Below are 141,599 nucleotides of genomic sequence, written 5' to 3' on the forward strand. Positions count from 1 at the left end.
ATCTTGGTGTTCTCTGTGGGTTCACCTGCAGGGTTGTTCTTGCTGCTTCGCTCACATTCTCTCTGCTTTCTTGCTAAATGTTTTTTAGACATTACAAGAAGTAAGAGACCTGCTCAGAACAGGAACTAAAGCAGACTTCTGCAACTATTCTACTACTATCTACAACCAACCAGCACTCTTAAACACAAAGAAAATATTTTGATTTGAGCTCGAAAAACCGTCACATTTGGTGTTTTTAACTTAAAGAAAGGACGTTTGCATCGTTGCACCTTCTTCCTTAAAGAACCTGCTGCAGGTGAGACCACATGTGAAGATGGCGGACCTATTGGACGTCATGTTTTACATATTTGTGGCTAACCTTCCTCTGAGACGTGCTGCGACTCGGTTGTAACAGTGTTCAGGTTTTGCACGCAGCGTTCGGAGGAGAGGACGCTCAGATGCACTTTGAGTGTTTGCGTCAGAGTTGCATCACAGTTTGACACAAAACGTTTTGTCCTCGTCGCCTTGAACTGAATAGCTGATAGTTTAAAGACAGTCAGGAAGCTCGGGGGTAAGAGAGAGCGGTGTGTGTCGTGCGACATCAAACCTCCTCTTTCAGCCGCCGCGTTGCCCTAAAAACCGGCTCGTCGTCTCGGCCGTCCTCTTCGCTTCTTCTGAGAGAAAGCGTCCAAAAGTTTCCCGTCGTCTTTGTCGCACTCGCTCGGCCGCTCTGAATAATTCAGCGTCTGCAAACAAACAGAATAAAACATGCAGAGTTATGAGGCTTAAATATGAACAAACAGCATGTAGAAGCATTAAGGAAACACGGAGCGACACATGAGGACAGAGTGTGAGAGCGGCTGGACGGAGCCGTAACCCCCCCTCATGTGTCCTCTCCCCCCTCCTCGATGATGTGTGGCCTGTCAGAGACGACATCCAGCACTACAAAGCCTCGTCCGAGCTTTTCTCCCTCTGTGCAAAAACAATAACTGGGATTCAGCAGCTGCAAATTGCACTAAAATTTCCCATTCTCTGTCTGTGAATTATTAATGAGCGTGAAACCAAAAAAGACAAAAAAGAAGGGGGAGAGAAATATCTACAGCGAGCCCGAGCGCCGCGGAAAGCTATAAAGCCGTAATTATGCCACAGAATGAGAAATGGAACAAAGTTGTCGGAGGCAGAAAGTGAAACTAAGAGCTGCAAATTTAGAGCTCAGAGGCTGAGGAGGAAAAGCAGGTTTATTACAAAACGCCAAAGCTGCTGCGGCGGCGGCATCGACACGCGATTACAGAGAGGAGCGACGACGGGATTCATCCGTCTGAGCAGGGAGAACGTGAGGAAGAGGAGGGGAGGTCGAAGGTCGAAGTGTGCAGGATCTGCCGAATGTGTTGTGATGTTAAAGAAAGGATAGAAAGCTGCAGCATCGACACACGATTACAGAGAGCAACAACAGCGTGTGTCGGGTCTGTGCAGGGAAAACATGAGGAGAGATGGGACGAGAGGGGAGGTCGAAGGTCGAGCTGTGCAGGATCTGCAGCTCCGAATGTGATATTTTAAAGGAAGTCTAAAAAGCTGCCGGAGTTTAAAAAACATTTTAAAAACGATCTAAAAACCTGAACAACACAAAAGCTGATGCTTCTGTAAATGAGATTGTTGTTTGTGTGAACAAACATGGCTGCACAATTAATCACCTTTAATTCACAGACTTCCCCTTTAATACAGCGCCGTGTATTTCTGCATGCTCCAGTCGACCTCTCGGCTGCTCTCATGTTTGGCGTCACGTTTATTTTCTTCGTGTTTGAAGGAGGAAATGAAAAGTGTCAGAAACAAGCAGACGTGTGTTTTAGTCGATTTGTTCTGATTGTGATAAAATGTGACGACGACGACACGAGGCGGGTTTGTTCATACGGCACATTTCAGCAACGAGGCAGTTCAAAGTGTTTCGCACAAGACAACAAAAAGTAAGAGACACTTTATAAAACATTAAACAGCAAAGTGAAGATAAAATATAGAAAGAGAAGTGAAACACGGAACAACACAGAACACGGAGCTTTAGGAAGAATTAACACAGTTACAGATCAGAAATCAGAAAGCCTTTTGTGTGGAGGAACATGTCGACATTGGAAGCAACGCTCACATAAAAACACAAGACATAGGACGCCAATAAATACGTATAAAAATATAGAATATAAAAGTGTCTCAGTGCAGCAAAGTGCTCAGTGGACGGTTGAGCGGCGGCAAAAAGAAAAAGCATTATTTGTTTTTTGTTGCCAAAGCAGAAATCATCCGAACACGAGTTCCTGAGGGGCTGCAGTCACCTGTCGGGGGCCGAAAGCTTTCGCCGTCCTCTCGGCTCGTCGCCTGATGCTTTAGGAATGCAGGGACGCTGCCCCGCCTTCAGCCTCTCGTTGGATAAGAGATGTGCTAAATAACCGTGAAAAAGTGAGACGTACGCTGCACGGTTCTAAAGTGCGGAGACATTTTGGAGACAACGAACAGATGCTGAAATGATGTTCTGACCCCTGACACACATGCTGCTTCTGGTCAATTATTTATAACATCATTTGTACATCAGATGACCTTTGGTACCATCTAATTTCTGAACTGTTTGAGTGACAGCGACGGGGAGGGGCTTGCCGGGTGGGTAAAGTGTTTTGTTCATGTTGATGTGAAAAAGCTGAAATTCAATAAAAACAACTTTAAAGAAAAAAATCATCCAAACAAGGAAACAAAAAACAAACAGAAAGCTGCTCCAAACTTACAGTTAAAATAAGAACTACAAAATAAGAGCTCAAACACACGTGCAGTATAAAATATAAAGTGTATAAAAGCAGCCACAGTGAAAACAATAAGCAATAAGTGACTGACTAAATGAAGCTGAGGAAGTCGTGATGGTTGCTGCAGACAGACCTGTTAACAGGTGATAAACGCTTCTATGTGTATGTGAGTGTAAAGATGCGTGCATGTTAAACATGACTGTGCACGATCTTTACGAGAAGTTTTCCTGCACGAGACAGAAACTTAAAGTGATTTGCACGTGATGAAACACTCTGTAAATATAAATATAGTTTCTTTATGGTGTCGTTCTGTAAAAGCGTGACAGGCTGCAGAATTTCTCCTCGCTGAGGTTCCTTTAAAAGAAGGAAAACTGAAGATTCAGACAGTTTTCTGTTCAGATGTGGAAACATGAAATGTCAGGATCAGAGCGAGGACTTTTGAAAGCTTTCATTTGTGTAAAACGGGGAAAAATCTAGTTTTATAGTGAACATGCTGAAAGCATTGACGTGTCTTGGTGCTGCCATGCGGAGCAGCCAGCACCGCCTTTGTTTTTAACCTGTGTTCATTATTAGACTGTTAAATGGAGCCGAGTGTTTCTGCGTCAGAAATCCTTCATGCCTGTGTTTTCTGATCGATCACAGCTTCTTAAAAAGCAGTCTGGAAAACCTGGAAGATGTCGTCAAACAGCTGAATCCTGTCGCTCTCGCAGCGCTGATGTGTGTGTGTCTGCCCGGACCGGGAGACAGTCTGCAGCAGCACGCCGAACGCTTCTCCGTTTGTGGCTGTAAAACCTTTACAGTTCAACACGCTTCATTTCAGGAGTCGTTCTTTAATCGTCTCTCAACTCTGCACCTCCAAACACACACACACACACACACACACACACACACACACACACACACACATCCTTGTTGTTCTGTTGTCTTTTGGCGCATGTTTGAGAGAGTGCCAGCCAGTGTACACACACACACACACACACACACACACACACGTGGTTGGAGCGAGGGCCTGGCATGGATCCTCGGCTCACAGGAGGCAGCGGCGTCCCTCAGAGATCCATAACCCACCAAATAGCTCTGAGAGAGAGAGAGAGAGAGAGAGAGAGAGAGAGAGGGAGGCTCGCTCGCCCAGCTGGGCCTCGCCACTCTCTCTCTCTCTCACTGTGTGTATGTGTGTGTCTGTAGGAGGAGCGTTTAGCGGCTGAAACGAGGTCGCTCACCTGATCCTGAGCGAGACAAATCAGGGCTTTTATTTTGAAATGTGTCCAGAAGTCTGCGGACACCTGGAGCTTTAATCCGCAGCTGTAACCGCCTCGGATCTTCTGGTTTCGGGGCCGGACACCAGATTTAGAAGCAGTCCGCAGGCGGACGCAGGAGGGCACCAGTGATGAGGTCTGGCTCGATCCGGTTCCTCCCAGAGGAGTTGGACGGCTGCGGAGGTCGGTCGAGTTCTGACACGACAAACACTGTCAAGGTCTGCAACAAAGTGCGGCCACAAAGTTGGAAGAAGCGATTGTGTAACACTCTGCTTCTCAGTAATCCAGCCCCGCCAAGTATATTTATCTGCACGGTATTTTTAATGGACAAAAACAACAACCTGAGACTGAGGAGCAGTAGGTATGTTGTCGGTTTGGGTTTCCCTTTTGTCTCTTGGTTTGCAGATGTTTTATATCTTTTGATATTCAGACTTTTCCAGCCTCTTCTCTGCTCCTGCAAACCGGCGACAAACAGAGAGTAGCATCCTATACCATGCGAGCAGAGGATGTTATGGTTGTGGATGTGCAGCCGCATTTGTTTAAGTATAAAGGGGAAGTAATGCATCGTGCAGCAGCTCTCGCAATGCATCCTGGTACATGTAGGCGCCGCTGTACGGCCTGAACATGCAACATTAAACACGAATCAGTGAGTGTAGCGAGGGTGTCCACAGACTTTAGGCCACGTACTTTAACCTCTGTGTAACTTTGTTAATTAAGGACGTTAAATTTGTCGTGTTTTGTCTCATTTTTCAGAATAAGATAAAATCAGCGGCGTCTCGTTTCAAAAGAGAAACAAAAAAGATCAAATTTTGCTGCTTTCGCCTGATAAACAGTTTATTTTCCTCCTCGCATCACTCCTGATTGTTGTTGCATGAAACATCGGATTTGATGTTAACACAGAGAAACATGTTTGATCGTTTGTTATCAAATGAGGACAGCACAGTGTAAAGACGAGTCCGACCTCCACAGAGGCTGCTTTCAAGAATAAATTAGCTTTAAAAGGAGCTTTTATTTTGAAGGGAACATGAAAGATGTTTTGGGTAAAGCAGGAGAAAACTTTAGACTTTCTTCAGACACGAGAAGCTGTCAGAACAATAATAGAAACAAACGTCGTATTTGAGGCTTGTGATGTCACATTTCACCTTTTTGTGTTTCACAGGTGTGATTTTCAAAATAAGAGTATTCAGCTGCATTATGATCCCAGAGTGAAGCCTCGCGTACACCGTTATCTGAGAGTGAGCAACAATCTGCAGCTTTAAGAAGGTGTTTCAAGGCAGGAGTGTCACCACACAGCAGTTAAACATGTATATATATGTCGGGGTCAAAGGTCACCATGAGCTCTGCTGTGTGTTAGTGACTCAGGATTTCAAACAATCTTCTGGTGATGCTGCAGCTGGTTGAGACAGACTCAGGTGTTTCCTGGTGCTGTTCTGCCCTCTGGTGGCGGCTGAGAGGAAGTGTCGCCGTGTGCAGCAGGAAGTGTTTGCTTTCCTGTGTGTGTTTTTTTCTTGCTGTGTTTTTAATCGTCTGTTGTGTTTTCTTGCAGAGTTTGAAGCCTGCAGAAGTTCAAGTCTTTAGAGTAAATGTTACATGTGAGTATTTATGCATCCTTTGATTTCCTTGAATGTAAAAGCTCTTCCTGTTTTATTCGTTTCATCAAAAGGATCAAATAAGAAAACTGTTCACCAGGTCATTTTTAAAGAAACAGGTATGGATGTATTTTTTGCACATGGGAAAAGAAGTTAGCACGAGGTCAAGGTGCAAAACAAATATATGTAAATAAATATGTAGACATTATTTTGTGTAAAAGTCTTGTTCTGCAGCGGAACAGACTCACAGCAGCTGTTCTTTGGAGCCACAGGAGAAGGAAGCACTTAAAGCTATCATCTTGAAGATCTCAGCTTCGTTCTCTTTGATAAACGGTAACTGCGGGAGCACACTTCCCAGATATCCAGACAGTGCTGCATGTGTGACGTCCACGGTCGGCTCCGGTTGTAACTCTTGATTTTCCTGGCTTTGTTTGTTTGTTTGAGTCATTTTTACCCTTTATAGTTTTAGTCGCGGAAAACTCCAAACATTTTAAAAAGTCACATTTTAGTCAAAGCGTTTTCTGTCTTGAGAAAGTACGACCCCCCCCCCCTCCTGTCCCTCTTCTCGTTTGTACCTGTTTGCTTCAGGTAAAACTCCGACTTTGAATTTCAGCGAAGTTGTATCTGTAGTCATCCATCTTTTCTTTGTTTGTTCAGCCATAGTAGATTACTGTTTACTCCGGAAAAGCAGCCGCTTAGCTCCGCCTACCCTCTCTGGCAGACCAACCACTGCTGGCTGATGGAAAATGCGTCACACTGGGCGCCGCTCGTGATCTAAAGTTGCCACAGACAGCCAGTCTGTAATACTGCAAATGCAAAGGCTTCATCAGTGGGCCATCGGCTCAGTCACCATTGTGTTACCTCATTCTGCGACTGATAGAGACGTAACATTTATTTACATGAACATTTTTCAGATCATCACTAAGCTTCAAAAAGTACTGGAACTGTCGCTCAAACTCCAGACGTCTGACGTCATGTCAACATAAATGTGGGTAAATAAATTGACCGATAAATTCAAAATGCTTCACCAGCAGCTGCTTTTAAAGTCGGGAAAAGTGCTTTCAGCGACTCTGTAAGATTTTAGAAGTATTTTACTTTGAAAGGATAAATTATCCCCTGTTCCAACAACTACTACTACTACTACTTCTTACTTTAAAGCAGTTTAAGTATCAAGATTACAGAATAAACAACTTCAGTAAAACTTAAGTTGAAAAAGGATTTGCTACAAACAGTTTAATTTTAAAGTCAAAGTATTTATTATGCAGGATGATTGTTGTAGAGTAAAAGTATAAAGTGGTAAGTAAGTAAAACTGTACCAAAGTGCGTGGTAGTGCGTGAAGGTCCCATCATCAGAAAAGGCTTTTATTTTGTCAAGTACATCCGACCTGTCGATCTTAAATGTGTTGGTACTGTAATGGTGAAACATCGGTGTTTCCAAATGCATTTTTAAATCTGTGTCTTGTTTTTATTACTTTTTGTTCTTTGTGTAAAAGATTTAATAAGAAACATAAATATGTAAGTTTTGGACGAGTCGTGCACATCGTTCCTCTGCTGCTCTGTCGCACTGAGAGCAGCTAAAGGTTGTTTTTTTGTCCTTTTACAAACAGAAAATGTTGCTTAACATCAGAATCTGCTTCTGTATAATGTCTGTGTATGCTAAACCTGTGTGTGTGTGTGTGTGTGTGTGTGTGTGCGTTTCAGAGCTCCTGTCACTCCCGTCTCCTCCTCCTCTGCAGAGTTCAAGGTCGCCGTGCGGCTATTTCCAGCTCGTCTTCGCTTTGATCCGTGTCGCAAAATGACAAGGTAACGCAACTCGGGGGGTCAGCTGTGTTACAGGAACGCGTCCACGGATCGAGGGAGAGAAAATCAATCCTGCCTGACAGTGTCTTCAGGATACTCCGACCTGACTGGACCATGACAACCGCACACACACCCACACACACACACACAGCGAGTGTACACACTTGCATAGATAAACACTCCAACTCACACGCATGTACACAAACAAACACTTGTCGTACACACAAACAGAAGCTGCAGCCAAATATAGCGCACACACACACACGGGCCAGCTGTCTCTCTGTCTGACACACACGACCTCTGTCAGCTCCGGTTTGTCTGTCGGCTTGTCAAGGTGCATCAGAGAGACAAGGTGTCGGCCAAAAAGTTCATCAGGAAAAGTGTCGCTCGGCAACACTGCATGAATGTTTTTAGAGGGTGAAGAGATGAGGTTCTTTAAGAAACGGAGACGAGAAAGTTTGCAGAGGAAGTGACTTTTAGAGAATTAACAGCTCCACTAAAAGAAAACCAGTTCGTATAAATGTTTACATCCTTTTACAAAACTTCTCTTCAAAGCACAGGCTTGTAAGAACTGCCCGTTTCAGTGTGAGGAGTGTTATCTGTAGGCCCCTAAAAGTGCCTCCTAAAGCGACGTGTTGTGCTTTGTGTGTGGGAAAGTTTCATTCACAAGAGAGTCAAAAGAGACTTCACACTCCATGACTAATAGGAGAGTACGACGGAGTATTCTGGTCTGCAGCAAACCTGGAAGAGTAGGAGATCTTGCATGTATGCTATGCTTCCATGCTACCGAGTGTATAAATATCGCTCTGATATTCCACCTTTATTCTTGTAATGTAACGACTTTTATTCTCCCAATCAAACGACTTTTTTATTCTTGTAGTCTCAGGCTCTTTGTCTTAAATGTGGCCCTAACACGCCGTCGTAGGAGAGAGATCATGTGTCAGGATTTTGGAGGGGAGACTGCAGTTAATTTTGGTATCTTAGCGACTGCTTTTTCCCCGTAGACAGGCAGAGTATCTGTTCACGACTCGTACGTGCGTTTCTTGCATCAGGCCTTTAGTGTGCACACGAGTGTCACTGTCCTATGAGGTCGTGTCGATCCTTTATTGGGACTGAAAATTAGTCTGAGAAAGTCTGCTGAACAAAGTCTTCCTTCAAATCTCCGAGATGCTGCTGATAGTTTGCAGCTTGGTGTGCTTCTTTTGAACTACCTCCTCCTCCTGGCTGCCTCAGGCCGTCTTTGAACCAAACAAAAAGGCCTAACAGGACACAGTTTGCTCTGAAAACAGAAAGTGATGGATGTGGTAGTGTGTATTTTGAAGTCCCCGTGTGTTATCCAAAGCAGGAAAATTCCTCCCTTTGTTTCCGCACTCTGTAAATTCTGGCTGTCGCAGCAGCCGAGCGTCTTCATCAATAACCGTATCTGCCCTCCTCCCTCAGAGGTTGTAATATCTGCTGTTCCTGTGGCCAGACAATGCCTGTAAGCACTGGCAGCCATTAGACTCCCTCCCAGGTCATTGAGCACTCCCTGCTAGCTAATTACAACAGGGCCCGTAGTTGTCTGCGCCCCTGCCTCCCCCCTCCTCCCTCTCCTGTCTGGAAACACACGGGGCAGGGGTTGCAGGGGTTGCAGGGGGGACATATTTCTGACAAATGTGCCATCTCCATAATTAGCTCAGAAGCAACATATGAAACATTAAACACGCCGGGCGCTAACGACAATCAAAACATTTCATTTGTTGTCAATTATTCATCACTTTGAAGGTTCTGAAGGGGTCGTTAATATGGAAATAAGCCTGCGATGCTAACAAGGTTGTAGTATCTGATTCCAAATCATCAGTGTTTCTTTTAAAGCTAATGTTTTGCCTCTCTTTTTGTCTTTTCTCTCTCTTTACTGTGATTTCTTTTCTATTCATGAAGGCGAGTCTTCAAACAGAACCATTTTTGTCTTTCTTAAAAACAAGCCGCTTTCACGGACTTTACGAAAGCGTCGGAAAACTGCGTTTGATGGAATTCTTTGATAGCTTCAAGTTCAGCTCAGCCTCAAATGAAGTGAAACCACCCAAAACTAATCCAGCACCATTTCTCTTTCAGTTTTCTTTCTGCACCTGGCTTTAATGCGTACGTCCCCTCAGAGGCTGTCACAGCAGACCTGCCAGGAGAGCAGCCGCCGAAGTCCCCCTGTCTGCAGCTTTTCACGGTTTAGTTCCCCTACAATTAATTAATGGGATGAAAAGTCCCACGCAGCACCTCTCCGCCGCGGCTACCTTTGCCAGCTGTCAAATTGGAGAGACGCGGACTGGAAAAATAAGCCCGAGGCCGGGGCTATTTAAGGTAATTAGTTTTGATGCACGCAGCTCTCAATCCCTATTACCTGTCGACTGCTGCCACCACAGACCGCCCGGGGCGCCGCTCAGTTTGGGAGTCGGGCTTAACGCGTCCCCACACACGACGGCACGAGACGGGTGATGTTTTACATCCACCGAGCCTTTGTTTACCGAGGAAGACTGTCCAAAACCATAATCCACGTGTGGATCAGGGAAAGGCGATCATTAGAAATGTCTGAAACATTTCGACCCAAACAAAATGTGTCTGACATGATGTATGAAACTGTTCTGGAAAGCAATTTGTGCTAAGGAGTAAGCAGCAGTCTTCTGTAGAAGATCAATGATACTGCTGGTTAGGTTAAACAATATGCTGATGATGTGATGTTATATTTGTGTAAAACAGTTTTTGTGTATTTGCTTGCTTTCTTAGAAGAAATGCAAATGTCTAACACTCCTTTCCCACTCAAATGTTGTGTGCTGATGCAGATTTTTCCGATCCGGACAGACCCGCTTATAGATACCGATTGTCTCTTTTCCCATTGCCAGTGGAGTATACTGCTGTCGATGTCTTTTCTGCTGTGTCACCGTCTGACGTCACAAATGTGCCAGAGACAGGGTTAGTAAACAGTGAAGATTTTACTTGGTGAGGTTTTTATTGTATCTATTAGTCATTCAGTGTGTTTATCAAAGTCGGCGCTGAGAAATGTGGCTTTTTTGACCCGGGGAAAGTGGCTAAAGAAACAATAACTGGAACCACAGAAACAGAACACAATTTAGTCCAGTCCAAGTTCCCCCTTTCTCCTAATCCAGTTGGACACTTCCACTTCCTGGTTTGTGTATAATATGTAAGATGTACATGTCCTCTGTCCTTCTCCTGCAGGTCCCCGTCAGTAGCAGAAAGTCTTCTCCAGGTCTTCCACCACCGGAAGATGCTGAAGGAGTAGGAGCTAAAGTTTACCTGCTTTGGAACTCCTCAAGAACCTGTCATCAAAGTAAGGACCCACTTACACACAATGTATTGAGTGCTCTATTATTGATGACCAGTAAGGAAGTCAATGTCATCAGGGTTCCCGAGTCATGGTGTCCTGTTGTCATGGGGATGATGGAAAATGTTGAGGAAAAAGAGATGTTTCCTTGGATGGATGGATGGATGGATGGATGGATGGATGGATGGATGGATGTTTCTCAGGGAATTTGATTTTTACATTGGACACCAGACTGCCAAATCAAATCAGTTTTGCCACCCTTGATGTTGATGTCATTTAAAAGTTTGTTTTTCCTGGTCCACTTCACACAGATGTACCTCTGTACTCGTTCCTTTGGTGTCCCAAACTGTCCATTTGTTGTCAGTGGAGACACGTCTTTGTGTATTTTCCCTCAGACACTGTATGTTTAAAACCAAACCAGCCTACAGTCATCATTAAGACAGTAAATCTGCATATTTTCTTTTTACAGTCACTTTAAGGTGGCCCAAGGAAAGACAATACCCAGCCTGTCTTTAATTATTTATTCTCACATCAACCCCAAAAAGATGACAAATGCAAATTCTGGTCCGTTCCCCAGCTGGGCTCCACTGTGCTCATTAGTTTTAAAGAAGGTTAATCCATTTAGGTTTTGCATATTGATATGCCAATTATGTGTAATCGCGGAACAGGCATCCGTCAAGGTAATAGTGCATAAACACACGCAGGAACATTAGGGAGAAGTCGGCGTTATAATAAAGTAGGTGTTAATTGGTGAGGGGAGGACCGTCGGCTAAGTCATGTGTGTAATGTACAGACGGGTGGGGCTGGGGGGGGGGAGAAAGGGAGTGTCATCAGATTTGTACTTCCTACAATCATGTCATGTTCCAACCTAACGCTGCGAGGTTTGTGGGTGTCGTGCTGAAATGCTTGACTGAGGAGAAGGGTGAAAAGGGCAAGGGATTAGTGGAGATATGATGGTGGATTAGGAGTTTAGATCAGGTCCAAGCTCTGGTTTTGTAGATAGGAAGGTTGAAGTTAGTTTAGGTAAGCGAAACCTGCTTTGAGATTGGTATTGGGTCCTTGGCATGCTTTGTTAGGGCTGGGTAGTTGAGTTGCACTGTCTGAGCATCAGTAGGTGAGGTCAGCTTAAACAACAAGGCTGACTCAGTGACCATTAGAGATCCAGCTTTGGACTGGCAGATGTGATAGATATTATTGACTTTGTAAAAACTGTGCATAGCTTTATGGTATTATGTATTGTTCCTGACTGTCTGTGGCAGAAAGTTAAGTATTCATGAGGGTGACAGCCTGATGAAAGGAAGTGTTCCTGTGTGTGGTTGATTTGTTTTCCAGTTTTCTGTCGTGCGTACCAGAGGGAAGAAGTTAGAGCAGCTTTTGTCTGGGGTCCATTTCATGATCCTGGACTGGTTTAAGTCCTGGATGGAGGGCAGGTTGGTTCTGATGATCTTGTCTGCAGACCTGATTGTCTGTTGGAGTGTGTTTCTGTCCTGTTTGGTGGCAGATCCAAGAGTGTAATTGGGTTGTGTGGTCCTGAGACAGCTAGAATGATGTGGGCTAGTGCAGGTAGTACATCCTCTGCTGGGCCTTCTTACTGATAATGTTCATGTGGGAAGTTGATGTGAGGTCTGTGAAGTTGTGGATCCACAGTCTTGAGTGGGTTGAGTTCCAGGTGGTTGTGACTGCACTGGAGGACCAGCTGTTCCACTTCATGTATGTAAGCAGACTTGTCATTGTCCTGGATGAGGCTGGTGACACATATCAGAAGTCAGATAGATGGGTGGAAGTGGCTGACCTGAACCTTGTGATGAACATCTGGTTTAAGATGTTTGCCTGGGTGCCAGATCCTCCCAGATCCTTAGTGTAGTTGTTTGTGTTGTGTTCTTGGTGGGACACTGTGTATGCTTTTTGTTTTTTGCCAGTTCATGGCTGAGGTTTGTTTGGGTAACATCCCCAAGTATGCCGAGTAGTGCATGTTGTTTGCCAGAGAGCCGGCATGTAGCAAGATGGGTGTGCAGCTTTTAAACCTGTATAGAGTGAGTTTGAGGAGTGCTCATGTTTGCTTCCCCTGTGAGTGTGTGAGGACATGTCTGTGTGTCTGTTTCATTGTTAGTAAGTGTGTTAGTGTTGTGGTTACATGATGTGTTGCTTGTTGGTAATGCATGCAGGCATACCAGGGGCCATCCTAGGATGGTCCAACAAAAATATTTAAGTAGTGCTGGTGTGAAGTAAGTCAACTGCGTATGTTTCCAAGAAGGAGCTTGTGTCTGTGTAGGTAAATAACTTCATAAGTGAAATCCAAATGATCCAATCCAACCTAAACAAGTGTTTAGATGATGAAGTGCAGGTCTTATACCAAATGACACACAAGTGTTGCAGCAGCAGGGTGGAGGGAGTGGCTGAGCACAGGCCCTGCCTAGATTGACTGCGCACAGGTGTCAGGCAATCAGTTAGATGTGAGTTGTGGAGCTCCCTGGTATTTGAGCAGACAGGCTTCGCTGGAGCGTCAGCGGAAGCGTCAGCCCTGGCGCTCAGCCCTCGTTGCGTGAAGACCGAGTTGGTAAAGACCAGCGAGTCGACCTGCGCGAGTCAGCCAAGCGGGCACCGGGCGCGGGTGAGAATGCCTTCTTCCTCCTTCACTCCTTTACCACCGTGTGCCACAAAGACCATGCTACCCTCACACCTCTTCTACTCACTCCTCCTTCACCTTTCAAACTGCAGAGCACTAGCAGAGAGGTCCTACTTCCACCTGGATCTTTACAAACCACCTGTACTCACTGTTCACTCAGTGCTCCCTCAAACACACCACAACACAGTTTGGTAAGTCATTCCAACAGCAGGGGACTGCAGAACAAGAACCAAGCAAGTCAGAGCCGAGTGGTAATGCCTACCACACTGATCAGCAGCAGAGCATGGCAAGCAGAAGGCAGTGTACACCTGGATGACGGACTTCAGGTAAGCACAACAGCTTTCTGTTGCCATTACACAAGCACGCAACACAGTTTGGAGATGGAAAAGCCATCCTCCTTTGGCAAACACCAACTACTCAGTAAATCAGCTCTAAACACTACACAACTCTTCCTTGCAATACTAAACATCCAACTAGCAATCTCATTGTTTCTCCACATCTACGAGTCTCCACAGTGTTGTGCTGAACATCTGAAATAAAGACTTTGAAGAAAATATGTCTCCTGCTATTTCATTATGAACACTTTGCAATGTGGTCAGCTATGTATCTGAAGAAGACTTGGAGCAACACCGACATTCAACACGCAGCTCAGTCCTTGGACAAACACCATGGCACAGACATAAACAGCCACACAGAACATTCCCCCTTCCATCTACCACCCACCACAAAGCACCCTCCGCCCCAGAACACCCTGCTCAGGGCAACGTCACTGTGGGACAAGGACAAACAAGCCAACACACTACATAGCATGTAACAAGGAAATATGAAGACTGCATTACAGACACCTAAACTGATTGTACAATGAAAACACAAGTTGACAGAACAAATCTCTTTCACAGTACCATCAGGAGAACCTTGTTGGGGAACTGGACCTGTTGCTCTCAGACCATCTTCACAATGGCAGTCCACTCATACATGGAACAAACAAACATTCACACTGACACAACCCAACCACAATACTTACTAACTCTCCTGTCCTCATTTGACCTCAAACAGGTCCACAACCCTCCCACACACAAAGCAGGCAACACTCTGGAACTACTTGTGACTCAGAATCATAAACCTGTCACAGGCACAACCCTACATCTCTCTAATCATTTACCACTACCTTCAACTCACCATGTCCTTGCCAGAACTCCCTCAAACTCCTCCACAAACATCCAATCCCTTACACTAACCCAGCATTCAAATTAACTCTGGGTACTGTTACATTCCCCAAACATGATTAGGGAACGAGGGGGACTAACTACTAAACAACACCTAGGGACAAACAAGGACAGAACGCACTATCAGCAACAACAAAGGCAAAACAAGCATTTACAACACTCTGAGCTTCAACCACTCCAAAACAAAGGACAAGCTGATCTAACAACCCCCTACCACAATTAAACACATAATACAACAACAAAGACATACACAAGCTACTCACACAATCACCCTCCTTCCAAAGAACCACTAAGCACTAGCATTATCAACATCTGTGAGGGAAATTCTCCTCCTGAAGATAATTTGTGAAGAAGAAGCAAACTCAATGTTATGAATCAGGTCTCTTTACTTACATTTTACATGCAGTTACAGTGTTCAAGCTTATATACAACATCAACAACCCCCTACCCCATCCCCACATGGTACTTCACTCATCCACCTGGCCTTCGTCAGCAAGATAAGATGATCCTTCTCTGCTCTCCAGGGGGGGAAGCCGGGGTTCACCAAGTAAACATCATAAAATAAATTACACCCCCCCCATATAAGTTCACATTTAGATGCCTCCTCTCTCATACTCTTTAGACTCTTGCCGTCATTACTTAAGTTGACACAGGTGAGCACAATCACCTGCTGAGGTCATCAGACAACAAAAGGTAGAGCTCCAAGCAGCACACAGAAAATGCCATATATAAGACAATCCACTGACCTCAGTGATTATCAGCAACAACTTGCGTCATTCTCCGCCAGCTTCAAAACTTCAACGCAATGATTGCCAACCACAGATCAATATCCAGCTTTGGACAGACCAAACTCATACCCACTGAGTCTGCCCAGAAACTAAGCATCACAATTGACAACCAGCCAGCCAACCACTTCATTTGCCCTGTACAACATCAGGAGGATCAGACCCTACCTGTCAGAGCACGCAACACACCTGCTGCTACAGGCTCTCATAATATCTCACATTGACTACCGCAACTCCCTACTGGCAGGCCTCCCTGCATGCACGACTGGTCTTCAAGCAACCCAAAACAGCACACGTCAGTCCACTGTTCATATCCCTCCACTGGATCCCAGTTGCTGCTCACATCAAATTCAAAACCCTGTTGTTCAGTTAAAGAACAGCTCCTGTCTACCTGAACGTCCAGGTCTACACTCCACTATGCTCTGCCAATCAAAGGCACCTGGTGCTCCCATCACAACAAGGCCCTAAGTCTCTAACTTCACTCTTCTCCTCTGTCGCCCCCTGGTGGTGGAACGAGTGACCAAACTCCATTCGGTCTGCAGAGTCCCTTTCACCTTTAAGAAGAAGCTACAGACCCAGCTCTTCATGAACACCTCTGCAATGCTGATGATGACGATGGTGTTGATAATGACAATGAAAACACTCGTAATCAGAGCCAATAAAGGAAAAACAATAATCTGTTCTTCAACATTTATTTCTCATTTCAGCCAATTCATGTTAAAAATCTGTAAAACGCACAAATATGAAGGTGACATGTCTAACAAGGAAGTTTTTGGATACCTCAAATTTATTCAGAGCTGGTATTTTCAGAACAAAGCTTCCTCTCTTCACTCATTGGCTGCCGCTGGCTGTTAGAGCTTGTCCCAGCGTCTCTACGAAGCGATGGACATCGTTGAAGGAGTTGTATATCGGCGCCGGAGACACTCGCAGCACGCTGGGCTCCCTCATGTCACACTGAACAACACCAAATTACAAAGTTAGTATTCAAACAGTTCTATCGCTGAGCTCGACACTTCTGTGCTCTTATTTTGAAGGTTTTGTGTCATGACACATTTACTCATGATTCAGCTGTGATGGAAAGTAAATGATACTCACAGCGACGCCCCTCTTGTCCAGCTCCTTGAACACCTTCCCGATGTGGACAGAGAAGGAGAGGGAGAGCTGGCAGCCTCTCTGCTCGGGGTCAGAAGGCGTGAGGATGCGGACGTGAGGCTTCTGAGGCTGTGCGGGGTCTTTGGTGTAATAATGGTGGATCAGAAACTCCAGGTAGCCCGTCAACAGGATCGACTTCCTGCGCAGAGCTGCCATGCTGGTCATGTTAAACACCTGAACAAACAAAGATGATTTCAGTGCAAATTACACTTTCAAAGCATTTTATGTCACATCATTTTTGTACAATTCTTTATTTAAGGGGTGTTTGAGGGCTGCAGTACCTCCAAACTGGCCTGCAGGGGGCAGACCAGCAGGATGGGCTGGTTGGACAGTCTGAAGCCGTTCACTCCGGGCTGCAGCTCCATCACTGACGACACAAATAACACTTTAACAAAACAGGGTAGGGAGCTGTGCATTTAGGGCAGATGTAACATTTAATTAAACCACAAGATGGCAGCATTCAGCACCCTTGAAATCACAGCCCAGGATGTAAACTCTTCACATTCACAGTTACAGACAAACTTTCTGCAGGTTGCAGCTCACAAAAAACCTGTTTTTACCGTTGCTCATCTCAAAGCGGGTTTTCAAGTCGTGTCCCCACCAGCCCATCAGCCTGCAGGACACGGGAACACGTTAAATGCTTTCAAACCTACATCTTTTAATCATTGTGTGCTTCACATAATTATTAACCCTTCCCTTGCCTGAGTGTAAATAAACAGTTTGGACTGTCAGCACTCACGCAGGTTTGATGCTGTCTTTGTGCTTCTCGTGGATAAAAGCTCCAGCCAGACCTCCAGCACCCGAATTTATATACTGACAGGAGACAGTCAGTCGTCACTTCGACATTTCATGCATTACCTACATGACTTATTTTCTGAGTAATACAAATATAAAGCAGGTCCTGTGAACTCACCTTATAGGAGCACCAGCAGGCGAAGTCCACCCCCCAGTCGTGCAGCTTCAGCTCGGCGTTTCCTGCAGCGTGGGCGCAATCGAAGCCCACGTAACAGCCCTGAGAGACCAACAGGACACCTCTCTGTTTTACTTTTCTTACCATTAATATTTACAGAACATTAACTTAATTTAAAAGTTGATATTTCTCCATAAAACATCTGAATTGTGCCGCACTGCTTGGGCTAAAACATGGTAAACAAAGGAAAGCAGCTTGTTGCATGTTACAGAAGAAGAAGTACTCACACCTTTTATTTCACAACAAATAACACCTGAAGAAATGAACTGTTTACGTTACCTTCTTGTGTCCGGCCTCAGTGATGGCAGCCATGTTGAAGAGCTGCCCGGTGTAATACTGAACCCCGCTGAACATCACCACGGCGATGGAGTCTCCCTCCTTCTCGATCACCTGCAGGATGTCCTCGGTTCTCAGAGTGTCTTCTCCCTGAGCAGCAGACAGAGTCACCACATCGGATTGTTCACTTTCCAGCCTGACAGCAGCAGGCAGCACATGTATGGTTCTGTCAGGGACAAGCTGTACATATAAGCTGTGTGTAAAGTGTGTGCGTTCATACCGGTCTGGGCGACAGCATCAGCATGCTCTTCTGAGGGTCGAATCCTCGCAGGCGGATCTGAGACTCGACAGCGTACTGGAGACAGGAGAGACGTTCGTTTGTTCATCATATTGAAGTTTGTAGCTGGACCCACAAACTAAATACATATCTTTATTTTTCTTCTGTCACTTCACGGGCGACTTTTTACCATTTTGTTGCAACCATTAATATCTGCCGTTAACGATCCCAATTGGCGTCCAGTTGTTTCCTTCTTTAAACAACTTTGTGGTTTAAAATAAAAGGTTTATGGATGCACTTTGTTTTTCTAAAACATCCAATAAATAAATACAAATCTTTAAAAACAAAATCATGCATGTACCACTTCTCATGCTCTGCTCCCCTAAAAGAAGAAGAAGACAGGCACATTGTTTTGTCCTCCAGGTACGCAGAAATCACATTTGAAAGTACAGACTGGAGCAACGATGATTACTAACGTCATTGTTTTTGCACCTGTTACTAGGGATGCACGTTATTATCGGCACGTTATCGGTATCGGCCGATATTGGCTTAAAAATGAACTATCGGATATCGGCCAATATAATTAATCGATAAAATAATGGGCTGCTGCATACTTGATTGATTTTTCGAAGTGTCCGAAATAGATAGCAAAACTGCTCTTTGCAATGACTGCTCAGCTTCGGTGATGCGAGGAGGAGCCAAGGCAAAGTCTTTCAGCACTACAAACTTGATTAACCATCTCAAGACCCGTCACCCCGACCGTTGTAACAAATGTGATAAGAGTCTCACGCTTATACTGTACGCTCATTCCAATACAGAAGAGAGTTGATGATCTCTGCAATTAGGTGTGCGGGAAAAAAATATCGGTATCAGTAATCGGCTAAATGAGTTGTAAAATATCAGCATATCGGATATCGGCAAAAAATCCAATATCGTGCATCCCTACCTGTTACCTGTTCTACACATGCACTGCTTTAGTCACAGTAGTGGTCTTTCTCTCTCTATACATCCTTTCAGCTACAAGTAATACACTTAAAGATTTTCATGTAAATAAATGTCTGTTAAGGCTACATCTATCCAGGCAGACTCTCTACCACTGATGGAAAACACAACAGTCGCCACAGACGCCCGGTCTGTAATACTGCAGATGTAAAGGCTCTCATCAGTGGGCCATAGGCTCAGTCACCACTGTGTGACCTCATTCAGAGATAGATAAAGACTCATCATTTTAAACTCCTTTGATGTTTAAACCGCTTCTTGTAGAACAAACTCAGCTGGTCGACGAGCAGCTCGTAACATCAAGTAAACTCTGATATTCACACAGTTTTTGTTGAAACTGGGGTCAAAGTTCAGCCGTAGAATCACCAGGCAGTTAAAGAGGAATTCGTTGGAGAGGATTTTATAGAAAACTTGCGTTTCAGTCTCCGGACTTTGACCCCGTATAGAAGACAACAGTTAAAGCTTTACACTCACATGGTCTGAAGGGAAGGCTCTGTCCTCCAGGAGGATTTTGTGCCGAGCTGCCGTCGGTTTGTAGAAGGAAAGCTGCAGAGATCGGACATGAAACACAGTGACTGAGTGTCACATCGTTAACGCTTCAACTCACACAGTTTACAGGAGCTTTCCAGGAAGTGTCTTCAAGCCAAAAAACATTTGTTTTGACGTCCAGTTTCTTCAATTTTATCAACAACTTTTAAGCAATTATTCACTTGTTTTTAAACAAACATAGAGTGAGTGTATCTTACCAGTAGAAGGTGTAGATTAACTGTCAGGCCGTTCATCAGGGCCACCTCCTCGGGTTTAGCTCCTGTGACAAACACAGTTGAACCACAATCACAAGACGCAAGAGTAGATTTACTTTGTTTTCCAGGACTTTTTCTTGGACGGATTATTATGTCATAAGATGGTCGATTACAAACACTGTAGAGATGTTTTCAGAGCTCAAAAATGTCTCGTGGATGTTTATGCCACGGGGAGGAAACGATTGTCTATAATGTGTCACAGGTGATTTCACAGCTCGTTTTATTTTTAAATAGTCTTTCTATCAGGATTCCAGAGCAACAGTTTTTACCAGCAGCAGCCGCAAACATCTACACGCCGCGTGTTTGTAACTGCAGATTGTTTCAGGACCTACACGTGGACTCTGGACTCCACAAAAAGTGCAGTGACCTCATCGAGCAGCTTCACACAAACAATCGCCGTGTAATTACAAGCCAGGATTCAGGTGTTTCCTGGTGTGAACCTTCAGAGCTGATAAGAGCGTCTCTTACCGACAACGTTGGCCATGAGCTCCTCGATGTTGTTTTCAGCCCACGCCCAAGGCCGAGAGCCCCCTAAGTGGCCGTGGACGCCCCTGCAAAGCAGCTCACTTTACACACTGCAGCCACGTTTATCTCTTATTGGAATCATTTTCACTAACACAACAGAAACGTACGATTTGGCCCACTTGTCCAGCTCCTCTTCCACGTACGTCCTGGCCATTTTGGGCTGCAGTCCCAACGAGTTCCCCACAAGGTACATGCAATCCTTGGTGCCATCAACCAGCGACAGATCAGCTGCAGAAACATCCAAGAAACACACATCAGAACCATTTTCATCTGATTAAACAGCTGAGACACTTTACCTAACATATTTGGCCCTTCAGAGACTCACTAGGAGGCAGATCTGAGATTTTGGGGATGTGGAAATGTTCTCTGAGGTGCTTCAGTTTGTCGTGTTTGTCGAGGTACGCAGCCACTTCTGCTGAGGTCGGACTGCAGCCCAGCGAGGCCGAAACTCGCTTAAAGGTTTCTGTCGGAGTTAAGCCTTCAAACTGCTCCATAACTGCAGGATTGGGAGGTTGCTGGCCTGCAAAGAGCAAACATAAAATATTTATAACATTCATTGTTACATTGACTTATTTTGGAGTCTAAATGACCAATAGGAACACAAGGTTTTGTGCAGCTTCAGTCGGGAGCTGGAAAAGGCCTGTAATGGCTGCAACAAAATCCTTTAAAAGAAATTGTTTTTATCCACTAACAGGCTCAGATTGTTATTCTAAGTGTCTGACAACATCACAGAAAGGACATAGACCTTTTTGTTAAAGAGGAAGTTCTTTTTTAAAGCCAGAAACAGACATTACGTCAGTCTCTTTACAGCCACCAAACTCCATTCACAAAAACAGCAATTTTAGCTCACAGAACTTGGGAGTTGCTGTTCTACTTCCGCCTCAATCAGTTTGTTTGTTTGTGTTACACAAATATTGTGTAGTATCTAAACTAACCGTTTAAAAGCCCAAAGTCACACAGCAACACAAACAAACTTACCAAGCAATGCCGTGGTGTACAGGCAACTCCCTTGTTCTGCACGTTAAAATGACTGTTTTGTCAATGGAGTCTGGTGGCTTTGAAGGAAATTGACGCAACTGCTGTTTCTTGGTTTTAAAGAAGGATCTTACCTTAAAACAGGGTCTAAATATCTGTAGGGATCCTTTCTGTAATGTTGTCAGACCCTTCTTCACACTTTCACTTTAACTAACAACATTATTCTGTTTGCACTGAATGACTTCAAAGACTCGTTTGCAATTGAAAGAGATGGATTATTATGTTCCCAAGGATGTTTTCATAAGTTGATAATTTACAGTTTTAAATACCTTAGAAAGACTTTTTAAATCTACACAGGGAGCAGGTCCTCCTGTGGTCTGCCATGTTGCTTTTCCATGCTTCTACAGCAGCCCTGAATGGACAAACTAGAATGGGCCCCCCGAGAGGGGCCTTTGCTTTCTTTTGTTGGTAGCGATCTTGCTAACTGAACGCTAGCTGCCACTGAATCCTGCACACTGCTTCTCTAAATAGCTGCAACGACTTTTATTTTTACCTTATACACACACGTACACACTGAGCAGTCACTTTCAACACATCGAACAGCCTACTTTCAGGCCGAGAGCGTTAACAGTTTTTCTACAGTTATATTTAAACTCACACATTTTGCTCTGAAAATCAACATCATGACAACTCATTCATTCATTCATTCATCCTGTCATAAAGTGGAATCTGAAAGCTGTAACGCACCGTCAGCAGATGAGCTTCCTCTTCACACACGGCCGTCAGACTGAGTGAAATCTCTTGGAATGCTCTTTAACCTCTGCGTGTGCTGCTCCAAGTTAATCATTGTTTTAATGAATGGACCGGAGGCTGACTCTTCATGGATCGGACTAATCCCTGATATTAATCGTCCTCCCGCAGCAGCAGGGGGAACAGAGAGAGTTCCCCATTTTTCATGGTTTCACTTTCATGTGTGAAAATCCAAACGTACGGTGTGAAATTCCACACGCGGTGAATAAACCACATGCTTTTGCTCGTGTAGTCGTCATTTAAAGGTTTTATAACACTGTGACTGTTAGAGTGAGTTCTTGCACATGAAGTTAAAGTCAGACTGTGTTAGCTTTACTGACTGCTTTAAGGGACAAAATGTTGCATTGTTTGTTTTTGCAAACATTTTGTAAATAACATTTACAGTCCTTTTAGGAGACAGGGAGTGTTGACCTTTAATTAGACCTTTGTCGTAGCTCGTACTGCATCAGAATATTAATCACATTCTTTCCTCCTGATCTTATATTTTAAGATGTTTTAGTTTAGCCAAATGTCACATTTCTTTTAATGCTCTTCATGTTCTTAAAGTTCTGTTTTTAATTATGTAAAGCACTTTGAATTGCGATATGTTTGAATGTTGCTTCATTAATAAACTTGCCTTGCCTCCTGTACGTCTTTCTACCATACCTCCACTAGATGGCAGCAGAGTATTGTCAGTCATGGAGATGAGGGCCAAATCCTGCACAGCTCATATAAATCCACTGTAACAGGACAAGAGCAACAAGAAATACAGATGTGAGACATTTAGTGTGCTAAAATAACGAGTTACCTAACACTACTGGCATTTAGACCTCAAATGTCAATGTTGCCTGGTTTTTATCAGAGGCTCCTGTGGTAAAAACAAGTTGTTTGTGCGGCAAAAAAATATAGAAATTAAAAGTTGTAGTTTGGATATATTACGATTGAGCAAAGAAAGAACATCTACAGGTATTTAAATGTTGCCTAAGACATCTAAATAAACATACATCATCGTTTTGTTTCTGTTTTTGCTGCTTTTCAATCAGTCAATTTGTTTAGTCTGAATCTGAGGACACCTCATACTTATAATATCTATAATATCACTTCTGTGACTTTTTTGTATTGATTGTATTGTATTTAATCACCGTAGCACAGTAAGTTAGCATGCACGCACAACACTTTGTATTGCTCTTGGCCAGCTCTAATCATATTTGTGTATCTAAATTGTATGATACAGCATGTTTTTGGAGCAATATTCAGGCATAACCTCCCTAACTCTGCAGGATTCTTCCTGACCTTCCTGACCTTCTTTTGCTTCCTGTCCTCGTCACAGCTCGCTAAGTCGTCATCTCGTTAGCCGACTCCTGCTGAAGGTGACGTCTTCCATCCACACTGCATCAAAATGTGTCGGGACCTAAAATGATAAATTATATTTCAACATTTGTTAAAAAATAACCTTAATTTGTCAAGAAGAGCCAAACGGAGCCAAGTGATGACACAGCATCAGTGACGCCTCTCTATTTGGGAAATGTCTTGTGATCTAAGTTGCGGAGTGAGGAAAGCAAACGCTGAAGGTTTAGAGGTCATGCTGTACTCCGACCTACAGTATGGAGGTGTAACTGTCCGTCAGGAAGGCCTTCTGCCACTCAGCATCTCTGGAAAACCTCCTGCATTCACACCACGACTGCAAATGTCTCCATTGTATTGTTTTATTAGTATTTCAGAGGACCCGGGACGGTGCCTTGAGGAACTCCTGCAATATAAATTCATGACCCCTGATACTACTTTTGTATAAGCTGTTTATTGGATCAAAAACAAAGATTATATTCTAATTATCAGTCGTTGAAATCACTTTTTTCTTTGTATTAAAGCTGTAAAACATGTCAGCATACATAAACTGTGTCCCAATCCAGGGGCTGCATCCTTTGAAGGCCGTGATGATTGTCCAGCGGACAAATGCATCCTCTTTCTCCCGGGACAACGAATGATCCATCGCGTGCGTCCTTCGCGGCCCAACTTATCCCAAGGTTTCATTGCGCGCCAATTCAAACAAGATGGCGGACTCTCAAGCCGCCTGAAGAATACACTTTAAATGTGAAACTTTTTGGTTTCAACTCAATCGAACAGCTTGAGAAACAAATGTTAAGAAAAAAAAAAAGGGGCCTTGAAACAAATTATGTTTAAAATAATAGGTTCAGTTACGAGACGTTAGTTATGTTAGCTAGTTAGCCTGCTAGCTACCTGTTGCAAGGCGTCAGGAGCCATGTTTGGTGACGCAAGCGGCGGGAACAGCTGACAACACAAACAGGAAATCCTCTGTAGACCAGACGGCTCAATTCAAGCTACGAATGACTCATCCTCCGCAGACCGCGTCCTTCGAAGGATGCAGCCCCTGGATTGAGACGTTTTAGTTTTAGTTTGAAACTTTTTGACAAGTTTGTGAAGTAGATTTGAACCTGATCTTTTACCCTGTGGTGTTATTGTCCCCTTTATGCTTTATGCAGCTGCTCCTGAACGTGCTGTTGCCACATTGACTCCTAAAGCCTCACAGCAGCTCACCTCAGACATGGCCGGCAGTAAAACTACTTAAGGAGTGCCCTTTAGGTCAAGCTGATTGCCCTTTGACCCCAACCGCCCAGCCTTCTGAGTTAACAGAGGCTAAATGATCGTTTTGAGGTCAAGATCAGACATTTCTGGAACAACTGCAAACTAGCTTGTTGTAGCACATCAAATGTAGCCTGTAAATCTGTTTTTAATCCAACTACACTCTTAAGAATAGTGTCATTTTAAAAACAGCAGAATTTCTTCACACAAGCTCTGTAAGAAAACGGAGCTACGTTTCATATTTGGTTGGAAATATGGAACTTTTGAATAGCGGGGAACGCAGACGTGTTAAAACTGACTCCGATTTTTTTAAGAGAGCAGAAACAATATGGTTGCAAGATGTTCGGGGGCATCGTGGCCGCTGACATGCCTCTTGCATGTTCTCTGCTTGTTGTTCTCACAGTAAAGGAGGATGTGTGACATCTGGAAGCGCTCAGGAGGCAGGACTGAGACCTCCCCCCTTGTCGTTTCTCAGGGCACAAACATCAAAGGAGGTGGCAGATAATGTTTTCTCTCCTCCAGCGAGGAGCCACCTCCTCTGCGCTCCCATACCGGGGAGGCTTTGAGGAGGTTCTCGGGAGTCTAATGTGCATGATACAGCACTTCTGAACACATGTAAGACAGGTGTGAAAAGGCTGAGCGCTACAGGACAAATTGGGGTCTTAGTGCAGGAACAGAAGGAGCGACCTGACGGAGAAAAAGTCACACAATCTGATTTAGTTTTTAGGTTTGAGTTTCTGTCCTCTGTAACGGTTCTTTGAGGCAGACTGAAACCTAAACTTTTATTCTATTATTTGTATTTTTAAAGCCTTTTCTGCCTTTATTTGAAGCCACACAGACAGTAGAGAGAAAACAGGAAATGAGGGGAAAGAAAGAGGGAATAATACGCAACAATAGCCCTCAGCAAGAGTGAATCAGGGAGACCACCGGGACTGAAATATGGAGCACAACAATCCTCAAAGACTCTTATTTTTCAGGCCCCTGTCTGATCTGAGGCTCTGAGACTTTCTCACAGTTTTGTGAATGAAAAGGCGAGCGCAGAACACCTGCTGCCGCTCTCAGGTCTTTATTTAGTGGAAAGGTATGTTGCCTTTGTCTCCGCGGCCGACAGCACCTGATATTTACTCCAAACTCAGGAGGACGACCTTCTCTGCTGCGGCTCTGCAGGGTCTCACCTCCACCCGCAGCGGAATCATCTCAGTCTCTAACTCAAAATCTCTTTGTGTTTTCAGTCACATGAAGAGATAATGAGAGGACATATTAGACCTCTGCAGAGTGGGTGGGAGTTTTAGTCAGTTATTAAAAAAGATTATGATTTTAAGTAATTAAAATGATGCTGAATTTTATATTTTGCTTTGCTAATGCGCTGAAAAAGCTTCTTAAACATCTTATTTCTTCCACTTAGGTCACATAAGACGGCAGAGCTTAAATCTCCTTTTTTTTTAATGAGATTTGGTGAAAGCAGCAGGATAGAGCTGCAGAAAAGCAGCGTAAGAGCACTGTTTAAGGTACAATGCAGTAAATATCAATATTTACAGCATCACAAATACAAACAACATCAATAACAAAACAGATGGGTTGAAGAATGGGTGGAAGTTGATTTATTTTTATTTTTGTTTTGTGCCGCATTTCCCGTCTCTGTTACTGTATAGGTATTTGAAGATCTTTGATGTGTTAAGAAGTTAACACAATTTAATAATCTGACTTTTATTAATTAATCCTGTTATAATAACAGAAAAAGATCAAAGACAGTTGCACCATAGGGTCATTTTATCCTCGTGTTTCCCTGAAGTGAAGCCTGACTGGACGCTCACTTCCTCTGCAGCTGCAACATTCTGACAGTTTACATACTGAGCGCATACAGCTGCAGAGGACTGTCTGTATATACAGTGTAAGTAATGTATAGTCTGCTGCGCGACAGCTTAAATATCAGCCTGATTCCGGCGTGTTTTACTCCTAATGCATGTTTATTTCCACACTCGGTGATTACAGTGATTTAGCACACAATCGCCGATATTTTCAGGATGAGTCAGTAATCTGGCTGAAGATAATGACGAGTTCTGTTTGTTGTGGAAACATCAGCTGCGCAACATGTGGCAGCGGCACATGTTCTCTGATTGTTTGCATATTTTTCTTTTTGTTCACTTTTACGCGCAGATCTAAACCTTACAGTTTCCTGCGGTGAGTCTAATCGGCTCCTCGCGCAGCAGAAACGTAACCTCTGAGGCGCTGCTGTGAGCTTTCGTCTGGATCATTAATTGATTTGTGTCCACGTGATGTTGATGGGGAGACGCTTTTGGGATCCACCAACAGGAACAGACTCCTCGGTGGTTTATTGCCCCCTCCCTCCCCCTCCTCTCTCTGTGTCAGCTCGCGCTCCTTGCACAGAAAAGCCGCAGTCTGCAGCGAGCGCAGCGCAAATAACAGCCTCTGACTGTAATTGTTAGCAGAGGAAAAGTGCAGTTTTCCCACTGTTAGAACTTTCAATGGGACCCGACGACTGAGACCAGCCTGCTAATCTCTCTCACTCGGAGCCGCAGACATGGACTGTTGCGCGTTTGGTTCGGTGCGCCTGTTGTTCCCGGGATTTTTACGCATCGCGCTGCTTTGGGTCGTGCAATTAGGAGCGCTCGCGCAACATGGTAGGTGTAAGAAACACTTTTTCATGGCTTGTTCAAACGCTAAACATCGAGTTATAGTTTCCAAACTGTCTTCATGCAGCTGCCATGAAGCAGATGATTCACCGCAAAGACACAAAATGCGATTTTCTGCATGATTAGGGACATAAAACATCAGATGTCTAATGCAGTCCAGAGGCTCACATGAAGGCCGCTGTTTGTGATCATTATTATTTAAAATACACAGCAGAAATGAGGAATATCTTGCCTGTTAAAATCTGAGGATTCTGCACACTTGGCTCGTGAGGCTGCATTCCTGTCACTCAGCATGTCCACAGGTTGGACGGACCTTCAGAGACAGAGGACAAAACACAGACAGGAGCGAAGCTGAAGTCACACAGAGGATATAAAGACACAAAACAAAGACATTTGAGCCGTTATCATCTGATCCCAGTTTTTCTTGCTCACTATCAGGGAAGCTTTGGAGATGATTAGCTCAGTATCACTTTAACCAACAAGTCTTTTATTGGAGATAAAGTCCTTGTTGTGCAAAAGGCAATTACAATTAGTAATGAGTTAAGAAAACTTTACAAACAGCTGTAAAAACAACGTGAACAGAAACGAAACTAAAAGCAGACTTGTTAACAGAGTCCTTGTAAAACGCAGCTGCAATAGAAACAAGATCTGCCTCATGCTCCTCCTTTTCAGGATTCTCCAGAGACGACTGTTTAAGATGCACACAACAAAAGCACAATAAGACAGAAGTGGGATGTAAGTGTTGTGCGGGCAGCTGCCGGTGTCGCTCTGTTCACACGGTGGCTCAAAGTGTCGAAGCTGTGAGGACAATTGGATACAAATATAGACAGAAAGACAAAGATGAAGTGATTTCTGTCTGACAATAAGGAAGCTGAAAGAGTTAAAAGAGCGCTAACTTTTGGTGTTTATAGCCGTTAAATTTCCGTTTCCATCCCAAAACTTCTGTGCAGCTTGAAATCCTTCAGTTTCAACACTAATAGTGACTAAATGATGTCGTATTTGACTATAGCATGAAGATGTTGCCTGGGTCGGTCCCACATGCCACCCTGTATTCCATCTTGCTCATATCTTTGTCTCCAGGGCGTCCGACGACACATCAAAGCACGCAGTCGTAAACTTTAAGGCAGGCCGTCGTAAAGTGAACGCTGAGGGTCCTCGTGGAGCTCTGCAACAAGAATACCAGACATTTCTGCGCCAAAACAAAGTCTACTGAGAATCCGTCACTCCAGGAGACACACGCAGCCCAATTGACCACAAACAGACTGCATCGGGTGAGCCTGCAGAAAGGGATGTGTTAAAACTGAGCCTGGCCTTCTAAACTCTCCCTCCAGGGACTTAAAATGCGTTTAACCCTGCCGACCCCTCAATGGTTCATTAATAAAACGTCAAGTCGTGCCACCAAACAGCGTACAAACCCACTGAAACACATTTTAAATCCTAGACAAGATCCCAAAGAGGTCCAATTTAAGTCCAACTGTGAAACCCTTTGACGCAAAACCTCCCAAAAGGGATTCTGCATCCTGAGTTTGACGTAGGAAGAAAAGATATTAAGCTTTTAAAAGATTCATTTAAAAGATATTTCTGTCAATACTGGTCTTTAAAAACGTATATTCTCCAAACTCTGCTCTTACAAGTCAAGTCAGGCGTGTCATCTGCCATAAAAGTGCCGTAAACATTCGTGATAATGAGTCCTAAGCGTCTTCAGACCACATCCAGACCCGTAACTCTTTGTGTTTTCATGCTGAGTGACAGGCCCTCGGGGAAAAGGACCCGTAACCTCAGTTGTGTTAACACCACGCTCTCCTAAATTCACCTCCTTCCCTGAGAAACTGGAGAAATCCCTGCAGAGTTCCTGCACATCTGGGCGGCTGAGGGCCTCCCTCCCAGTGGGATCTCCTCCTCCCTGGGGGCCGCTTCATTAGCTCAGCCTCCCCTCCGGCTCTGTAAACTCATTAAGCCGCCAATTGGACGAGTTTAGCCGGCAGCCAGCGTCTCGCTGATTGTCCTCCTGCCTTAAAAAGCTGCTTGTTTGGACGACCTGTGACCTCGTATCTCATCAGAGGAGCTTCCAGACGAGAAGAGCACGCAGACAGGCCGTGATGTAAACAAGAGAGTTTCCTTTCAGCGTGCAGACCTGCCTGTTAGTCCTAGTTGAGGCTTGGGTTCACCTGCAGTAACTTTGCTCTGTCCATTCAAAGCTTTGTCTGCCTTGAGACATCCTAAATACCCTGACTGTTTGTTTTCCCTGCCGTGACTTTACTCAGCCGCCACACTCAAACTCAAACGAGGGAAAGGGACGACGTTTTGTCTGCTTGGACTGAAAGAAAAGCTTCTTCTTGTTTGGGCCTCTGTTGACCTCTTTCTCCTCACAGATTTAACGCTTTTGAAAGTGTGCTTATGTGGAAGCCGACATGTTCTGCTCAAGTAATTCCCCAGGTTGTTTTAGCCTCCAGCTGCAGGCGGCGTTCGGAGGCCTGTCATGGGCCGTTGGCTTTTTCCAGCGGCGAGTTTAGAGAGGCGAGAGGCTCGCAGGAATGTCTGTTATTCTTAGCAATTTAGATAACCTCTGGGGGTGAAATGATCCCTCCTGCTCACCTCGTCAACGCCGGCTGACAGTTTAAAGAGCAAATTGCACTCGTACAGTCGCCACCTTTCTGTGTTAACTCTCGTTGTTTGCTTTGGTGGTGAGGTCAAGGGGTCGTTTGTGATGTCTTCTTCCTTGTCTGATTTTCCAACGTCACAGTGTTTCCTTTGTTTCTTTTACACACCGAACTATCAGCGTAAATATGGGCTGTAATAAACTGTTGCACAGACGACATATGGGGCCATACATTTGTCGTGGACAGTCTACAAGGAAGTCAAGGACATTCAGACTTCTTGGTGCTGATTCCCACGAGAGCACGAGTTGCTTTTGTTTAGTCTAACTTGGACTCGTCTGTCCTGTAAACAGCAGACTGCAGGACACAGACAAAGACTCCGGGGTAAACCTGCTTATCCCATCAGGGCTTTAAGTTCTTCAGTTTTCATTTCCTGGTGATTAAATTGACACATCTGGAACCCAAAGAGACAAAGGGAGAGGAAGAGATTGTAGCCTGGAAAACACTGATCTGTCAGCAAAGGCCAGCTTCCAAAAGAGCGTGGTGTCTGCTTCTCAATCCGTTCGTTCTATTCTTCAGAGTAACATCTGCTGAATCTCCTCTGTCTGGATAAAAGTTTGACTCCCTCCTCGCTGTCTTTTTTACCTCTTCGTTCCAGCTCCAGAGTGTTACCCAGGAGGCCATCGGACTCTGCGAAATCCGTATCGCAGCGTCGACTTCGACTCCACAGAGATCCAGAACACGGCCATCCAGGACCTGATCTGTGACCACTCGCTGTCGCCGGGATGGTACCGATTCAGGATCAACAACAAGCCGGCGGAGATGCCAACCACCTGCGTTGAGGTAGGACATCCTTCAACTTGTTGTTCCTCTTTCTCTTTCCTCAGAGATCTCATGACTTAGTCAAAAGATAACATCTTCAAGTGCCAACTTCTAGCTGCGTAATAAGCACCTTCAGCCCAGGTGCAGGGTAAAATCACCCCCTCGCTGCAGGTAATGACTGTTTCTGTGCTCCTCTGTGCAGATGAACCGCTGTGGTACTCAGGCTCCGGTGTGGTTGTCCATGAAGGACACCTCGCTGCCTCGGCCCGGCGAGGTCCGCCAGCTGTCCGCCTGCGCTACCTGGCAGTTCGTCCACGGCAGCGCCAAAGACTGCTGCCTCTTCAGGATCCCCGTCACGGTGCGGAACTGCGGCGAATTCATGATCTACTACCTGCAGCCCACGCAGGGCTGCATGGGATACTGCGCCAAAGGTGAGCATGCACAACAGGAGCTGACCTGAAGTTAAAGACCTTCAGTGAAAACAAATTAAGGATTTGGCTGATAATATCTGCTTGATCTTACATCCAGTTGCTCCAGATTTGGGTCCCAGACTGTGCCCACCAGGTGAGGTAGAAGTCAACGGTCGATGCAAAGGTAAGTCAAGGTTCATCTTCATATTAAGAACAGGTTCCTTTAAGTTTTGGTCCATCTTTTCTACTCAGCAGGTTATTTGCAGAAAGACTTGATTTACCTCCTTTAAACGAGTATAAACGGTTAAAGTCGACAAAGCTAAAACCCTTTTCAGTTTTTTGCATCACTTTGTGGCACATTTTGATTCCTCTGTCTGTTTCCAGGCGCGGTCCCGCCCCTGCCGTCCCGCCCGGTGATCACCACAGAGCTCATCGGCCACAGCGTCCACCTGAGGTGCTCCTTCGTCCCGCCTCCGTGGAGCCAGCCGCTCGGCTTCCAGGTGGTTTGGGCGAGACACATCGGCCACAGCATGAAGGCAGAGATCAGGCAGGAATCCACGCTGAAGCCCTTCTCTCTGGCGGAGATGGATGGCGTTCACTTCAGGCTCGGAGAAACGGTAATTCCTGCCAGACGGTGCTGAAAGTTTTTTCGGGGAGCACATGTGGAGGGCTTTGACCCCTCGAGCGGCAGCGTAAGCCCTGGATCACACTGACCTCTTTTTGCCTGAGTTCAGCCGAAGAAAAAAGCAGAGCTTCAACGTGTGTCATATCCCGTTAAGAGCAGGCAAGAGGAGGGCGGGGACGGTAAATCAGTTGCAGGTTGGGAAAGCCGCGCTCCACATGCTTCCTGTTTAATCTCTATTCAGATCTTCACAGTGAGTTCTGGGGAAGTTCTTTCTACATGAAATGAAGAAAAATCTATAAAATGAAGCTGTTGATGTGTTTTACGCAGTGTTCAACAAATCTGCACATGCACAGCAGAATTAGCTGCTGATAGAAGTTCACTCTGCTCTTCTATTAAACTTGATAGCACAAATTTAGAGTACAATAAGAAGTGTCCTTTTTAAATTATCACATGCAGAAGATTGTGGACGAAACAGAGTCCGCAACTGATCACTTGTGTCCTGCAGTTGTTGGCGTTCTGTCTCCCTGGTGTGTTTCTGGTTTATAAATGCTGCCTTCAGAATACGTTCTTCTCTTCAGCCGACACGTGCATGTGCGTGCTGTCCGTCAGATGTCCATCGTCTGTATTCCCTCGCCAGAAGACGGACGGTGATGCAGAGCATTTGATCTGAGACGGAGAGAGTGTTGTTGCATTTTAGACTTAGACTTAGACTTAGACTCAACTTTATTGATCCCTTTGGGATGACTCCCTCTGGGAAATTCAGTCTCCAGCAGCTTATACAGTACAATACAATAGGAAAGAATCAGCACACAGAGGGTAAAAAATAAAGATCAAAATATATATATCTATCGATATATATATATATATATAAAAAGTACAAAATTAGATAACAAAATATATAAAATATACACTCTTTTTTAAAGCTCTTTGAGTCTGTCAACTATTACCGACTTCTTTTTTCAGTCTGTGGAGATCTTTGAGTTTATGATATGTTTAAGTTTTTGCTGCTGAATTTAAGTCTTTAAGGCTCACAACTTCGGTATTTGTCAGGCTTCGTTTTCTCGCCTGTGAAACTAATTATTTTAAGCAGCAAACAAGAAAGAAATCAAATCTGACTGCTGATGGAAAATGAAAGTGATAAGTGGTGAAAAGCTCATTGAGCGTTGACAGTTTGGCAAAGTTTCCTCAGTCGTGGGTGCTCATTAGCAGAGTTTCTTCCTCACAGCTGAATAGACTTAAAACATTGATTTCTTTTCTACTTTGGGAGTCACATTTGTGAGGATTAAACTTCTTTTCTTTGACAGCCTGCTGCAGAGCCTCACTTTCAAATAGTCTAACCCACAGGCTGCTGACGGCTCTTATTTCCTGGAGAAATAATCATTTGCCAGGAAACATTAAGTTATTAGATCTTAACCTTGATGCTGTTTGAACCTGAGGTGAGTCCTGCTCGTGCAGCTGTGGACCATTGCGCTGCCATATTTGGACCCCGGGGTTGTGTTAGTTGTGTCTGGAACGTGTCGCAGAGGGCCGTCTTTAACACATGTTGATGCAGCAGCTGAGATAGGTCAAAGGTCATCTTCATTTTTTAAACCATGGGAGTGAGATAAATGGTAGTGCTGTCTGAGCAGTGCATTAGAGGGGGGCTGTGCTTAGAGCTACTCGGGGAAATGTTTTGATGAATCATAAATACTGTGTCTGTCGCACATTGTTCGTCTTTTTCAAGATTAACAAGCACACGTAGACGATTTTAGGCTCTTTGTCGTTGTAAATGTTACTTAAAAAGGTTTTAAGAGATTAAAAAAATAATGTTTTTTAATGCAAAAGCAGAAAGAAAAGCGGACTCGCAAAGGGGTAGGATGCCGTTTAGTTTAGTTTTAGTTTACATGTTGAAAAGTTTAACAACTTAACCTGAGTTTAAGAGCATGTTGTTTGAGAACAGATTTATGGATTAAGACAAGCATGAAGTAAGTCATGTTATCTTTGCAGTTTTCCTGCAGTGTGTCGACTTTCAGAGCCAACTCGAGCCACGGCAGATCTACTCCGAAAGAAAGTGAAAGTTTCTACGCTGGACTGAAGGTAAACATTCTTCTTCTACACTGAGATATTCGGAAGCCACTGAGCCACCCTGTTAACCAGAAACAAATGGAGAACATTTTGCAGAGCAGACTCACCACATGCCCTTTTTGATCTTCTTTCTCTTCAGTTTTCTCCAGACTCGCTCCAGATCGCAGAGAACAGTAAAGAGCATGAGGTGACCGTCCACAGCACGGTGCCGATCCCCTGCTACGGCCCCGACCATGGTCACCAGTGTGGGGTCCCTCTGGCTCTCAGCGTTCACGACCCAGGTACGACCTGCAGGATAACAGGAGATCATATCTGTTATCACTCTGATGAATTTTTTGTGATTACAGCTTTCAAACTCAAGTTGCCTCAAGGAGCCTCACAAACAAAGACAAATAAAAGAAAAAGGATGGTGGCTAAAACAGCAGCTGAAGAGGAACTGGAAAAACTTCCTATTAATGTCTTCACGCGCATCTTTGATTAAATTAGAGACCACTCCAGTGGGTGATGAGGCTGCAGAAAACTCTTGTCATGACCTTGCCTTTCGTTCTTCTGTTATGTTCCGACTTGCCCTATACGTCATCACATCAAAGCCAGCTCAGGAAGACATTATTACAGTTCTGTAAGCAGCTGTGTGCCGTCCTTTAACACTAACTCACAGCTGTGTTGACATCCACAGACAGTCTCGGACATGAGGCCTCAAATGTGGCGCTGTCCGCCTGCCAGGTGGAGCTCCAGCCCAACGCCTGCAGCGACGGCAGCTGCGGACGGGCAACCTTTTTTGTCACCGCCGTCACTGATTTCACACGAGATGGGAACCGGCCGAGTCTGATTGGTGTTTTGCCCGGACCCAGCGCTCCACGGCTCTGGAGAAACTACATCCCAACGTCCATGAAGGTGAGTTAATGTGACGCTTATGAAAATAAATGGAGTGATCTTCTTCATGGTGATTTAAGGTAAAAATGTATTCAACGTGATCTATTTAGCAGCTTAAAGCTGTGTTGTCCAGGCAGGGGTTCCACGGATTCAAGAAAATATGAACTGGAGACAAGCAAATTGCTGCTAAACTTTAGTGGTCCTTGAGACAGTTCAAGAGGTCTTTGAGGGTTAAGTCCAAGTCATTCTTCAGGCTGTGTAAGGGGTTTTCATTTGGCATTGAGGGACACTTGAACTGATTTCCAGGACAATTAATAAGAGATCCCTTGACGGGCTTTCAGTCGTCGTTGAATGGGATTGTCTCAGTGTCCCGTGATAAGCTTCTTATGGTCCTTAAATGTCCTTCAGTTTTGGACAAACTCTATAATCTTTGTGGATCCTTGGGTACCATAAGTCCATCAGGGTCATTGGGTATAAAAAACATCTTTGGAGCACCAGGGGTTCTTTTGGATGTGTCAGGTAATTTGGTGCCATGGATTCTGGACATTAGGGAAATCTAGTAAGCAAATTACATCGGACATGGTCCTCACAGGGGTTCCTGGACTCCTTGAGGATGCCATAGTAGTCTTAGTAGTGTTGTAGTGGCCCTTAGGAATTCCTGGAGTCTTAGAGAGGTCTGTTGAATTTCTTAAGAGGGCACCCAAGGTTCAAATCTAAATTAATAATAAAGTCACAGCAGGCTGATATAATTGCCCAAGTATTACTTTAATTACAGAGTTTTGAAAGACCTAATTTCAGGGTTCTCAATATAAGTGTTTACATGTACACATACTTCTACAGTGGCTTATAAGATTGGAGGGTAGGGTGGGGGGTTGGAGACTATTTGATGACTTGACATGATGTTTAAAGAGCTCTGCTTTCTGTAGCCGTAAGTTGTTTCCACACAAGCTGTTACGTTATGTAAGACATGATGTCAGCCCTCCAGACATTATGTCTCTGAGGGGCTTGCAGCAGAGGAGTTTTCCCCTCTGTGTTTAGTGAAAACATCAAAGCCTTAGGTCAGAGGGTCACAGGGTGGAGCCCCACTAATCTTTGTTCTCCTGACCTTTGCCTTCAGGTCACAGTCCAGGACGTCCCTACTTCCATCTGCTACTCTTTGACTGACCCACATGTCATTACGCTGGACGGCAGGTAAATTACCTCCTAATCGGTCATCAGAAGACGTCAAATTGCTACTTAAGCCTCAGTTTGGCCAGCCTGTTCTCATTCCCAAGGTGTTAAATGGTAAAATAGCCTAGCACTGAGACCAAGGCACCCTACAGCGTCTGCACATAAACCCTTACGAGGCATTAAAGGATGAGAAGAGAAACTGCCTGGAGTGACATGGTAGACAGACCAAGAGAGGCCACTGAGGGTGCAGATTGGGGGTGATTAATGAGAGCCAAACAACACAGGACCTTTGCCCAGGAGACTAAAGATCATTGTTCTTTAAAGCTACCCCATTAAGTTTTCCCTATCCTTAACCATGTCCTTAATGTCCCCCATGACCCTATCCCTAACCAAACAGACCGTATGGTATTAACCATGTTAGACAGGGAGAAAACATCATATAGCATCCGTATTTGACAACCTGGGATGACAACGCTTTGATTGGGCATGCTTAATGACTACACAACTTTGATATTGACATCTACTTTGTCCAGGCGTTATGAAAACCACCAGACCGGCACCTTTGTCTTTTACCGGAGCCTCGTCAGGGAGTTTGAGGTCCAGTCTCGCCAGTGGGACTGTGGCAGCAGACACTACGCTGTTGCCTGCAACTGTGGTGTTGCGGCACGAGAGGGGAACGAGGTTGCAATCTTCGACATGTGCAATGGGCAACCGCAGGAAACCAGGCCACAGCTTACCCTTAAGAACTTAGGTGACGGGGAGGGCAGTCGAGTCAGAGTGATGGAGTCCCACCAGGGGAAGAAGGTCACCGTAGGTATCCGAACATTTTGACAATGTTGCAGATTTGTTTGGAAAGTCATTACATGCTGAGCGATTAAGAGATCCTGACTTTGATTATATCCATCATATAAATTTGATCAAGAAAATGGAACTGTTGAAGGTTCTAGGTGTTTGCTTCCCTGCATGAGAAGATTATGTTAACTTGCTGCTGGATGTGACTCCTCTCTTGTAGTTGATCTTTCCCTCCGGGGCCTTTGTTCGGGCCGATGTTGACGACTGGGGGATGAGCCTTTCTGTCCGGGCACCGAGCGTTGACTACAGCAACACGCAAGGCCTCTGCGGCACCTTTGACCGCAATGGCAACAACGACTTCCAAGGCTCTAATGGTGGCTCCTATGGCCCAGATGACCTGCATCACTTCATAGAAGACTGGAGGTCAGTCCCCAACAGCATTTTTGTCTACTTCGATATTAGTCCCAGTTTGTTAGGTCGTCACTTGCCTGAAATAGTAGATTCTCCAAAGAGTTGTTTTGTTTCTGTGGTTTTCCCTTCTTTTGTGTGTTTGTTAGGATAGCCCCTGGTGAGAGTTTATTTGACAAGACACCTCCTGGGACATCACAGGAGTTCAGGAGGCCTTTCTGTCAATGCCAAAAAGGATACAGCACTTCCCATCAGCCTGCTAGAGGGATGAGGAACCTGTACACTCCATCCGCTCACTCCGACTGCATAGCGTACGATAATGTGGATTACACATCTGTGTTCCCCTCTATGGATACAACAGTGGAATACATCAAGAGTCCAGAAAAAGAGGAGAGCATCCTGGATATGTCTGAGTTTAACAGTCATCCTCTAGAGAGGAGGCACCTTTGGTTTCACAGCGAGGACAATAAAAACATGGACAGTGATCTTGAGCTTGACGGTGAGTTCAAGGAGGATCATCTACTTTCCGTTGACAGACCAAGGAGACAGGCTTCATTTGAATTCCAGCCTGTCTTCGCTGCTCAGAGTCTCAGTCAGGCTGATCTGGAAAATTTGTCATACTTCTTCCCTGAGGATCATTTGGCAGAAGCCCGGCCAGAGGTACAACCTCAGTGGCCCACACCAAGTGGCCTTACTTCTGCAAAAGCTCTTGAGGTGTGCCAGATAGCATTGGCCAACTCCACTGTTGGTGCAGTGTGTCGTGGGCTGCTGGGACGCCGGCTGGACGAGGCTGTGGATCTCTGCATTCTGGACCTGCAGCTCAAAGACGACCTGGGCTGGGAGGAGGCACTGCTGCCGTACCTGGAAAATGAATGTGAGAGGAGGCTGTTGGAAAACAGGACCCAGAGAGCCCTGGAGGTGGCTGGTCCACAAGGAGCAGCCAGGGAGGTGGTAACAGCACTGCGCTGCCCAAACTTTTGCAATGGAAATGGAGAGTGTACAGAGTGGGGCTGCCAGTGCTATCCAAGCCACAGCTTCTACGACTGCAGCCTGGCCATCAGTGAGTTTCAAGAAACAGTTGTTCTAGTGCTTAATTGGGTTACCAGGTCAAATAAGTCGACTTCTAACTGATGAAAAAACATTATTCTTTTCTCTAACAGGCCAGCCAGTAGAGATAACAGATTTGGAGAACAGTGGACTTTGTGACATCCGAGCCTTCAACTGTCGCAACATTCGAGTCTTTGGCCTTGGCTTCATCGACTCTCCAGACCTCAGCTGCCATGCCACCAGACTGAAGGTGAGGAGAGGCAAGGTCAAAGGTCGGGCCTTTGAGATAAAAGTGTTGTTTTCAAATGTTCCTTCTGCATTTGATTGATCTGTCTTCAACAGTACATGAATGGAGTTTGGGTTCCAGGGGAAAAACAAAGAACAAAAGCCACCTTCCTCAGCTCCAAGGCTTTAGACTGTTCGGTACCATCTTTGAGCAACACGGTGGTCAATACAGAAGACTTCATGATGGACGACAAACCATACGCACGCTGGGAGATTAAAGTAATGTCTGATAATAACAAGCTTGAAAAAATTATTTTATTGTCTGATATTTTCCAGTGACAGCTCCTCTATTTCCTGTTTCAGGTAACCAATGATGGATCCCAGCACAGCCAAGCAAAAGTGCTGACGATCTACGATGGTGTCTGTCAGGTCTGCGAGGCATCGCGCTCAGGACTCTGTAAGTTAAAGGTAACTTGCATACAAAAGTGAACCGTGTTTTTGTTCACACTTGTTTTATTTCCTCAGTAAACATTTTCCTAACGAGTTTATGGTCTCAGTTTCTAGTTTCGAGTTTTCTACAATACAGCATGATGTTGATTTTGTAAGTCATGGTCCTATTTAGAGTAAAATAGATGAAAAAGCCGCTGTGCTTGGTGAGAAATAAAGAAAGTGTTTGTTGACAAGTCAGACCCTTTGAATGTCCTTTTAACTTTCTGCTTTTCGGGTGGTCAGTCATCAGATAAATGACTGCACTCGTTTAGAAAACTTTAACTCCTTTGGTTTGTTTAGTAAAGGAAAACAGATTTAGCAGGCAAATCTAATCCAGTGGGTTTTCAGTAGAGAAGTGTGGTGAAGTGTTTATTTGCTTTGTTAGGACTTTAGAATCTACCCTCTAAACAACTTGTTGCTGATTAAATGACTTAACCAGACACACGTGTGATTCCCCATCCTCCCAGCATGCAGCAGCTGGTTATTTAAAAACACAACCATTAAAAACAACAAGGTACAGACGGGGTCCTGTTGTTCCTGGAACTGCTTTTTATGGGAATGGAGACAGGACAACTTGTAACCTTACAAACCACCCTCACACACACACACACACACACACACACACACACACACATGCACACAGACACCAAGAGATTTGCATGTGCTTGCCAAACACTGAATTCAACTAAATTGAATTATCTTAAGCAGAGAAGAAACAGATGATGTGTATTAAGAGCTGATTTCCTCTTACTTACCTTGCGTCTCCAGAGAAAACAATAAAAGAAAAAAAAAACGGCTTGAAAAAATATGCTATATAATTTTGTAGTTTCTTAAAACAACACTGTAAATTCAGCACACAAACAAATGTTTCTGCCAAACCTTAATGCTCTGTCTCTGGATGCCAGGAGAAGACATGCAACATCGACGGGATGTGCTTCAAAGAGGGAGACTCCAATCCCAGCAGCCCTTGCCTCCTCTGTGACCCGGACACCTCCAAATACACCTGGTCTGTGAATCAAGGTACAAACAAACTATTTAATATCCCCTCCTATGAAAGGAGGACACTAACCACAAAGCAAAGCCAAACAGAAACGTATCTCCTAATATGGTGTTGAAGATCTTTACTGCCAGGCCACACCAACCCAATATTATTGGCCAACTTTGGAAATGCTCTGACAGATAATATTCATATACCAGCAGGTGTTAATTTAAGGTTTTAAACTGACAAGTTCACTTATCGGTGTGTGGTTTAGGAGTCCACAAAAGGCTAAAACATGCATTTTATCCTGACTTTGAGGTCTAAATCTGGTGTTAATTTATTAATAGATAGATAGGGGGTGATTTTACCTCAGCTTGCGGCCCACTAATGACAAATAACAGGTCTCTCTTACTGCATTAGTGCAGTGGCAGTCGTTGGTTTCTGTCACTGTGTTAGCTTTCCAACTGTGGTCCTGTTTGTCGCCATCAGCAGATCAAAGGAGCGGAGGTTGGAGTTCCGCAGCGAGCCCTGACCTGTCGCTCAACCACTCTGAGGGAGAGGGGGGGGAGTGGTGGCTCACATGGTTGATTAACACAGCTGCACAGACTGACAGTCATCCTTATTTACACTATAAATAACCACAAGTCAGTGGTAAAAGTGAGGCTGAAATAGCTGTACGCTGCAATCAAAGATAAAGGAAGTAATATGAATAGATCTATCTTAGTTCCTCTTCTCCCTGGGGAAGTTTTACAGTGTAAAAAGGAAATATTACATTCTTGAAACAAAGGATTTATGTTGAAAGAAGGTGGAATTATCTCACTACATTGCCAGACTCTGCTCCTTTCTAGACAGGTTATGTTAGGAATTTAGTAATAATCCCATTAATCAGCAAGCGTTCGCATGTCGGTTCTTAACATATTACCATCATGCTGAGCAGGTGTTCCCTGGGATTATCATCACTCTCTGACTATTAAACATCTGTCAGGAAAGAGAGATCTCAGTAGATGCTACATGATCTCCACTTGGAAAGAAAAGCTGGAAACCCCTCCAGCCCCAAGTTGTCAATTATTCTTCCAGGAACAGCCTGGAAGAGAGTTATTTCAGGACATCACAGCGAGGACATGTAGATGAAGATGTAACAGTTGATACGAAGCAGTAATAACGATAAGAAAAGAGCTAATGGTGTTGTTGGTAAGCAAAGTGTTTCTTTCTCTGTCTTCAGTCAACGAGCCACCAACCTTCCACCAGCCTCAAAGCGACCTGCGGACGTTTGCAGGAGAGAATTTCGTCTTTCAGTTTGCGGCGTCAGACCCGGAGGGCTCGGCACTCCTCTTCCAGCTGGAGGCGGGGCCTGCAGGGGCGGTCCTCTCCCCCGCCGGCCTCCTTATCTGGAGGGTGCCGTCGCTTCCTGTGGAGGAGGGACGCCTATCGAGCCGCTCGTTTTGCTTCACGCTGTCGGATGAGTGCAACGCCCAGAGCACCTTCAACGTGGAGGTAGAGTTGGAAAACAATAAAGCAAGCAATATGAGAGTAATAAAAAACAAGACATGCTTCAACAGTGTCTCTTTTGCCACTGATACAGATCGACGTGGTGCCGTGTGGGTGTCAGAGTGGAGGTTCCTGTGTGACAGATGTCAATTTCCCTGCTGGAAGTGGGAAGTACCTGTGTGTTTGTCCTAAAGGGAAGCAGGGCGACCTCTGCGATGAGGATGTGGATGAATGTTTATCAGCTCCATGTGCAGTTGGCAAGTGCATCAACACAGCCAATGGGTACAGATGCGAGTGTCCTGCAGGGCTGAGAGGTAAGAATAGAGCCCGTTATTGTTAAAAACAAAAGTGGCTCTGTTAACTACAGCATGTTTGAAGATCGCAGAAACATGTGTTGTTTGTGTGTTTCTGGCAGGTAAAACGTGCCTGGAAGATATCAACGAGTGTGAAAAGAAGCCCTGTTATCCAGGAGTCCAGTGCTTCAACAACTTTGGCTCCTACGGCTGTGGCCCATGCCCCCAAGGCATGCTGGGAAATGGGACGACATGTACAGGTAAGCATGAGAATACTGGGCATGTTTGAGTAAAGATATTCAATGTAGTGTAGTGCTAATCTACCTGCGTACTGTCCATTAGTTGCTGTGGGGAAACGTGCAAGTTAAAGGGCCCCAAAGGGCCCTGGTTTAAAAACACAGGACTTCCCCTTTAAATACCTGTACAGAAGAGATATTCAGTCAAAAGTTTGCCAAATCTGGTGTCCAGTTGTGAGATTTGATGGACAAAGAACATCAAACACTCTGATCATTACATCATGTGCATAAATTGGAAACATATAACGCTTGCAGGTTTTTTGCGATGATAAATAATGAACAGATGTCATTAAAAAAAAATTCAGCCTGAACCCATTAATTCACATTATATTCCATGTTTCTAAGATATATTATAGATGTTGTACTGTAGGACAGCCTACAGTTTCACAGGACTTATTGTGAATAAATTGCAATAACAGCATTATTATTTTTAATTAAAGCTATGAAATCATGAAATAACGTCTCGTGGAACTTCTCATCGTTCATACAAGCCAGGCCTGGAACTCATCAACAGGAATAACATGAATCAGATCATAGAACAGATCATAAAAAAAGAATAGCTCGATTTATTTATCCGTTTCCCAACACTTCTCCATCTTATAAGATCATTCCTCTGAGGCTGTGATGTTTGTTCCAACATTCCTTCTGATTATTTGCATGCAACCCCCCCAAAAAATGTAAGATTTCTCTGCTGTTGAACAGTACTTTGGATAAGCACATCAGCTAACCGCCCAGAGTGTGAGGGTGAACTTGCATCTCTGAGGAACACTGAGCAGGGATGCCGTACTTGTGAGTGAATGGAAACCAGATGGCTGATGGCAGCCGATACCACTGCCTCCCTCCATGTGCTCAGTTTGAGTTTCAGTGACTGCTAACTGCAGGTTATTCCTTTTCTGAGGAAGAATAACTAAAGGTGATTTTTTATCCCCCATGTCTCAGCTTAATCACTCAATCGTGTTTCTGTGCTCATGAATGTGTACGAATTCACACACTAGTTGAGGTAAAACGTCCAGAAGTATAATGGTGGTAGCTCTGGTTGTTAAATGCATGCAGCTGCTTCACAGTAAACACCTCCCAGCAGGAAGGAATCTGTACAAAAGCAAGTATAAACGGTGCAATGCTGCGTGACTTAAAGGATTTTTCTTAATCAGATCTAATTTGTAGCATGAGGAAATTAAGCTATATTTGTATTCGGACAGACAGGTTGCAGGCACGTTTTGATTTAGGCTAAAGCTTTTATAGTTTCTTAGAAGGCCGGGCGCTAATTCGTTCCTCTTTGCATTCAGGTGTTATCACGGTTTGTAAACATGAAGCTCTTCTACATTCAGAGACAGAAAACTCATCACCAAGCGGGAACTGAAACGGGCCCAACATCAAACCATGTTTCAAGACATTATCGCTCCTAATGGAGAAACTGCCTCAGAGCACAGCACAAAGGATCGTTTATTGCCACTGTCACTATTCTACTGGTCGTCGTTTTTTTAAGACTCATGAGAACAACTCCTTGGGTTTCCTCATCCCCTTTGATTAACGGTTTATTCTCAGGCCCTCTGATCTTCTTCAGCAAAAGGTCTTTGGCTTGGCCCCCTTGTTCAGGTCATTGCCGGTCAGGGACCGTCAGGAGATGCACCATTGGGTCACATTGGTAAATCTTGAATGTCGTGAATCCAAATGCAGCTTTTATTCTTTGCCTATTTCTGCCATCCTGTTAACATCAGGGCTGCACTCAAAGGGCCTCTATTGAATCAGATTTAAAGCTGTGTTTTTGCAGGATAAATCTGAATCAGGTTTGACTTGCTGCCATGTCTGCAGCCTGTCGTCAATCAAGGAATGTTTCCTGCTACGCTTGTGGTTTGTAGATGTGCTGATAGGTCGTGAGTAATCAGTGATCATGCCTCATTGAGAACTTGTTCCAGAGTCTTATCTCTCGCTGGGAGTCTGTTTTATTAATCCAACCTTTTGAACCTTACAGGCTGCGGTACATTCCCAAATTGATTCATTGAAAAGTTGTTGATCTAGAAATGTAATAGGAAATGACTGATGATGTAAAATATCTGTCTTTCTTTATACAGCAGTTGTCAGGCCTGTCGCCATTGCTCCCACATCTGCTCCTCGTGCAACGGTGCACAAGATACCAGATGTACGGCTCCAAACACCCAAAGCAAAGACAGAAACTTTCCGGAAAACCTCAAGCCGTAGTTCCCCACAGATGAGGACCGACACAAGGAAGACAATTCCACAAATTGACCCAAAACAATCACAAACTAAGACCACAACTTGGAGGCGGATTCCAGGAACAAGCCCAAACCCAGAACTCACAACGACACAAACAAACAAGAGCATCAGTGCAGTTACCCCAAACCTGTCCCAAACAAGGACTGCTGCTTTGAGACAAACCACAGGAATCCAACCTAACCCATCCACTACTAACACAGGGACTTTGGAGAACATCTCAGGAATTACACTCGACCCTGTCAAGCCTGATCAACCCAAAATCAGCAACACTATTGCCAGGACATCCACTGCGCCCCAGCCACCAGGAAATGGCAGACTTTCTTCAGGTAAGCCAGTAAATCTCTACCGGACACATTTTACACTACCAGCTTTTTGAATGTTATTGGGTTGTAGAGCAATCAGCTTAGCCACTTGAAGCCATTTGAAAAGGAAAATGTAGAGGAAAATGTGTCTGTGGAAGCTCCACGTCATTTTGATTAGAGAGATTTGCTGCATGGGGATACTTGCACTTGTTGTTGCTACCTAAAACATCTTGCTGTTTACAAACTGATTTGGGACTTTACGACTGCTGCATTTTCAGTGGGTAAACTTCCAAAGCAAAACCAATGGTGATGGTCATGGATACGTTGTGGCTCAGTGCCTTGGTAATGGAAGTCCAGATGGGTTTACTCTGCTTGGCTGTTGCGACGATGGTCCAGCTCATGTACAACACTGACCACAGTTTGTGTCTCTCAGGATCCGGTCAGTCTCCAGCTGTGAATGTGTCGGCTACATGTGCAAGCAGGCCCTGCTTCCCCGGTGTCCAATGCATCAACCGCAGGCCACCACATGTCGGGTATGTCTGCGGACGATGCCCGCCTGGCCTTTACGGCAACGGACATGTTTGCATGAAGAACGCCAAGGCAGGTAAGAGATCTTGCAGTTTTGCAGCTACTGGGCCTTCAGCTCTGAAACCTAGTTGTCTTTTCTTCAATTCAAAGATCTATTCAAGAGAATGGCAAAGTGGCATTCCCATTGGTATGAAAGACAATTTGGAAAAGAATGACAGACTGCATGCATGACTATCAATGTACATCACTAAATGCAGCATTCTTATAAACTTCATCTTCCAATTGTTCTTGTTTTCTAAACATAAAGACCACAATGTGTTTTTGTTGAAGGTTATCTTTGTACTTGTTCTTATAATGTTCTGGTTTCCCTGATGTTGTTTTATATGTGTTTTCTTGGTCGGAAGGAATGTTATTTATTGTCACATATAAATCAGTTTGAGTGGAGGCTGCCTGAATGCAGTAACCACTGTCTGTGCTATTCTTTTTGAGTAATCACCCGGCCACAAAGTTCAAACTGAAATGTACTAAACACTACTCACTCACTAAGAGAGCAGGGGGATTCTAACAGCCCAGAAGAGACAGTTTTATTCCCACTTAAATCTCTTACTGTCGATCCTGTTTGTCCGGAAAGTGTTTCTGCAGATGGCAGCTACAAACAAGACATGAATCATTTCCTGACTTTCCTGGCTAATTCCATTGTAACAATTGCACCATAAAGCTCAGTGTATCTGGAACCGACCCTTTGCTAAGCCTCGGCTCTCTTGAGCACTGTTGCTTGCTCTGTAAACCTGGCTATTCTTGCACAGCACAAGCAGTTTACAACGATACAAGTGCCAGATTTAGCTTTCTGAATTGCCCTTATCACTGCCCCAATGGTAGCACTGTGGTTTAGGAGGTAGGGCAGGTCGTCCAATAATTGGAAGATTAGCTGTCCAATCTTCTGCTCAACCAATTTACTTGTCAAAGTGTCCTTGGGTCAACCAAAAGTTGGTTGGACTGGACTATAACAGTTTTGGGGAAGGGTTCAATTTCCCTAAGCACTGATGCCACCTCCTGTCTTTCCCCAGCATCCAATCACCTTCCCCAGCAGCAGACGGTAGGCAAGAACAGCCGATCCCCACATGGAAGCAGCAGCAAAGTCTCCCAGCTCCACCTGCCCATCTTGCCCTCCAGGCACGGCATCAAACACCTGTCCTTGCCCGTCACCAGATCGAGCCGAGATAATTCCCCACGCCAAGTTCCCGCTTCCGGGAGGGGAGGTGGAACAGGAAGGAGAGAGGCGGTTACTGCTTTTAGAGATGTTCCCAGATCATCAATCAGCACCTTCTACCTCAATGCAAATACTCACACCAGCCGCCAAAGTCCTGAAATCAGATCAGATGCGAGGACATACGCAAGATCTAGTGTTACAATCTCAAGGGATTTTACGGTTCCCCATGTGACAGTCTCCAAGGTGAGTTGGCCTTTTCTGTGCTGTGCAATGTCTTGATAAAAGCTGCCCAATCGTTCACCTTCATTTCATGCTTTTCTCCCAGCAGTCTGAAGAAGCATTGCCAACACCTTCCAGAGTAACACCACCCATTCCTCACCTGTCCACTCAGTCCAAACAAACAACCAAGCCCCAACTCAACCACCTTACATCAACCCAGGCCAAACCCTGGACCCCTCAAAGGCCCGTCCTCCCTCTCACAGCAGCCCTCACTGCTCTGTCCTACTCGCTGTCTGAGTCAGAGTTCTCTGCAGATGGAGACGAAGCTGAGCCTGGATCCGAAGGTCCAGAGATGCCGCACATATTTCCGGCATTGACCTTCACAACACCGGGCAAGACAGTCTATAGCAGCTCCATGGTGCAAAGAGCCACCTCCATCCCACCAGGAATGAGGAGTGCTACGACAGCTGACAAGGATGTGACGACCTGCGCAGACCGGCCATGTTTCCCTGGTGTTCCGTGCGATCCAACAATTGATGGAGGTTTCCGGTGTGGAAGGTGTCCAGTAGGATACATTGGAGATGGACGATCCTGTCGGGGTAATGCTGCATGTCTTCTATCCTCATTTAAGGATATTAAGAATATTCTGGGACATTAATCACCTTTCCCAAAAGGAAAGACATTTGGAAGAGGCTGATCTTACACGGTCCACAGAAAGTAACCGCTAACAAACAAAGGCATAGACCAAGATATTATCCCAACAAAGGGCAGAAATGAAGTAAAATCATAGCTCCTCTTCTTAGCGCTCAAGCACACACTTTGCGTCTTTGAGCAGTCCACAGGTTTAACAGTGCAACCTTGTCTGTTTCCAAGCTGTTTGCAGGCACACATGTGGAAGGAACATGGAGTGTGCCGCGCCCAATACATGCCGCTGCAAACCAGGCTACACTGGATTCGACTGCCAGACAGGTAAATGAAGACACTCTTCATATGGAGGAGCTTTTTCTCAAGATGTTTTTATGTTTTATTTCCCTTTTTTATTTGCTTTTCATCCGTATTCCTTCAGCAATCTGCGAGCCTGACTGTAAGAACGGCGGCGCTTGCATTGCCCCGGGTGTGTGTCAGTGTCTCAGAGGTTTTCATGGAGAAAACTGTCAGGAAGGTAAAGTTCGCCTCCAAGTTTATCCAGTCATTTAAATAATATGATTGTTGATAAACAATTATCAGAGATAAACTAATTGTATTGCATCTCTGCAGCTCTGTGCAGGTTACCGTGTGAAAACGGAGGCACCTGTGTGGGACTGCAGACTTGTTCCTGTCCTTATGGGTTTGTTGGGCCTCGATGTGAGACCAGTGAGTTAACAGCTACCTGCTCTTCCATTAATAATGAATCTCTTTTCTTTATAAATGTAGTGACACTTCCTATCATGCCTGTTTTTGTTCTTCGTAGTGGTATGTAGCCGCCATTGTCACAACGGAGGCCAGTGTGTGTCTCCAGATGAGTGCAAGTGTCCTGCAGGCTGGACTGGACCCTCTTGTGAGACCAGTGAGTGTGTTTTGATGTTTGCGTGTGTGTGTGTGTGATAGTGTGTGCTTGTGTTTAATACACTCACCTCTTTACGTTGATGCCCTCGCCTGCCTCTCTCTCCAGCTCTCTGCTCGCCCCTGTGTCTGAATGGAGGTTCCTGCGTTCGACCCAATCTCTGCGACTGTCCTCACGGTTTCTACGGGGCACAGTGTCAGAATGGTAGATTTCAAACCTCAGGCTTTAATCAAACTGAGTTGTTCTTAAGTCAGGGACATATTACAAATTAAAATCGTATTTCTTTCCTCTTGCAGCTGTCTGCAGTCCACCCTGTAAGAACGCTGGTCTGTGTATGAGGAACAACGTCTGCTCCTGTCTGCAGGGATACATCGGGAGGCGATGCGAGAAAAGTAAGTACTCCTCTTTCTCCTTCTTCTTCCATCATCCTTAGCTCTTTTCTTCTGGCATTTACCCTTTTTAGGATCCTTAGTTTGATTCAATAAGCTAAAACTGCAACTTAAATTTCCCTCCCTCTCCCGTTCTGCAGGTGTGTGTGAGCCCATGTGCATGAACGGCGGCAGGTGCGTCGGTCCAGATGTTTGCGATTGTCCGTCAGGTTGGAGAGGAAAGAGATGTGATAAACGTAAGTGCCAAGATACAAGGATGGGATCAGACTCTTTACATTTACAGCACCGTCATCCTCCGTGCCAACCTGTCAGATCCCATGATGCATCGGTGTTAACACGTGCAGCTCTAATATAAAGTCTTGTGTTGCCTCTCAGCCAGCTGCCTGCAGAAGTGTCTGAATGGAGGGGAGTGTGTGGGAGCAAACACCTGCCACTGCAGCCCGGGGTGGCAAGGCATGCTGTGTCAGATCCGTGAGTGGCACAACAAAATACGCACAAACATCCTCAGAAAATTAAGCGTTGATTGCACTTCATCTCGTCGTATTATAACCTGGTTGCCTGTTTTGTTTCTGACTGGCTGATCGGTGCAATAACCGAGTGTTTTTAGTGGCCTGGAAGAATTGATTGATGTCTTTTGTGTGTTTTTCCTCAGCTATCTGTGAACAAAAGTGTCTTTACGGCAGCCGATGTGTCCGACCAAACGTCTGCGCCTGCCGGAGCGGATACTCGGGTTCCCTTTGCTCCAGAAGGGTAAGAAAGACTGAACGTGGAGCATTTTTTAAAAGCCAAAAAGGTTCAGAAAGGAGAAAAATATCTCTTTCGCTCAAAACGAATCCTGCAAAAGCTCCTCCTATCTTTGCTTCTTCACTCTGAGTCAGAAGAAGACTCAAGTTTAGATGACCGTTTGAAACAAGAAAAGTACGAACATCTCAGATATTTTAACTGCTTCATTTTCCCCAGCTGGTCTGGGTCGGGTCACATGTGCGAGTCAGAAGACTTGCATATGAGGAAAACTGGAACCACGTGAAAATGCATCCCATCTCATGAAATGAACAGTTACAGATGATGATGTATAGAGAGTCTGCAAAGCTTCAAACAAAACAAATCAGTGCAAACATCTGAAGTTCAGCCTCTTGGTGTTCGTATGTGGAAGAAGACACAGGCAGACATGTTTAAATCTGCATTATGTTGGGCGCACTGATGGGGAATAGAGCAAGCAGTTTACCAGCTGTATTCTAATTAACTAGGGATGCACGATATTGGATTTTTTGCCGATATCCGATATGCCGATATTTTCCAATCCTTTTTGCCGATATGAGGCACATTTTTTTTCCACCTAATTGCGGAGAACATCGAGTCTCCCCTGTAGAGGAATTGATATCATGCCGACTCTTACTATAATGGCCCCCTGGCAGACTCATGAGATGGGCATTAAATTTGTAGTGTTGAATGAATGAGATTTGGCCCCTCCTCGCATGACCGATGCCGACCTTGCCAACCTTGCTGTTTGATTCAGAAACGTTGAAAAACTGCCAGACCGCAGACATCTTGCACCCTTCTTTATACCTGATGGAAGAGGCACAGCGCACACTCACGCTGTGTTAATGTCGTAGCATTACATCAAGCTTTTTTAGGGACTTATCGAGCATTAAGGCAGAATTAAAACGTTGTTTTATCAGCGGAAAATGTTGGCAGAAAAACGACATATCTGCTGATGCCGATAATGTTGTGCACCCCTACAATTAAGCTGCATTTCAGTGTCATTTTAACACCTAATTTTCTTGTGTCGCAGCTCCCTATTTCCCAAGGTTGAGACCCAACTACAAGCAACAAACAGAGAAAACCTTGATGTGATCCAGAGCCTTCAGAAGACCATCATCAAAAGAAAACTGTCTGGACAGTGAGCGTAAAGTCTCAGTCCAAGGCTCAGTTTTATCTCGAACCGATCTGAGCAACAAAACTGGAAGCAAAGGGGGAAAGTATATTTAACAACTTAATCCAAGACTTTGTGCTTCTACAAGTCGTCCTGCAACTCTGCAGCTACCTGTAGATTTAACTGATGTCTCTGAGTTTATTGGTTCACACTGTGACCGTTAATATGATTTATCCAGAAAAACAACAAAACTCCAAGAAGTTGATCTGAGGCAGCTTTGGAGCTTCTCACAGGCTAACAGTTTCCCTCTGCTTCCAGTCTTTGTGCTAAGCTAAGCTAAGGAGACGCCGATTCCACTGCGACCTGTACGATCAACAATAAGGTTCCAATCTTTAAAAACACTGTCACCATCATCTGCTCTGGATCACCTTTTTCTGACCAAAGATTTTTCACAACCTCATTGCTCATCAATCAGGTCATTTCTACTGTAAACGTCACCGTGATCAGCTCCTTCACCTCAAACCGAACCTCTATATAAGTATTTATTTATTTGGCTGTTTTATATGTCCTATATTTCTTGTTGTATATATCTTAATCGCTGTATAATCGATGGTATTTCTTATTAAAGCATTGTTTACTGGTTGTTTTGTAATAAAGATCCTCTTTAAGGTGCTGATTTCTTCTAATTCCTTTCCTCCTTGTTTCCTTCACTTATTCCCTTCTACCCACTAAGTTCTTCCCTAAATCACCAATCCATGGTTTTCCGGTCCCTTAACTTTCCCCTGATCCCAATCAATCATATCTATGACTATAAGCAAACACTAAACCAAGCCCTAATCCCAACCACGGGGGGCAAACCCAGTCATCACACCGATGTGGGGCCAAATTGGTTGCACCTGAGTTGATCTGAGATACCCAACTGGGGCAGAGTCAAGTTGGTTAGCTTAGACGGGCTGATGGAGGCCCTTAATGAGCTCCATCGTTTGCCCACCTTAAACCCATCAAGTACCCATAAAAGACGTCCAAATGTCGGCCATTGTGGAGCACATGTAGGTTCTAGGTTGCACATTTGAGCCCCAACACCAACCAAATTAAAACCACCAAACAAAAGTAAAGTCCGGGACAGAAAGGAAAGCAACATTTGAATGACGCTGAAAACAGACTTCCACATTAGAATCAGCTCGTTTTGAACATTTAGCACGGATGTTGGGCTCCTGACAGGATCAGACGTCCTGTGGTACCTTACCTTCAGCGTTTCCACGTGGTTTGAAGTCCTGCATCTGTCTCCTTGTACCCATAATCCCTTGCTATCAGCTGTCCATGGAGCTGAAGACCTCCAACATAGCCACCAGAGGAGCTGTGACATCACCTGGAGGAAAAGATTCCTTGTTGTTATACTTTGGTTGTTGATGTTCCTTCAGGTTTTCGGAGAGGGGGTTGTTTTCTGATGGGGGAAACATTTGACTTTGCTTCAGGGGCCAGACAAGTTCATGACTGGCGGGTCGCGGCCACGGGGGTCCTCAGGGCGAGGAAATGAGGATTAAAAGATTAATGAGGCCGCATTAGCTCCGCACCAATTAGGATTCCAGCCTCTCGCTGACTCCTGCATCTGCACGGCCCGAAACCAACAGAGCAGGTCGACTTTTTACAACCGATTAGGGTGAAACTGGAGCGACGGATTTGACCTGATTCTGTGTGATTCTAGTTTTTCTTAAATATAATTATAATCAGGTGTTTTAGAGCTCCAATGAGACAGCTTCCTGTCACCTGTTCTCAGATTTAAGGAGGATATCTCAGCTTTATCTCTCAAACTTAATGATGTTTGATACGCTGCAAGTTTAATCCTGCAGGACGTTGACCTTTGACCTCAAGAAATTATAAAATGTCTTATTTTTTAGTTGCTAGATGCTGGAAATCTTCAATATTTTGCAAGACAGTTTGTGAAAATGATCATTTAGGCTTTGCTGCCCTCTTGTGGCAAGAGTTATAATGTAATCGCATGATGTGTTGATGAGCTCAAAATGTGGAAATCTTTACATGCATCTGCAGATTTTAATTAATTAGATGGTCAAAGTGATGTTTAACAGAAATCAATGACATTGAACGTCGCTTAGAGCTTTTAAAGCGGCACAAACACAAACAAGGAACCGTCCGTTCACAGATATTTATATCCAACCCCAAAGATGGCACTGGGCAAGGTGGAGGAGGGGTGTGTGTGCGTGTGTGTGTGTCCATCCTGGTGGGCACAGACAGGGACGGGACGGGACGGGCGGGTACACCTGGACTGTTCACTCAGTAGAAGCTCAAAGCCGTCAGCCAAAGCAGCAAGGTTACCCGCCGCCCTGGATGCCAACACACACACAAGCACACACACACACACACACCTGTTTTCAGTCACCTACAGTGTGTGTTACTGGTGTGTGACACTAAACCGGCCACCAAGTTCATCCGGGGTTGATTAATGTTTATTGTCCTTATAAAAATTAAGAAAATGTAAGAAAAAAAAGTGATTATTAATTATGAAGCTGAGGGCCACGGTGTGTTAGAGGTGAGAATCATTTCACCTGTCTAACTTCAGCCCAGAGAAAAAGTTAAAATAACGTGGGAGTGATGAAATATGTTGGGACACAGATGTCACTTTGTCTGAAAGATGAGGCTGATATTAACTCATATCTAAACACTTAAAGAAACACCGTTATTCCCTCCTGATTGGATGTTTGTTTCTCAGTGATAATCAGCAGAAATATCTGCATTTCTGACGTGAAGTTGTCAGTATCGACCTTGAAGGAAGCCCCAAATCAGTCGAGCCTAATTTAACCTCCAGACCACAACAGGTGCCCCCCTCCTCCTCCCTTTAGGCTCCACCTGTCCTCCCTTCTCCTCGGCGGGCTGGCGACCCAGAAAGCAGCCGTCATTCATTAGAAATGGTATGCCGATCCGCCGGGGGGCCGGACGGCACAAACCCCCTCGGTCACCGGATCGGCGGCAGCTGCTCGGCCCCCCGGTGCTATTTTCACCCTCAGGATAAAGTGATGTGCAGCCGCCGCGCGCCCGCACGGTCCCAGCAGCTCCAGTCCGACCCGAGCAGAGCCAGGATGAAGTCCACAGGGAGCGAGAGACCCGACGGATTCACCTCAGACCTGGATGACCTGGAAACCGGCAGCGACAGCTCGGACGGGAAGTCCACCGGCGGCTGCAGCCCACGCACAGAGACGGGGGAGGCGGCAGGAGGAGGAGGAGATTCCCGGGCTTGTGCGCCGAGACGCAGGAGAAGGCGGAGACGCAGGAGCGATGGAGACGCGCGTCTCCCCGGCGTCAGCCAACAGAGGCAGGCGGCCAACGCGCGGGAGAGGGACCGGACGCACAGCGTGAACACCGCCTTCACGGCGCTCCGCACGCTCATCCCCACCGAGCCCGCCGACAGGAAGCTATCCAAGATCGAGACGCTGCGCCTGGCCTCCAGCTACATCTCCCACCTGGCCAACGTGCTGCTGCTGGGGGAGGACTGCCGGGACGGACAGCCCTGCCTCCGCTACCAGAGCATCCTGCACGGCTCCGCCGCGCTCAGCGCAGCCTCCCTGCGGCCCATCTGCACTTTCTGCCTCAGCAACCAGAGGAAACTGGTGAGAGGACTTTTAGACCTGTTGCACTGTAATGGAAAGATAAAAGCAGCTCCTTCCTGACTTCTGCAGCCTTAAAATGTTCAGGTGCTGATTTGTAACTCCAGAGCAGGTTGACATCTTCACCTTAGACCTCCATCAGTATTAAAAGTAGAGCAGGTTATTCCAGCTGTGACTCCAGGACACATCTTCTTCATGTTGGAAATATAAGCTCATGTGTTGAGCTCAGAGGTGCTTTGTTTGTGTCACCTGTTTCTCCTGTGATCGGCAACAAGAGGAAAACAAGCAGGAGGCCTTCAGAGGTCTGAGCAAGGTTTAAAGTTAGACGTCGTCTATAGAAGGAATATGAACTGTTACATTGAGCCTGATGGATAACAATTGGTAGTTATTAATATTGAATTGTATGTTCATTTATTTAACAGACATAAAATGCTGAGGTGAAAAGGAGCTGAGATGTTTTTGTAATTCTTAATTAATACTTTTGTTTTTCTCCAAGCCAACATTCACTTTAATCCTAATGTTTATTAGTGGATTAGAAGTGTTTACAGTGGCTGATAGTGTTTGGCCGGACACCTTGGAGATATAAATAGAGACTCGAAACTGGCTCATGATCAGAAGTATTATGTCACTGTTACCTTTAACATGGTAAATGTATTTTCTTTAATACAGCGCTGCAAACTTGGGTTTTTTTGGTCTGATAAAAGCTGAAAATCTTTGTCTTGTAGTAAATGAAAGCTGCAAATAAGGTTGTTGGAAGAGATACAAATTTCCCTTTTCCAGCACAAATTATTTAGAAACTTCTTATTTAACAATAACGTAATATTTCGTAACAAATAAGATATTTTGTTGAAGATATTCAACAAATATTTCATGAATTTGTTCCCTAAATAATTGCCATTCGGGGGCTGAAATATATGAGGAACATAAATGTTTTGTGGTGCTTTCACTGAGCTGTGTTTTTGTGGTGAAACTGACCGTCTTTTGCCTCCACAGGTCAGAGATGGAGGGAAGCACTCGGCCGCTGTGTGACGCTGCTGCGGACAGACGAGGCGTCCTGCTCCACCTTGTTTACACCTGTAGGATTTTGTACATATAAATTATTTATTTTTGGATTAGAGTAGAAAACAGAATTAACACTGGAAAGCACTTTCTGTTCACGCCCGTGTGCCTCTGAACCTCTGTGTTTTGGTTGAGCTGTAATCTGAGCCGATGTGTAAAGTTGCACCTGACGGGGGGGGCTATTTTGGTCCCACGAATAGTATAAACTGCCCCCCCTCAACCCCCACCCGACCTCATGTCCAACGCCTAAAAAAAAGCTTTGCCGCCTTCAGTCACATGAAGGAAACTGAAGAGCAGCGACTGCAGCGGTTGCTGTCAGTTCAGTGGTGCACGCGCTGCCTTCAAGTGCTGTCAGAAATGTTGCAATCATGCATGGGCATTAACTGAGCTATTACCTCTGGTGAACTTTTTCGCCTCAGCCTAATTAAGCAGAACGTTCTGCATTAACCGACAAGAAGAGAACAGACCCAACGACAGATGCTAAATGTTGCCTTCAACCAGATGCTAATCATGCTAAAGGGTAGCTTAAACATGCGTTAAAGATTTTCTTCAGACATACGTCAGAGTACCTTAAAACAGACAATAGGCCGATGCTAAAGGGCACCTTTACATAGTTTTTAAAGTGTACCTTCAAACAGACGCTAAGCAGATGCTTAAGGGTACGCTAAAACAGAAGCTAAATAGTGCCTTCTACCAGACGCTAAACAGATGCAAAAGGGTAACTTGAAACAGATGCTAAAGGGTAACTTGAAACGGATGCTAGACAGATGCTAAAGCGTACCTGGATCAGACACTAAATAGATGCTAAACAGCCGCTAAGGAGTACCTTTAAACTGAACCTAAACAGATGCTTGAGCACCCTAAACATAAGCTAAAGGGTACCTTAAAACGGACAATAGACAGATGCTAACGGGTACCTGAAACAGACACTAAATGGATGCTAAAAGGAACCTAAAGGGAACCTTCAAACAGTTGGTAAGGGGTACTTTGAAACAGTTGCTGAACAGACACTAAAGTTTACCTTGAAGAAGACAGTAAAGATTACCTTGAATCGGATGCTAGACAGATGCTAATGTGGACCCGGAACAGACACTAAATGGGTGCTAAAGACTTCATTTAAACAGATGCAAAGGGTACCTTAAAATTGAATGTAAACAGACAGGATACCCTATAATGTACGCTAAACAGACGCTAAAGATTACCTTGACACAGTTGCTAACCAGATGCTAGAGGCTACCTGTAAAAGGCACAAAATTGATGCTAAAGGGCACCTTTAGGCAGCTGCAAAGGCGCACATTAAAATGCACAGTAAATAGACCGTGTAGGATACCCTAGAACAGACACACAGATGGGCCCTGAAATAGACACTCAACAGATGGTACCTTGTCTGTATTAGATGCAACAGGGTTGCTGCTACAAAGCACGTTGTTTGATGTTGGGTATGAGGAAGAGTAGTTGGACTTGTCATAAGATTCATGCACTGTTGCAAGGGGATAGGTTGCCATGCAACAACAGTTCGCACTGTTATTACGGTAATACTTCTTACAATTGTGTTTTTTTCAAGTGAATCCAGTTACATCTAACTGGCTAAACTTTTGGAACATTAAAAGGTTACAGTGTGTTCAGACAGAAAGGAGATTGCAGACGAAGCCAATTGAAAACATGCTAAGGTGCTAACACACTGTGGGTGGTGCATCATTTTTTGCGTATATCCTGCAGGGTTTATGAATCTGTTTCATAAACATGCAGAGATGAGAGGAAATATGAGAGAGGTTAGAAGGAACAGGACGAACCAGAGTTTCTGGCTAGTTCTGATTCGGCTGATCTCCCTTTGCGAGCTAGCTTAACGCTAACAGAGTTTCTACACTGGCTGTTTGGGACACAGTTGCCGATTAAATTAATATATATTATATATATTCTTGGATATTCTAGTCCTAGTATGTTCTGGGTCTTTTTGGGGTGCTTTACCTGCTTGACACAGCAAGGCTGATGATGCTTACTGAAGTTATATTGGACAAACTCAGGGGAAGAGTTCATGTAGCTGTAAGTAAAACTAGCGTACTTGCTAAGTCCACAACAGATGTTCAGTTACGTCTCGAACAACGAACAACGTCCAAAGACAGTTTTTCTAAATGTAGGCGAGACGTCAGTTTTCTGTTGATCCTACAAAGAGCTGCAAACACTTGAAGAAACACTGACAGGCAGGCTGGAAAAAGCAGATATATCTGACCTGCTTGTTGGTTTTAAGTTTAAGAATGTGCGAAAAAAATGTGAAAATATGTTCTCAAGGAGGACGATGCATGGAGCATGACATTATATTTAAACTCATAATATAGAGGGGAAAGATGTCATTTAATTGCATTTAAATGACATAAATCTTGGCCTTTAAAATGTTGCAGTGCCGTTTGTTGCTGCGTCAACGCACTGGTTAGAAAACATGAATCTGGATTTTCAAAATAAGGCGCTGATGTGATTTTTAAGCCTCCCTGATGCCTTTCAACCAACAATTCCCCCCTAAAAATAGATAATTTTGTCCTTATTTAAGTTCTCAAAATGATTTTGATGCTATTTTAACTGAAACTCTTTCAGCTGTTTGTCGAGTGTTCTCATTCAGGCCTGATGAGATGTTCGGATCAATCTCTTTGCAGTGTGGTGAAATGTTTACTTTTGCATTGTTGCACAATCTCTGTATCACTTTAAAGACACAAAGCTGTGACGTTTTGTGTGCACGTGAACGTGGGAGTCCCCGGCGTGAGGAGTGCATTTGGTCACCTTTTGCACTCATTTGGAGAAAATCTAATTTTACAATCAACCGGATCCCTTTATATTTATTTATACAGCACATCACTGGGCAATGTTGCACACTACCTCAAACCTGTTCAAATATGAAGGCCTACCTCTAAATCGAACGTGTAACATGACTGTATAAAAATGTACTTGAATACCTGACAACTGTGTCCTTTGCACATCACAAATACTGAGAAGCTGCTTGAAGAAAAATGTATTTTTGTACAATAAAAATAAAAATATTAAAGCTTCCTTTCTTTATTTACCACCAAAAGAAAGCAGATCATGATGATCTGACCCTGTAAATTTATCATCTTCACATCTCTACACCAAAAACAGACATTTAACTCTAAGTTGCACCTTTGCTTGAAGTGTAGCTCTAACCTCCTCCAGGCGCCTCTGTGTGTCCTCGAGGTGCATCAAGGACCTGAATGACGCTCCATGAGGGTGGATTCAGGGACAATCTCAGGGTCAGGTGAAGAGAGAAACCCTGAAGAAGTATAATAAAGGCACCTTATGACTTCTTCTCATCAAGTTTCTAAGATTAAATAACCGTCACAGATCACTTTAAATGACACAAAAAGACCCAATTTAATCTAAAGGGTAACTTGAAACAGACGCTAAAGATCACCTTCAAACAGATACTACAGTGTACAGTGGTGTGAGGACAACCATCTTCACCTCAATGTCAGCAACCCATTCTCACCAATAACCAACAGTAACAGTTGAAACACACTGCTCTCTGTCACTAGCCGGGCCAAACTCATGCACATAAACACAGAAGCCAAGATCATCCAATCTCACAGAACCTCAACAGCACGTCCATCGCACGCATCGCAACCTCAGTAGAACAGGACATCACACACACCCGCTCGATCACCACCTTTACCCTCAGGACACAGGTACAGGACTCTGAGATGGAAAGAGTCTGCAGCCATAGCTGCCCTAATAATAGAAGGCCCCATTGAGCGGGCGATGTCTGTTGGGTACTGTATACAGTAAGAGTAACAGTTGTGTGATGCGAGGTTGTATGTGCTACTTTTGATGTTGCTGATGTTACATGTGGTGTTTGTCGAAGAGTTTTGGCTGTGAGGAGCCCAAATTCTGAACTATGAAGGACCAAAAACTAACCAGGTTGGAGGGAGTGGGCCAAAAAAAAGACACGTTATGTGAAATGACTTTAATAGTAATTCTGATTAACAGTACTTTTGCAGAGATGATAAAAACAATTATTAATTATAGCATAGATCATTTGAAAGGAAAGACACCTTTCTTAGAGAATTTGCGTGCTTCGGAAAACAAACAGATGTATTGTCCATCTTTGTAATCAAGCATGGACATTCGACTTAAAGTTAATAGGTTTACAAAATTATAAAGTTAAACGTGGTAAAATATCATCATCTTTTATCTGTATGCCACTGCCTCAAACACTCCACGATCTGGATCGGCTGACTCGGGTCTTTGTGGGGCAGTGGATCTCTGATTACCCACACTGTGGCAGGCACTCAAATTGGTCAGCCCTGGTCTAAAGTCTCAAGGCCAGTTCAGATCAATGATTCGCAACGCAACCAAACGGTTTTAGGATGTTGCAGAGCGTCTGAAGCCGTTGCCAAAATATTTGACTTGTCAATTCTCCAAATGCAGTTTTGGAACGGAATGATGTCGCTATTTCACTTCAGCCAATCAGGAAACAGCATAACTTGGCATAAGCAACCTGTCTCTGGCGCTGCAGTAGCCAAAGACAGCTCAGAAACTCTTTCTTGACTCTCCGTCTGCGCCGTTGATTAATCAGTGTTACGGCTAACATTGCGAGCATGTCACTGTCATCCACTTCTTTTTACAACGATAACAGAAATCCAGCTAGTTCATTTGTGTAACCTCGGCCTAATACTAAGATTAGAGTATTAACGCACAAGTAGTGGGGTATGTCAGTGCATTGTTGCTATGGAGACGGTCATCTGCGTCCGTGCCTGTTCCGTTGCTTTGATGTGAACGGCCCAGGGATTCCGTTGGCAGTTGCAGTTACCTTTAAGGGCAGCTGGATTAGACACTAAACAGATGCTAACAGACGCAAACATTACACAAAGACTCAACTTATGACAATTATTTCATCACTTGGGACAAACTAGTATAGATTTAAATGGCCAAATACAAACTTAAATGTTTTTAATGCATTTTAAAACAAGATGCCTTTTCTTGAAAACCTTAAAAATGCTCCACACAGTGTTTATTGCGTACATGAAACTAAAAATGTTGTAGTATTAGTATTATAGTAATATACAATATAATTAAAGTAAAATTCTCCTGTACAGTCAGTGTTTCAGTTCTATTATCGTCTCTTACTTGTGATACTTGCATCATAACGTAGGAGGAGAGTCATGTACTGTAACTGCTCTCCGTCTACCTTAAATAATTGTTAAATAAAAAGCCAAGAACACAGTCGTAACATTTCAATAATCTTTATTTCATAAAAAAGTCAATCGGTTTATATCAGATTAAAGAAAGTAGAAACCAATAATAATCCGTTAGCTGGCGAGGCATCTTACAGGGGGGCGTGTCTTCTGACGGAGCGGCCAGAGCGTCCTCGACAAGCGGTACAGGTTTACCCGAAAGTCAAGAGAGAAGGCGAAGTTTAAGACCCGACAGGAGCCGAAACATGAGCTGGGTGAAATCATAAAGAGGTCAAAGGGGAGATCAAAAATAAAAAAAAAACTTTGGCAAAATATAGTTTTCATCGGCCGTGTGGTCGTGTGGCAAAAACACGACTGTTGAACAAATCCGTGTTCAGATTCGTACAAACGGCGGCCGTCGAGATCACATGGAATGTTCTGTATCCAAATTACAACAATAATAATAATACCGAAAATAAAGAGGGGGGTGCTCGACGTTTTCAGATACCGTAAGAGGTCACGAATCAGGACTGAGCCCTTTCATTGTTAAAAATAACATTTAAATGTTTGAGTGTTGGTAGTGTGTGTGCGCGTGTGTGTGTGTGTGTTGGGGCAAAAAGAAGAAGTAACAGGAGGTAGAATAGAAAGAAGGGAAAAGACGTTTTACTGCTCCTGCTGCTACTTATAAAAAAAAAAAAAGGAAAAGAAATGACAGCTCATCTGGCGGTTGAGGATTTAGTCGGTCTCTTCTTCTTCGGACTCAGACTCTGCAGAGAGAAATGCAGCGCAAATTAGTGATAATACTTCACCAACAATTAAACTATAAAGAATAATGTAGGCTCTTATTTCACTGACGATTAATGTGACATCATGTTGCTTTTTTTGTCAACAATGTCCAAAAAAACAATGGCCGACAACATACTCATTCAAAGGTCTTAAAGGCCTGATCATGCCTACAAAGTTCATGTTTGTAGTAACGGAAAGTCAGTGTTTGACGCACTTTTAACACATTTTTTTTCCATTGAAAAGGTGGGCTGCATCCTATACACCGCTGCGACCAATACGCCAGTATAAAATGCAGAGAGGGATTTAATTGCGTTACAGCATTTCACCCGGACGATGGCGCTATAATCTCGTTAAAGCTGATCATGATCGCCAGTGCAGCTGCCGTCCTCACAACAATCAACGTTACCGTGGGCTGAGCTTAACTACCGCACAGACTGTAGGCTGTAATTTGTGTGTTGAGTTTTAAATGAAATAGTGTTGAAAGAACTTGTTCACATGTTCGTAACAATAAATAGCTATAGAAAACCTTTTTCCCTCTGGGATACTCCCAACACAGACTGAGTCCCATATTCCAGTGTGACTTCTATTCCGAATTATACGGTAATTAAATACAGTTTTAGCATCAGATAAATAGTAATGATACCTCTCAATCTAATGTTTTTCAGTCTAAAAACACATTACATTTTTAAGACAATTAATCTGTGACTATTTCAGTAATTAAATAATTGCTTTTGTAATTTTCTTCATGCAAAAACGGAGAGGAAAAAAGCATCACAATTGCAGGTAAACTCCTGCACACGGTGCAACTTGCAGACTGTTTATTTGCTTGCATTCATCAGGCAAACTGATGCTGTATTTTCTGCAGTTGGACTGTGCGGGAGTTGACTTGCAATTCTAACTTGAAATTGTGACACCTACATATTTATCTTTGAACTACACAGGCGCTCTAATGGGCGCCATTTTGACAGTTACGAAACACAGGTGTAACTTTCCTCACAGCTACGTTTCATCATCATGTTTACACTGCTTCATTGCCAGCACAAGTGAGCTCGCAAACGCATCCTTTCCTGCTTTGACAAGTCAAAACATCTGCTGAGAGAGAAGCTGAACTGCCTCAGGGTGAAGGTGTGCGAGCTGCATTTCTTTACCTTCCTCTGCGTTTTTCAGCCACTCGACAAATTTTTTCATCTGCTCGAGGAAAAAGCTCTTCCCCTTGGCAAGGTGGGCTTCGTTGTACCACTTCAGTATGGCCTCTTCGCTTAATACATCCGCTGTTGTAACGAGAGGGAAAAGGACAGTGTCAGAGAGCGAGCGTTACATTCAACACACTCAGAGTGCCGAAAATACGCCTTTGTTAAAAAGAAGAAACGGTTAACTGATGCTTGGTGGGAAGGACTGCTTTTGGCGCTTGTTACTCAGTTTTGAAGCACTTTTATTTCCTGTAGTTTCCCTCTAATCAAAGGTGTAGCTTCTCAACATTTTAATGGGTTTTTGGGGATTTCTACGCGCCAATCAGAAGCTGTGTGTGAAGTGCACAGACAGGCCAGATTCTTGTTAAAAATGACACCAAGCATTAGGAGGCACAACATTCTAAGGTCAAGGAAATGTTGAAAAATGACCTCGTACTTCTCAGCGTTAAAAGTGAACGGACTTTCATACACCTAAAACAAGACGAGACAGACTGTCAGTGGAGGGTTACTGTTTAACAATCGCGCATGGATGCGGCTGGACGGACGCGGCGCTGACCTTTGTAGAGCAGCACCACGATCTTCTGAAAGGCCTTCATGAAGTGGATGTTGTCGTAGCAGTACTCCTGGATCTTCAGCAGCAGGCTGAGCTCGGACAGACCCTGGGAGGTGAAGGCTTTCAGCAGGAGGCTGTATTGCTGCGGAAACGAGGAGAAGTGATGTTAGAGAAAAGAAGGCGTAGAAGAAACGCATTAAAGGACTTTTATTTTGGCAGGTTTTTTAAATGTCTTGTTCCTGTTCTGTGGCTACGAGGCAGGTGTTTGTTTCTAGGACAGTTTTACATAAAAAAAGCAACTTAAACAAACTGAGGTATTTCCAGGATTAAGTCAAGTTTAAACAAAGTAAAACAAATTTAATAGCAGCAGAACATTGCCCCCTTTGCAGCTACAGACCGCTCTAAATAGCATGTGAGTAGGAACATTTTCAGACCTGCCACGACCTGCAGTCACTGTGGCAAGGTTCACGATTCATTGCCCAATCCTGGAGAATAAACACCTCTCTGCACCTGCTGGATTAGCGTTCTTTATTTAGAGCGTATTTAAAGAGATTCCTGGTCTCGCTTACCTTCAAGTGTTTGATGGCTTGTTCGGTCACCAGCTCTTCCTTCTTGTTCCACTCCACGCAGCTCATCACGCTGGTCCAGATGATGCTGATCATGGTCTGCTCAGAGAGGTTGGACTTTTTCATCTCCTCTTTGGTGAAGGCAATAATCTGAAACGTGCATCAAAAACATGAGTTCAGGCAGCAGTAATGTGGCTCTGATAACCTGCTTATAAAAAGGTTAGCGCAAGGCCTCTAATGACACTCAGACTGCACATTTGTACGCAACCACATGACTCATTGTGTAGCCTCATTTGTTGTTGCACTGTGAAGTAGTTACAGGATGAGCTGCTCGTGCGTCAGCCACAAACACAACAATTATGCAACACGGCAAAGAGGGGAAGTCTGAATAATGAGGGCAGTGAAATCTGTTACCAACGAGGAACAATGGGTAAATTCACACCTACACGTGCACTGACGGAACGACAAACAGCGCACTTTGAGAAATCAAGCATTTCTTATGGACCATTTGCCGTTTTCTCACCTTCCTGTGCGTGCATGTGCATGCAAAACCAGCCACTTATTTGGACAACAATGGATTATACAGTCATATATTGTCTGCAACAGTTCTGTTGGTGTTGCTGCAGCCTTGCTTTAAACTCCTGCAGAAGAAAGGAAGCGGTTAACCATGGCCTCACCTCCTTCTGAGGGTCACCGCGGGACATCTGCTCCTGGAGCTCCTTCTGCAGCTCCTTGCGAGCGCCAATGGATTGCTGGTTGCGGGCGAAGTCGGACAGCTCCTTCAGCCCGGCGTCGGTGAAGTACTTAGAAAAATGCTCGCAGCTCCGTTTGTTGGCAGGAAAGAGTTCCTGTGGGGCACGGATATTTAAAGATCACCCACACACAATTGGAAACAGTAAGTGGAAATGTCTCCATTGTGCACAACATTTCCCGTCACTTCAGATTAAGAGAGTTCGTTTACCATCAGCCTGTTGTCCATGCCGACTTTGCGGAGACTGGCAGCAACTGAGTTGATGTCCTTCTCATTGATCCAAGACTTGAACAGCTTGACGGCAAAGGCTGCAGACACTCCTGAGCAGGCACGAGAAAACATTTCATTACTTCAGTGCTTTGTCTATTAAATGCCAGAAAGATGTAAAAAAAAAAATTGCATCACAATTTCCAATTTTTAGAGCCCAAAGTGACGTCTTCAAATTAACCTTTCATTCACAAAATTTCAGAAACGCCTGACCCAGCAAATGTTGGACACCATTGCTTGGAAAGGACTCACTTATCACAATATTTAAAGCATTATTCTATTTAAAGCATTACGGCTCGAATAAGTATAAAATGTCTTTGGACAAAACCGTATTTTTGCGTCCTTAAACACCCAAAATTAACATTATGGGAGGACTTCACAATGCACTGGAAAAACAGATGTCTCGCTCGTCTCTTTTCCTCCTCACCTTCTTTGACGAGGTTCTCGTTGAAGAGGCTGTTCAGGATTGAGGCTGATATGTTGCCGTTGGCCAGCAGGATGCCGGTCAGCATGGCCAGCTTGTTGCGCTCAGACTCAGTGAACCCCTTAAGAAACAGCAGCAACTACAGGAGGCAAGGACGAGAAGCAGATACAGATGTAATGCACATACAAGTAGCAGAGGTCATTTAACAGTTCACATATTTTCTTTGACTGCAGGCAAATTTAATTTGTTTAGAATCCTGCGGATGTGAAAGCTGGTTTATAACCCATAATGGCACGATAAGAGTGAGTGTCAGAACTGTTGATTTTAGGACGCAATCTTAATGTGTCGATTAACTGAAATAAAACTTGTTAAATAATTGAGCTTTCAAGAAAAGGCTTTTAAGATTTCAGAAGCTGGAACCATTGAATACTTATCTACTCATGGTCTCATTTTACATTATATTCAAACAATAACATGGAGCTGTTGCTCTTAACTTTAACACCATCTGCACAGTCAAATATAAGTTTGACATCAGCGAGAGTAAACAAAGTGCCAGCTGTTGGTAGACATGTTTAACCTGCACAACAAGTTTTGAGATCAGCTAAAAAAAATAATTATACCAGCGTTCAGAACACGTTTGTTTTTGCTCAACACTCACCTTCTTGATCTCCTCTTCGAAACCCTTCTCCAGGTACTTGTAACGCCTGATCAGCTTGTTAAAAACCTAGTTAACACAGACAAAGTGTTACCTTATAATGCATTCACATCATAAGATATGGATCAGTGACGGCTAATGTTTAATAAAAAACAGTGCAATGGTACAAACGGCAGCTGGGCCTGATTCCTACCTGAGCATATGCTTGCATGGTCTCCAGGTCTTCTTGTGCCGTGAAGAGGCAGAACTCGGTGCGGGTCATGTCGTCAGACAGAGTCCCGCCTGGGGCTGCAGGGAGAAATTAAAGACCAATATTTAGGTATAAATAGAAACTGCCAGCTTTAATAAAATACATTTTCTAGTCATAATATATTTCTGCATACATCATCTTCACACCGTGCCAAATCAAAACATTGTTGCATCCAAAGCTAAAACACGAGCAAGACAAAGGTACGACCAGGGAGAATCGGTCAAAATGCTTGTTTTCTGGCATCACTGGTCTCCTGCTCCTTAAATTATTCTACCAAACTTAACATGCATACATCTATAAAAAGTCCTCATTTAAGATGTTTTTCACAGCAGTTATAACTCACCCAGCATTCCACCGGCCACCAGGATGTCAAAGAGTGTCTCTGCATATCGGCGGTAGTCAAGCTTGGCGCCAGATCCATCAAGGAACTTCGCAACCGCTTCCAAATCAGTGCCAGTTTGATTCAAGCCTTGTACGATACTTTCTTGAAACTGAGTAGGGTCAAATCTCTCCTTTTCATCTGTTGGAAAAAAACAGACAATAGATTTAAATAAAAATCTCCAGAGAAATGTGTGCATGCAAAGTAGAGCACATGCCAAGATGGACACACACCTCTTTTCCTCGTTTTGAAACGCTGGCCTGTAAGCGTTGGCTTTTGCTGCTTTTGATTATTCATAAAAGACACTCTGAAAAAAAGATAAAAACAAAGTTAATGTTTACTCAAGATGAGCAGACTGCACGTTGACACATGAGTGAAGAGCACAGAGCCTGCACTTTAATTACGTTTTGTATTGCCAGGGTTAGGGTGTAACTTGGGAGAGATCCATGTCTGTGTCGCACCATTAATTATCCTTACGTAAGAATAAAGTTTTAAGCACAAAGGTAAATAGGTTCCTTTGGCACATTGTTGATTTTTAGCAGTTCGTTTTTGGGGAATAGAACACCAGTATTATCCTTTGTAAATGTTTTTAATCCCAGGCAGAGTAGAACTTCTAAGAAATAAATTTAAATACAACAAAGTTAGTTTCACACGAATTTAAGATATACGCAAACAGTCTGGTGCTGTTACAATATCCAAGAATAAACGTAATCATCATTGTAACATCACAGGAATACATTTTAAATCATTGCCATACACAAGCAAAGGAACACAAAACAGACAAAAGACAATACATGGTGGTACAATAGAGCTGCCGGGTGTTGGGTGCTTTGATTTATCAGGAGAAATGAACAGTATAACCGGGATGAAAATGTGACTTGGAAGCGCAAATGTTTTGGTGAACACGTTAATGATAAATTACAACTATCGGCTCGGATACACTGTGATTCTCCAAAGTAAAGCTGGCTAATTGTAGGTTAGCATTGGCTAACTCTGGGCCTCACCATGCGCCGAGCCAGTGCTCGTTAGCCGGGCCCGCTAGCTGGCTAACAATGTTTGTTTAAATACAATCCAAACCACTGCTTACATGTTAAATACAAGCACAATGTGCAGACTTGTCCTTATACTCAACTCCGCTCGAAGTGTCATTAGAAACTTTGAAATAATAACGGCACAGTCTTGAAGTATGTGAGCGATAATGATGCTAAAGCTAAGTTAGCTAGCTTAACCTGGAAAAAAACTAAATTCGCCCTCCAGCGGCGCCCATGATGGCGACGTTCTTGTTTAAAAAACGTTACTTAACACGAAATAACCCGACATTTGAACGCGTTTATGAGGCCGATGAGGTGTGAGAGAACACATAGGAGGTGAAAACTCGAGTACTCACCGAAATTAATGCAGATAAAAAACGGTTGTGAACCAGGGGAATCAAACGAAGTGACGAGTCTCTCAGCGGCCCAAACAAAAAGACCTTTCCGTCAGGACTTCCGCAGGCTCCGCCCGCTGCGCATGCGCGATTTAAAGGGGCTTTCCGTTCGACAAAAAAGGAAAAGAAATGTATATATTTTTATATCTTTGAAAGAGGGATGAATGATGAAGATTGTATATTTATAGTTAAAATATACTGAATATATATTCTGATTTTATTAGTGTTTATTGTAGTTTCTGAATTATTTAATGTCATAACTTGTTGCAATTTATTATGGAAAGCTGTTAGTTTCTCTTATTTTACTATTACTTATTACTTATTACCCTTCATGTATGAAGTCATCTGATGGAGGCCTTCTTTGGTGTGATTTTTAAATAACGTTTCTGGTTGCTTTTCCTTCCTTTCTTCTCTTCCTGCCTTTATTTGTTTGTTCTTTTCTCTTTTCCTCCCTTCCTTCCTTCCTCTCAGATTGTTGTGAAGAATGCAAATCCAGAAGGAGTGCTGCTCGGTTTCCTGAGGAGAATTTGTTTTTATATTCCTATCTTTCTGTCTGTCGTTTCAAAATAAAATCAGATTTTATCCCATAAACAGTTTTAAGCTCATTTTGGATTGAACTGGTCCTGAAAGGCCAAGAGGATCTTCTCGTCTGTTGCTCAGAGGGAAACTATCTGCCAGAAATTGTTCACAAAAAACCTTTTCTATTTATTTTACCTGAATCTCAACAAAAATCTAAACTTTTTACTTTGAAAACATTTATTTGATCCTGTTGTAAAAGCTGCAATGGCAGCTTAATTATTCGCCATGTTTATAACCAATTAGTCATTGAAAAATAAAGTGAAAATTCTCTGATTGCAGCTCCTAAAATGTTAATATTTTTAGGTTTATTTCCTCCTTTATGACAGTAAACTGGATATTTTGAGGTTGTGGATAAAACAAGGCATTTGGGGAAGTTATGTTTGTTGATTTTGGAAACACAGATAAGACATTTTAAATTTTCTGACATGTTAGAGACCAACAAACTAATCTATTATTTAGAAAATAGTACAAAGATAAAAAAAAAAAAATGAAAATAGTGATTAGCTGAATCTTTATATGGTTCAAACATCCACCCAAAAAGAAAGCAACACGGCTGAAGAATGTTGTTTTATCCGAGCGGTGTTCATATAAAGCAGCACTCTTGGTTTAAAAGGTCTATATTCTTGATTTAAGTTAACCTGAAAGGTGCATTCGAGCAATCCTATCCTCCATTTAACCACCACATAGCAACAAATAGAGTGTGTGCATTAGGACGTTGTTGCCTGTCAAATTCAAACACTATTTTTCCCTCCTGACTTGACTTGAAACTTCCTCCTGTCAGACTCCTCCCTCACATCACTTCCTGTCGCTCTTGCAGGCCGCCTCTCCGACAGACGGGACTGCGACCCTGCGGCGCTTCGACATGTGATCAGCATGAACCATGAGAGGACAAATCTGTGCGACTCTACAAACAATAACTGACTGTTTCGTGTGGATGATCCTCCGTGAGCTGGTGTTCTGCTGCTGAATGAATACAGAGGACAAACAGGGTTTGTTTAACCCTTTAATAGCTGTTAAGTTCTTTATTCTCTTGTATTTAAAACATGATGTTGTGTCATGGAGCAAGCAAAATCAATAGATTAGTTAAGGTGGTCATAAGGAATTCATTTTACATGATATATTCATTACTAAACAAGAGAAACGATGTGCAATAAAAGTTAAAAATTTACATGTAGATACATTTTATAGCGTTATTAGTAAAATATCTGTATTGATCTGTAGTTGTTGTTAGTTACATAAAAAATAAAAACTCTTTCAGATGTCTAAGGCCCACGGTTTGAAGGATCCGGGTTTGCTGGCTGGAATCTGAAATAATACAAAAACGAAAAACATTAAAATAAATATAAAAATAATGCAATAAATAACCTCTAGAATTAATGGTATTAAGGAATTCATAAAGTCTTTTCTGCCTTCATTGATCGAGGACTGTCGATGGGACGCACAGTTTAGCTGCTGAGCTCAACCAGCGCCCCAGTTTTCATCTTTTTAATAAGTTAAATTATGATTGCTTCTTTTTACAGTCTCACAAACAAAAGAATAATAAAAATAACACAAATTAAAGTATAATATTGCAAAAAAAGATGGAAATCCACGACAGTAACTTCCTCTGTCTCAGAATTTGATTGTTTATTTAAAATCTAAAATCTTCTTTCATCAAACCAAAGCCGCACAAAAACGGGCTGAAAACACAGATAAGACGTTTTATTCTCCTTCAATATAATTTCATTATTTAAGGTGCATTAATACTTTTTTTTTGAATGCCTCCTTTAGTTTCTCTTGTCGTTGAACTAAGTGTAATGTTAAATCCATCCATCCATTTTCTTCCGCTTATCCGGGGTCGGGTCGCGGCGGCAGCAGGCTAAGCAAGTTCACCCATCAGCCTTTTCCTGAGCAACATTTTCCAGCTCCTCCTGCTGCTCCTCCGAGGTGTTCCCAGACCAGGGTGGATATATAATACCTCCACCGAGGGAGGCGCCCAGGAGGCATCCTCATCAGAAGTCTGAACCGCCTCAATGTGAAGGAGTAGCTTCTCTACTCTGAGCTCCCACGGATGTCTGAGCTCCTGATTCTAACTCGAAGGCTGAGCCCAGACACCCTGCAGAGGTCACTCACTTTAGCCGCTTGTACCTGCAACCTCATTCTACCCAAAGCTCATGACCACAGGTGAGGGCTGGAACGAAGGTCGCCTGGTAAATTGAGAGCTTCGCCTTACAGTTCAGCTCCTTCTTTGCCATGACGGTGCGGTACAACGCCTGCAACACTGCTGACGCTGTTAAATCCTGCCTTAAAAGGCTCCTTATAACTCCTTAAATGTTAAAGGATGTTTTTACATCTTCAAAAACTGAGCATTTTGAAAGAAATGCTCTTAAAGAATAAAAGTAAATAAAAATGTGTAATGAGGTTTATTTCTTACCTTCTGAGTAAACGGTGAGGAACAGGCCAGACAGGCTCTTTCCGGCGTGGCGGGGCTGTTCAGGGTGAACGGGCCGACTAAACCGGACTCTGAGCGCGCTGCAGCCGCGGCGTCCTTGATGGCGAAGAACACAGAGCTGCCAAGGAAGAGGACGGGTTCTCCAATACCCTGCAGAACCAGAGAACCATCAGGAACCTGACTTGTTGCACGGGCTGATCTGATATGTAAAGGACATTAAAGTCTGACCTTGGAGGAGTAGATGGCGTGGGGGTTGTCGGTGTCTGACAGCAGATGAACGTTGAAGCGAAGCGGCACGTCGCACACCGCGGGGATCTTGTACTGAGACGGACCTCGAGTGTACAGGAGCCCGGAGGGGGAAAACTTCAGCTCCTCCATCGTGTAGAGACCCAAACCCTGCATGAACGCTCCTTCGATCTGAGGGAGGGCGGGGAGCGAGGAAGAAAGCACGATTAGAAACAAGAAGAAAATAGTGTTTGACATTACAGATCAGACTCACCTGTCCGATGTCCACGGAGGGGTTCAGACTCCTCCCGATGTCGACCACGATGTCCGTCCTCAGCGTCTAAGAGATAAACGATTTTAAAAATCATAAACACTCTGATAATTTCACCGTTTCAAATAAGATAAAAGATGAACTGTTCTGACCCTGTAGTCTCCTGTGAGACAGTCCAGCTCCACCTCGGAGCAGCACGCGCCGTACACGAAGTAAGCGTAAGGCAGCCCCTCCATCTTGTCCCAGTCGAAGTACAGGTCCGGACCCCTGAGGACAGACAGGAAGTGGTTACTCTCACGCTGTTAAACAAACATTAATCAGACGGGTGTTATTTGTGTTGTACCTGTAGAATCCTGTCGCTGATAAACTGATTTTCTCAAAGAACGCGTCATTGACCTGAGAACAAAACACATCTCGTCAGTTAGAAATCAGAGAGAGTTCACGTCCTCTTTGCTCATGAAGTCATACCCATTTCTCCCATGATCCTTTGGGGTTCCTCTCCCTCATTGGCTTCAGTCGCTGGTACAGAGTCTGGCACGCATTCTGAGTGAAAGAAAAGAGAAGATTAAACTTATTTCTTTACATGTGAAGTGTTCTGATCGGGGCTTAAAGACGACTCTACCAGGACTGCCATGCCGTTGGCGTCGGTGCCGAAGGAGGCGGCAGACGGGCAGGTGTTGGGCACCGTGTTGGTGCTGGTTTCACTGATGTAGATCTTCGAGGGCGGGATGTGAAGCTCCCGACTCGCAACCTAAAACAGGAAACAAACCCGGAGCTGAGAGGACGTTCATGTCCGCTGAAACGCCTCGCGATTACATAACTTCACTCTTTACCTGCTGCATTTTCGTGTGGATGCCCTGACCCATCTCGGTCCCGGCGTGAGTGACCAGAACAGAACCGTCTTTGTAGATGTGGACCAGAGCTGCAGCCTGTCACACGCACAGACGCACATCAGAGGCAGAAATGAGATAAGGAAGAGACTCGTGCTGGACATGTTTCCCTGCTGCCTTCGTGCTGTCATCCTGATCGGCGTATGACACAACTTCATCCCACTCACCTGATTCAAGAAGCTATCTGCGAATGCAACCCCGTACTTGATGGGGATGATGGACACGCCTCTCTTCTTCCAGCGGTTCTGCTGGTTGAACTGGTCTGCGGCTCTGCGGCGGGCGCTGAACTCAGCCTTGATCTTGCACTCATCCCAGCAGCGCAGCAGGTTCTCCGGGCTGAACTCGAACTTGTAATGAGTGACGGACGGCCCCTTGTACATGTTGATGTCTCGAATCTGAAGAAGCATTGTAACACGTCTTTATTAGATCAACAACCTGAGTAAAATGAAGAGTTTGGTACAAGAAGGTGGACGGAACCTGGTCTGCAGGGCGTCCCAGCAGCATGGCCACGTCCTCGATCATGTTCTCCACGATGAGGAGGCTCTGCGGGACGCCGAAGCCCCTGAAGGCCGTGTTGGAGGGCAGGTTGGTCCTGCAGGCGGCACCGCTGCCTCGCAGGTTGGGGATGTTGTAGGCAGTGTCCATGTGGAGGATCATTTTTTCTACTACCTGCAGGAAGTAGATGATGACATGATTTCTCTTCTCTTGTGTGACACATAGAAGATGTACGGACGACTTTTACCAACCGGGAGAGACTCATCGACGGTGTTGCCAGCGTTGGAGTAGTACTGGAAGTCTGCAGCCACGATCCTCCCATCCTTCATCAAACCCACCTGCAACAGACAGAAACTTAGGACATCTTTGTCGACACTTAATAATCTGCTGAAGTTAAAGCGTGTTGTCTTACTTTGTATTTTCCCAGGACGGGGTGTCGACCTCCTGTGATCAACATGTCCTCGCCTCGCTCCAGGACGCAGCGCACGGCTCGATTGGTCCTGAGCAGAAAGAGTGTAAACAAAAAGCATTTTAACTTTTTCTGTAATTTTCCTTTAACCTGAAAAACAGCTTCTGGTCCTGCTCTCGTTTCAGCGACTCACTTCCACGCAGCCACCGCGGTGATACTGGCCAGGATGGAGGTTTTGGAGAGCTTCCCTCCGAAAGCTCCGCCGATCCTTTTGACGTGACAGGTGACTCTGTTGGACGGGATGCCCAACGTCTCGCACACGACATCCTGCAGAGAGGAAAATGAGCATACATCAATAATCCAGCTGGATGATATTCAAAGACAGGAAGCTTTTATAGATTAGATTAGCCCCAAAGCTGTCAGCAGCAAAGATGGCGGTCTGTGCTATCGTGCTAAGCTACGCTAGTTAACTTTAAACATGTCAAGTTTGAAGTTTGGCTGCATATAGCTTGTTTAATAATGATAACTCTTCCCAGATGCATTTAAATGGACAAATCTATCGAATACAAGAAACAGCTCGGGAGGGGAAATGTACATTTAGCATTTTTAGCTAGCTGTGGCTAACACAGGTGCTAGCTTTAGCAGGACAGTCTTGCTTTGGCTGTTTGGTCTGTGTAGTTTGGCTTTGCAGGGCAGCTTGCCTCTGATTTCTCTTCATAGGGCATTTACGTCACGTTTTTTGGGAGCACTTTTTAAACACCAGGTTAGAAAGTGTTTGCAAACAAAAACAATCACTAAGTTAAACAGGCAAAAAAGAAACAAGCAAAATGAAAACACAAGACAGGGATGGAGAGCGACAAGAAGGAACTGTCCAGAGATTCTGCACATCTGATGGATTGTGGAAGATGAAGAAGACAGCAAATGCGCGATCACCCTTTGATCTGGTATTAGAACGTGGGATTGATCGGAGGCCGAGGTTAGAGGTCGGAGTGGAGGAGAAGTAACTGAGTTTTAGGGATGCAAGAACAGGGGACATGTGGGACCAAAGGCTAATCTGGCGGCTGCATTTTGAACCAACTGTAGACGATTAAGAGATGATCGATAAATGTCTGCACACCTGTGTTAACGTGGGCCACTGAGTGGACACGTAAAGGTTAAACTCAGTCTCCTCCCCGACAGGAACGACCAGCATGCTTTGCGTCTCCATGTAGAAATGCTCCTGACCGCCCATTTGAATCCCTCCTGAGGAAACAACCAGAAACACGATGAGTGGACGAATCCGAAGTGTAAGAAGAGCAGCAGAGTGTTGGAAAGCAGGAGGTCTCACCTTCATAAATCTGATCGACAGTTTTGAAGGCTTCGCTCACGTTTCCTCTCTCGAGTGTCCTCCGAGGCTCGTAGAAAGACGACTTCTCAACGGCTTCCTGTCGAACAACAAACACACCTTTTAATTAAAGATGCTGAAAAGGTGAAGGTCAGACAGAAGGTCACATTTCTTCTACAGACCTCTATGGTGAAGACAGGGTCGGGCAGGTCTTCGTAGCTGATCTTCACGGCCGCAGCTCCCCGTTTGGCGTGCTCCCTCGTATCAGCGACCACTGCACACACCATCTGACCGATGCATGACACCTGCGGACAAACAGAAAGGAAGAAAACTCAACAGCCTTGAATAAAACGAAACTATTTAACTCGAATGCAGAATATTTCGAGCTGGTGGGCGTTTTCTTCTGAGGACACAAACAGCATTGGAAACGTAAGGCGCACAAACTCTACCTCGCTCTGAGCCAGCAGCTCGTCCGGATACCCGAACATCGTCTGGACTTTCTTCCCGGGAATATCTTTGGAAGTGATGACGTCGACGACGCCAGGAAGTCGCAGAGCCTCGCTCACATCCAGCCCTCTGTCGGAGGAAAGACGTGTAAAACAACACACCTCGAAAGCTTGTTTGTTTCTCGAACACTTTCTGCTTACGTGATTTTAGCGTGCGCTCGAGCGCTGGTGACCACAGACAGGAAGAGCTCCCCGTCTGTTGTTGGCATGTCGTCACAGTACACGGCCTCACCGGTGGCCTGGCTGATGGCAGAGCGGTGCATCATGGGACGCCCCACTGGGTCCTGGCTGCTCTGGCCCTTTGACACATGCTGAAGAAGAAGAAGAAGCAGGTTTATTTCACTGTCGGTGCGGTGAGAGGAACCGAAACAAGCTCGATTTCTGACCTGGAACTCCTGCAGGCCGGGCTGGATGTCTCTGGGTAAAGGCCGGATCTGCATCCTCTCTGAAAGCTCATCTTTAATCACATTCTGCAAACACAAACTCTTTTTAAGTCTCCATTACACCGCAGTCCTGTTTTAAAATCTGTGCGCTGTCCTACCATCTCTCGCAGCTTCTGCAGGACCTCCAGGTTAAACTTGAAGAGGAAGCTGAGGCTCAAAGAGCGACGAAACTCCACCTTTCCTCCAGGAGCCGAAGGAGGGAGGACCAGCTCGTCCAGGAGGACGTCGTAGGCCCGGCCGAGGGTCTCATCGTCCCACGGCCTGGAAAAAAACACAGAAAGGAAAAGAAGGAGGTTGGTTTAAAGAGCGGAAGGAAGGAATTAGAGAAATGAGAAAAGGATTATCAAGACTAGAAAACAGGAATCAGGACAGAGAGGTCAGAGGTCGTCTCTGACCTCGTGACGATGGCTGCGCAGGTTTTGGTGGCACTGACGGTGGTCGCTGCCATTCCTCCGTAGTAAATGCTGACATCCTGAACGACTCGGGAGCCCTCGCAGAAAAACACTCTCATCCCCGTCGTCACCGTGGCGAACGAGGTCTCCTTCCTCGGAGCCTGACGGAAAACTCGAACAAACTCCCCCTGCAGGCGACACAGACGAATGTTTCACAACTTTGATTAGCTGTTCAGGAAAAGATGTGTGACTTTAACAACAAAAAGAGCAGGATATGAAATTATAAAAAGGTTTATATTAAAGCTTTATATCCATTTTTTTATCTGCAGCTAAGGACATTTTCCCAGTGAGCTAATTTAAACAAAGACAACATTAAAGAAAAAGTGGAGCAATGTCTAAGAAGTGTGTTCTACCTTCCTTGAGAAGGGAATGAAGACAGAAACGATGACCTCCTCCGGCTTCAGGGCGGTTTTACAGAAGCCCACAAAGAAGTCCTGATTCAGAGGAACCTCTCGCCGTCCTCCTGGAGGAAGAATGAAAACCACACGTGCAGAAACGTAAACAAGTGACGTAAATATACTTTTATTTAAGTCTTCCAGAAGCTGTCCTCGACTCCGGACTTACCGTTAGAAATGACGCTCACTTTGCATTTCCCGGCAGCCAACACAGGGTTCAGGTCTGAGTTTGGGTACGCGCTGATGATCTGACCTCCAAGAGACTGAAGAGGCAAAAAGTGACCACACTTTATATGAAGCTATTTAATAATAAATCATTTAGTTATTTAATCTACACATTAGTCTCCAGTAAAAGAAAAACAACGAGCAAGAAGAGGGAAACGTTCCCGAGCAGTGAGCCTACTCACCGCCACGTTCCTGATCTGCTGGCTTCCCAGGTTCCCGAGCTGCTGGATCAGAGCTCTGAACAGCTCGGTCTTCTCCTCCGGGAACTGAGGAACCTTCTTCTCCAGAAGAGACCGGACCTCGGCCAGAGTGCAGCCCGCCCCCAACCAAACCCCTGCAGAGGAATCGGCATGTTTTACTGCAACGCTGCAAGAATGGAGGTGTACTTTCCTTTCCTCTGGGACATGGAAATGTTACAGAGGAGTGGAGAGGACTTTCCTTGCTCAAAGAAAAAATCATCAAAATGTAGATTATTAAAGCAGGTAACTCACCTTTTGGTGTGTGAGTGACCTCAAACAGCTCCTTCACTCGGGTTGGAGAGATGATGAGAGGATGCAGGACGCCTTTGAACTTTATATCAGGACCTTCAAAGCAAAACAAAGAGCGGAGCGTTTAAACACGTCTGATTCAACAGATGCAACTATTAGCACGTGTAAAAAACGTTGTTCTCACCGATGTTGGTGTTTCCCATCACCAGAGGAGCTTTGGGGTTCCTGGTCTTCAGCTGGACCAGCTCCTCCAGGGAGACGGGGGACACCCAGCTGATCCTCTCCCCATGAAAGGTGAGCGTCTGAGGGTTGTCTTTCTCTGTCATCAGCTGTGGAGAAGCGGCTGTTTTCATATCGAATGTTCTCATATTATTTGTGCATTAACACCATCTGGTGACCTACGATCAGCTCGGGAGGGAAGATCAGCTCCTGTGTCGGGTCCAGAGGCAGAAACTCTTCCTTGTCAAACAGCTGTGGCGATTCCTGAGGAGGAGAACAAACGCTGATTCAACACGGCAGGAATACAGAAGATGTTTGAAGTGAATGATTGTGTCAAAGACTGTGAAAGATAAAACTGCATTCAGGTTGACCTGAAAAGGTCAGAAGAAACCAGGAACCTTTGCAGCGAGTCGGTGTGTTTCCACTGGAAGGACCGGGCTCTGAATCAAGTTCTTGAGACCTTGTGTTACCCAGAAGTCTCTGCGTAAGGTACAGGACCTTTTGGGGGTGGGGCTTAAGGAGGCTAAACATTTCTAATTGGTTGAGTACTTGCAGCCTTTTATTTAAAACACCATATATGGACATCTTTGGCAAGAACCACTGTGTAGGTGTTCTGCTGATTCTGCTTTGACACGTCAGCGCAGCAGAAGGACCGACGACGAAGTCCAGACGATATCGGGCATGAAAAGGCTCGCACCTGTCACTCAAAGAGGCCACGCCCCTAATTATGCATTAGGCAGTTTCAGACACTTTAATGTTGGCTGCATTTTTCAGCCCAAAGTTTGCAGCTCAGAAGTTCTTAAAACAATCAATGCGTCATACATCAGTGGCGTAATTTGCCTGACATTTGCAGGCTTTTAGACCGCAGCAAAACACAAATTAAAACACGCGGAGGGAACAACTGACTCTAATGAAAAGTCGTCCCTAGAAGTGAAAGTTCGGCGTACTTATACGACGTCAGATGACGACAACAAGTAAGGAAAGAAAGGCACAAGGAGGAAAACAGAAGGGTCAAAAAGAGCAGAGGAAAGAAGACAGAAAACAAACGACGCCCAGGACTGAAAGCAAACTGATTCTTAATTGAGTGTAAAAATAAACAGAGACAGAAAACACAAGAACAAGTAGAGCAGAACTGGAATTTCACTTGTCCTCACATGCACGGCTTCATCAGCAGGACTCCCTCCATTCAGGCAACCGTTTCCGTTTCCACTGACTCGGCAGCAGTTTGCTTCCTGTGTTGATTTATATAAGGACACGTTATCACCATCTCACATGACATTATGTGTTTATCACTGAATCACGAAGCCCTTTCTCCTCCTTAAACTAAAAGAAAGCATTGAGCTCTTGTATAATACTGAGCTTTGCACCTGACAGAAAGTCCTGCAGCCGTCAACGATGGGTCGATAGCCAGTGCAGCGACACAGATTGCCTGAAAAGCAAATACACAGAATTCAGTGCTGCATTGCAAACAACATAAAAAAAGGCCAGTGCACATTTATCTTCAGTTCAAACAGACCAGCCAGAGCGTTGGTGATGTCCTCCATGCTGGGCTGAGGTTTGTTCCTCAGCAGTGCGTACATGGCCATCACCATCCCCGGAGTGCAGAAGCCACACTGGGAGCCGTGAGCCTTCGCGATCCGCTCCTACAAACACAAAACACAGCAGTTCAGGCTGCTGTAAGACCACTTTAAAATCATGCATTCATTCCAAGTCTCTGTGTGTTTTTTGGTCTTTAACAGGACGTTTAAATTTCTGCGTGGATTTAAAGTTGTAACCATCTTCGACGCAACTTCCTGCTTCTTCTGCGAGACGTTTGCACGGTCCATAATCCTTCTGAATTAGACGTATTTGTTAGATACACACACACAGCTTCTTTCACGGCAGATCACAGCCATGACATGATTCAATTTGCAATGAATGTCAATATGCATTAAATTGCATTGGGTTTGCAGCCACTGAAACAATCTTGTGACTGGGAACCAGCTGTTACGATCCTCCCTCCGCTCCTCACACTGACACTGACACTGAGGCGCTCACTGACCTGCACAGGGTGGATCCTGGTCTTGGTGCTGCCGATGCCCTCCACCGTGGTGATGGCGGCTCCGTGGAGCTGGCAGAGCGGCAGGAGGCAGGCGTTGGCTGAGAAATGGCTGACGGTGATGTGAAGGAAATATGTCACGTTATTATAACTAGTAAAGCCACTCGGGGTAATGCTCCCACTTTATTACAACAAATACTGATGCTACTTCACATCACATTTACTGCTACATTTACATTTACTCGTGCTGCTACCAAGAGTACAGTGGGCGGATTATGAGACAATGGTCCTCTGAGAATCAGCACGGAAAAGGCCCCAAACCCCTGGTACATCAGAGACTCACGGCTGGACTGTATGCTGGCACTTTCGTCTCTTTAACGTTGTTTTAACGTTTCAATCTCTTTGCAGTTGTTTTTGTGTCTTTGTAATCTTTTTGTGTCTTTGTAGTCTTTTTGTGTCTCTCTAAGTTTTTTTGTCTTTGTAGTCATTATGCGTATCTTTGTGGTTAAGTGTCTTTGTAGTCTTTTTGTGTCTTTGTAGTCTTTCTTTGTCTCTCTGAGTCATTTTGTGTCTTTGACATCTTTTTGTGTCTTTATAGTTTTTGTGTGTGTCTTTGTAGTCATTTTGTGTCTTTGTAGTCTTTGTGTGCCTCTTTGTAGTCATTATGCGTATCTTTGTGGTTATTAAGTGTCTTTGTGTGTCTCTTTGTAGTCATTTTATGTGTCTTTGTAGTCTTTGTGTGCCTCTTTGTAGTCTTTTTGTGTGTCTTTGTGGTTATAAAGCATCTCTTTGTAGTCTTTGTAGTCTTTTTGTGCCTCTTTGTAGTCTTTTTGTGTCTGTGTGCCTCTTTGTAGTCTTTTTGTGTCTTTGTAGTCTTTGTGTGTCTCTTTGTAGTCATTTTATGTGTCTTTGTAGTCTTTGTGTGCCTCTTTGTAGTCTTTTTGTGTGTCTTTGTGGTTATAAAGCATCTCTTTGTAGTCTTTGTAGTCTTTTTGTGCCTCTTTGTAGTCTTTTTGTGTCTGTGTGCCTCTTTGTAGTCTTTTTTTGTCTTTGTAGTCTTTGTGTGCCTCTTTGTAGTCTTTGTAGTCTTTGTGTGTCTCTTTGTAGTCATTTTATGTGTCTTTGTGGTAATTAAGTGTTACTTTGTATTCTTTGTGTCTTTTTGTCGTCTTTTTGTGTGACTTTTTAGACATTTTGTCTTTCTAGCAATTAGTGTCTCTCTGTAGTTATTTTGTCCCATTGTAGACCTTTTGTGTCTCTTTGTAGTCTCTGTGTGACTTTGCAGCTATTTTCAGTCTCTTAGTCATCAGGTTGCATATGTTTTAGGTCATTACTTATGTCTTTGTTGTTGTTTTGTCCCATTGTAGTCATTTTGTGTCTCTTTCATTCGCTTTGTGTCTCTCTGATTCCTTTTGCATATCTTTCTGGTCTTTAGCGTCTCTTTTAGTTGTTCTGTACCATTGTGTCTCTTTGTAGTCATTTTGTGTCTCTCTGTCGTCCCTCTGTGTCCCTTCGTAGTAGCTTATCATCACTTGGTAGTTTTGCATATCTGTAGTGTGTACGTGTGTATTTTTGTATTACTTAATGTATATTCGTAGAGCTTTTTATCACTCTTTTTTGTTTTTTGTCTCTATGGTTGTTTTGTGTCTTCCTGCAGTCATTCTGCTTCCGTTGTAGTTGTTTTGTGTCTCTTTGTAATCATTTTTCATGCTTTATCGGCTTTCTAACAGGAGATAGTAACAATCACTTCTCTGTTTGTGGCTCTGATGTAGGGAATGTCACTTCAACAAATAACAGATGATGTCTTGAGCACATTTTAGAGCTAGAGCTGAGTACGAAGTGTCCGTCCAGCAGCTGTTTTACATTTGGCTGCGTGTTTGCGAAAGCCAAACGTCAGAGTGAGACAGATGTTGTGCTGGTTTGGAGCCAGGAAGGGTCATTACCATCAGCCACACAAGAAATTGTTTCCACTGAGCATTTGGTTCCTCCCGTAGTCTAAAAATCTAGTTTCATAATTAAATATTGTTAACTTGTTTATCAATTTGCAACCCTGAAAAAGTCTTTTTCAAACATTTAAAGGCTCCTGACCTTCTCGTTCGTAGTGATTTAAAATAGAAATAAAGGATACATGATGGTTTTGGTGGCAGGTTGGTACCGCGACACCATGACCGTGCACGCCCCGCATCCTCCGCCGCCGCAGCCAGACTTGGTCCCAGTTAAGCGCACTGAAGTCACAGTCAAGGAGAACACACCTGTAGGTGGCGCTAAACATAAAGTAACTCTAAAGTGGATTTGATCTGAAGGATACGCTTCTGTCTGAGGAAGGACAGCAGCATAGTCTCAGGGTCCGCATGGTTTTCTGTTACCTGTGTTCACAGAGGGAGAAAAAATTGTTAGAAATAAACAAAAACATAAACTCCCAAGATCCCAAGATTTACAGGAAACAGAACCGGGCTGCAAATTACACTTCTTAATAAAAAAGACCAATAATTTAGTCAAAAACAGAACACACAAGTTTACGTTCAAGCGCCATTTAATTCAGTTTAGCAGCCGTTTCACATTATTTCACGTGACATCCTAAATTAATTTCCACACATTTTTCTGAGCTAGAGGAATGACGCTTAACAGGAACCATTTACCAAAAACTACCAATGTTAAAGTAAGTTTACAGTCTGTTTTTTCTATTATTCTATAATTATTATTATTATAGAATAATATAATTATTACTGAAAAAATATTTTTCAGTGATATCTGCTCTACCACCTACATTTTTACTTATCTTACTTTTAAATACAAATAAAATAGTTAAACCCAAATTTCATACGATCATTAGCGATCTCCTTTCTGAGTGACACACGTAACGTAAATAAACATAGGTTTATAATCATGTGCATTTATGTCGAATGTATTATGTGACCTATTTGCATTAGTTTATAGAGTTTTTAAAAGCTTTAGCTGTTAACAAAAATATGAATCATATCTATTAAAACTGGTGCTTATATTTTTAAACCCATTAGCCTCTTTCCGTTAAAGAATCTGACAGGTCACATAGTTCAGTGTAACGAGTCACTTGTCAGCTTCAAAAACACATGTGAGACGGACGTTGGCAAAAAAAACTCACCTGAAGCTAAAGCTAGCTACAACACGATAAACTGTTATTAACTTAACTACATGCTAAACGTACCTTTTTCCCGTTTATAAAGAAGCACAAAATATCTCCCTCTGTCCCTGTCGACATGTTTCAGATGCAAGTCAAAATTGCATGAACATAAAACATCCGAAAAACAAAGTCCGTCTGAATCGAAGGCATTTCCGACTGTTGAGACTTTCAAAATAAAACAACTTATAGAGAAATACATGAGAGGTATGCAGAAGTACATGCATTTAATCAAGCATTCAACTGGTAGTTTGCTTAACTAATTCCTTTCAATCGATATTTATTTATTGATTCATAATTATACATAACCAAAATGAATAAATCATACATAATCGAAGGCTTCAGATTTATACACAAAACAATAGCTAGACTTAAGGCTATGAGAAAACGGGAAATAAAATAGAATAAAATTAGATCCAAAATAAAACAAAACCATGTTTAATAGCCCTAAAATTTAGTATTCACTTTTATTTTATGAATTTTTAAGATATTTTTCACTTAAAATAGGATTTCTGGTAAACTTCTATATGGGTAATTTTAAAAAGTGCTTTTATTTTGACGCAATGACAGTTGACTTCCTGTCCCACTCCGCTAGCTGTGGCTGACTTGAAGAAGGAGAACCCGCCCGCCTTTAACCTGAATTGACCTGTCTGAGGCAAACGTAACCTACTTTATAAAGTTTTACATTAACGTGAAAAATCAGAGCTCAACTATCTCTACGGTTTTAAATGCATGAACTGAATGTAACTGATTAAGTGACCTTTCATGCAAGCTTGTTGGTTTTGGATGGTCTCTTACTCGTCACAGCTCAGTCAACGACATTAAGTCTGCAAACATTAAAGTACACATTACAAACAGAACTTAACCTTTATGCTACTGGTCGCTGCTCTGTGCAGCCAACAGATTATAGGCGACAAGTCATATTTGTAATAATTAACCGGGACTCATATCAGTTTAAGACCTGTCTGCTTCAAGGTTTATTGATTTTATTCTTAGAAAACTGACACACAGAAATATTAAATGGATTTAAAATGTTTTGCTCTCAAGATCTGACTTAAAATCCAATTACAGGCTGGTTTTAATAGTTAATATGCACATATGACAACTAAAGCAGGAACACATTTATGTTTCGATGTAAAAATAAATAAATAAATAAATTGCGTCAAATAATATATTTTTAAAGCCATATAAACAAGCAAACAACCACAAATTAAAAACTTTACCTACAGGAAAAAAAACCATTTATGTATGTTGTTTTAATGTTTAACTTATTAAAATTAAAATACTATGGAACAGTTGCAAAATAATAATAATAATAATAATAATAATAATAATAATAATAATAATAATAATAATAATAATAAAACTGATTTAAATCCTCACAAAAAACCTCGTGTAACTAAATTAACATTTTTGTGGCAGGGTGCAATACACGAGTCAGACCACAAGGGGGAGCTAAAGGAACGTACTACGGAAAAGAAGCACCCGAAGAATTACTCAGGAAGACGTCCTTAGATGCTCTATTTTGTACGCATTTTATTTCTCTTTGTTCGTTAGTTTTTTTGTTTCTGTAGCGCATGTGTGACTTTCAGGACTTATTATCTTTGGGTTTAAAGTTTAACCAACTTTTGATTTATTTGACAAGACGAATAAATGGATAGAAACGATCACAGTTTGTCGCCATCTTTCAAGTCTTCTTCTTCTCTTTCCATACCACCAGATGCTTTTTTTACTTTACAAGTTAAAATATTAAACTTAAATCAGATACTATCAAATCAAATCTGATAAAAAAATAGAGGTATGTGTACCTGCATTCTGATTATCATTCGATTAACTGTTACTAACAAAATCTCCTTTGATGCACAAACAGGAAATAAAGTGTAATAAATGTGTGCCTTTAGCTTCACAGGTTGTATTTAAGTGATTCTGCACCACAGACGCAGGATACAAGCCGCTTATTAAAGAGTTTCACTGTTGATATGTTACCTGATAAAGCAGCACAGTGTGGGAAACTCAGTCTGACGCTCAGCCTGTTTATTTACTCAGCTTTTGTTCCAGGTTAAACATAAATGCTTCTACTTTTTCCCACCGGGTCGAGTTCCTTAAACTCATCACACAGGTATGGTTATTTAAAATAACCTTCAGGCAAAACAAACATGTCTACCTTTTTGAATTCTCCCCCTCTGTGCGTCTCTTAAACGATCGTTTCAGGGTTAAAGGAGATTTTTTTATGTTTACATTTTCCTCCTCAGACAGATGTCTGATGTGATGTTTACACAAATCACAGCATGTTTGCTCGAGATTTACAGCTCATGACGGAGCAGACAGGTCAAAGGTCAACGCACAAAAGCACACAGACACACCTTCAGGCGACTGAAGTTCAAACAGTTTCCAGACTATTAGCTCCGGCGTAAACGTTCAGATGTGCAGATCAAAGAAGCTGAAGGGCTGCAGCTCTGATATCTGATGTTTTCGGAACGCTCCTTTTATGGTTTATTTCTGTTCTTTTGAAGCACCAAATTGTTCCCTCTTTCAAACAAGTTCTTTTTAGAGAATTTTTCCAGCTTTAAACGTCTTCAGAATCGTCTGAGTTTCCGTCCCTGCTTTTTAAAAGGCCTCACTTTTACCTTGAATCTTTTCTACCTATTTTAGATTTCCTGTGTGGATTGTGTCTCCGTTTATACTTCATCTGATATTTTCCCCTGTAGGATATTTGCACTTATTAAACTCCTTTTAGTCTTTATAGAGATTTAAGTAACACGGTTTCTTCTGTCTGTACATAAAGTGAAGCATAAACAAACTTCTCACGGACATTCGAGTATATCTTTGTTCTCTGACGTTCCTCAAACGTAGCAGAAACACAAGCTCAGCTGCTCGTGTGGAACGTGTGGGGGTTTGTTTTTCTGGTTCCTTCACATAAAGTTATTCTGAGTCAGTCGGATATCTTCTGTCATCAGCTGAAGACGAATAAATCTCCTCCTCCGTTTTATTTCCTTTTCCCAGACATGATTCCTCCTCAGTTTGTTCACCTCCTGCAGAGGAAACATGGCCTCTCCGACCTCACGTTGCGTCTGTGTTTTTGCTGAAGTGTAAGTGATTTCTTCTGCTGACAGTTTAAAGCTTTAATTTAAAGCGAAACCTCCGGCTGTGAACTTTTCTGTGTATTTTGGCCTCGAAGAGACGCTTTGATTTCTGTTGGAATCCCCGTCAAACTGTCGCCCAGCAGCGCTGACCAGTTTTCAGCCACATGTGTCGAGCGGTGGGAGATGATTTCCCTCAATAATTACAGCTCAAACAGGCCAAGTGAGGAAACTACCACTTTTATTTACTTCACTCTGCAATTAAACACTTAAATCATGAGAGGAAAATGTTGAGCGTTTGGAAAAAGTTGTGGATTCGACCGAAACACTGGAGAAAAACTGACGGCTGCTTTAGATGATTTATAAACTCAGACGAGTATTTAAATACAGTGTGCTGTAATATTTATGTCTGTGCAGTGTTAAATGTATTAAAGCTCCTTGTTAAGTCTTAAATTAGGGAGTAAAACATCAGAAACCACAAAAAAAGTCTGTTTAGAACTTTTTAAGACCCAAATCACTGAAATGGGACACAAACACAACCTCTGACCTTCACAAGATTAGCCTTTGCCCTCATTACTTTTTACTTGGCGTCGATTTTGCAACACAATAATCCAATGAAGATCTAATACGTTGATGTATTTCGATATTAATCCTTCTTAGGAGCTGGAGAGCTGAGCTCAGACCTCCACAAACAGGGACATGTTTCAGGATGAAGCTCTGTTTTTATGCACTGCTCTGTGCACTGATGCTAAATTCTGTTTACCATGTTCACTAGCTTAGTATAGCATATTAGCATGCTAACATTTGCAAAGTACTTCACACAAATTACTCCTGTTTTGCAGATTTGAGTTTTAAAGTTGTAAAAAATCATCCTCGGGGGAACATGAACGTTTTTATGGGATATTTCACTCAAACCCACAAACGTTAACGTCCGGGTCGCTGCGGACGGAAAGTCAGGGGATCATCAAAGTCAGGAGGATTCATCCTCTGGGGAGCATGCATATTGGGACCAGATTTCAGGCCAATCAAAACAATAGTTTAATTATCTTAGTTTGGAGGGTGACAGTCAAGGAAAGGCCAAAAACGTTTTACCCTCTGGGTAGCATGAACACACTCCGTAAACGCAGCTCGCCGATGATTTGTTGTGTGTATAAACAAGCACTGAGGTTAGAGGAAAGGTCAAAAGGTCGAAAAATCACCAAGGTTCATCTTCAAGGGAGCATGAATATTGGTACCAAATTTAATGCCAAGCAACACGATCGTTGTCTAGTTATGTAAGACAGTGGAGATAAGGCCCGGGTGAGGAGGTTGAATCCTCTGGGGAGCATGAATGTACTCGGGAGGCTGCAGCTTGCCGATGATTTGTCGGGTGTAAAAACATGTCGTTCCGGCTGTGTTGGAGGAAAGGTCAAAAGGTCACAACCTTTTGAAGGTTCATCCCCTGGGGGGGGGGAGGGGCAGGATTGTTCTGTTTTTAAAAAACTGTCTATAAAACGGTGATTTCGGAGACGTCACGCTGTCGAGACAGGCTCTGAAAATAGTGACAGACAGATTACAGCTGTTTGAGTGTATTTCCGTCAACTCCCAGAATGCTTTGGGAGAGTCCCGGCGCAGAGGGAGCCGCCCTCCGGATTACAGAGGTGAGCTGTGTAATTAAACATGTTAATGACACGCTCCAGCAAACAGCGGTCATTAAACGTGACGCAGTTTCACTTCAAACCGACAGTTTACGTCTCCGCTCCTCTCTGGAGCTTTGTTTGATATTTTAACATGTTATTTTTGTTGGTGTGTTTGTTGTCGCTCAGTTTGAACCTCACGTTTGTGCATTCTGGCTCATAAAGTCGCATAAAACGACATGAAAGCAGCACAAGACGCCAGCGTGTGTTCTGGCTCAGTTTGACTCTCACCTGCAAATGTTTGATTCTCCTTAAAGGACGATTCATCCCGTCTGTCACAGCCCGATTCGTCTCAGCATCTACAAAACCGCCATCTGTGGATCCCTCGTTATATCCGTGTGTGCGTGTGTGTGAGAATGTGTGTGTTTAATGTGTGAGATAATTGGCTTCGACAGCAGCAGAGACAGAATCAGAGCTTCGCTGCCTCCTACACAGACACACATCAGAGCAGGTCGAGCTGCAGCGGCTGTTCCCGTCTCTGAAGCAGAATTCAGCTTTAATATTAAAACGTTACACGAGCGCTCGTGTTTAATGTTACATTTGTTTAATATAGAGATCACGGTTTAGTCTTGTGTCCCTTATGGGCCTCCATACTTTATTTAAGATGTATTAGAACTGTTACTGACCTTTTGCTTATCTAAGACAGCTCTGGAGGTAAATATCTGCCTGCTGTGTCATTTTAAAGGTGAACATGATGCACCTGAACACAGCACAAGTTCTTCTAAAGTAGTGTGACTTCCTCTAAAGGACTCAGGACGTTTTCTAACACTCGATTCTTTCATCAGAAGAGAAACCAGCCCTGAAAATGAAGGTTTCCTGTTGATGGCTCTGTTTTCTCTCTGCTGATGAGCTGCAGCTTCGGCCGTGACGTCAGCGGTGACTCTCGGTTCACCTCGGCGCTGTGCGGGCCGCAGGAAACACAGCAGGATTAGCCTCCGCCTGAACCGGCTCGCTGCGCCGCGTAACCCCCCCAAAGACACTCCGCCCTGAGAGCGCGTGTGAACGGTGGATGCGGGGATGATTCAGAAGCAGCCGGAACTGAAGCACAGGTGGAATTTACATTTTAATCAGGAGAGTTCATTTGCAAAGTCCTACTTATCCATTTAGCACAGATGATGACGTACTGCAGGAAAACGCCGGATTGCCTCCTCCGGGCGAAGAGCGAGTCTCTGCCTCAAGCGAAGGAGCACCTCAGGGTCTTCACGAGTGAGAGTAAAATGGAGACGGGTTGGTGCGGCCAACCCGTGCAGGTGTTGTACTCGACCGACCAAGGCAAAGCTTTGGATTCACCAGTCGATCTACGTTCCAGCCTCACCTGTGCTCATGAGCTCTGGGTGGTGACCAAAGAATGAGGTCGCAGATATAATCGTGGAAATGAGTCTCCTCTGCAGGGTGTCTGGGCTCAGCCTCAGAGGAGGAGGAGCTCAGCATCCGGAGGGAGCTCGGAGTAGAGCTGCTACTCCTTCGCATCCAAAGGAGCGAGGTGAGGTGGTTCGGGCATCTGATTAGGTCGCCTTCTTTGCGCCTCCCTGTGGAGGAGACCCCGGGGGCAGACCCAGAGCTCACTGGAGGGATTATATATCCCGTCTGGCCTGGGAACGCCTCGGGATCCTCCAGGAGGAGCTGGAGGACGTTACTAGGGAGAGGGACGCCTGGGCCAACTTGTCCAAGACCCGACCCGGATAGTGTGACGTCATATGTGAGATCCCCTGCTCATCATGCAGGAGAGGTCATTCAGCATGTGAGAAGGGAATATCAGGGAGGAGCACATGAGCAATAACAGATTAAGCAGAGCAGGAAAACCTAAAATCAGTCGACTGCATATCATGGGCTTGGAAAGGCCAAGGTCGTTCAGTCAGAGAGCAGCAAGCACCACCGCTGGAACAGGGAGGGGACACGGTCAGACAGACGCGGACGTCAAATCTGACAGGGCGATCAAATCTGCAGAAACAACACACAACGACACATCACGTGACTCTTCTGAGGAAGACTGCCGGAAGACAGCAGTCGAAACAAGACTCGTGCTGCGTAACTTCAGTTTCATGTAAAAGGCTGCTTGAGTCAACACAGGACGAGAAACCTGTTTAAAGAGAATAAAGACGGACGGTTTGGGGCACGTCTTTGTTTACGTGATGCTTTGTCGTAAAGCAGTTTTTAAATAAAATCCTTTGAAATAATAAAAAAATGGTTTTAAATTCTACAGAGCGTCTTTGTGCAGACGACACCAAAAGATTTGGCACGGAAATATTTACATTTTGTAAATTCTGCCGATACTCCTGTTTGCAGACGATGTTGTTTGTTACGTTTCAGTCACGTTACGTTACGTTTGTTCAGGTTACGTTTGTTCACGTGATGTCCTCTCATTAGCTGCACGTAAAGTTACATAACATGAACAGTTAGAAAACAGGCGACCAAATGAGTCAGTTTGGTTTGAACATCATGTAAGATAAAGTAAGATGTGTACTTATTACAAACTTACCAACATATATAACATCCGTTTAGTCTTTTTTTTAGGCATTTTCACATGAAAATGTTTCAGATTAAACCTTTAAATTTAAAGAAGAAAAATCAGTTGTAGCTTTTAAAGATGTTTGGTTTCGCTCTGTAGTATTTATACTCTTTATAAATAAATACTACGCGACTAAGCCCCCCAAAAAAGGCAGAAAAAACGTTTGAAACGTCAACAAAAATCTGCTTTAAAGACATGAAATAATCTCAGTGCTGCACATTCAGCTCCGTCCAAACAGCCGCGCGGATCTCAAAGCACGTTAACGTCGCTCTTATTCTCAAGGATTCAAAGCTCCTGCAGGATCAGCGGAAACGTGACAGTCCTCCATTTTTCAGACGGCGAGGGTGGAAGTGTGACGGATTATCATCGCGCAGGAGAAACAGATAAAGTACTAAATCCCATTCACGCCACCCACAGGCGCTCGGAGAGACGAAGGTGAGGAGACAAAGACAGAAGCCTCGACGCTCTGTCAGCGAAACGGAGACTCGGATCCCTCGGAGATGTGGAGATACTTTATGAAGCTGGGAGATAAAAGCGGCTCCTACAGGAAGAGGTTTGGGAGACGAGAGGATATAAACGAGGTTCTGTCTCCACTGAATCATCAAACAGGAGAGATCTGAGGGGGGCGCGTCGGTCGTACAGCAGCGATAGTAAGTCAGGGATTTCTTCAGCAGCTGCTGAGCGTTAAGACGCTCAACACACACGATCAACACGTCTTATTTTGTCTTGAAAGTACAATTTTCAACCTTTCAAAATAAAAGAAAAAACCTGACACGAGCAGGAAGAAACCGAGACCTGGTTTAAAGGACATGAAGCTCCGTCCATCCATCATCTTTCCCGCTTAGCCTCTTCATGGTCATGGAGGGGGCTGGAGCCTAACGCAGCTGTCATTGGGCGGGAGGCGTGGCTACACCTGGACTGCCCACCTGTCAATCACAGGGCTGACATATAGAGACAACCTTTCATGTTACGGGGCAATTTTAAAGTCAAATGCTGATTTATGTCCAAGTATTCAAGTTTACTTTTAATTTGATGCTATAAAAAGGGGGTGTGACCTCATGATTAACAGCTCTGTTGACAAATGGGGCTCCTGCAGCGTTCTGTTCCCGAGTAGCAGAGTAGAGGAGGAACGGCGAGAGGAGACGTAACTAACACTAACACTACAGCCTGTGAACGTTGGCTTCAGACCGACACAAGAAGCTGTTCTGCTGTTAAACTCGCTGACGTACCGGATCTTTGTAGGTTTGTTGCGCGTCGTCCATCTTAATATGTAATCATTGATCCCGAGGCCTTCCCAGACCAGACGGGATATTTAATCCCTCCAATGAGCTCTGCCCCGGGGTTTCCTCCCAGTTGGACGTGCCCGGAAAACTTCCAGTTGCCCAGGAGGATCCTGATCAGAGCTCCCTCCGGATGCCGAGCTCCTTACAGAAAACTTTTCTGGGATGAAGTAAAACATGTTTTTTCACATATTAATGACTTAGAACTGATGCATAAAGCTCGACTAAATGTTTATTAACACTGATCAGACATTAGTTAAAACTTAAAGTCTCTTATATGATCAACAAATCAAGGCTTCTACCTTCTACATGAGTATGTGTTTGTAACTTTGGAGCAAGTTTTAGCACATTTGCAGTCTGAGGAACTTGTGCGTAATAAAATAGATCCCTGGTGAAAGCTTCAGAAACCAGACGACACACACGAGTTCAGTTAGAAAGAGTTTAATCCCAAAAATACTTCTCTTGTTTCCCGTTTTGGCATGTTTCACATTGTTTGGTCTCGCTGTATCTTGGCTGAACACTAAACTGTATAATTTACATCGTCTGACGTCGAGGCTGTCATGCAATGAAACACAGCTCGACTGATTACTGCAGGAGGAAGATGCCACGTTCACGCCCGCAGTGTTATAATAGAGCGCTCATGTCTGCCCCCTTGTGGTTATTATATGTATGACATGTGGATATTTTAGTTGCATTCCAAGATGATCAAATGAACCGGAACAATAAACAAAGAACATGCTGCAGTGCACGGACTTTAATGTGTCATCACTTTTGATCTGCAGCAACACTTGTTCTTGTGTTGACGTGAACGCGGCATTAGACAACAGTCTGTAAAACATTCAACAGTCCCGACCTTTTACGAACTATTCTGCAGGCTGGTTATGATGTCAGCGGAGCAGCTGTCCCTGCCGGGGTCTGCATTGTTACTTAAGGGTCCTAATTTGACCTCACTTGTGATTTAATGTCGTTCAGTCGGAGTAAAACAGGTTCCAGCCCGTCTCGTGTTTGTTTCACCACGTTATCGTTACAGGAAGACACTAAGCTCCTCGCCTCGGCCACATGACATGCGGGATGCACTCAGAACGCTTACAGCTCGAAGCGAAGATACGAAAAAGAAGGTTTTATTTTGAAAAACTGGGAAGAATCTGGTTTGATTTGGTGTCTCTCTTGTCCCGGATATCCCTCTACGCTGACGACTACGTTCTGTTTTTATGGACGTTATCATGAAACACTTCTTTTCCGGGCGTGTGCACATTATTTGTTTGACCTTCTCCTTTTTTAAAGACAAATTAAGAGAAACAACGACAAAATTAAACTGTTGTTAAGACTAATCCGGCGCCTCCTTTTGTGGAAACGTGCCCTCAAATAAGAAAACCCGCCATTGCTACATTTATCCGTCTTTCCAGATCCGAACTACGTGAGGAAAGTGGCAAACAAAGCGTCCTTTAGAAGTATTTTGCAGTTAATCTAAATTGTTTGTGCAGCTTTAAACTAATGCACGACGTCCAGAGGCGACTTATTTATCAACTAGATGTGAGTTTAACTGAAAGAATCACAGAACGGAGGCTAAAACAGGAAGCTTATTTAAGCTCTGAGATTAACAGTCAAAATTAGACATCTACTGAGCACGAGGGACACGAACCAGCCGCTCATATTCCTCCAATATGGCTTCCAATGGAGGAAGAATTAAAGGTGATTTCTCTAAAACTCGTCTCAAAGTGCAGTTTGAACACAGTTTCCTAAAGACGGCATCAGCGCCGCGCACACATCCAACAAAAACAAACCAGAAGAGGCGTTTAGTCTTCTCAGGGGAGTCATCTTTGGTGTAACACCGTCTCACAGCTCCAAACAGCCGCCTGTGCATCAGTGCATCCCTAATCACATTTACAGTCAACACGCAGCAACAGGGAGCTCTGCCAGGAGATCCACACTCTCTACAAAACATGTCCGCTATAAAACAGTCCTGTCAATGCTCCGCACTCACAGGGAGGCTAAAGAGACGCCCCATCGATACTCTGACCCTTTAATCTGACACAACTCTGATTGTGTTGTGACTTTATGTCATATTTATATTTTTAGGTTATTAAGCTGCAAATAAACATGTTTGTAAATGGACTCAGGCAGCTTCCCCTTCATGTTGTCCCTCTGAAACATTCATAAATAGATTGTAATGATAATATTTGTGTTAGCTCATCTAGCAGCACTATAAATATATATGGAGGCTAGCAATGTTTCTGTCCTGTAAGTTACATCTGTGTGTCATCACTGCCTCTTCTTCTTCTGCTTCAGGGACTTCCGCCTCTTCACGATCATCTCATACAGCTTGTCCATGCCCTCGTGCAGCCCCTCTCCGATGATGGCGCAGGCGGGCTGGACGTGGTACGGGGTGGAGGGGCTCAGCTCGGCCAGGGCCAGCTGCCTCTCTATCTCCCCCACATCCAGCGCGCGCGGCAGGTCCTGCTTGTTGGCGATGACCAGCAGCGGGGTCCCCTGGTTCTCCGAGAAGCGCGTGATCTTGTGCAGCTCGGTCCGGGCCTCCTCCAGCCTCTCGGCGTCCACGGAGTCCACCACGTACACGATCCCGTCCGTGCAGCGGCTGTAGGGCTTCCACAGGGGCCGCAGCTTCTCCTGGCCCCCCACGTCCCAGAAGTGGCAGCTGATGCCCCGGGAGGCCCCCGCGCCGCCCAGCCGGATCCGCTCCGTGTTGAAGCCGATGGTGGGCACCGTGTTGACGAACTCGTTGAATTTGAGCCGGTACAGCACGGTGGTTTTCCCCGCAGAGTCCAAGCCGAGCATGACTATGTGCAGGGACTGGAAGGTGCCCAGATTTGTGAAACTGTTCCCCATATTGCAGCTCGTGAAGGAGGGACAGTTTGACTCCCACAGCCCTGATATCACCGCAGGAGAAGCCTAAATGTCCCAGGAGTGATCCATAAGGTCGCAAACAAACGCCTGATCCGCGCCTCAGCAGCTGTGGAGGGCGCAGCCCCTTGTTGCGCGGAGGCACTCCGGCAGCCAGACAAGCCGCAGCATCCCTGGACTCACTCCAGCTGCATCAAGCATCCACAGGCAGTCAGATCATCACGTGTGGCGGTGCTTCTGCCGCGCGCAAAGCTGTCCAAACGCGCAAATTACGCACAGCTGAATGTCACATCATGCCTCTGCATCTCCGTGTGTCTCCTTCATGTAGTAACGCACACGAGTGATGGAGTGTGACGCGTGGATCAGCCTCCTAACGTTGCCATGAAAAGATGCGTCAAGCTCAGGCAGGGGAATACAAAATAAGACTTCCGGTTAGGCAACGTGCCTCACAAATAAAAGCCCTTTTTATAGAAAAGCTCCGCAGTGAGGTAGAAGAGGCTCTTATTTTGAAAGGTGGTTATTGATGTTGTGGGTTTAAGTGTTTCCTCTGCGCACTGAGCTGTGAGAGCTGCTGTGACTCTGACACCTAGTGGTGAAACATGAGAACTGCACACTGACTATAGTGAGTCTATACTGTTTATTTTGAACACGCAGATTCGTCTCGTGACAGGAAGAGAGAAAATTTTGTCTGATATGCAAATTTTTTATCTTGTTCATTTGTCTGTGAACTTTATTTCTCTCTTCTTTACATTTAAAGTTAATTTATTGTTCCTGTGCACTTCCTGTTAAACCCAAAATATGTGAGCTTGCAACACTGCATCCACTAGATGGCGGCAAAATATTCCAAATCAGGAAGAGATTCTCTGCAACACGGTTCATAATTTCAAAACATTAACAGCGAGCAGAAGCGGTTTGGTCCAAGAATCTGATTGTCTGATTGTTTGCACGGATTATAAAACTGTCTGTGTTCTAAAACAGACGATTTAGGATGCAAGAAAGGGATTTAATAAGTTGCAACACATGAAGGTCAAACGTAAAAAATACCAGGATGTCTCAGGGCAACCACTTACAAAATAAAACTTACTGTGTCCAAGAAGGTCAAAGTTCAAGGCACAATGTGATCACATACTGCATGCTGAAGTAGCTGCTTTGTAAGAGAAGGTAAGATGCACTGCACCTGAACAGCAGCGCTCCACACGCTCAGGTGTTTCCACTTCCTGTGGCTGATCAGACGTCTGCAGAGAAGGGGTCGCGTCAGGTTTGATTGACAGCTGCGTGTTGCCTTTAATGTGCCTGTTCGGGAGGGAAATCTTTCATCTTCACCACCTGGTTTTTATTACCTGTGTGAGCGCACATGACTCAATGTTCCCGGAGCTTTTTCATCATTATTCACGACTTATTTTCTTCCTCGATTTTCTGTCGTGCTCGGCATTGCGAGAGAAAAGTATCCATCAGAAGCATGACGGATTTTTAGTGTTTAGCCGCCTTTATTTGAGCACCTTTACCTTCGATCCAATTTGTATCCAGCATCGATTTGTGACGCAGCTTCAGACACAACACAGAGACAATTAACGCTTCCAGTCTGTTTCGGTTTGACATAAAAAATGGCCTCTAACACTTTAATGTTTTCTTTTCTTCAGACGTACATTTCTCCAAAGTGTCGGAACAGATTTTCACCGTTCAAAGTGCATTTCAAACATCAACTTCACATCATTCTTTTGCATTTTCACCTGCAAAGAGATCCACTATAATTCTTCTACAGTGTGAGTCTGCTCCTTTACCTGTTTGAATAACACATCATGGTGGCTGCCCTTCGTTTCTGCAGGTTTCTGTCCTTGCAGCTTTAAACGTGCAGCTGTTTCTCTTAGAACATTAGCTTTGTTGACCTCAGCAAACTCCACACAAATTAGAGCCGTAATGAGGCCTAATCAGCAGAATAAATGAAGAAGTGTGAGCCGCAGAGAGGCGAAGACAAAGGGAAAAGACGGACACAAACAGGCGACGACACAGCCTGAGTCATCAAAGCTCGCTAATTGTTCCCTCTGTCCTCCTCCTGCATCGACTCCCCCTCTAATGACTGTGTGAGATCAATAAAACAAATCTTAAACAGGCCGTCAACATGCACACACACACACACACACACACACCTCTCTCTAACAAGGCTGAGTCACCTGAGTGTCTCTCGCCCGCCTCCTCATCCATAAAACAAGAGGCTCCTTCACTGATTTTCCTCTAATTTATTCCTCTGTTCCTCCGGTAACAGATGACAGGACGCTAACAGGTGTGGAGGAAGGTTAACGGGAAACAAAACGTGGTCCTCCACGAGCTGTGCGGCCCTCAGAGACGTCTGACTTTAACATGGAGTCTGGTCTGTAATAAAGAAGGCAGGGTCCATGGAGAGGTGAGAGGAGGATTAACTGGTACAGAGAAGTTAGTGGTTAAACTTCAGCTCAAACTCAAGGAGGGAGTTGGGAGGTTTGGGAGGCCTGCAGCAGCCACAGACACCTGAATCCTTTCCCTTTTGTCCTGTCAGAATTTGATGTATTGATTGCTATCGGACGGATGGATGCCTGTTAAATAAATTGCCTCCCCTCGCTTTAACAAGTACAGAACTGTATCATCCTTCCAGCCATTATCTTCCGCTGCTCTCGGGTCGGGTCGCGGTGGCAGCAGGCTGAGCAAGGTGACCCAGACGTCCCTCTCCCCGGCAACGCTTTCCAGCTCCTCCTGGGGCATTCTCCTGATGCGATGGAGCAGCTTCATCCTTCAAGCATAAGTAGTTTAAAATCAAAGCATTTGAAGATTCATGGAGTGCAAAATAAAGATGAAGAGGGACTTAAGCTGCTGGGAAATGTAGAGACGTATGATATTTACCTCTGAGACATATGAATGCATAACGAAGGGAAGCTGAGGATGAAGAGAAACTAATAAGACTCTCACGCGGCTCCAAACGGACGCTGATGCAGCAGCAGCGGGTCGAGATAAAAAGCAGATACGTGAGTTTTATTTGGGGTTTTTTCATCTGTTAAAGCCTCTTTGCATTCTGCAGAGCCACCAGGTGAACCGGCCTGGCCCGCTTCCACTCATCCTGCGAGATGAAACGGACCGACGGCTCGTCCAGGAGCTTTTCATCTCACCACCTGTCTCGCATTTTCAAAAAGCTTCTCGACAAAAACGTCCAATTTGTCCTGAAATCACGCAGGAGAAAAAACGCAGCCTGGAAAATGTTCCTCTCACGTCTCCGATTTGACAGGACGATCTGCAGAGCGACACCGGGGACCTCCTGATTATTAAGCTGTTAAATCTGCATCTTAAAGTTTAGTGTTTCATGCAGGAAATAAAGAGACGCTTCAAGCTGTCTGAGGTGATAAAAACACTCGGCTCCGCTGCTGCATCTCTGCAGACAACGCCGGGTCAGACAGCGCTGATGCTTCGGAGATGAACCTGTTTGTATCTCGCTGTGAATCTGCGCACAGCGAGAGCTGATTTATTCCCTCCTGTTTATTAAAACCTCACAGAGAGTTTGATCTTCGTGTTCCCGATGAAAATAAAGAGTTTAAAGAGTTTTGTGTCGTGTCCGGGAGACGAGCAGGAATGTTGAAGAGGCAAAGGACGACTCTGTCAAGGTGGCCTGTCCTCCGAGGCTGAATAATTGTCTGCTTTAATTAAAGCACATTCAAGTGTGTGTGTGTGTGTGGATTGTTCTGGCTGGGAAAGAAAGCAAACGAAGAAGGATTTTCTGTGCATTCATGTGTGCTGTTTGTGCATGCATTAGCACATATGATCGTTTGTGCATTCATGTGTGATATTGGGATGTGTGTGTGTGTGTGTGTGTGTGTGTGTGTGTGTGTGTGTGTGTGTGTGTGTGCGCACAAAGGAATCTGCTGCTGAAAACATTTAATGAACGCTCTTATGCAGAAAGAATCACAATCCAGACGTGATTTGCAAACGCATGGAAGCGGGAGTAATGTGTCGACCCTTCGCTGCGTCGGTGCAGAGTCTGCCCAACGTGTCTGCTGTCGCACTCTGAGCCTGAGGAGAATAAAAGCAGAAGTAGCTCCTAGAGAAGGGAGGTGGGAATATCCCGACAAACAGCTCCAAAATGTTTTGTTCACCTTGTGCATTTAAGAAACACGAGCGTCTGAATGAGGCGTGGTGGCTTCAGGTTCTGGATGTTTGCAAAGTTCTGTTTTACCTCGAGGAGGTTTTGTTCTGGTGCTGTTCGCTCGTTCGTCTGCAGGACTTCAGAAAAACTACTGACAAGGTTTTCACGAGACTTTGAGGAGGGACATTAACGGATCTGACTCACAGATGCTGTTCTTTGTGTGTGCACGATCTTTGTGTGTGCATGTTCACATTTGCACATCATAGATGACTGGACGGCCCTTCATTCTAACTCTTTTATCTGCTAAGCTAACACAACACGTCCTGCACGTCCAGAAAACTTGTTGATATTAATGATATGTTATTAATCATCAAGTTAATTCAAGTGTAAAACATAAAATCACTTTGTTTTGGTTACACAATATAATCACCTGCAGTTTCTGATCCTTTCACGTGACCCTGGTTCGACAGCAAGCGAGCGATTACTCCCAAATCCTGAGCGTCATAAAGTTTACGTCACATCACATTTGTCGTCTTACCAGAGTAGACGTAGAGCTGCTCTTTAAATACTGTGCATTCACTGGAGCTCCAGGTTTATCAAAGGTGGCAGATGCAGCAGATTCAAATGTAAAGCTTGAAAAAAGCAGAACTAAAGACAGTTTTAGTTTCAGTGTCACACACCATCAACACGTCGTGGTTTTAAATTCAGTTTATTGAAACCTTCTGAACAGATTTCAGCTCTGCGACTTCACTTCATCAGCTCTCAGTACAAATATAGAAACAAAGTCCTCGCAGGTTTTCTGCTCAAACTGCAAACAGATACAGAAACACTGCAGACACAACACGTACGGAAAGAAACAAACACAAAGACGAGCAGCAAAGCTGAGCGATATCACCAAATCAAAGATCAGCGGATGGAAAACACAAATCAGAGATGAAACTTAAATGTTCAGAGTTTAAAGTCATGTTTAAACTGTGGCGGACTGAAAGAGAGCTCACGTTCCTTTAACTTAAACCTGATCTTCAATATCGCCGGTAAAAGTTAACAACACGTCTGCTGCACTTTGGAAACGTCAGAGTCAGGAAATGTAAAGTTGTTGCTCCTTTAGCAGGAACTTCCTGTTAGGAAGTTAGCTAGTTAGCTAGTAGCTTTGCACAAATATTTAACACTAATAATTTTCTAATATAGAGCTTAGTGACCTCATCTTTGATTGTGCAACAGTTTTAAATCTGGGAAATGTTAATGCACTCTCAATGAAAGCAAGAAATCAGTAGCGTTAGCAAGCTAAGTAGCTAGCTAATGCTGTTGACTGAAGTCCCTAGCATTAGCTCTTGCACAGGTGATTTTGTGTTAAAGTGTCCAATGTTTTAATTTTACTTTAAGGGCAGAGCACAAATCATTTATCTAACTCTTCACTCTGACGTGATCACACGAGCTGAACTACGAGGGAAGCCACTTAGCACACACGCTAAAACCAAAGCAAAAACACACCAGAATAACACTGGAGATAATACATCATCTGTATTATATTGCAAGTATATAAAAATAGAAGTTCATCTTCCACAAACGGATATATTGTTCCTTTAGTTCATGGACTACACTGAGCCACATGTCAAGTTAGCCTTCGGCTAACGTTTTTGGCAAGCTAACAACTGAAAAATGCTCTACATGTTTAAATGTATTCAATAATTTCTGATTTCATGAACGATTTCTCTTCAGAAACATCTGCTCGGGCTTTTTATGCAAAAATAATCCAGGGCGCGCGAGCAGAGGATTAAAAAGATCTGCGGTTAGAGACGGAGGGAAAAGATGCTAATTGTTAGCTAGCTAACAAAATGTGAAGCAAAGTCAGCCGAGCCTGGGAGCGACATAAACGATTACAATGGTTAAAGTTCACAGTATGTGTGGTTATGTACTGCAGTGGTTGAGGTCTCTGACGTTGTCCTGAGGAAGATGCGGCAACGGAAACAACAAGTTAAACAAAAAGAAATTAAAAGTAAAAAGCAAAAAAAGATGAGAGAAAAATGAGCGGGGATTTGTCGGGTGATAAAAGGTAGCTAAAGAAAAATAGAAATATAGAGTGTGAGGTAGAGAAGAGAGAGAGTGAAGAAACAGAAAGAGGCAGCTCCAGTTCCAATATGTCAGAAATCGTCCGATGGCGTCTCTACACCTGGTGAAACTCATCTGCCGATCCCAGACTCCAAGAACCAAGACCCTCTTAATCAAACAAGCATCCTTCAAAAATCGGTGCCTTCAACGCCGTCCAGTCCAACCCAATCCATGAACGAGCGCTAACATGATCCAAAGAACTTTTACGTGATCCAGCCGGACGATAAGCTTCAAACAGCAAAGTCTCCGTATCCTGTGGGACAGAACGCAGAACTTCGGAGCGTATCGAGGCAGTTCACAAGGATCAGCGTACCCGTCAGGTGCTTCCACCTCTTGGTGATGGGGTTCCTCATCTTGTCCAGGCCGACGTGGAGCTCCTGGATCACGTCTCGGTAGCTGTCGCCCACGTGAGCCGCCCACGTCAGGAGGAAGTCGTAGGCTGGCTTCCACATGGACTGACGGGGCAGGATCAGAGGAAGAGACAATGAAGAGATTATTCCAGTCGTAACTCAACACATAGCCATGACACATATATTGTTGGATTCAGCATGACTTACACTTCCCAAAAATAACATTAAACCTGTAGACAATGTGTGAAAAAAGCTCGATACTATAGCTTAAAAATCACAGAGAAAACGTGCTCCATATATCTGCAGAACCTGCCTTAGAATTTACACGTTTTTAAGTTTTCTTTCTTATAAAAGAAATCCAGTGACAGTTTTTTGTACATCAATGGGTACGCTGCATACAGGAAGTAATGACAGCAAATTCGGCAGACTTTTGATGGTGCTAATCACAGAAACCGTCAACAACTACAGGCTAATGTAATGTGCCTCAGTGTGGCCAGGGCGTCGTTGGAGTGGAGGCCCACAGAGTCATACTTTCACACCCCTGTACAGTACTCTCTCAGGTCTCTCACCTCGTTGTCCAACAGGCCGCTCTTGTCTCGGTGCGGAGCCTCATAAGCCTCCATCTGCTGTCTCGACACACGGGCGAGTTTCTCGGCCAGCTCCCTCCACCTGGACGCCACCTCCACCGCCGTGGTCAACAACACGAAGTCCAGGACCAGTCTGGCAACGAGGCCCTGACAGTCCATCCTCAGCAACGCCTTTAAGAAGAAAGAGTTTTAGATTGTTTCATTAGATCGAGAGAGTGTTGATCGATGTTAAATAACAGGAATGCGACCCAGTTTGTTGATTTACTCTCTTCTTGCAAAACCACCACGATATTAACGGCAAAGCTAGCAGAGTGTAACCACGATAGGAAAACCAAACAGCACTGTTCGTCATTTCATCGAACCCTAACTGGAACAAAAATAAAACTACCAAAAGGACCAAAAGGAGAGAAAACACCAACACGGGCTGCAACAAAAACATCCTGAGGCCTGCAGCAGAACCTCAGAACCTCAAAAACCCAACTAGACTGAATGAAAATCAGATCTGGTCCATTTTGGATCTTTATCCCAAAATTTAGGTCCAATTCTGGACTTCCTTTTCTGACAGAGAGGACGCTATCCGCTTCTCCAATGGGCCCTGGAAAACACGTCATCTGGCGGAGGCCAGGGAGCTCGCTAAACTACACTTCCTCTCTGTAGGACGCCGTCTCTGATGTCACGTCTCGTTCTAATCGTCAGGTTTGAAATGTCGACTGCAGACCTGAAGATGTTTTAGACGATACACCGGTACCAGCTGTGACTGACAGCGGCTTTTTCCAGGGACGAACTGCCCCTTTAAAGTAACTATGTGTGACCAATCTTTAAATGTCTATCAGAGGAAAGATGTTTCCCTCTGAGAAGGTTTAATTGAAGGAAGTTGAAAGTTAATCTTCACGTCTATGCTTGGAGAACAGATCCAGAAGATTCTCCTCAGACAAAATGTTGTCTCTGAATTATTTTAAGAGGCTTACTTGTGTAAGAAATATCCCCGATATACAGAAGAATTACAGGGAAAGTTTTGGGTTACATCCAACCCTGTTCATCATCATTTAATCCCTCAAGTTGGAAACAAAACTCCGGCCTACAGTCCCATCCAGACTCCCTGTTTCTTTCAGCGCAGACTAAAGACAGTGCTTCTTTACGTGTGAGCGTGTAATCCCAGTCACGTCCCTCAGGCTGCTGCTGTAAACACGCTCTGACTCAGCTCGCCGGTTCAACGAGGGTTAAAAACTACTGAGCTTTAAAAGCAGCTGACTGGAAAAACACACTGCGGGCAGGATTTTCTTGAAAAGAAGCACAACAGCCAGTGAGCGGTTTTTCTTTTCACCCAGACTTTAAAGTGCAGTGTGTGCATGTGTGTGTGTGTGTGTGTGTGTGTGCAGAGATATGATTTTGGCTGAGAAAAGCAGGGGTCTCAGCCACTGCAGCATCTTCAAAGTGATGCTCTGCCCTGTTGTGATACCTTTCAGGATCTTTGCAGGGAGGATTTTCAATGCCAACCGTCCCAGAGAGCTGCAAGCATGCGCGCACACACTCGCGCTACACGAGCTCACACGGGAGTGTGACACCAGCTTTCAGGAGAGACGAGAGAAGTGTGTGTGTGTGATCAAAAATATGTGAAGAAGAAATTATTAAATCTTTCCCCAACGAGGACATCTTCCACCGCGGAGACTCGATTTAATTTAATCGAACTTGAGTGGTTTCAAGTGATTCTGTCAGTCAGCTGCAGCTTGAAAGCAACACACACACACTCAAAGCAACACACACACACACTCAAAGCAACACACACACACACTCAAAGCAACACACACACACTCAAAGAAACACACACACACACACAAAGAAACACACACACACTTAAAGAAACACACACACAGTCTGCAGTTAGAAAAACACTAAAATCTAAATCAAAAACACAACATTTCAAACTGATTTCTCTTCCTGTCAGTCATCCATCCATCCATTACTCATTCACTTATCCTGGAGCCAATCCCAGCTGTCATTGGGCGAGAGGCGGGGTTACACCTGGACTGATCACCAGTCAATCACAGGGCTGACACATATACCCCTTTCCCACTGAAATTAGCACGTTGACGCGGGTTTTTCAGAGTTAGTTATTTACCGACGGAGCACAGCATCGCGCCGGAAAGGGGGCGGAGATTAGCGTGTTGACAGAGGTTTTGTGTTCCCATCAATGCCGATTGGAGGCGTCATTTGACCCGGGTCTGAATGCAGATTGTAACCTTTCCCACTGAGCAAAAAAAGCCGTGTGTGAGCGGGTTTTCTGACCAGTGGGAAAGTGGCTTTAGAGTCACCATTGAGCCTAACGAGCATGTGTTTGGCCTGTGGGAGGAAGCCGGAGTACGGGGAGAACATGCAGACTGCACACATCGACCAGTCGTCCAAACCTGGATTCAATTCACGAGGAGCCTTCTAGCTGTCTAACCACCGCACCACCGTGCAGCCACTACACTTATCGAGTTTAAAAGTGTACATTATCGTTGCAGCTGCTGCTCATAATGCAGTTACATGTTGGCACATCTGCAGGCTTCAGATCCGTCAGCGCGTCTGCATGAAGAAGCATGTTTGAGCTTTAACGCAGTCTCTAAAGAGGAGACAGGAAGAACCTTATAATCCCGAGGTCGTGTTATTTCCGTGTATTGGAATAATCTCTCTTTACACCCTGCTTTACTTCCTTTCATCTCTTATCTTCCCTTTGATGAGCTGCAGCGCTGCAATAAAGCGAATTAACCTGAATAACCTACAGGAAGCGATTCACACAGGCACCACAGCGTCCAGCCTCCTCTCTCTCTCCCGCTCCGTCTCTGTGTCGCTCTACCACCTGGCCGACGAGCACCATGGCCCTCTGCTGTCTGCTGATTCAGGCTTCACACAGGGGCCGCTAAATATAGACACGCACACGCACACACCAACGCGTGTCAGGGTTCAGCACTTGAGCCCACTGTCTGGAAATGAGCATGATGCGTTCAAATGCAAATCAGTCGCTAAACGTGTTGTTTAAGCCGGAAAGGATTAAAGCAGGAGGCACGGGAAGGAAACAGGAAGGAGTTTCAAAATAAAGGTCAGGGGGTAAACCGCCTACGGGTCTGAGTGGACTGGTACATCAGGGTTTTATTTTAGGGGAAAAGACATATTATGTGCTCTAATGCAGCAGCTGGAGGTCAAAGGTCAGCGTCTTGCACAAGGACACTTTGTCAGCTGTTGTTTCAGATCCAGTTGGAGTCATGCAAACTTTTCCTTTTTGACACTTATTGACTTCATTTCTGCCAGATTGTTTACAACATTTGAACACTGATTAATCCCACCCTTAATAAAGCAAGTAAACGCCACATGAGATGAAGTTATAACATGTTCTTCTCCCTTTGAAACGGCAGAATCTACAGCTGCACCACAACGTGATTCCTGCATCGATTCCTCTGCTTCCAGCCTGGTCGTGGTCGATGTTTCCCCGTTATTAAATAACAGGATGAATCTGTGCTAAAAATAGAAAACAGCCGGCTCCGTGAGAGACCAAAAAATGTCTGAAAAATACGAGATCGTGACGACCTGAAGGAAGCCCGGGAGCAGACGGACAGACGGAGCTGACAGCTGAGCGAGCGGCTGTCGGCTAAATGAGCTTCAACAGGAGGGAGGGAGGGAGGAGGAAGAGGGGATGGTGAGACTGACAGGTAGGAAAGGGAAAGAGAAGGGAGAGTAAGAGGCAAAAAGGATAGATGGAGAAGGAGGAAGAGACACAGCAGCAGCAGGACGGGGCAGTTACAAGCTCTGCCTTTGCTCAATTATCTCAGAACCCTGCAGGCTTTAGACAGTAATTGAAAAATGCAGCTTTTGCCTCCATAAACGTCCTTTAATATGACGGCATGAGCTTCACTCTGCAGGAGGCCGATGTCGCAGGCAGCACGATCAAGAAGAGTTTCCTGAACACGAAAATAATATTTCACTACAAATGTTCAGCAAATTAAAGACGGTTACCATGGCTCCATAAATGTGCAACTACTTCTGCATTTTCTCATCGTGTTCTTCATCTCATTCGACCTTTTTGGACCCATTTCTGCTCACAAACTCACCTTTTACAAATAAAGACAAGTCTGTGGCTTTGCCACGCCCCCTTTGGCATCTCAAGGCTTTCGTAGCAAAAAAAGCTATCTGGTTTTACTTAAGAGACACATATCTAAAGTGCTTTTAGACCAAAAGTACCAGGAACTTTTACTTCTAGGAACGTCTCTTCAAATGGTTCCTGTGGCCCGTTGTTGTCTGCGTTTCCACAGCGGCCTAAAGTCCCAGGAAGATTACGCTAATCAGGCCGATGACGTATGAAGAAGCAATAAAAGTGACTGCACTACACCTCCAGTCCAGTAGGTGGCGGTAAGAAGAAGATGAAGGCCGTACAACAAAGATGACGCCATAAAACCCGACAAACTGAATAAACGCTGGAAAGGAGGCGAGCGCTCGTGCAAGGCCTGCACTTCGCTGTCGGTCCATCTGTTGCAGGCTCTCTACTCCCTCTCGAAGCTCGATGATAACAGTAAGCTTGCAGCTGCACTCTTATAAACATGGCTGTACTGTGCCCTAATTCGCTCGGCTGAAAAACCGAATCAGAAAGAAATCCCTTCCCTTTAAACGCTCTCTTGCTGCTGTTGAGCAAAACCTTTTGACTCTTTAGTTTGGATCCATCACTCTCTCTGCTGAGCAGGTTTCACAGCCGGAGCTGACAGGAGGATCTAATTTGTTTGGGCCCTGCTGTGTAGATTTCACCTGACAGAAAAGGTGTTTTTCCTGCATCTTAATTCCAGCTTCAGAGGATCTCATGTTTCTCAGACACATTTCTAGTTTGTGCTCCAACAGTATCCTGCAGCAGCGAGGTCAGCTTAGCTGCTAATATTCATCACTTAATTACACTGACTTTTATTGCAGCGGCTGTTCATTTGTAAAGAAGTGTAATTTTCCCGGTGATGTAACTGTTGAGGGTTACGAGTCTACAGAGTCTACGAGCCGGGGATTGATTACGGCCCCTGCAGAAGTAATTGGCCCCGCCTCTCTGTGTGGATCTATTATTAAACGACACTCTCTGGCCTTACAGCCCTTCTCCTCCGCTGACAGGCACAAGGGACGGCTCTCATTTGTCCTCTGCTTTCGTAACCCGAGTCCCGGCGTTAAAAGATCTGCCGGGGCGGTGTCGAATGCTGCCTTCAGAGCCTGCAGCTCCGTCCTGATCAATGCCGGCTCACATTTCACATGAGAACACCTGTCGGCTAGTGTGGAGCAGAAGGGGGAGACATGATGAGCTGTGCTACACCCCAAAGACAAACCATGAGCGTTTGTTCTGCTGCAACACTTTCATTTTTTAACAGGCTGGGCAGGGCTGCAATTAGAGCCAGTGGAGTCACAGCTGAAATCTCTGTACTTTGAACACGCCACAAAGTTTTCTTCACTTTGCATCAAAAGAAGTCACAGAGATCCAAGCGGCATCTTTCCTCAGCTAGAGTCGGGATGTTTGTTAGCATAAAAACTGGAAGCAGTGGTGAACACAACTACCCAAATACCACACCTTGTTCTCATTCAGTATCAGGATACAGGTGTCTGAAGTCTTTCACCACAGTTCTCACATCCCTCCCACCAAACACTGCTCATTTTTTCAGCTTCTGTGCCTCCTCCTCTTTCATTTCAGAAACCACAGGAGGGACATCGTCTTCATCGAGGCATCGCCCCCACCTTCTCCCTCCCTGGTTTCCCCTTTATATCAGATACTTTCCAAATAACTAATTTGCCCTAATGTTTACCCTCCTGTATTTGGAACATTTCACAGATTAGTGTAGATTTGGTTCCCGACTGGATAAAAGCCTCATTATTAAGACAAACACTGAATATTTGCTAAACGAGGTCACAGGTTCTGAATGTAGGAATGTTTTATTGAGCAGCGATTTGAGCTATTATTCCCTCGGAGGAGAGGATTTAGTAATTCAAGCCTGTGTGACTCACTGGACCTTGTTCCTGTGGCCTGGTGGCAATTTAATTCTCTCTGGGGAAAATGTTGCAGAGCACACGCTCATTCACACACACTGTGTTGGGTTTACAATTGAAGAAAAACAGCAAACTGAGCAGTGATTTTAGCAGCAGGAAACAGAAAGTTTAAGGAGAAAATCAGCTTAAGTTGCGCTTGATCTCACAGAACATTTGACACAGTCGACCGTGACATCCTTTTGTATCGTCTGAAGGCTTTGTATTAAGATTGTTTACCTCTTACCTGAGAGAGGAAACCTTCACAGTCAAAATAGGAAGCTCCTTTTTATCCCCATCAAATGTGGCATCCCCCAAGGTTCAATTTTAGGGCCTCTTTTATTCCCTTTCTACATGCTTCCCTTGGCTCCATCTTTGAGAAATATAATATTCTGTATCACTCTTTACGCCGACGACACACAAGTTTACCTTCAAGTTAAACTAGTCAGCAGCTAATCTCTAAACAACCTGTTAAATTGTCATCCAAAGCTGGTGAGGAATTCAACCACATGAAAACAAAACTCAAGTTATGTTCGAAGCAATGCCCGGTCTGCAAAATAACACAACAGTTAAAGTTGGCTGAGAAGTTCAGTAAAATTTAAACAGTTAAATCCCATGATGACCTTGAAACATGTGTCCCTCCTTTTAATTCCCCCATGGTAATTCCCTTTATATATCAAGACGCAGCTGTATCCTGACATCATGTTTTAGCAACCGTCCCACTCGCATGTGCTGGAACATCTGTGGACAATTCTTCCCACCGAGGTCAACAGGACATATTTCTTTACTGCCCTTGGTGATGAAAGTGTTTCTGACTTCAGAGAGAAAATTGCTGGACTTCAATGAAGGACATGTGAGCGTGTTCTTCTTTTATTTGCTGGGAAATATGAAAAAGATGGAGCTATGAGGAGTCAAGTATGAAGCCTGGTTCAGAGAAGAAAGCCCAGGCCCTTTTGTGCACACAGTTAGATTAAAAGCCTCAGCGGGAGGTGAAGGTAGTCGCCAGAATAAAAGCCTTTTAAAAAACATAAAAGCGTGCCTTCTTTGCTTTAATTTTTTGTGGAGGTCACATGCCTTACAGCCAAACTGGGAGATTGAAGGTGAGCATGTAGCCTTTACCTGAACAGCTCCTGTCAAAGTCCCTTTTAGCAAGGCACTTCACCCCCGGCTGCTCCGATTGCCGCTCGCTGAAACCAAACTGAGCATGCCACAAAAGTGCACGCACGCTTCATCAGCTCTGCTTGGATAAACAGCAGTTTGAAAATGTACTTTGCTAAAGTACTTTTTGAATAATGGCGTCTGGCACGCAAAATGTCTCGGGACAATTTTGCTTCCCCCGGGGTGCCGGCGCTGTCAGAGAAGAAAAACACATCGAGCCGACGTGCGTTTGCTTGACAGAGTTGTTTTCGCTCAAACTGCAGATGTTAAGTTTTATTCTATACTTTTCTCCTCCAACCACCACCTCCCCCTCCTCCATTTTTCACGTGATGACTGTGAGCCACCTCAGGCTGTAAGACAAGTTGTTTACCATTCATGTGACTGAGCATAAGGACCCAAATCCTCCAAGTTCATACTCACATTGAGTCACACTGTGCGACTGCAAGCGGAAAGAAATGTACTGAAGCAAAGAGGCACAAATCAATCAGACAGCGAGTGATTCCGACTGTTCAGGAAATTAGATTTTTGGTTCAATTTTTAACAAAGCTTTGCAAACAATGCAGAAACCGTCTGCGGGACACTGAAAAAAGTGCTCACTTTGTAATGTACATCATTTAAGAATAAAAGCTGCCGCTGCAAGAGTGAAACGGTAATGGCAGACAATTTTCTTTATCATTCATCTCGGCAGTAAATGCTTTTGCTGAGCATGAATGTTCTCTGAATAATGTATCATTCGGAAGATATAGAGGAGCTGTACCAATTGTAATACTTTATGGACTGTATTTCTCCGTTCAAGGACAATTCAGTGATGTGAACTTGCCCGAGTAAAGAAAAGAAACAAGATTTGTTTAGCGGCATCGCTGATTTAAATTGTAATCTATCTTCAGTTTTCAGCCTCTCAAATGTTTACTGCTTTTCTCTGGCTAAGCCCTCTTTCCCAAGGCTTAGAACGGGTTAATTAGAAATGTCAGCCTCCATTGGACTAAAACTAAAGCAGCAGGTAGCACCCCATTCTATATCTCTCGGACAGAAACACTGCAACTATTTGCCCAGCTATCCCATTGTAGTGGAGGAAGTTTGGGACAAATAGGTCAAAGACCAACCTTTACATTCTAAGTATCACATACAGCCTGGTGGGTCCATCCTTTCTTCCAACACGCTTCAGGATTCTGTATCAAAGCAGCCAGACACAGCCCAAACAGTTCAGCTGAAAATAAACCGTGACTCCAGACCACTCTCAAGGTTGACCTGCAGGGCATTTTCAGCTGGGGGGAAAAAGCACTTTGTTGGACACAGGGCACAAAGGTAGGTATTGTAGTTTCTCCCTCTAAGAAAAAGTGTTGAGTTTCACAGTTCCTGACTTAATAAGGCCAAGGCTCAAGGCCCCTTTAAAGCAGCTGTCAAGAGTCCTCCCCCTTTCCTTCTTTCTTAGCCAAAAGCAAAGCTTACATCCAAATGTCCAATATTCATACAAACACCTGCTTACATAGCCAACAGGAATGCTTTGTTTCTCAGGAAAACACAATGTGAAAGAGGCAACAGAGTTCCAAGTAAACCCTGTGCCAGGTCACGAGCAATCATGGCATCCGACTCTTTTGGAAACAACACATAAAGTCACTGATGCAGTTAAAAAACGTTGGTCTTACCATCATGAGTTCCCTCTGGAAGGACTTCCTCTCCTTATTCTCCATGTTGGTACACTCCTCTTTGAGTTTCTCCAGAACCGACGCCACCTTCTCCGGCTCGTTGTCCAGCTCGGTCCGACAAAAATAATTCAGCGGTAAATTCCCGTACCCAAGGGCATCCGCAAAAGCCCTCCAGTTGCCCACATTCTCCATCAAAACCGTCCTCACTGTTGCGTAAATGTAGGTAAGAAATTTGCAAGGTTTCAGGATCTGCTCCAGCAACATTGTGGTTGTTAGATCTGGCCCACACCAATAAATGGGCTTGACCTTACCCAGAACTAAAACGTTCTTGGCATGGACAAGACCAATCTTCCCCTGATAGTATCCAATGTACCACTCTTTGGTCCGCAGTTGTCCTCGCAGTTTGATTTTCTCCTCGCTAAGCAAAGCAATAACATCCCCCTTTTTGTATTCCAACAGATAAGTGCTCTTGTGCTGCCTAATCACTGTTTTGATCAACTTGCCAAATTTAAGGTTGGTGATGCACCGGTCCTGAAACTTTGGGTATTTGGACGTTATAGCCAGTGGTGAGAGGACAATCTTATCCACCTCTTTCTTTTTCAGAAACCTCCTCTGGCCTGTTATCCTCGCTCCGCTCTTTGGTGGTGGTGTCGGAGTTTGGACGCAGAACTGCGTAAGAATACAGTCGAGGGCGTCCTTGACTTGAACCCTGAGAGTGAAGTCTGAGATGCTGTTGGGGTTGTGCGATGTGATCATGTACAGGAGCCTGCTGACCTTCCCCAGTTTGACTTGAAATCCCTGAATCACCCCTGCACCCTCGCTAGTCTTCACCTCGTAGTTGGACATGTTGGAGTACAATCCAACCTGGAGATCTTGAGGATACCCCAGCATGAACTGGTGCTTCCCCCATAACTGAAGCGCCACTGGCGGGGTAGAGCTTGCCTGCCTGCCAACCTCGCTTACCAACAAGGTCTTGGGGGCGCAGTCATGTCCAAACATGGCTACAACTGTCTTAAAGGAAGGGTGGATGTGCTTCGGTCCATAGACGCCCAGGGTTACCTTCCTCTGCACATGGTCCCAAACAGTCGTATTGTGGCTGATGTACTGTGACTGGACCACAACAGCCACATACATACAAGGCTCCAGACTATCCAACTGCACCTGGACCGTATCTTTGTAAATGTAAGCGTTAGGGATGGGCGTGTAAGGACCTTCTTTGCAGTCACTTCGAACACAAAGCAACTCTGCAGTGCGACAACTATCCTTCTTGACAGTAACCGATACCTTCATCTCCAATGTGATGAAGGACTTTATCTCCATGTTGCTGAGCTTTATCTCCACCACTGGGCTGACTGTGGAGCAGTGGTCACTGTTGAGCTCCAGAGGAGGGTCTAGTAAGGCTTTCATGGAGATCTGCTGGTGGTCTCCATTGCTGACGTGGCCTTCAGGGATGTGTGCGCTGATGTGGGTGTCTGGGAGCTGAACAACTCCTCCATTGCTGTCCAACCTGCACACGATGTTTGTCTCTACAGGTTGAGTCTGGCCCCAACCAGGACTCTGGCCCAGGGAGTCAAGGTCATGGCAAGACCTGGCTAGCTTTCTGTGGTTCAACCAAGCAGTTCTGAAGTCCTCCCTGCTCTGAAACTGCTCCGGTGAAGGAGCCTTAAGGCCTGTGAAGAATCCTGAAGAGGGCAAGGTTGGATTCGACTGTGCCTGCAGGACTGACAGTTCGGAGAGACTGTGGGAACGTTTACTCCTGAAAAACGGGTTATCCCTGTGGAGGTTCGGTAGAATATCTTGGTTTGGGCTGGTGGGGGTGGTATTGTTCATGTGGCAGCTGCTAAATCCATTAGTCATGATTGTACTAGTGTTAAAGTTAGAGCAAGATGACGGTGATGCCAGTGCATCAAAGAGAATAAGATCTGAGTTCCTGACACCTATGTCCTTGCAGTTTTGATCCACTGGATGGACAAAAGGGTTCACAGAGACCGGACTGCTGTAAATTGGGGAGGGTTTAAGGGGCATTCCTGTCCACTCCCCCAAACCTCCAAAGTCCTTCGACCCATCCTCATACCCTTCCCCAAGACTGTCAATCATCCCACTGTCGCTGAGACAAGAGTTCCTGAAGTTGACCGGCTGGACGTAGGCGGCTGGGATATAGCCCATTTCTGTGTTGTTGTGGGCGTACCACCACTCTCCACCTGACGTGTCCAGCACATAGAGGCGATCACCTTTTGAGAACTTCAGCGTTGTGAAGCTGCTGGGGCAATAATCCTTTATGGCAACCACTTCCTGTGCAGCTCCATAGGAGGCTGAAGTGTCCAGCCTTAAGGCACTGGGAGAAGGCACTGAAAAGGAAACATTAGACCCATTAATACTTGAAAACAAAAATGATGGTCTTTTACTTTTAAGTGGTCTTAATTGCAAAAAAAAAATTACTTTAGATAAGTGCACTTAATCAATCACTGGCTGATTACTAAAAATACTGCAATTAACAGTTGTTATTTCAAAATCAGACATAATGGACCAGTCGCACTAATTAAGGGGTACGTAAAGGGTTGTCTCAAACACATAAAGGGTTTAATGTCTTCAAGCTTTTAGGGACCGTAGAAAGATACGGTTATCTTACAGGTAGCCAAAATATTCCCACCATAAAAGAAAACTTATTTTTAATCATCCATAAAGCATTTTTTTCAGATCACTAGATAAACATCTGAGCAGACGAACTGCATAATTTATGGCATAATTTACTATTTTTAGTTTGGCTCATTAGCGTATATGGAGCATGTAAGCAAAACAGTAATGAAGTGAAACCAGTGAAGAGAAGGAGCCAGAGAAAGAAGAATAAACATAACTGTGAAATATAAATAGCAAAAGATGGAAAGCACACAATTAAAACAACAAACTATTTAATTTCTTGGGATAATTAGAAAACTTTGATTATCCACGCTTACATAAAATAATTGAGAATATTTTGTCCCGACAATCATTTTAAAAAAATGGTAAAAACTGACCTTTGACATCACTGAGACTGGCTCCAGTGACCCCTTCACTGAGGTCGATTAGCGTCCCCTCAGATTTGCAGCGAGGGAGGATGAGGTTGTTGTTCGTCACTCTGATGATTCGATGGGCAGCCATGGCCGGGACTTACTGTAGCATCCGCTCATTGGCAGCTTTTCATCTGGATGAGGAACAAACAAAGGATTTAATGTGTCGGTGAAACCGGCCAATTTAAACGCATCTGCATTCAGGCACTTGGCTGATAATCAAATCTAGAGAGGCTTCAACGCAGGAGTAGGAAGCTCAATTTTCTAAATCAGTAGCACAACTAAAGGCTACAAAGGTCAAAGCTGGTAAAGCGGAAAATACGGCTGATAAATGTCAGTGCATTTTTGAAGGGAGTCAATATGAAGGATGGCAGGGAAAGAATGACTGCTGGCAGAGGGAGAGTCTTTCTAAATCAATGCAAAGACCATAAAGTGCTGAGCTGAGAAAGAAAGAGATTCAAGGGGAGAACAATCGAAAAGCATTGACGGAATTAAAGCGAAAGAGATTTCAGTTCTGAGTGAAAGTGACAAAGGAGGTCGGAAATACAACCTGAAGAACGAGCTGAAAACATGACACAAGTCATTCCAAAACCACAGGCATTAATCCGCTGCCACCCCGGCCTCCACTCCTCGGGTTTTAAGCTTTCCATAAGACTTAGAGAGCTGGCTGGAGGGATTTCCCATTCAGTAAAAGGAGCATTAGTGAGCTCGGCCTCTGTTGTTTGGCAATAAGGCCGGATTTCAGTCGGTCAGTGAAGTCTGGTGTTGTGAATATGACCATTTAAAATGTCCATGTCTGCAGCAAAACCAACTCCTGTCAATACGGTCAAGTAAACTCAAGTAAGACGTCTTGATGGTGCTGACTTATGAAAGACAGAGGGTCTAATAGTTCAAATTGGAGCTAAGCTAGCGTAGCTTATTAACTGTTTAGCATTAGCCTAATCCATTTAGCTCCCTCCTTTCCAACTATGAACTACTCCACAACCAATACGTGCTGTCAAGACACCTCTGACACTGGAGTCGATGGTGTAAATATATCTTTGGATAAACTGTGGAAATATTCACATGGCGGCCATTTTTATTTACTGTATTCCTGGTGGGAATCCAGAAGGATATTGGGCCATATTCGATAATCTGTTAGCTACACGTTAGCTAACATTAGAATTACAACATGCAACCTGGAGCACCACAGTATGACATCATCCTTTCCATAACAGCGTTGGAGCGTTTTGGAACGACGTGTCAAAATGGTAAATTGTCCACATAGCAACAAAACTATCGTGCTAGCTTAGCCTTGTGAGTGGCCTTTACATAACCAGGAGTATAGAACCACGTATTAACATATATATGAACTTTGCTGTGACACTTCCTGGTGTGTCTGGGCTGTTAGAGTTCATACCAGAGTTGTTGAACATGGCCGAGGGAAGCGCTAAATAAGAAAGGCACAAACGCATACTATCATTGTTTGCTGTAGCATCCAGGGGTCCGAGCTCTGACATTATTTGGTCGCATACTTTCTGCCATAAAGCACATGTACCCAATGATACCCAACATCAGAGGCTAGGCCGTCCGCACTCACATAAATAGCAACGTTTTCCTCTTTGGAAACTGCTGTATCTGTTTCTCTGCTCTGTGTGACTATTTACATCTCTGCCTGTGTCAACCAAGTTTCCAATTTCCTCATGAATACAGAGCTGAGATTCAATTTGAGCATGAAAACACGGAGTCAGCAGAGGACAGTGATCTGATTAGAGCCGCGGCAAGAACCTGTTTGGCTGCAAAACGCTGTTCCCGTCAGTCACATCAGACTTTATTATTCCTGCAGGATGCGGAGAGAGGCAACATTTGCATCTGAACGCTGATGATGCCATTTTAATCTGATTAAAGCAGCACAGACTGTAGAGGCTGCCATGTTAATTCCATTCACTTAGTGTCTTAATTAGAGCTTTAATGTGTGGAGCTGGATTTTCACATTACAAGCAGATGCAGGTGTTTGTTTTCATGACATAAAGCCCCGCAACACCACCTGATCAGCTCGCTAATATCACAGAGCAGAACGGCTGTTTTTTTTAGCAATGTTTGATGTCAGAGACAACGAGCTTTTTGTCTAAAGCTGCTCAGAACTCGCTCCAAAAAAGTGCCAAATTATCTCTCTGTGCACGTCAATGCAAACTGCAGAAAATAAGAAACATGCAGCCAATTATTGGTTTGATTCTGAAGGTTTCTGTGAGATCTTTCTGTATCACTTCCCTCTAATTTAAAAGAACAACCTAGACATTCACAGTCTTTGAGTACAGTCTGTTTTAAGAGGGGACACGGTGCACTACTTTTACACAGTAAAAAGGCTGCATCTCCAGACACAAGGCTTTAACACAACACAAAGTCAAAGAAAACTACTGGTAATAATTCTCATTCTAATCTTATTCTTGCTTGGAAGCATTGATGTCAAATCCTCAAGGTGCTCAGAGAACATCGAACAAACTCAGTCTGCTGATGTAGACCACGTGATGCTGCTCCTTAACGAGCAAGTAAGCAAAACAGTTGTTTTGCAAGCTGCAGCTTCCAACTCCAAGAATGAAGTCTGACAGTTTCAGGTTTTACTTTGCAAGATTGCACAACACCCGATTTGAACTCATGAACGTCGCAAACAAATCTGCTTCCTCGAGGAGAAATCTGTACGTGAAGAAATCACAGTTTCCTAATCCCCAATTTTGGTTCTGCAAACAGATGCTGTGCGTGTTTACTCACTGTTCAGACATCAGATTGTTGTCGAAAGCTCAGTTACTAATGTGCAAGTTCCTCACGCTACACAAAGTCACAAAACCACGCTGAATCAAAAGCGTCCTGCAAATATATGAATAAGGAAAACATGATTAGCAGTATGCACAAACTTCCCTCTGCACGCTGACGTTCCACCTGATTCCAGGCTCATCTAGAAGACGCAACTTTGACTTACTTATGATGCATAACAATGTTAGTTACATGTTTGTGTTTCGTCGTTATTTAAACCTCTGCAGCTCTTTTTCAGTAAGACTTAAGCCGACACTCAAAATGTTTAAAGAAAGTTATAACTTCTGAGCCGTCTCTCTCTGGAGGTTGAAAACGTCGCAGAGGTGCACTCTGGGATGCCGAGCATGCTTAATGGCTGCATCTGTTCACCTGGGAGCTCCTGCTGAAATCAAGTCAAACTCCTTCGAGGTGACACTTAATTTTCCTGCTCCCTCTCTGCTCGTGTCGCCCCGTCGATAAATCCCCCTCCTCCCGCTGGAAAATGAGCACTCAGCGAGCGGGCCGCAGCAAACAGCGATCAATAACAAGCCGGCAGACAAAGACACTGTCGCCGCCTTTGATATAACACGGAGCGAACTTCCCTGAATGCAGCAGGAGGCGAGGACGGATCTGACGGGAGCAGGCGGGAATAAAGAAAACGAAGGATTTGGAAGATGCTGTTCATTGAGACGGGAGACGCAGCGGGAGCTTAAGTTCAAAGCACATCCAAGCGGAGCCTCCAGGAAACTTTTTCCAAAACTTTTCCAGGATTTTAGGAGAAAAATTGACAGAAGCAATTATAAAAAGTCAAACAGGACTGCGACACCCTGCAGGTAAACTTTCATAGGCTAGATTCTTTGTAGTTTAGAGACACCGAATGAGAACATAAAGAAGTACGAGCATCATCAAGGGAATGAACTCCATTCTACTTCATCTGAGAAGAGAAATCAGCTACAGAGGGAGAGGAAACAGCAGCTTTCAGGGGATCTGAAAAGAATGATGCTGCAGGGTTAGTGCATTAGCGGAACATTTTCCCCCCCGCATGTGCATTAATGTCGGGGCTGGTGAAATACTCCGCGTTATGAACTCATCTCAGTCAGGACGAGGACGCCGGGGAGTCGAAAGTTTAATTAGCCGAGAGTCAGCCGGTCCTAATCCCTGGATGAACGTTGATATAATAACTGTTTCCAGCAGCCGTATGCTGGCGGAGAGTTTATCGTTTTCCATCGCAGCTGTTTAAAAAGAGCAAATTACAGGACGGAGAATGAGACCTGCCATGTGAAAACCTTAAAGCAAAAGTATGGGCTCTTTTTCTTTCTTCTTAAAGTCCGCCGAGACGAAATAAATCACCCCGAATGTGATTGTTAAACCTGTTAAGCAACAGCTTCTCCAAGTCCTCCATGCGTTTTGTTCTTTGCCCCTTTCAGTCAAAAAATTCATCCCAACTTTGACCTTAAACTCCATTAAAGGTCAGCCAACAGGCTCGACTCAGCCCGACTTCAGGGACAGAAACACATTAGGTCTACTTGAGTCTGGTATAGAACTGGACGCCCTGTTGTGGCCTGCAGCAATGCACTTTCTTCTCCCAGCATGCATTTGGGACGTGTGTTTATGCCTGCAATGCCGCGGTGCTGAGACTTCAGGGGAACAAAGTCCTTGGACGTGTGTTAAACGCCTGTCAAAGTAAAAATGCTCGCGTGTAATGAGTCTAGATTTGTGATAGGTCATTCAATCATGCATGAGTTTAAAGATTGTCCTCTGAGGGCCACCGTAGAGTGTTTTCTAGGAGCCTGTGAGTGTTTCTGCAAAGCAAGCGACGGGAAAGGACATAACTACCCTACAAAAAAACATTAATGAGAAACAAATGTATTTGAAATAAAGGTATAATCTGACCTTAGAGGAAGTGCCAACAAGATGTTGCTATGTCCCGCCAAATTAAAAGGGATTTGGCTTCAAACACAGAAGATAAGAATGTGATCAAATATACAGTTCTGTCTTAAACCTGCATTCTTTCTAATGGCCAGCAGGGGGCGCCTCCACTGGTCGCAAAAAGAAGTTGAGTTTGTCTAAAGCTTGTTGTTTTTTGGTTTCGATGGATACACTTTGCTATCAAAGCTAGCGCTAGCATTTAGTGAGAGCTTTTTTTTGCAATGGCTAACATCTCTCAAAATCTGGCTGCTTTGGGCTCCAAAAAACCAAGATGGCGGCTGCTGAAATGCCGAACTCAAGGCTTCAAAACCCCTGATTTACATGGAGGTGCGTTCAAGTCATGAAATGTCAGATATATCAGTGATAAAAATTGACAAATTTATGATGACTTCTGAACAATACATTTAAAAAAATGTTGTGTTTTTTCCCTTGAAGCAAGAGTACAATACAGCGTCACATAGTTGCTGTTATTATGTGTGGGACAAAAAGCATCACCTTTTTCTACTTTAATTTCCTCGTATTTTAGACAAACGGCTTTGGGTCTTTTCTGTTTAGAGAAAAGTCACATTCTTGAACCCATCCTCGTCCTGCTGCTGCTTTTTTAAACGTTCAGGGTTTCAATTTCACCCTGCAGACCTCCTGCTCGGCATGTGGTCGAGTTCATTAGTCCGTTCTATGCTCCGGTCTGCCGGAGGACTGACGACCGCCACCGTTCATCAGCCGAGAAATTAATCCGTAAAATATTACAATCGCTTCTCTCCCCTCAGGATGAATCTCAGGTAAATGAGCCCGCTAAGTGCTCCGTTTTTTTTAAAGCCACTTGCACCTCCGCACTGAAGGAGATTCTTCAGCCGCTGACGCTTCGAGAAGAGAGGAAGTGGCATTTGAACGCCTCGCGGGTCAACTGCAGGGCAGCAGGTAGCTTAATTTACTTCCTACTTCTCTATTTTCTGCAGCAAAAACAGCAGAGTGGTTATTAATGACGCATTCGCAGATGGATGATAAAACTGGAGGAAAATATATAACTGGAATAAATTCAGGCACTTAAATGTCACATTAAGCACGTTAACGAGGATATGTTTCAGCATCAGTCGGCCTGAAAGATTCTGCTCGAGCTCACAGACTTGAACTAAAGACTGATAAAAAAGGTTAAAGAGTGTTTGAAAGCAAACAAATTATGTTCATCTCTAAACTTATGTGTTGTTTCAAAACCAGTTTTTTTGTTTGATGAAAACGAAGCCAAGAAAACATTCCCCTTGTCCTACAGTCCTTGAAAGCACCACCTTTAAAACAGACCTAAGTTGTGTTCAAACTCGATCACTGCCGCGGAGTTTTTATACACGGTAGTAATAATAGAAGTAGGAGTGTGTGTGTTGTCCTGAGCGGCCATTAATTACAAAGTGGAGACCACCTTCACACAGAAATCGATGACATGCTGGTTTTAAGGCTTAGCCCCGGGGGGAGGAGAGGGGGAGGGGGGGGGAGGTGCATTAGCGGTGTGTACAATATGAGCTGTGTGTGTGAGAAGGTCGGGGTCTTTAGTGTCACTTCCAAATCAGTTTGTGTGTGGGAGGAAACAGAGGAAGAAGAGGCAGGGAAAAGAGATGAAGGACGGAAGGAGGGGAGAGAGAGAGGAGGCAGAAGAAAGGACCAGGAAAGAGGGATGAGGAAAGGAAACAAAAAGCAGGAAGAAGACTAAGACGGAAGGATTAGGAGGAGAAGAAGTGAAGCGGAAGAGGAGAAGGAAGAGAAAGCAAAGGGGGGGAAGAGGAGGAGAGAAGGTTTAGGAGAAGAGAGAAAGAGATAGAAGGGAAAGAGAGGTAGACAAGATGAGGAGGAGAAGATAGGGACATAGGGAGAGAAGAAACAGGAAAGAGGAAGGGAGGGGGAGAAGAAAACAAGAAGGCTGAGAAAAAAGTGAGGAGAAGGAGAGGAAGAAGAGATTTTTGGAAAGTGGTGGAAGTAGGAGGAAGAACAGGAGAGGAAGAGGATCAAAGGAAAGGAAAGAAGGAAGTGAGAACAGGAAATGAGGAAGGAGAAGAGGTGTGAGCACTAAGGCAAAGGAGAAAAGGGATGGGAGGAGGTAAATGAGATAAAAAAGGAGAAAAAGAGGGAGGAAGAAGAGAACAAGACAGCAGGAAAAGATGGAGGATGACGAGGAGGGGGGTCCTAGAGGAGAGGAAGAAGAGAAGAAAAGACAGATAAGAAGCAGATACAGAAAAAGAGGAAGAAGGGGATAAAAAAAGCAGCAGGATAGGTGAGGAAGAAGAGAAAGCCGGAATGAGGAAGAGGAGGAGAGAAGGAAACATCTCATTAAACGCAGTCTGCAGGCTGTGACACAATGTGTGCGTCTGTGTGTTTTAAACCTTGAGGCTGCTGATAGAGAGGGAGGATTTTCAGCTTATCAGATGACCTTATTGGCAGAGCCGAGAAGGAACGTACACGCGCGTGCGCACACGTGACAATACGCGCTAATTTGTCAACTTCTCATTTCCAGTCAGTTTCCATCTCCATCTGCTGCTGAGCTTTCCTCTGCTCACAATCTGAGTTTGTTTTATGCTACTGTACGAATATTCATTAATATAAACAACAAGAAGGGGTCCCAATTTAAACTTATAATTAATTTCAGTGGGAATAGGAATATAACAATATCATAAATGTATCACAATACAAACAAAACAACATGAAGAGACAGCACAGAGCAGCAGAAATATAAAGGAACATCATGGAAATACTACATAAAATGTTAATTAAGTTCAGCCGAATTCCTTTCCGAGCATTGCTCTGCTAAATCAGCTCACAACGATTAATAAATGATTTGTTTCAAAATAATTAGAGGTCTTCAAACGTGAATTTTGATGTTATGTGAACTAACCTCCGACTGTTTAAGGAATCACTGAAGACTAGAGCGCTAGAAACGGATACCGACGGGAATATCACTGCAATAGTCCATAAAAATAAAAAAAATAAGTAAGCCGAATTCATTTTCGAGCATTGCTCTGCTAAATTAGCTTACAGAGATTATTAACTAATTTGTTTCAAACATAATGGGAGATATTAAAGTGTAAATTCTGCTGTAAGTGAACTGAATTCCGGCTGGCTGAAGAATCGTTTTACTAGCGCAGCAAATTCTGATAACTACATGGATAATGCAGGAATATTACTGACGTTTTTTATTTGATTGAAGCCGAATTCCTTTTCGGACATTTTTCTTTTAAAGTAGTATTTAAATATTAGTCAATTAGTAGTTTAAATCATGATTACATGTAATTATAGAGAAATGTTGCTTTAATTTGAACTGATCTTCGAAGAATCACTAGATTAGAGCACTAGATAAGGGTAATATCAAAGGAAATTTTTAGATTTGAATAGAGCCGAATTCCTAACCGAGCATTGCTTTGTTAATATAGCGAGAAATATTCGTAAACTATTGGTTTAAATGATAATCACGAGTACTTCAAGGTATATTACACTGTAAGGTAAACTGACCTCCGTCTGGCTGAACGCCCGAACCTTCAGAGTAGGTGTAAAGTGAGAGAGCGGTGAGCTGATGGAGAGCCTCTTTCTTCTTCGTCTTCTTCTTGTCGTATTTTCTCTCGTCATTTGTGGTGAAGATGTAAAAAGAAAAATGAAAAAAGTGACGTAAGCTTGAAATAAGATTACGTTCCCAGTCCAACAAGTTTTAACGGTGTTAAATGAGCAGTAGGTCAATTTCCAACCGCCTCTGCTCCGGTCTGCCGGAGAACTGAGGGAGAGCGGCTCCGCTGGAGAAGAGCGAGTGACGTCACGAGGGGCGGGGCAACGTGTAAAAAATTGAGGTACTTGGACTTTACTTTGAGTATTTGCTTTTAATACTACTTAAATATTGTACTTTTTCTTTTTTTTTTTACTATATTTCATTTATTTGGCAGCTTTAATTTTGATTACATAGTTTCATTTAATTAATCTTTCTTTTAAAGCAAGACTTTTACTTATAACACAGTATTTATGGAGCAAAACAGTTGTATTTCTTTCAAGTAAAGGGTCTTAATGCTTCCTAAACCACTGATCAATTACCACAAATGAACACCAAGCACTGAAGTTATCTATTTCTCATTACTGCCTTGTGTTTTCACGCTTTTATTTTAGTGAAAAAGTATCTAATTCACGCTTACGCTTTAAATGGTAATCACGCTATTTATAAGACACTTGAAAGCAGCATAAAAAGGCTGCGTGAGAGTAAACATAAAGCAGGTTTCCCCCACACTCCACTGAAAAAGCACCACCATGGAGAAAAACAGCTTTCATCAGTCTAATAGAGCTTCCTCTTTCATCTCATTGACAAAAACCCACTCAAACGATTCGTCCTCCCTGCCGAGTAAAGCTGCTGTCAGAGCGGAGCGGGGAAGAGGTTCTGGAGCTGACAGCGACTCAGAAAGATGACAAGATGAAGATAAAAAGTGTTGAAATAAGCAGAAAGTTAGAGGGAAGAAAACCTCAGACTGTCTTTCCTTTTTGTTTCTAATTGAGCTTGTTTTTATTTCTATTTATAGATTTTAAATAACTAACTTTCATGTCCCCACTGCCTATATTTAATTGTTACTTAATCTGTTCTGGTTATATGTAAAGAAATACAGAATTGGGAATTATGTTTTGAATTTTTAATATAAGAACCATGATTTTTAGGCAGGTTAGTGGAAGCTAGCATGCAGCGTGCTAGAACTAGCCTACGCTACATGCTAGCAGCATAGGTATGAAATTGTTCCAGACTGAAATATTTCACAAACTATTACAGAAATTGCCCTGAAATTTGTATCTAAATATATTTTTAAAAAGATACTTTTCTATAAGACATTAGCCAATTAGCAAATATTGGCATGCTAACCCACTATCGTTAACAAGGGAGACGTGATTACTGATACAAAATTGAAAAATTAGCATCCTCAATTTTTATTATCTTGTAATTTACACGTGCCTTTATCAAGTGTTTATTTAAAAAGTAATATACACAATCTAACTTTAAATTCTGCCTGACAGAGCTGCTAGCATGCCTTTCAGTTGTAGTTTTATTGCTTATTAGCATACATAAGCATGCTAACAATTCAACTCAGACTGGTAAACCTTCCTCCTGATTAACATTAGCATGTTTTTTTTTTAATTCCGTGTAAGTGCCCTCTTTATTTGTGTGATAAAATACGACTACTTACACATTACAAACTACTTATAATATAATATAAGAATATCTAACATCCTAGGTATGTCAATATGCTAGCAGCAGATGTTAGCATTTAACTTGAAATTCAGCATCACAGAGCCGCTAGCATGACTGTAGCCTTAGTTATTATTGCTTATTAGCAAATATAAGGCTGCTAACAACTAAACTGTTTAGGTAAACCTTACTCCTGATGAACACTACGTGTTAGCATTTCTATTTCATAGTGCCCTGAGTATTTCATGTGTCAATGGTAAGAAAATGTCCAACAAGCTAGCTAAGAGCTGCTTTGTCTTTTAGCTCTCATATGTTGCTAGTTATAAGGCTTTAAGTTTAAATCGTCCTTTAAATGTGTCGTTTTTGTCCAGATATCGTATTCACTCAGAATGTCGCTTTTTGACATGCTGATTTGTAGTTTAGCGCCTGGTTTATTTTCAGGTGTTTGAATTCAGACACCAGTGACAGCAGTAAAAAGAGCCGTGTTAGAGGCCAGCTGTCCTCCTGCAAAGTCAAAAAGTCCTGACCTCTGTTACTTTCTTTGCTTCGTATGTTTGATGGGGACAGTCAAGTGTGCACGTTCACCATGCAGGTTCCACATATTTGCAATGCCGTTGCATTTCCTGACAGTTTGGACTTCTCCAAAATCTACCGTAACCTACATTCAGATACGTTCATGCAACGACCGCAAAGACATCAAATACATGCAACTAAAGCTGAAATAAAACTTTTCTCTGATCTGCTCTGCAAAGAAGAGCTGTAGAGACAGACCTCTGCAGCGCGTTCTGCAAAGAGGCAGCATGTGTTGTCTTTCTTCTCCCCCCTCAGTCTCGCCTGAGGGGGCTCATAAAAGGCAGCATGCAAAGTTTCCAACAAGGCAGCTAATTAGAGCAACAGCTGGAGACGCTGATTTTAAAATGCATCGTCCTACTTAATCACGTCAAAATCAGGTGCCTGTGCAGCTTCGTTCTATCAGAGTGGATCCAATTAAATTCCTCAACTTTTGCCTCCTTAACAAGTTGTTTTTTTTTGCATGTTTCCTGAATTTTCCTGCTTTTTATTTGCTCTTTTTGCAACGTGTCAAAAAGCTGTTTTCATGCAGAAACAAGAGTGAAAAAGTCTGCAGCTTTTGCAGTTATTCATGACTTCTTTCTTCATTCAACTCATGCCTTTGCGTTGGACTCAAGACAGCTCAGTCCCATCCCAAAAGCTGTTGGATTTAAAAAGCATCAGACATTTCTCTATCTTTCCTTTCAGAGTTCATGATGAATGCTACAGCAGTGTCAGAAAAGTGAAAGCTGGCTGATTTATCTGACCGCCCTGCTCATGCTTTCTCATTCGGCTCTGTCAGCGGTCGAGGGGGGCGTGATGGATATCAGTGAGACGACTTATGAAGTGACGGGAGATCAGCGCAGGGCTCAGATATCCGCTCAGCAGGCCGGCGTCACCTCGGACCGGCATTTTTAGAAAGAGATCTCTCTGAAGTTTTCACCTTCTCAGAGGAGAACACGAGCCAAACCACACAGGCTGAAGTTTTCATTTATTTCACATGACGGAGAGCTTTAAGCATCGTCTGGATCTGAACCACCAGGTTTCTTCAGTTCTATATTTCTCTGTATGTTTAATATAAAAGAGTCAAATGTGTCAGGAATTCAGTCTGCTTCTCTTTGCTGTATTACTTTCAAAATAAAGTGCTCCATCTTTGGCATGAAAGTCTGCTCTTGACCTTTAAAACGGCTAAATCGAAAAATCTCCAGCTCAAACTCCATCCAAGTTTGTCTTTGAACAATCTAACTGAACTTCAGGGGACATTATTCTTTTACCTGCCTTTGGAAACAGAACTGGGAGGTCCTCAGCTCCCGATACCAGAACATAAATCAACTTTAGCTGCTTGTATCCACAATCTCTGACTGTATATAAAGATGGACGACGTCTCCACCTCCTTTCTTTGTACAAAAATGAAGCCAAAATCCCCCCGGAGCGGGTGCTGCCGTCTCACATTTGTATTCAGAGATCAGCTGGTGGAGCTGCAGTATTGACGTCCCGCCTTGTGGCCTTGACGTGTGGGAGTCCTCAGGTGGGCTCAGTCTGCAGCAGAGCAGCTTCTTGTGTCGGTCTGAAGCAGAAAGTTCAGTGGCTGTCGTGTTAGTGTTGGTTCTTCCTCTACTCTGCAACTCGGGAACAGAACGCTGCAGGAGCCGAGTGCACCAGCTGGGCTGAAATAAAATAGTTCTTATCTCTTCCCTCCGACTTAACTACGACCGACTTCTTAATTGGAGTGCACCAAGCCGAACTGACACCGGTTGCAGCTGCGCCAGCTCGAATGATGCGCGTCCACGTGAACACTCGAAAAGCAGCGACTGTTACCGAGCAACACACGTCTCCACTCGCTAACTTCTCTCATCAAATGATCGACAGAAGATGTGGATAGTAGGAAGTAAAGAAAAATACGTTTTATGGATAGTGAAATGAGTGATGTACATTAATCATGTCTCCCTCTGTTTGTTCTGAAAGGCCCTACTGACACAAAATCTGAGCTCAGTCAGCCCCTGCAGGGCGGGGACAGCGCCGCGTTTCTGTCTGACACATGCTGCAGCCGAGGGGAGAGCTCTGCAATTAATTCAAACAAGAACAAAAACGAAACCTTTCTATCAAGTTACTGTCCGATCACGGGTGACTCTCTCTCGTTTTAATGCCCTTTAAAGTTTTCTGACGGTTACTCTTACCGTTTGTTTTACCGTGGATTTAAGTCGGACTTTCTAAACTTTCGGCAGCTCCATCCGAGGCGTAAAAGATACGGCCGGGTGCGACACAAACAGGGCTCAAAGTCTAACTGCTGCACACGCCGTGATTTAAAGTAACTTTCAGCTCCAAGTTGGACGTAAGGTTACCACCAGGCGTACGCCCAGCTGGTGCACTCGGCTACAGGAGTCCCATTTGTCAACGGAGCTGTCAATCATGAGGTCACACCCCCTTTTTAGAGCGTCAAATAAAGTAAATTTGTCAAAATGAACACCTGGACATAAATCAGCACGATAAGAACTAACTATAATGACAGTTTGACCCATCTGTTAACATAGAGGAGGCGGGGCCTATACTGCAACCAGCCAGCAGGGGGCGATAGAGAGCGTTCAGCTTCACTTATAGGGAGCCGTCATGTCATCCATCTTTTTATACAGATATTTTGCTAAGATAAGATACTGCTACATATTTATATGTTATAAGAGCAGTTTTAACACTTGTATGCAAAGATCATCAGCAGTTTAAACAAACCTTGAGTCTCTTAAACTCACACGCCTCCAGAGGAATTTGGCACAGAGAGCCGTGAGTTTGTATAAAGAGGTAAAAGATTTCTGTTGAGCACAACTCGCTCAAGAGCGTCGGCCGTTGCTGCCCTAAAGTTCAGCTCTTATTAGAGGCTCAGACTGGATTTGACGCGTCTATTCATGTGTGCTGAATGGGAACCGTGGGGTCTGAGAAAGGAGCCCTTCTATTCTTTATCAAGGAGCCTCGCTATCAGCCCGGCCGCTTTGCATCAGAATAACCCCGCGTTTGCTTGTCAACCAGGTTGGTTATGGGAAGAAGAGACGGCAGGAATTTGGTTTATGAAACGGGAATTCCTGAACATGAGGAGAATTTGTGAGAAAGAACTTCAAAATAAAAGCCCAAAAAAGAAAAGTAGCAACACAACAGGGTAGAAACACTCTGAAGGACACTTCCTCTCCTGCAGCAAAGCACAAAAACGCTCACCATAAAATTGCAGAAAATCTCGAGTTTCTCGAGAGGGTGCTCCTCTTTTCTCCTCCTCTCCCCAGCCAATTTCTCTTTCTCTCGCCTCCATCTGTCCGCTCACTCCAGCTCCCCACTCGAGGCAGCACAACCTGTTCACTTATTCATCATTTCCTCAGTTGTAGCAGCGGGGAAACGGCCGCGGATTAGCTGGCTGTATCTGCAGGCAAACACACGCACACCTGGATTCTGCCGCCTCTTCTGTCCTGGGGCAGCAATTTTATGGATTAAGTGTTAATTCTTGGTGATAAATTTAATAGTAATCCCTCTGAGGTTTGCTAAGCGGTCAGTTTAAGGAAAAAGCTAATTATTTGCAGCTTTTATTCATAATTTGAGTTGTTTTTCTGCAGCTTGTTCGTCCTGCTCTCAAAGCGACATAAGGAGAAAGAGAGAAACCCTCTAACGTGATGAAACTAAACGATGCTTCTCTCTGAAGGGCCTTTAAATCCTTAAATCCTCAAATCCCTGGTTACTAAATGATTACCATTTCACCGCCTGGATCCTTCGCGCCGACCACGTTTTACAGCGTTTATCTTCTGCTGCTCTTATCCCGACAAACTTACAAAGAGAGCGAGCAGGAGGGATTTAGAGTTTCCCTCAAGGACACTCAGATACAGGACGATCGACGGAGGGCGATGATGTCTCTCCTGCACAGAATGGATGAACTCAGCTTTGGCAGCAGCTTCAAGTGACAGAATTCATCTTGTGAGATGAAAATAAGATGTCTGTTATTGATAGGGTCGCCTTTTTTATGGCTCAATCAACTGAAAGTTAAAAAAGTTCCCCTTTAAATAGACGGAATAACCTTGTGAAGTGATGTTTGAGACGGAGCAGTTTTGAGGTCATTAAATAGATGAATATTTGCAGCGCTGCGTTTAAAAAAGCTGAATCTTTCTACAGCTTTAAAGAAGCTTTACATTAAACGTGATCGGTCCAAAGAAAAACATAGAAAATATAATGCATGGTCTTACAGGTTTGGTCGACACGATTCTCTTTACTTCCTGTATCTCTGCTACAATAGTCAGTGCTTGAACCAGCTACAGCTGGTGAACCATCCTACTGTAGCAAGCTAGCTAAAAGCTAACACACTAACCAGCTAGGAACATGCTAGCAACTGCCAGGTACAGTAGCAGTTCAAGCGTGACGCCAACTGACTCTTAACAAGACTAGATCCAAACCTCGTACGTGGCTGACCGCGTCAGGTCAATGTATCCTTATGAGGCCGGCAGCGACGTGTTTGAAAGCAGGTGCGCGCTGCGGACGTAGGTGAGGACAGCGGAGGAGCAGCCACGCCTACTCCCCGCACAAAGTATCCAGAGCCGTATAGACAGAGAGTCGCGTCAGTGGAGGTCCAACATGCTCCATGATCCGCATTGCGATGTCGCAACTCTCTCTCTCTGCGGCTGTGAAAGTACCGTCAGTCAGTCAGTCAGTCAGTCACACACAGACCCACGTGTAGGGCTGACACCGGCGGTCAGCCAAAGACTACAAAAACCTTGCCTGTTGCTCACCTCATAGTTATCCATCATTATCTATGGCCCTTTTTACACTGTGGTTCCGCCTCAGCGCCGTAACGAAGCTCCACCGTCATGCAGCCTTTGATGTTTTACATTAGAGCAGGCAACGCCGACGTAAAGCCGGCCCAGTGTGTGTTTTTACATTGATCTCTGGTGCTGTGGAAGCAAAACACACACAAGGCGCTGTTCCACCCTGCCGGGGTCGCCCCAGCATTCAGCCTCCGTGTGTTTTACACAGAAGATGAAACGTAACAGAGGCGTAATAATGGGAGCCTATCCCAGCTGTCATTGAGCGAGAGGCGGGGTTACACCTGGACTGATCACCTGTCAATCACAGGGCTGACACATAGAGACAGACAACCTGTCAAAGTTAAGGGCAGTTTAGAGTCACGCGGAGAACATGCAGACTGCACACAGAAAGGCCCACTACGTCTGACCAGGAACCTTCTGACTTTGAGGCGCCAGCACTAACTAATAGTTCGATTTACAGAATGATGCAGAAGCAACAGCGTCGGATCGCCACTCATTTGATTTCATTCATGTCCAATCTATTTCCTGCCTCGTGCGTTTTTGCCAAATTGCCCGATGAAGCTGTAAAATCCATTAATGAGAACATTTCTGGCAGAAAACAACTGAAAAGACTTCCTTATAGCCTGAACGACCTTTGTAAGATCCTTTGTCAGAACAGTCAGAATGTCTAAAGATTTACAGACTCTGAAACCGTTTTCAAACACTTTATTTGTGTGTTTGTGACGCATTTGGGTTAAAACGTTCCAGGAAAGTGGCCGCAGCTCGAGAGACGTTGATCAAATTTATCTTTAAAAGGTGAAATCTGTCTCTTGCTGTGTACCCCACTCAGGTCTGAGGTGATTACTTCAGTGCACGGACAGATTTACAGCCTCACAGCCGCCGAGCTGAATCTCATCTGGAGCTTCGGAGACGACACCCGGCGATGGATCAATACAGGGATGATACAGAGAGCGTGCTCAGGTAATGTAAGTCTGCACTACAGAGCTCAATCCTCTCTGCAGGGTCTCCTTTGGTACGATCGTTATCCCCCAACCCTCGCCGTCCAACACGTCAGTCCAATTACCCACAAACCCCTCTGTCCGCAGGTTTCCCATGGCAGCCCGAGCTGTCCGGCTGGGTCGCCTGTGAGAGCTGAAAAAGGTCGACATTCTGCAGGAGCGAACGCTTTTGTACTTCATAATTTATGTCCATGATTAAACAGTTATTAAAGAGTCTGATTTAAAGTTGTTAATTAAAGGGAGACTGACAGGCGTGTGCACTTTTCCTGCTTCAGTAAGCCGTTAAAAAGACGTAAAAACAGGATATAAAAGCAGAACAAGTCGAGTTTGACCTGCTCACATCTGGATTTAAGTGTTGATTTAACTCTTATTCTTGTGTTAACAGGACTAACACCGACATCTCAGTATAAAGTGGGTAATGATTCACCCTCCCTCACTCACTTTTATCACCATTATCCTCACACCTCCTCACCGCCCTCCATTAAATGTTTTTCGGCCTTCATTTGCCCGAGCTCCTCCCCCATCGGTCATAATTATCAGCCGTGATTGATGAGGCCGCCGAGGAAACAAGACATCCACTTTACGAGGCCGGTCGCTTTCGATACACGGACAGGAAGTCATCGAACTCGAGTGTGGCGGAGTTTGGAGGGCCTCCTGCAGTACACAAAACGAGTGAGAGGCGGCTGATAGATGGAGAGGCCTTTAACCTGCATTCTTTCCAGTAGCCAGCAGGGGGCGACTCCCAAGTCTTTCAGAAAATGAAGCTACTTCTCTCTTGATTTACTCCCTCAGTAAACATTTTCCTAATGAGTTTACGGCCTCAATCTCTAGTTTCAAGTCTTCTTCAACACAGCGTGATGTTCATTTAGTCACTGATGCTCCCATTTAGAGTCACATGGACGTGTAAGAGAGGTGAGCTTAAGGGCGTGGCTACCTTGTGACAAGTTGCTACCACGACAACCTGAGAGACGTCTTGTTGAGAGTTTGGTTGTACTAAAAGACACTCTGAGAACTCGGCTGCTTCTCTGTTACTAAATTGTATTTAAAGCCTGTTTCTGCTAGCCAAAATTAGCATGCCAATTAATAAAGTTACCTTGCCTTGCTAACCAAGCCCAAGCTAGAGCTAGCGACAGCTGATAACTTAGCTTAGCTTTCAGCCTTATATGATCACTTCTGGTTCCAAAAAAGACCAAGATGGCTTCAAAACAGACGTCCAGAAACCAACTGATGACGTCAAGGTGGCTACGTCCACTTCTTATGCTTAAGCTGTGTCCCAGTCCAGGGGCTGCATCCTTCGAAGGCGGTATTTGAAGGTTGATGCGTCACAGAAGGCTGACCCAATTCGAAGGCTCCTTCAGATGTGTCCTCCTTTTCCCGGGCCACGAAGGATCCATCAGGTGCATCCTTCGCTGCCCAACATATCCGGAGATGCATTGCGCGCCAATTTAAACCAGATGGTGGACTCTCAAGCGGCCAAGGAATAAACTTTATATGGAAAAGTTTTTGGTTTTAACCTTGTAACAAACTATCTATAAAATAATAGGTTACATGATGCTATAGATGCTAGCTAGTTAGCGTGCTAGCTACCTGTGCGTTTGGTGACGCAAGGGTCGACCAGACTGTTTCATTTCAGTTCGGCTTCAACGGTCTACACAGGCTACGAATGACTCATCCTTTGTAGACCGCCTCCTTCGAAGGATGCAGCCTCTGGATTGGAACACAGCTATGTATGATTACGGCCCATATTAAGTGTTAGGTGGGGACCTCTAGTGGCCGGAGTCATTATGACTAAGTTGTGTGATCTGCATAGGGAGGAAGTTAGCGTTAAACAAAGACAGGACTTCCCTCCTGCAGACCAGGGTTTGTGCAGAATTGAAGCAACGAGACTCTTAAGTCCTGATTAGAAGCTCCCTTCATCATCCTTTAAAAAACATGGCCGCCCTGGTTGCTGCTGAATCGTTGATACCGACTGACATTCATATTGGATTGTTGCATCTGTAGAAGAAGTGCAGTCAGTAAAGCAGCTACGTAAATATGTAGTCATGTCTCAAGTCTTCTCATGGTGTCCCGGCTCGTTCAGTGTTCGGATCAACCTTCTTGATATCTGCGGACGCTTTGATTCTCATATCCATCAAAGGATCAAAGTGGCTCGCAGCAGAGCTGCGTGACTGACGGACAAGTTAATCAAGTTTTTTTTTTATCTCCCGGCCCGTTTCCTTTTATCATAATGAGTTCTCTGGTTTCTGTTTCAAGTCCTCGCTCCTGCAGCTGTTTGAGCGCTCAGATCAGAGCAGGACGGAGGGCACTTCCTGTTGCTGAGAGGTCAACTACATCAATGCATTCTTAAGAGAGATGCTGATGCACTTCCTGTCATCTTGAGCGATCTGAGGAAGAGTGTGAAGCTTGTGACTACCAAAGCTGAATTTATATCAGCCTCAGTAGTGTCTAATTTTCTCCAGTTCTCCAAGAGCATCAGCTAAATCCCTGAATCATCAACGAGCCGTGCAAACCAAAGTCTGCACCAAGTCTTTAAATATGGAGGAGACCTGACTTTAAGGATGCAAATGCAGTAAGTCAGGCAGGATCGCTGCTTGGCATTGTGTCACGTTTGTTACTCAGCTCGATGAAGTGCAGCTCATCGTCTCTTCGACAGCATTAATCCCCTCTGCAGCTCCCGTGAGGTCGGGGCAGCGACGAGCCGGCCTCTCTGAGAGTTTGAAGCGTTGTGTTATGACCTGACGGGAGCTTAGTGTTCGCCATATGGTGTTGTGGATGTCAGGAGCTGTTTGTGTGTGTGTGTGTGGGTGTGTGTGAGGGGGCAGTTCGGGGGAAAGATTAGCTCTGTGGTCGCTGTCACGCTGGGAGCTAAAGACAGGACTGTTAAAACAGAGGAGAAGTCTTTGCTGGTTTTGTTGTGGATGGTGATGGTCAAATACCCAATAAAACTGTATTAATGTCTTCAAATGTTTCAAGGCTACCCTGAACCTGTCGTCTTCTATCGTCCAGGAGGAGTATTAACAGAAATGCAACAAGAGCTCCTGCTCCTGCTGTTTGCATGTTTGATGTGTCACTGTTTCAGTTCGGTCTTCTGGACTCGGAGGAATCAGGTTCGACTCACCTGTAGCTGCTGGACTGGCCCTTCTCTGCAGGATGCTTCGTTGGAGGCTGGAGGTAACCGATGCAGTCTGGCGCGAGGGCCTCGTCCGGGCTCGGCTCGCTGAATCTTCACCTAAGAGGAGATAAACTTATTAAAAGCTTGTTATTTGTGTTCTTTCAGACCTGTCAATAAAGTTTTATAAAGCCTCATGTTACTCCAGGACACTGAAAGAAGTCTACAAAATCACAATTCAAGACTACAAGTTTGAAAATTACGAAAAGTCTCTGAAGAAGTCGGCTACCTCGGCCTCTTGACCACCTGTGCTTTAGGCTAGCAGCCCCATGCTACATTAGCTGCTACTAGCATGACACACCAGCATCCCTGACTAAACTTCCTGTGTTCAGGTTGCATTGTGGGTAATGTACGCGCCACATAACACCTCTCCAGCGACCAGCCCCACTTTCTATGCTTAGTCCGTACCAGGATTTAAACCAGCCACCCGAGTCCCTACAGAGCGAGCTACCGTCTGATTCGTCGCCTGCGTTCATCGTCTGTTGACTTTGATGTGCTTTAACAAAGTATATAAAGAAAAATACAAGAGTACAAAGGAGCTGAAAGAGACTAAGGCTGTGTCAGCTCCTACATTTTAAACATTATTGTCTCATAAGCGTTTTCTTTAAACATCACAGCCTCCGTCTGCCTCTTTGATTCAGCTCAGGCCGCTTCCTCTTGGACCTGAAACTCGTCTGCTACGAGCTCAGGTAAATTTGGCCTGCAGCCTCTCCATCCTCTTACGCAGGAGGAGCTGTTTTTACAAACACTACGCCTCCCTGCAGGACGACTTTCTTCAGCTGTGTGATCTGTCTGCGGTCTGATTCGCTTAATTAATTGACTAACAAACTTTAAAAAAGCTCTAATGACGGAGCGGGCGCTTGACAGGATGAGCTGTTTGTCATCCAGGTAGAAGGAGAAGGATGTTCAACACAGCGCGCTAGTTTCATGGCACTGTGATTGATCTGTGCAAGCTGACCCTTTCAAAATAAGAGCAAAAACATCCAGGTGAGGAGGTCTCAGGACGGAGATTTATTGTGAAGGTTTTGGGTCAGAAAACATCTTGAATAAGCTCTCTAAACAAAGTGAGCGTGTCTGTTACCGGGTAGATTTAAAGCATCAGTGTCAGACTGAACAGCTTGTGATGGATTGTTGATGTTGTTGTTGCTCTTAATGACTCATCGCCAACCTTTATTTAGTCCGCAGTCTGCTCGCTTCAGCCTCTAAACCTGTTTATTGTCTTGTTTTCCCGTCAGTCCAATTAGCCCAAACTGGAAGGGAGGAAGTAGATATGTAGGGCATCAGGTAAGTGTGTGTGTGTGTGTGGAGGACAGAGCCTCTAATCCGATGGAGGGGGGAGAGAGTGGAGACAGGAGAGGATTATGGGATTAGAGATGGGGACATGAGATGGCCACTTTGCAGCTGCACAGCCCTGCAACACTGGCACGCTGCAGGTCGCCAAAAAACCTGCTGGAGGGGCTTTTTTTGGGGGGACGGTGCTAAAAATAGACGCAATCAGCTGATGTGCTTCTTTTACAGCTGCTTTCTTTTGATAACGTAAAATCTAATATCATCTGCATACTGGAGTACATGCAGACCGAGCTGTTGACAAGTACTGTGGTTGTGTTTGCTGTATCACACTCGAGGTTGTGATGTCAGACTGAATGTCATCACGGCTGTCGTAGGACAAGTTATAGTGTGTGATGTTGCTAAATTATTCCGACTCCATGTGAAGGCAGCGTAACATCCTACATGACTCTGATGTCTGTCACCTGATAGGCAGGTAGACTAACTACCAACATGCACTCCTTTAGAAGTTAAATACCCAAGACTCACCGCCAGGTCTGTTAACTACAAGTTGAAATGTGATGACACAGCCTCTCTTGAGTATTTGAAAGCTCTAAAAACTCTGCAGGTTCAGTCACTAACTGTAATATGTTGCTGTTTTTACTCGAGCTGAAATAAATCCTGTGTTTTGACCCAAAGATGTGTGTTTACATCGGACATCTGAGCGCACTATGTGTCCTGATCTAAAGAAAAAGAAACGTGACACAGCCACATGTTGAAGCGATAAGACAGTGAAGTTATGGGTAAAGTAAAAGTTAAATTTCCGCTCTCTAAGGGCGACTCAAAGACCCCATAACTTGTCGAGATGCTTGTTGTTGTGTGTTGGGGAGACAAGACGACAGAAAATCATCTCCTCCGAGCTCCAGGCAACAACAGCTGACCTTCATAAGCCACCTGAGTGTCTCGATTGCAACCATAACTCAAGGTAACACCCTCCACAATAACACTCACAGCCGCCGTGACCCTTCAGAAGACACTTTTCTCCATCTAATATCCCGGTTTATGGCGGTTTGTGGGGCGCCGCGGAGCGAACAACCAAATGAGCCAGATGGGATTGAGGGTCTGACCGGGAGATTAAGGATGTGTGCGGATTACGCTGTGATCGTCAGCCAGGCAGGAAGCGATGCCAGGAAGTGATCCAGCCGAGGGAGACGCCTGCCAGGCCGGGCGCCATGACACTTCCTGGAGTGATGTCAGCGGAGCTGTGGCTGCAGGAAGGGATGTCTGTAAGCTGCGGCGTCATCTTTGTGTCTTTTTACCAAGGAAAACTTTTACTTTTGTTTTGTCGATCATTTTCCATCTGAGATTTGGATTCCAGATAAAAGTTAAATTTCTCTTGACTTGAGCGCACAGAATGTCTTATTCCTCTTTTTTCTTTACACAGACATGAAAAATATTAACTGAATTCTATTATTTTTTAGTTTTTGTTCTGTTTTACCAGATTTTACAGCTTCAGTCCGTCAGACGATTTTTCCTATTTTTCCTGTTTTTAAGACTCAAAAAACAAATATTTCTTAATCTCACTTTTAATTATTTTGTAATAAATGTTTTTAATTAGTTAAAATAGACAGTTAAATGACCTTAATTAATAAACAAACTCTATATCTTTATTCAACTTTATCTATTGTACCTTAAATGAATGAGACTCGACTTTAACACGTTAATGAAGCTGTAAAATCATTGACAGGAAGTGTAATTAAAGCTCTTTATTGCTTCTCTTTAAAACTTATTTAAGTTTTAATACAGTTTTTATTAAAGTTTTATTGGAGAAATTATTGGATTTTTAAGGGATGAAAATGGTGTTTTGGTCGTTTGTAGATCTAGATCTAAGATTGATGAACTGCTGCCCTCTGGTGGTGATTTAATAGAATTACAAGTAGAAACACAAAACATGACAAGACATGTTTTTTTACTTTTTAGACCTGATTTTTTCTCACAAACAGACTTTGATAAAGTTCAACAGAGACTTCTGTCCTACAGAAACAACATGCTGAATGAAAAGAAGGTCAAAGGTCATAGAAAACAACAAATTACAGAAGAAAGAAGCAGAACTCGAACCTCGGGGTAACGGCGGCTGCCAGGTGATGACTCAGCCTTCAAACAAAACCTTCCCAGCCCCGGCGGGAGGCGCTGGCCTGTTGTCAAGAAGGCGGCTCAGCTCAGGGTCCCCGGGGCCGGACGCTGAGGACGCCTCGGCCGTTTGAGGACGCCGTCTCCATGGAGACGAAACGCTAAAAAGGAGACACAACAGAGGAGAGAAAGACGGGCCGGGTTGTGAAAAGTGTAAAATCCGTCATGGCTGTCGCTTCAAGCTGAGATTGTTTAATGAAAAACGGCAGAAATAAAACACTTTCGAGGATTATAAGCTGATTTTACTTTCTTCTTTAAATGACCTCCGAGTAACAGAGAAACATACGTCCTTAGGGAGGCAATTTTCCACCAGAGGAAGAAATATCTGCTATTATACTATAAAAACTTGTCGGCTTACATCTTAAAAATTATGAGTGCAAACTAGTTAAATTATGTACAAAGCGATTTCTTTCAAACTTAAGTTACTTATTACGCAGAAATGATCAAATATAAATATAAATCTTGACCTGTTTTACGACAAACATGTTCGATTCTGTGTTTGAACTTAGAAAGGTCTAAAGTATAATAAATCACGAGTCATGAGGCATTGTTTTGACTGCATTTAAATAAAGATACAATTATTATTAGTTCAGTTAACGGGTGAGTTATCTCATATTTTTGACCCTTTGAGTTCACAGACGATCGATCAAAGAGGTCTCACTCTGACACAAATCCGGGAGACGGATAAACCAAAAGTCAGACGAGCAGATAAATAATTAAAAAGACAGAAATGACGGATGTTTCCAGAATCTTCGGCCTGTTTCTCCGCACAGAGTTTCAGTGTTTGAAGCGAACAATGAGAGCGACTGTATCCGTCCGCGTGAGGAGTGTATTTATCGCCAAACAAAGACACAGTTTATCATGTTATACACGGCTCTGTTCTGACTGGAAACACAAAGAGTGGAGGGGGGTCAGAGGTCACGGAGGGCGCCAAGTCATCCGGGGAATTCGGCACATTGTGCAGATTATTGACATAATAATCACAAGATGCATCTGCTGTGTTAAAATACTGTGGGGTTTGTAGACGCTGTAGCTCTCGTGCTGCAGCTCCACCTCTGTTCACCGGCCTTTAAGCCAAGTTTGAAATGTTTAACGTGGATGGAAATGCAGAAAGAAAAAAATAAAAACAAAATAAATATTGCAGAACTTTTCTGACGCAGGAAAGTTTATTAAATATTTTGTGATGTTTTGACATTTTTTTTTGAGTCTTTTGTGTGTTACTTTCTCCGTCTTCTAGGTAAAAATACAAACTCAACTATTCTTGACAGGAAATGAACCCAGAAACAGCCAGTTCTAGTGTTTAGTAAAGGTGAAGTTAAACAGTCTGATAATCCGATCAGAATTTTACGTGTCTTCTTCCACAGAAAAGTTTGTTTACAGCGTTTTGGATTAAAAATCTGGCTCTGGGACGTCTGAACTCCTGCTCTTTTAGCCGCAGCAGATTTAGTGTTTGTGAGCTCTGTTTGGGCTGCAGGAGGGCACACGTCTGGCCAACTTCGCCAGTGAAAAGAACGTCTTCATTAACATGCACGGCCAGCCGCTTCCTCTGAAACGAGCCTTTGTCGCGCAGCAGAAGCCCGAGCAGAACGAAGAGACGCGGATCGGGATCGGAGAGGGAAACAGATAGATGATGTACGATGGAGGGGCAGAGATACAGAGAGAGACGTTTGTTCATCTGCCTCTTTCTTTATTAGTGTTTGGACAGGTTCTGCTAATGTATTCCAACTGTTTAAGACCCTGTCGACATGTAGCATCTGCATCTCAAACCCCTTTATACAGTAGATGTGTTTCTATCCACCTGTCTTTTAGTCAGTTTGTAATTTGCACATGAAAAAGCGGATTGAAAAAGCTCGAAAATTCAGACAAAAAAGTTGCGATAAAAGAAGTTTTAACTCTTAGCTGACAGCCACATCTAACGACAGCAGAAGTGAAGGATTTAAAGATAATAAATCAGTGTTTTTTTACGCAGGTGGAGCTGTGATTGGAGCTCCTTTAAGACGTCATCTCGTACATCTTACTGGTTTTACTCTTAGCAGGAGATGAGGTTTAAACTGAACATGAGACACCTGGTTTTTGTGACCATCAAGGTGCTGCTGTGTGTTAATTTCTAACCATCTTAGTCATTCTGCACAAACACGGCCCGTTTATAAACCTGGACACCTGGTTTCTATCGGAGCACGACAGGAAGTTAATCCAGGTTTATTAAAACCAGGATTAGGATAAGATCTTTACATGCACATATCATCATATCCAGGATACTAGTGCAAACATAAGCTAGATATAAACCTGCCTTTTGCAGAGTGCTGAATGTGTCATAAACAGTTAATAAATTCTTACATGAGGAGTCAGGCTCGCCCATCAGCTCTGTGTCTCAGTGGAGTGAGGGGAGGACGACGGACCCGATTGGTCAGCAGTTTGATTGACAGGCTGGATGACCTCAGCGCTGCACCCTCATCACCAGCACCCTGCAGCCGGCTGCAGTATAAAGCCTGCTCTCCATCCTCAGCCTCCGCTCTCTGCACTCTCAGCTGACCGATCCTGCCTGCAGACACACAGAGGTAAGGCCGTCGGACGAAAGCAAACTGAGGATGAAAAAGAAGTTTGAAAATGTTTGTGATCAGTTGTTTTGTGCTCTGTACCTCGTGTTATCGTTTTACTCTGCATATAGAAATATAAAGTTCTAGATTTGGATGTTAATGCAGCACGTTTTTGCACTGTCATGCTGGTCAAATGTTCTTTTGTTAAGGTAAAGGGGGCAAAGTGAACAAATGTGTTTGTGTGTTTCTTTATTTAATAGGTTTTCACAGCACAAAAATATACTTTAAACACTTTAACCCTTAAATTTCTAATATTCTTATATTTTCAAGTAGAGTGCCACCTCTGAACGTTTGTCTTAAATATGTCAGACTAATTTATCTAACAAAATAAATATACAACTTTTATACAAGATTATAGTGAGCAGAAACTCCCGCATCTGATTTCTGTTCGCCGTCTTTAATTCGAAGGTGAAACGTCTCAGAGGACAATGACCGACCTGGAGACCTCGATGGCCACCATCATCTCGGTGTTTCAGAAGTACTCGGAGAGAGAAGGAGACAAACACAAACTGAAGAAGAGCGAGCTGAAGGATCTGTTCCACGACGAGCTGCCCGAGCTGATCGGGGTGAGACACGAAACACGACGACACCACGGAGAAGCGGAGACAGCTCATATTCACTGAACCACCAATACTGTCCTGGGGAGGTTTATGTTACAAGTCGAGATGATACGTACAATTCGTTTTGTACTTCACTCAAGATTTGTGGTGCTTGTAGCCGACGTCACTCGAGCATTTCCGTTTTATACGACTGGAAACTTTAATTTTACGGGCAAATATTTAACTTTTCACTCTCCTTTATTCATCTGACACCTAAAACATTCTCCGTTTAAATCAAGCTATCGGACTGTGTTTGAATCAGGTGACTTAGATCCACCAGAAACAGATCCGTCTATACCGCTTATCCCGCTGGAGCCTATCCCAGCTGTCATTGGGCGAGAGGCGGGCTTACACCTAGACAGGTCTCCTGTCAATCACAGGGCTGACACACAGAGACAGACAACCTTTCCTGCGCACACTCACACCTACGGGGACTCGGCCGTAGTCCCCGGAGGGAACCCACGCATGCACGGGGAGAACATGCAGACTCCACACAGAAAGGCCCGCTACGTCTGAACCGGGATTCGAACCAGGAACCTTCAAGCTGGGGCAGATACAGTACTAAAAAGCACCTTAGTTTAGTGGTAATAATCCAATAATATAAAACAACACTTTTCTTTTTCTTTTAAAGCTTTAAGCAAACTTTTCTGCAGATTTTGGAGACTTAAACTGAAAGTATGAATTCTTTACTTTATCTTCTAATGTAGCATTTTTGTACCGTTGTGTTTCTGGGTATAAAATACGATATAATTATATATATATTTTATTTATTCTGAGGGTAAAAATGTAGAATATCAGAAAGATACACTTAAACAACAAATACTAAAGTGCCAGTGTCTCATAGTTGTGCCTACGATAAAAACACCAATGCAGTAAATGTTTAAAGTCTGTTAACGTGTTTAATTAACCCAAACACTCCTCATATGTTGCTGTGATGTCCTCTAAACGTCCTGACGTGAACCTTCTCTCCCCCTCCCCCGCAGCATGTGAAAGACCAGGCCACGCTCGACAGCCTGATGGAGAGCCTGGACACCGACGGAGACTCCGAGTGCGACTTCCAGGAGTTCATGACATTCGTCTCCGTGGTTACCGTCTGTTGCCACGAGTTCTTCGAGCACGAGGACGAGTAAGGAGGAGACGGAGGGGGGAGCTACAGTAAATTAAGAGGAAGAAGAGGCCTAGCAACGCACAACCTGTGGGTGCCTTCAGAGCAGCGTAGCAGGGTGGGAAAATACAACTCTGGTGGCTGGGTAGTTACGTAGCTCAAATCAACCTTTTATTAAGGATGTTTCCATTTGAGTCTAAATATAGATTTTGTATTTGAAAGCATCGTTTTAATTGCTGCTAGATTGTGGCTGGTATATTTCACTTGTGACTAATAAGTTAGTTTGTTGGAAAATATTGATGACTGTTAGAAATCAAGAGTTACTTGTAAGTCTGATTGATATTTGAATGGCTAGTAAAAGTTGAAATCGGCTCGTGACCTTTGGCCACTTCAGAGGCCGCACAAGGCTGCTTTAAGAGTTTCCTTTGGCTGCAAAGTTTGTTACATAACTAGTCTACACTAAGTTTAATAATCATTCATGTACACTTTTACCGTTGTGCGATTGTAGCTGTTAAAGATGTGGCTCGTAAATTTGTCAAGCAGCTTCCAGTAGCCACTTAAACTACTTAGAGGCACCTGTGTTAGCGATATATTTTTGACTATAAACATTTAAAGAGACAGCGTTAAAGAAACTAGTCAACATTTTAAAATAGATTGGGAATTTTTTGCGACATTGGAAACCGTAAAAGTCCTCAAAAAGGAGTTTGAGATTTTGTTTTGGCGACTAAGTTTGTAACAGAACGACATGTTTCAGACGGTAGCTGAGATGTTTATGTCTTATTTCTACACATTTCTCAGAGACACTTAGGAGGCAAACACCACACCATAAGTCCAGCTGTTTGTAAAACTTAAAACGTGCTCGCTATATTTTGAATATAACCACTGTGTTTGGCAAACAACAATCATTAATCTACCGTAAAGTCCAGAATATAAGATGCAGCCTGTTTTGGGGTACGTTAGTTAGAAGTTATTTCAACACTCTTTGGATTTATGGTCATTTGAAACACATTCAAAACAAACCACCGTCTGTTTTCTCCACGTGGAGTTCACTGAGCTCGGCCTACGCTAACGATGATTGTTGTGAGGATCGTCTGGGTATCTTATACTGGTATATTGGTGGCACCGGTTTTTAGACGAACAAAAATGTATTAAAAGTGCGTCTTATACATCTTTTACAGTAATGTTCTTCTCTTGTAAGTCCAAAGGGCCGTTACGTTTGTAAAAAAGACTTGTTAGTTTGTCTTAACCACAAATAATCATCAACTGTTGTGGCTGGTGTAGGTCAGATATGACCTGTAAGTTGGTCAACAGCCACTTTCTGAGTCAACCAACGACTTTAATCTTTAATGCACCTGTCTTTAAAAAATCTTGTTGACTATCAAAAGCTGAAAGTGACTGTAAGATGTTTGTCTTGTAAAAAAAAACATTTGATTGGCTGGAAGTTGGTGAAAGTTTTACAAGAAGCCTCAAAAGCCTTAAAAGGACGTTTTTACTGTGGCGACTAAATCTGTCACCAAACTAGCCCCTGATGTCTTCTCGTCGATCAGTGAACTAAAGTAGCTAAAATGTTGGTTCTTAAACATTTTAATTTGTCAGACAGACTTTTACAAGCCAGAAATTGGCTGTATTACTCACATTTTAGCCACTTACTATTCTTATTTCACTTTTCAGTGAAGCTGTTTGGAAAATTTGAAAAGTTCTCCTAAGATTTCGTGTCTGGCTACAAAGTTCAGCAAGTGAACAATCAAGGATTGAAGGTTCTTCTCTCTCTAAAGTGAATCTACATCACAGACAGGAAACATTCAGAGGTTTAAAACATGGTGGCTCGTTTATGCCAACTCCAGTAGCCACAAAATCTTGTCATCTTTCAAATTTAGAGAGCGATTGTGTTCGCTCGTCGTCGTTATTCTAACGACTGATTGGCTCATAAAAGTATCAAAACGGCTTGTGAGTTTTAGCTAATCTAGACGCCACTTTAGGAGCCATCATAGACGTCGGCCAGCTGACTAAGAGTCAATAAAAAGTTGGTTTCTGTTTAAAATAACTTTTGGTCTTGAACACAGTTTAGGAGAAATCCAGCTGACTTCATTTACATTTAATTAACTAGTTAAATTTAGAAAATGGCTTTTA

At 44.1% G+C, this 141,599-nt stretch overlaps 8 protein-coding genes across 9 annotated transcripts; 3 read left to right on the forward strand and 5 right to left on the reverse strand.

The window, feature by feature from the left end:
• Positions 1–16,027: 16,027 nt before the first annotated feature.
• Positions 16,028–22,197, reverse strand: kynu (kynureninase). Its single transcript, XM_069675465.1, has 14 exons — positions 22,076–22,197; positions 20,679–20,873; positions 20,461–20,581; positions 20,297–20,379; positions 19,772–19,833; positions 19,500–19,571; positions 18,030–18,104; positions 17,753–17,899; positions 17,417–17,515; positions 17,243–17,316; positions 17,064–17,116; positions 16,785–16,870; positions 16,447–16,677; positions 16,028–16,305 (listed from the first exon to the last, which is right to left on the reverse strand). Exons 2-14 carry the CDS (start codon positions 20,845–20,847, stop codon positions 16,183–16,185), a joined length of 1,395 nt encoding a protein of 464 aa, XP_069531566.1. The 5' UTR covers positions 20,848–20,873; positions 22,076–22,197; the 3' UTR covers positions 16,028–16,182.
• Positions 22,198–27,260: 5,063 nt separating this feature from the next.
• LOC138603564 (von Willebrand factor D and EGF domain-containing protein) lies at positions 27,261–50,881 on the forward strand. The gene is made up of 33 exons (XM_069675415.1): positions 27,261–27,360; positions 30,628–30,812; positions 30,994–31,222; positions 31,320–31,385; positions 31,586–31,818; positions 33,813–33,902; positions 34,030–34,171; positions 34,567–34,784; positions 35,881–35,954; positions 36,467–36,743; positions 36,946–37,148; positions 37,283–38,193; positions 38,294–38,430; positions 38,523–38,684; positions 38,769–38,873; positions 39,800–39,914; positions 41,096–41,367; positions 41,456–41,675; positions 41,777–41,914; positions 44,026–44,511; positions 44,921–45,091; positions 46,083–46,468; positions 46,554–47,043; positions 47,318–47,413; positions 47,511–47,606; positions 47,702–47,797; positions 47,895–47,990; positions 48,096–48,191; positions 48,284–48,379; positions 48,517–48,616; positions 48,756–48,847; positions 49,029–49,126; positions 50,169–50,881. The coding sequence occupies exons 1-33, from the start codon at positions 27,261–27,263 to the stop codon at positions 50,187–50,189; spliced, it is 6,297 nt and encodes a 2,098-aa protein (XP_069531516.1). The 3' UTR covers positions 50,190–50,881.
• Positions 50,882–53,173: 2,292 nt separating this feature from the next.
• Positions 53,174–54,898, forward strand: LOC138603711 (transcription factor 15). The gene is made up of 2 exons (XM_069675604.1): positions 53,174–53,872; positions 54,863–54,898. The coding sequence occupies exons 1-2, from the start codon at positions 53,174–53,176 to the stop codon at positions 54,896–54,898; spliced, it is 735 nt and encodes a 244-aa protein (XP_069531705.1).
• A 5,260-nt stretch (positions 54,899–60,158) lies between these two features.
• Positions 60,159–67,402, reverse strand: LOC138603561 (eIF5-mimic protein 2-A-like). Of its 2 annotated transcripts, XM_069675410.1 has the most exons (12): positions 67,314–67,402; positions 66,160–66,233; positions 65,891–66,067; positions 65,491–65,585; positions 65,301–65,366; positions 64,646–64,781; positions 64,162–64,271; positions 63,878–64,048; positions 63,204–63,350; positions 62,638–62,776; positions 62,040–62,162; positions 60,159–60,872 (listed from the first exon to the last, which is right to left on the reverse strand). In XM_069675410.1, exons 2-12 carry the CDS (start codon positions 66,221–66,223, stop codon positions 60,841–60,843), a joined length of 1,260 nt encoding a protein of 419 aa, XP_069531511.1. In that variant the 5' UTR covers positions 66,224–66,233; positions 67,314–67,402; the 3' UTR covers positions 60,159–60,840. The 2 variants fall into 2 exon arrangements, with proteins under 2 accessions (XP_069531511.1, XP_069531512.1); XM_069675411.1 differs by lacking the exons at positions 66,160–66,233; positions 67,314–67,402 and having other exon boundaries at positions 65,580–65,585; positions 65,891–66,058.
• Positions 67,403–68,946: 1,544 nt separating this feature from the next.
• aox6 (aldehyde oxidase 6) lies at positions 68,947–81,981 on the reverse strand. The gene is made up of 35 exons (XM_069675093.1): positions 81,927–81,981; positions 81,051–81,108; positions 80,871–80,967; positions 78,746–78,854; positions 78,221–78,347; positions 78,072–78,133; positions 77,859–77,936; positions 76,888–76,968; positions 76,670–76,814; positions 76,489–76,581; positions 76,180–76,331; positions 75,942–76,035; positions 75,731–75,840; positions 75,321–75,505; positions 75,024–75,186; positions 74,869–74,952; positions 74,624–74,793; positions 74,426–74,552; positions 74,159–74,281; positions 73,980–74,076; positions 73,770–73,894; positions 72,846–72,979; positions 72,656–72,743; positions 72,495–72,581; positions 72,226–72,417; positions 71,916–72,143; positions 71,692–71,787; positions 71,481–71,609; positions 71,327–71,401; positions 71,202–71,254; positions 71,011–71,125; positions 70,862–70,927; positions 70,591–70,779; positions 70,345–70,512; positions 68,947–69,236 (listed from the first exon to the last, which is right to left on the reverse strand). Exons 1-35 carry the CDS (start codon positions 81,978–81,980, stop codon positions 69,186–69,188), a joined length of 4,005 nt encoding a protein of 1,334 aa, XP_069531194.1. The 5' UTR covers position 81,981; the 3' UTR covers positions 68,947–69,185.
• An 8,857-nt stretch (positions 81,982–90,838) lies between these two features.
• On the reverse strand, positions 90,839–93,607 carry LOC138603603 (ADP-ribosylation factor-like protein 4C). Its single transcript, XM_069675471.1, has one exon. The coding sequence runs from the start codon at positions 93,289–93,291 to the stop codon at positions 92,707–92,709; it is 585 nt and encodes a 194-aa protein (XP_069531572.1). The 5' UTR covers positions 93,292–93,607; the 3' UTR covers positions 90,839–92,706.
• A 6,143-nt stretch (positions 93,608–99,750) lies between these two features.
• LOC138603687 (SH3 domain-binding protein 4-A-like) lies at positions 99,751–112,414 on the reverse strand. The gene is made up of 4 exons (XM_069675570.1): positions 112,291–112,414; positions 109,277–111,624; positions 100,440–100,628; positions 99,751–99,975 (listed from the first exon to the last, which is right to left on the reverse strand). Exons 1-4 carry the CDS (start codon positions 112,412–112,414, stop codon positions 99,751–99,753), a joined length of 2,886 nt encoding a protein of 961 aa, XP_069531671.1.
• A 25,241-nt stretch (positions 112,415–137,655) lies between these two features.
• On the forward strand, positions 137,656–140,914 carry s100b (S100 calcium binding protein, beta (neural)). The gene is made up of 3 exons (XM_069675316.1): positions 137,656–137,726; positions 138,174–138,331; positions 139,348–140,914. The coding sequence occupies exons 2-3, from the start codon at positions 138,194–138,196 to the stop codon at positions 139,492–139,494; spliced, it is 285 nt and encodes a 94-aa protein (XP_069531417.1). The 5' UTR covers positions 137,656–137,726; positions 138,174–138,193; the 3' UTR covers positions 139,495–140,914.
• Positions 140,915–141,599: the final 685 nt, after the last annotated feature.

This window comes from Semicossyphus pulcher, unplaced genomic scaffold (genome assembly GCF_022749685.1).
Source record: "Semicossyphus pulcher isolate SPU_LCO1_2020_fin unplaced genomic scaffold, fSemPul1.0.p SCAF_24, whole genome shotgun sequence".
NCBI classification, from domain to species: Eukaryota; Metazoa; Chordata; class Actinopteri; order Labriformes; family Labridae; genus Semicossyphus; species Semicossyphus pulcher.

Bases quoted from the DNA above. Each gene is read 5' to 3' on its own strand.
- kynu (XM_069675465.1), bottom strand. From the start codon at position 20,847: ATGGAGCAGTTTGAAGGCTTAACTCCGACAGAAACCTTTAAGCGAGTT. The intron at 17,900-18,029 runs GTATGAACGCAC...TCTGCTGCTCAG, and splicing joins TGATGCTGTCGCCCAGACCG to GGAGAAGACACTCTGAGAAC. The intron at 16,871-17,063 runs GTAAAAACAGGT...TTGTGTCGTCAG, and splicing joins CCGCTTTGAGATGAGCAACG to TGATGGAGCTGCAGCCCGGA.
- LOC138603564 (XM_069675415.1), top strand. From the start codon at position 27,261: ATGGACTGTTGCGCGTTTGGTTCGGTGCGCCTGTTGTTCCCGGGATTT. The intron at 46,469-46,553 runs GTGAGTTGGCCT...TTCTCCCAGCAG, and splicing joins CCCATGTGACAGTCTCCAAG to TCTGAAGAAGCATTGCCAAC. The intron at 48,380-48,516 runs GTAAGTACTCCT...CCCGTTCTGCAG, and splicing joins CGGGAGGCGATGCGAGAAAA to GTGTGTGTGAGCCCATGTGC.
- LOC138603711 (XM_069675604.1), top strand. From the start codon at position 53,174: ATGGTATGCCGATCCGCCGGGGGGCCGGACGGCACAAACCCCCTCGGT. The intron at 53,873-54,862 runs GTGAGAGGACTT...TTGCCTCCACAG, and splicing joins TCAGCAACCAGAGGAAACTG to GTCAGAGATGGAGGGAAGCA.
- LOC138603561 (XM_069675410.1), bottom strand. From the start codon at position 66,223: ATGAATAATCAAAAGCAGCAAAAGCCAACGCTTACAGGCCAGCGTTTC. The intron at 64,782-65,300 runs GTGAGTGTTGAG...TGCCTCCTGTAG, and splicing joins TCGAAGAGGAGATCAAGAAG to TTGCTGCTGTTTCTTAAGGG. The intron at 60,873-62,039 runs GTAAAGAAATGC...TTCTCTCTGCAG, and splicing joins GCTGAAAAACGCAGAGGAAG to AGTCTGAGTCCGAAGAAGAA.
- aox6 (XM_069675093.1), bottom strand. From the start codon at position 81,980: ATGTCGACAGGGACAGAGGGAGATATTTTGTGCTTCTTTATAAACGGG. The intron at 74,077-74,158 runs GTCTGTAGAAGA...GTTGTTCGACAG, and splicing joins ACCCTGTCTTCACCATAGAG to GAAGCCGTTGAGAAGTCGTC. The intron at 70,513-70,590 runs GTCAGACTTTAA...CTGGTTCTGCAG, and splicing joins ACGCCATCTACTCCTCCAAG to GGTATTGGAGAACCCGTCCT.
- LOC138603603 (XM_069675471.1), bottom strand. From the start codon at position 93,291: ATGGGGAACAGTTTCACAAATCTGGGCACCTTCCAGTCCCTGCACATA.
- LOC138603687 (XM_069675570.1), bottom strand. From the start codon at position 112,414: ATGGCTGCCCATCGAATCATCAGAGTGACGAACAACAACCTCATCCTC. The intron at 100,629-109,276 runs GTAAGACCAACG...TTCTTCTTAAAG, and splicing joins TCCAGAGGGAACTCATGATG to GCGTTGCTGAGGATGGACTG. The intron at 99,976-100,439 runs GTGAGAGACCTG...CTGCCCCGTCAG, and splicing joins GCGGCCTGTTGGACAACGAG to TCCATGTGGAAGCCAGCCTA.
- s100b (XM_069675316.1), top strand. From the start codon at position 138,194: ATGACCGACCTGGAGACCTCGATGGCCACCATCATCTCGGTGTTTCAG. The intron at 138,332-139,347 runs GTGAGACACGAA...CCTCCCCCGCAG, and splicing joins AGCTGCCCGAGCTGATCGGG to CATGTGAAAGACCAGGCCAC.